Source organism: Macrosteles quadrilineatus, unplaced genomic scaffold, assembly GCF_028750875.1.
Source record: "Macrosteles quadrilineatus isolate MER2022 unplaced genomic scaffold, UCM_ALF_1.0 Scaffold_7__1_contigs__length_78375512, whole genome shotgun sequence".
Lineage (NCBI taxonomy): Eukaryota > Metazoa > Arthropoda > Insecta > Hemiptera > Cicadellidae > Macrosteles > Macrosteles quadrilineatus.
Window position 1 is genome coordinate 22,080,733 of NW_026542600.1, and position 144,179 is coordinate 22,224,911.

Consider the following 144,179-nt stretch of genomic DNA (forward strand, 5'->3'; position numbering starts at 1 on the left):
GGTAACTAATTGTATTAGCCTAGATTGAACTTTATTGTTGTTGTAGCCAAGAGTTCTTTTAAGTTGTTTGTGTCACCCTATGTGTTTCTCCAAAAATATTTATAGTGTTATGTTTTAAATACAACATGTACCAAAACCAGGGGTTCACTATTACCACGTAAACAAAAAAATCGGTTGGAGATAAGAGGTGAATCAGACAAAAGCGATCCCTTCAATATACTCCCCTCCACTATCCCTACAGGAATAGTGAATTTCACAATTTTAATTGTTTGATTAAAATAATTTTTTAAGTAATTTTCTCTTAGAATGTTCAAAGTCTCCGTCACTTTTTGTTTCACAGATTCTACATATCTCGAATCTGGTCCCCTTCAACACTTCCTTATCTTTTGGGAACATAAAAATTCACACGGAGCTTAGTCTGGTGAGTAGGGTGGGTGTTCCCCAACACAGGGTTCTCATTCTTGACCAAAAATGTCAACCACTGGTGGAGTGTGGGCTGGGGCGTTGTCCTGATGAAGAATACACGACTAGTTCTTTCACAAATCTGGTCACTTTCATCGCACTCACACACTCGCTCACGGTGGGTGGCCAAAACCCCAAGATAGTATTCTTTATTCACGGTTAGACCTTCAGGAAGCCATTTTACATACAGAATTCCATGGATGTAAAAAAAAACAATCATCATGGCCTTGAATTTTGATTTTGACATTCGATTTTTCTTCATTCGTGGTGAATTCGGACTCTTCCAATGCATTGATTGTCACTTAGTTTCTGGGTGTAAAATTTGTCTTACGTAATAACTTTTTCAAACAGTTCAGGATCTTCCCTAATGTTTTTTGAGATGACAGAACAGATTTCCATCTGTGACTCCTTTTTTTCTGGCGCAGCATGAGGATATTTGGCACAATTTAGGAACACACTTGTTTAATAAATGTTTAATGAAATATTTGCCAAACCGATTCTTTGTTGATTCCCACAGTCTCGGTAACTGCATGGATACTCAATCGACAATCTTGATGAATACTCTGCCTATTTTCTTGATGTTCTCATCCGTCTTCGAGGTTGAAAGGACCTCCTAGGCGCAGATCATTCAACATCTTCTCTCCCTTCTTTGAAACCCTTATACTACTAAACGATGTGTGTATCTGATATACATTCTTCCCTAAACTCTTTTTGTAAGAGAGAATAAGTCTCTGTTGTGGATTTGCCCAGCTTCACAAAAAATTTCACTTTAACACTGCTTAATTAAGACGCCCTCCTTTTTTCCGACGAGTAGAATATACACAGTCCAACAGGAACGAAAGCTGAGGCGACTGAGCAAGCTAAGCTCGTCCAACTGGATGTGGAAAGGGGATGTCAGGCAACTGGGCAATATGGCGCTTGACATTGAGGCTCGCAGAATCTATATCACAGAAAACAAGTCCTGTTATTTTCTACCCACGTCTCATATGTATAGCAATTTATGGAGTTAAGGGTTTCAGCAGTTACATATTTTTGTCCTCAATACTCAACCTCACTATTAGGATATATGATTTGCCTAATCTTGTCATGAGTACAAAATAAGGAAATCCTAGTATTTAGTAAAACCAAAATCTCAATGGTTATGTGTGTTGCACTATTATGAGTCAACTATAAAGCACTATAAAGCTTTAAGTCACCCATAATTCACTACGAGATTTAGCTGAGTGGATTTATTAATCAACTAGTAGTGAGAAGGTAGCCGTATCGATTCTGAAAAATCCCCGCTGTCCATCAATGACTCATTTTGCAATGAACTTATAGCCCTCACTTAATTAATCAAACGGCGTCAGCAATAAAAACAAATTAAAAAAAACATGACATTCTTTCTCTAATTAGCTTGCCAACAACCATTATCATGGATAAGCCACTTGCTCCCCCCCCCCTTCAATCCACTAATTTGGGTGATACTATAACTGAAAACATTGGAAGGATGTATAGAAAACTTAAGTTTAATAAAAATCGGTCAATCCTTTTTTAAATCCGAATTTGAACATTATGTTTTAGAGTTAAAGGCCTATAAGATACACAATTTTAAACAAAATCGCTTAAGCCGTTTTTTAAAATCAAATTTACCATTTTATGGAAAATCACAAAAATTTAAACAATAAAAATTACCTGTAGATACAATAGATACCCAACATACCCACAAACCAAATTTGATCAAAATTGGATTACAGAACGGTGTAGTCTGTAGCTCTGTACACATAAACTTACACACACACCCCCACACACACACACATAGACATCACTTTGAAAATCGCTCTTTTGTGTGGGGGGGGGGGGGGGCAAAAGGATGATACTGTATATTCACCCAAAACTGAAACTCGAAAATTTTGACAAAAACATTACTTTCTCCTAATTTGTCTATGCTATGTATTGGGGGGGAGGAGAAAGTAAAGCTATCATCTTGATCTCATTCATTCAAGAATCACCCCTTGCCTGTCTTTGCCTTAAAAAACTCACCCTGGTGCTTAAGATTCGTCATTACATAAATCTAATCTAATCTACAGACTTTTTGGCAACACATTTTCTTATGGGTTACTGTATTGGAAATCGTAGTATTGCCTCTGAAATAAAAAAAGTTAAGTTTATGCACAGATAGATCAACAAAATCACATTTATATTTTAATTCCACAAATCAATTTAAATAACTAAGGAACTATTTCACAGTTTATGATTTACCTATTTGTAGTACCAGTTCCTCGAACTGCAAACGAGGCCAAAGTCAAGTTTCCCAAAGTCAAACTGCAGAACTAGAAGGGAAGACAACTGCAAGATCTACAACTCGCAAGGCAGTAAGACCCCTACACGATGAAGGTAATAATAAATTATTGGCAAAGTGATGAGTAAATTTCATTTTTAAAGTGACAAGCAAACTTGGCCAGGGTATGCAGTATAAACAGCACTAGAGAAAGCCAGGGTTTTCATTAAGGGACAAAAATTATTAATCAGGAATGCTCCCAACCATCAGTGTGAAGAAGGGTTAAGTTGATGTGCTGGGAAACAGATAATAAATTGTTGAAGTAAATTGGAGAAAGTTGTGTCATAATTCGTGGTATATTCGACCCTTCATTGAACTTACCAGAACCAGGATAGTCAAAGCTCCAAAAAAATTAGATTTGTGAAAAGGGGCATGTTTGGTTAAAAGTATTCCTTGATCTGTTTATAATCATACATCATTATTATGTAATTATTGTCATTGTTTATATTTTAATTATTTACAAGTTGTACACGAGAAACATTTTTTGGCCCAGGCGGGTCTTGAACCCGGTACCTTCGCCTTATGAGCCTCATACCTTATCTCTGAGCTATCTGTGCTTGATGATTGTGGGGGTTTTCAAGTGGTGAAAGAGTAGCCGACAGCAATGGTTGCAATACTTAAAATGTTTTTGATACTACAGTATATAAGATGATTCTGTTAATCTGTTTAGGCCTCTAGTAGTTGAATTGTTTTTCTGGTAGTTGGATAGGATACTGGTATTTAAATATAGATGATTTAATTACCATTAGATTAGTATACTGTTATAATTGATTGTTATATTATTAATTAATATTTCCCCTTAAACTATTAAACATTTGCTCAAATAAGTTAAAGAATATTATTTTAAAAATATTTGCATTGTTATAATTATTATATGTTAAGCAGGTGTTCACCACTGTATCTAGTATCACAACTATCACAACATCATCTGACTACATATATTTATCATAGATCCAATTTTCTCCAATATTGTCTTGTATTCTGCTGCCATAAAATTTATGTTCTTTAAATAAACCAATTTGTTAAAATATGTTTTAGAATATTTATACTTGAACTCAACGAAGGCCCAATGATTCTTTCCTTTGTAGGTCCAACGAATACAAGTTTCCGTTGGCCAACGTTGGAAAATCGTAAAAATTTTCGCCAACCATTTACTAACCGTGCTGACCATTCCCGAACATTGGGCCAGCGATGTGTGCTACTTGGGAATGGTCATGAATAGTCATAGAAAGTCATGGAAATTAATGACAAATTTTCCATGAACACCCTGAAGAAGTAAGAACCTGTTTTCCGTTGCCCTCAAGTGTTTATGTTTGGTGCCATAGTCCACAAACAGTACCTCATGAGGTAATGTTGAGGTGATGTTTGTGGATAATGGCACCATACAGAAGATGTCTTCCTCTTCACCTATGACACGAGCATGGTGGCTGTGGCAGCTTGGTGGCAGGTTCCTTGGCCAGTGCAATCTCACCAGTTACTGGGGGAAGTTCCAGTTTTTATACATTACATTCTGAGGACTATTTTGAGGGTGACCCAGAGACTTTAACTTGTGTATTGTTATGGCTTCTGGATCATCTTTAGAATTATCTTCAAGCGCTCTTCCAGCTGGCAAAGAAGGTAGTGATGGTTTCCACTTGGACGATTTTGAACTTCATGATTTCTCCAGCATTTGGAAGATTTATCTGGGTACTCTAGGCATTATACATTTCAATTTTTTCTGTAACTATAGATAAAGTAGAAATGTACAATGCTAAGAGTAACTACACCATCTGGAAAATACACCATTTAAGTTAAGTCTTTTCTAAGTTAAGCTACATTTTGTAAACATTGTAAACTCAATAAAAAATTAAAAATAAAAAGAATCACGATGTTTTTAACGAATTCCACAAATGTACCACTATTCAATTTATTACAGTTTTATTAGTTTATGAGTTTTGAGTTTGTATTAGTTCAATACAATCTGTCCCTACTTTATCTTATAATTTAATTTCATGTATTTGTAGAATATTGTTGCAACAGTAGTGTATATTAAAATGTTATAATTTGTATTATTACAACTCAAATTGCAATACAATAATTGTTATAATGTGTTGAGTTGTCTTAAGTTAAGTGTTTTCTAAGATAAGCTAAATTTTGAAAGCATGGTTAACTTATTAAGAAAATAAATAATAAAAATTATATAGGAATGAAAAATAAGTAGAGAGAAAGCTTAGCCAGCTATGGGCACAAAGGAGGCTGGGTTTGCTTTTTTCCTTACTTTATTTTAAAAACCATATTTTTGCAAAATTTATTACTCCATTGTTAAATGTTAATAGGCACATATTTCAGTATTTCTCTGTAAAATAACTTGTCTAAGCAGTATTTTTTAAGTGTGTATGTTATATTACAGTTTTCAAGTAAAGTTTGTGAGTTATGGAAATCAATGGTAATTGTTGGCCGAACGTTTCTGTTGATTGTTTCTGTCGATCGTTGGCCATCGGTATGTTTTGGCACTAAGTTTTTTGGTTGGCCAACCAACCATTTTTCGCGGAAGGGCCAACCATCCTAGTGGGCCTAAACATAGAAAACACAAAATAATAAATATTTAGTTTGAAAAGCATAATTATCAGTTGAGTAAATTGATTAAATAGTTAATAAAAACAAATTTTGAAAAAAACTAGAAACATTTTTTGGCCCAGGCGGGTCTTGAACCCGGTACCTTCGCCTTATGAGCCTCATACCTTATCTCTGAGCTATCTGTGCTTGATGATTGTGGGGGTTTTCAAGTGGTGAAAGAGTAGCTGACAGCAATGGTTGCAATACTTAAAATGTTTTTGATACTACAGTATATAAGATGATTCTGTTAATCTGTTTAGGCCTCTAGTAGTTGAATTGTTTTTCTGGTAGTTGGATAGGATACTGGTATTTAAATATAGATTATTTAATTACCATCAGATTAGTATACTGTTATAATTGATTGTTATATGATTAATTAATCTTTCCCCTTAAACTATTAAACATTTGCTCAAATAAGTTAAAGAATATTATTTTAACAATATTTGCATTGTTATAATTATTATATGTTAAGCAGGTGTTCCCCACTGTATCTAGTATCACAACATCATCTGACTACATATATTTATCATAGATCCAATTTTCTCCAATATTGTCTTGTATTCTGCTGCCAAAAAATTTATGAACTTTAAATAAACCAATTTGTTAAAATATGTTTTAGAATATTTATACTTGAACTCAACGAAGGCCCAACGATTCTTTCCTTTGTAGGTCCAACGAATAGAAGTTTCCGTTGGCCAACGTTAGCAAATCGTTAAAATTTCCGCCAACCATTTACTAACCGTGCTGACCATTCCCGAACATTGGGCCAGCGATGTGTGCTACTTGGGAATGGTCATGAATAGTCATAGAAAGTCATGGAAATTAATGACAAATTTTCCATGAACACCCTGAAGAAGTAAGAACCTGTTTTCCGTTGCCCTCAAGTGTTTATGTTTGGTGCCATAGTCCACAAACAGTACCTCATGAGGTAATGTTGAGGTGATGTTTGTGGATAATGGCACCATACAGAAGATGTCTTCCTCTTCACCTATGACACGAGCATGGTGGCTGTGGCAGCTTGGTGGCAGGTTCCTTGGCCAGTGCAATCTCACCAGTTACTGGGGGAAGTTCCAGTTTTTATACATTACATTCTGAGGACTATTTTGAGGGTGATCCAGAGACTTTAACTTGTTTATTTGTTATGGCTTCTGGATCATCTTTAGAATTATCTTCAAGCGCACTTCCAGCTGGCAAAGAAGATAGTGATGGTTTCCACTTGGACAATTTTTAACTTCATGATTTCTCCAGCTTTTGGCAGATTTATCTGGGTACTCTAGGCATTATACATTTCTATTTTGTCTGTAACTATAGATAAAGTAGAAATGTACAATGCTAAGAGTAACTACACCATCTGGAAAATACACCATTTGAAATTGCAATACAAATATGTTATAATGTGTTGAGTTGTCTTAAGTTAAGTCTTTTCTAAGTTAAGCTACATTTTGTAAACAATGTAAACTCAATAAAAAATTAATAATAAAAAGTATCACGATGTTTTTAATGAATTCCACAAATGTACCACTATTCAATTTATTACAGTTTTATTAGTTTATGAGTTTTGAGTTTGTATTAGTTCAATACAATCTGTCCTTACTTTATCTTATAATTTAATTTCATGTGTTTGTGGAATATTGTTGCAACAGCAGTGTATATTAAAATGTTATAACTTGTATTATTACAACTCCAATTGCAATAAAATAATTGTTATAATGTGTTGAGTTGTCTTAAGTTAAGTGTTTTCTAAGATAAGCTAAATTTTGAAAGCATGGTTAACTTATTAAGAAAATAAATAATAAAAATTATATAGGAATGAAAAAAAAGTAGAGAGAAAGTTTAGACAGCTATGGGCACGAAGGAGGCTGGGTTTGCTTTTTTCCTTACTTTATTTTAAAAACCATGTTTTTGCAAAATTTATTACTCCATTGTTAAATGTTAATAGGAAACATATTTCAGTATTTCTCTGTAAAATAACTTGTCTAAGCAGTATTATTTAAGTGTGTATGTTATATTAAAGTTTTCAAGTAAAGTTCGTGAGTTATGGAAATCAATGGTAATTGTTGGCCGAACGTTTCTGTTGATCGTTTCTGTCGATTATTGGCCATCGGTATGTTTTGGCACTAAGTCTTTCGGTTGGCCAACCAACCATTTTTTGTGGAAGGGCCAACCATCCCAGTGGGCCTAAACATAGAAAACACAAAATAATAAATATTTAGTTTGAAAAGCATAATTATCAGTTGAGTAAATTGATTAAATAGTTAATAAAAACAAATTTCGAAAAAAACAAGAAAAAGTTTTTGGCCCAGGCGGGTCTTGAACCCGGTACCTTCGCCTTATGAGCCTCATACCTTATCTCTGAGCTATCTGTGCTTGATGATTGTGGGGGTTTTCAAGTGGTGAAAGAGTAGCCGACAGCAATGGTTTGCAATACTTAAAATATTTTTGATACTACAGTATATAAGATGATTCTGTTAATCTGTTTAGGCCTCTGGTAGTTGAATTGTTTTTCTGGTAGTTGGATAGGATACTGGTATTTAAATATAGATTATTTAATTACCATCAGATTAGTATACTGTTATAATTGATTGTTATATGATTAATTAATCGTTCCCCTTAAACTAGTGATACTGTTCCTGTAAAACTGCTTGGCTTTACTCTTGACTCTGTCCTAGGCTGGAGTGACCACATAGACTCACTTTGTTCAAAGTTAAGTAGAGTCATTTTCTTGTTGCGTAGACTTAAAAGTGATATGCCTTTTGTTATCCTTAAATATGCTTTCTTTGCTTTTTTCCAATCTCACATTGGGTATGGTGCTAGGCTGTGGGGTCATTCCAGCAGGATCCACAGCGTTCTTCTGTTGCAGAAAATAGCAGTAAGAATTGTATGTAATGCCCAACACCGAGCCCATTGCAAACCATTGTTCAAACTGTGTGGTGCAATGACTATTGTTAATATTTACATTTTTCAGTGCCTAGTAGCAATCAAAGATAATGAAGGTGTATTTCTGACTAACAGCGACATCCATATGTATGATACAAGGAATAGAAATAACTTTCACATGAACAGATCTAGGTTAAGTTTGGTCTTGAATTGTTATCCTGTTTCAGGTATGAAATTTTTCAATCGCCTCCCAACATCTGTAAAAAACCTGTCTAAAACTAAGTTTGTAAAAACCATCAAATCATGGCTTTTGTTAAACCCACTAGATAGCTTGGATGAGTTTTATGAAGTAGATCTCTCTAGCATGATTAAAGAAACAAGTAATGTATAGCTTGGTAAGATGCATGGTTTGCTGCTTTGCAGATGCTGTTTGCTTTGAACTCTTGATTTTATTTTGTTTGCTTGCATGTTGCTTTTTTATTATTTGATGTTTGATTTGTGCATGTTGAATTGTAATGCTTGATATGACTTAGCCTATTGTACAGTTTGTATTTAATGGCCAAATAAAATGATTTATGATTTATGATTTTATGATTTTAGAAATGATGAGAAAAAGGAACAACAACCAACCATTAGAAAACCAGTGTCAACAAGTAAGTGTCTTTACTTGACCTTCTTTAGGAATGTAGATAAATAGTACCTTAATATATATTTGCATTCAAAACAAATGTAGAAATAGTGTTTTGGTAACTTGTTCATAGCGATTTCTGAACTTAAAAAAGGTAACTGAGACTATCAGGGGTGCCCATTCCCCACAAGAGGCTCACTTGGCAGAATCCCCAAAATTCGTTGTCTAACCCATGCCGGGAGATCTGGGGGCTAACCTATAATTATAATGTGGTGGGGGTGCCGCAACACTTTTTTAAATTATGCTGCAAGTTTATGGGAATATAAGCTTTTGAATAAAAACTTTAACCTAATTTAAATGTACAATTTTGCTTTAAAACTCTAGCACCAAACTGTTTGTTAATTAGTTTAATTCTACTTTAAGGGGGCATCATGCGCAAAAAATGATTTTTAATAATTTTTTTTGTTTCAAATGTTATTTCCTGAACAAAATGACACCTTAATGGTTATAAAAAATTCCTAACCTTGGATTTTCATAAAATAGCTGGACAGTTTGCTTCCAGTAACCCAATTTATATTTTAATGGCACCATAGGTAATCATCCTAAACATCTCATATTGTTTACATTTGATGCTGCACCAATAATTATATTAATAGAAATGTAAAAGACAAGTCAACAGGAGCAGTTGAATGAAGTAAATAACTTAAACTTATGATCAACCAAAAGTCCTTTATTAACATTGTATTTTGTTCAATGTATGAATAATTTATTGGTAGAATGATCTTTTTGCATTTTCAGTAGAATAACTTGCGTTAGTTATTAAACTAGAAACAAGTAAAATAAAGTAAAAGGGTAGGCCTAAAGTAGTCAAGTAAGTTAAGGGGTACAGATCTTACCCACAAAGAGAAAAATGAACAGTATCAGCAATCTTACTCATACTTTCCCCCCGTTAGCTTTTCAACAACCCTTAGTTTGGCACATGGATTGGATAAGCACGGAGAAAAAACTTTGATAATAACTTGAGAAGAAAAATGCAAACTTTTAAACTAATTAACTAATTAAGAGTCTTCAATAGCAAAGTGGCAACTCAAACGCGACCCTGCGACCCAATTCTGGTGGCGCTCTGTAGAACTACCTGAAAGTTTTTGCCGGTATTACGCGTGCCGCATCACACAAGTAGTTCTCCCGCGCCCCTATTCAAACGCTTGTAGGCGAAGAAAAAGAAAGCGAGTTGACGACCGAGGCTAGGTCGACCCGATCGACTTGGACAGCTGTTTTACTGTCTCTCTTTCTTTGCATGCGTAGGGGTGGCGAGGGTTGTAAAATTGCTGAAAGTGAAAGGGACGTCGCTGGCGCTACATTCCTAGTGTTTGGCCCCTTGTTGCTAACACTGGGTCGGCTACTCGAGATCATACAACAGTGTGTGTTTCGTACAAAATTGGGCCCACAGTCACATTAAACTATTATTTTGAGAGAACAGCTGGGCGTAAAAACTTGATAGAGGTGTCCAAAGAAAGGTCTTGGTCAGTAGATGAGTTATCAAAAGAAAAACTAAGTAAAATTGCTACGGGCTCTGCCCCAGAAGCCTTTTAAGTAGGCCAATGCTCAACACAGATTTGTTTACGTTTTGGCCATGTGGATAATACTTTTTAATGAAACGGTTGTTAATTTTAAAATTGTATTTTAAACAACACACATTTATTGGGAGTTACTAAATTGCCCAAAAGAAGTATTTGCAATTTTATTTTCTGATTTTAAAATTAATTTTCTTTTGTATCATGTCATGTTTTGCAATATAACGTGTTCCATTACGAAATCAGTGGAAAATCCTTTTATCACAGTAACTACAATTATTTCTCATTGAACTATCTTATATCTATTTTACGGGTTTGTTTCTACCTTTTTCACCACTTTTGCCTATATTTTATCATATTATTCTAGACAGATCATCATAGGTTCATGAGATTATTGTCATACATGTTTTCAATCATTGGAAAAATCTTTGATTGTGTAATACAATACAAAATAATACAAGTGCAGAAGGGCACGGTGCACATTTGAGCCGTCTCCATATTTTATTAAATTAATAGTAGTTTACAGCAACTGGATAAACATTTTACAATATTTATGTAGAGATATGTGCATGACTTAGAAAGTCATTAAGCTGTAAAACTGCAATATACTGCAGACTTTTCAGAGAGGTTGTATTCATTCAGCTTAGTGAAAACATAATATAGATATGTGTACAAATAAGAACTTGAACTCTTTGAGAGCCATTGAGTGTTATTAGACAAGGGTTGTGCATGTTTACTATTAGCGCTACTCAGCAACAAAAACCATTTAATTTATCTCAAAAATGTATATTCTTAAAGTACACTGAGCAGCAGCCTAAAAAAATCCATGTAACTTACCCATATAGTTCCACAATGCTCAAACTCGCATTGTGACATTATGATTCGGCTTATATTTCTCCAACAGATAATTCACCTGCAGATAAGAATTTGATTGTACTCTTACCGTGTCTAATAACATCCAAACACTGAAACCTTGCCTAAAAATAGCACCTATCTTGACAAATTATTTGCAGTGGCCTATATTACGGACCGTGGCTCACTGGGTTGGTAACATTATTGAAAATAACACAACATTTTGGCTGTAAAAATGGCCCAATTAGTAAATACTATTTAAGCAGCTACTGTCATGACAGAAAGGTCATATTCCTTTTAAACTAAATCACACCATCCTTTATAAGATACGTTGATTAACAATGCATGTAAACGTCAATAAATTACGTAACAGCCAATTTATTTTTTTGCTTTTTGGAAATGCCAAATTGCTATGTCATTTCCATTATTTCTTGCCAATGAAGCCGCACACCCATATAAATGAGGAGGCCCCTAACAGTTCAAGAATAAAAGCCAACTTCACTTCAAGTATATTCCACTACACCTAACATTCCGTAGAGAGATTATATTGACAACTTTATGTAATTGATAAGGCTGAGACAATTAACTGACATCCCTTATGTCAAGGAATTCCAGCTTTAACAGTAACCCCACAACCAATTTCTCAAAACTGTGCTAGAGGGTTATCCATTGGCACAGATGGATATGCGACGAGACGAAGGAAAAATCAAACTTAGCCTACGCTGTAACTGATATACCTTTGAAGTTAAAACATGTCATCCCAACAAACAGATAATTTTTTCAAATAAAATCATAGATTAATCTGCATTAGGCTACACTGATGAAATACGGAAGTGTTTAACTACAAAACATCCACAATACGATTTTAACACTATTTAAAGTTCTTTCCAGATAACATACTAATAAAAACTCCGATGACGTACAATATGGGAAATATTTTATTCATTGAATGATCTTATGATGATTGATATTTGGTAACTAACGCAATTAATATCATTATTGTTTTTACACTTATTACTCTTTAAACAATGCTAAATGCTCAAAATATGTATAATTTCACTAAATTTATCGCAGTTAGATGAATTAGCCTTGAAAGTAACCGTCAATTTCGACGGGTTTCACCTATAGTGCGTTCAGACAGCCGTGGCACCTGAGGGATTAGGAAGCCCCAAGGGTTTCCATGGGGTGTCCTAATCCGTCAGGTGCCACGGCTGTCTGAACGGAGTATAGTTGCAACAAATACAGAGTAAACACGACATAACAATGGAACAGTGTTCGAACATTTATGAACTGGATTACAAATATGATATAATTTTATGCTGTGTATACAATTTAAGTTTGTATTGGTTTCTCTATGAAAATAATTTGAACAACACATAAAACAGTATAATAAGGCCTTACAAAAGAACAGAAAGCATTAAAGGATTATAATAAGCAAAATCAGAATGATTAAATTCTTAGTAACGACAAAAATCCCTACAAAAAGTTAACATAAAACAATACAGTATAACGAATAGAGACTAAACACACTATAACAATGGAACAGTTCCAACATTTGTGTAAAACTGGTTTACAAATTGTTATCTTCTATATAAATAAAATTAGAGTTTTGTCTGTACATTGGTCAGAATCATAAATTTTAATAAAATTATTTTTACGTTTTATACATTAAAGAAGCCGAAACAAGTCTCATCTCAATTTCTGTCTGTCTGTCTGTTACGGCCAAAGAGCCATTTTACGCGGTCTTCTCTTGAACAACTAGAATACCTATCAAGATAAACCGTGTTTCCTTACATAACGGATTTAATTATTCGTAAGTGCAATAATTTTTAGGGTAAACGTACATGAAAATAGAGAGTCTTTGTGTATAAAATTGTTCTTGAGTTATGATAACCGGGAAAAATACCTTGAATCAGTGTTGCGTATATGGCCTGGAAACTTACATTTTTTTAAATTAGCGTTACCAATATCAGTTTACAAAAAAAGTTTTCAACTCATTGACGGCACTTCAATTGCGGCTGTGTAAAGTGTAAATGCAAAGTGACAACTGCAGTGGATGATTGTAACAGAGGTTTACGAATTATGCTCAACTCGCTTTTCCAATGTGTCTTCTCACCACTATGTGCTGCAATCGCTGGACCATACAGCCAATAGACCAATTGCCCATCTCTTGGGTTCGTAGGACTAAACAATTATTCATAACCAAATTTCGACGACAATCCTTGATACCAGTACTTTTACCTAGAATACATGGCCTATCTACTTAGGAAATAAACTTAAAACGTTCAAAAACCCAACATTGTGTTATTTTTTCACATTTCCTTCTAATGTTTACTAAGATTTTTTTACTTGAAACTGTCAGCTACTGTATTAGTTTATATATGATAGTTTCGCCAGCATATCTGAAAATATGAAAAACCAAGGCAACACACAACACTACCATAGATAAAACATACTCCCTTAGTATATTTCTCATCCTTATGGAACAGCTGAAGACAATTTTATTGTTTTTATAGCACTCACAGACTCTGCTGATTTGGGTATAATAACTATACTGGTCAGCGATCCAGTGTTGTATATATATGCATATGGTATTGCCGCGATCACGGCGTCCAGTTGTCAGTATAAGAAATCTGATTCTATCTTGCCTTGCAAAGCAATGCAAGGTGCGATTAAAGCTAAAAATGTTATTTTAGTACGTTATCTTCAATCTCATAAGTAATTACACATTATCAATGTGTACATTTAGATTTTGCGGTTTTTGATGTTTTTTTGTGGGATGTGTATTGTGTAACTTGATTTTCTGTCTTGAAATTAGTTAAGACTCCTTGTTTAAAAAAAAATATTGGGATTTGTTCAAATCTGCAGTAGGCTACGTAAAACTAACAACTACAATCTTCGCGAATGTAAAACATTCTAAATTATTTATCACACACGATATAGTACTTCTAACTACTATATTCAGTAAGATATATTCAGCTACACAGAATTCATTAGGGGATAAGACTGGTCCAGACGACTTGGAGTTTCCTGTTTGTTATTCGTTTCTATGTAGAAGAAGCGCTTTTTAGTTCACAGCCCCCTGTGCCGTTATGTCGTTGGCTTACATTGTTTGTGTGCCCCTTTCCGGATTACTAAATCATAGTCTTCACAAAGGCAAAACAATACATTACATCATTAAATTTACTCATACACTACATACGTAGAAGAATTCTCGCATAAGTACTTCCTGTGGCTTTCAAAATCAATCCGCCTAATCGAAAGAAAAATTAATATTCATTACAGTATTTTGAAGCACAATCATCTGATTGCTTTGTAAGTAGTACCAAGAGTTCCAGATACATAAAAAAGTGGTAATACAGCAAACGATTGCCCAATAATTTGTAGTTTTTAAATTATATGGGCTCGCGCCACTCTCTCCGAAACTTCAGTGTATCACTCCGCCTTCACGAGTTTCCCCGCTTGGCCACTCTGCTGCGCTCCGATCAGTATACTCAACGTAATTACTTGTCACAAAATTACACAGTTATTTATGGAAATAAAAATTCCAAAATTTAGTATTATGATTATAAGGCACGTTTCTAGCTAATGTATTAGTTATTTTTTGAAAATATGGTTTAGTTTGTAGTTAAAAAATATTTGATTTATAGCTCACTAATTTATTCATATTTCAAAATTTAGCCTCGTAATGAACAATTTACGCAATACATTAGCTAGAGGACTACCATACCTTTAATTTGACATAAAAATTATATCTTTACAACAATCGGAAGAGACGTAATACCGCCACCAATTTAACATTAGTCTTATGGGACTAAGATTCAAGATGGCTACCACTGATGAAGACTCTTAACTAGTTAAACTTTTTAACTTGAAAAATGCAATAACTTTTAAGCCGTAATTTTTACGGTAATGGGGCTTGTGTCATTATGTTTGAAGTTAATTAAGACTATAACATACACACAATTTGAATCAAAATTGGCCAAGTTATTTTTTTTAATCCAAATCCAATTTTATGTGAATCACAAAAGCTGCAATAACTTTTGAACCGTAATTTTTACAGAAATAAGGGTTTTACTATTTTGTTCAGAATCAAAGAGTATAACTTGTTAATTTTTAATCAAAATCGTTCAGGCCAATTCTGAGGAAATGTTATTTGTCCATTATTTTATGGGGTTTTATATCACCATTAAAAATTCAGGACCATGGATTAGTACCTAGCCTGGATACCAAATTTCATTAAAATCAGACTCGGACCACAGGTGTGGTCTGTAGCTCTGTACACATCCACATATACAGACAGACACACACAGATATAACTTTGAAAACTACTTTTTTGGGATCAGGGTGATCCACATCGGATATGTTTACCAGGGTTGCCACCCGTCCCGATTCTGTTGGGACGTCCATAAGGATTTTGGTTCCTTATGCCTGTATTTACAAAAATTGAATGAAAATAACGACTTGGCCAATTTTGATTCAAATTGTGTGCCTATGTTAATCCGAGTGGAGGGGGGTCATGTCCCGATTTTTCCCTAACCTAAGGTGGCAACCCTGATTTACACCCAAACCCCCTCAGGGATCAAACCTTAAGTTTTCCATAGGTTGTTTTGAACTATAATTCTCCAATTCAATGAGAAAGATTACTTTCTTTGCTTTGGGCTTCAGCAGTAGACACTGTTGAATTACACATATTGAATGGCTTTCATAGTCTGTTGCTATAGGAATTATAAAGAACTACAGTATTCAAAATACCCCCGCCGCAGAAAACCTGCAGTCTAAGCGAATTTCCATTTGCCTGATAGAAATTTCACTAAAATTTTTCCTTAAAAATATCACAGTTTTTCCCTATTTATATAGCATTAGTTTAACAAGTACTTAGGTTTGCTGCAAAAGGGAGGGTAAACAGGTGTTTTTTGTAAAATGTTAGTAGTTTAGTATAAAATTAATGCATTTTCCAAATTTGATCAAAATATGCTCATAAAACAAGCAAACTACAGCAGTTTAAAATTTTCTCCATAAGAATAACATAGTAATTTTAAATTTACAACTTTTTTTTAATTTTCTCTGTAGCCATTAGGTGCATAATAATGCTTAAATATACTAAATTATTTATTATTTAAGCGCTACAAAATGGTTTGGAAAGAAGTTGCTAAATTTTATGTTTTTGGGTAAAAAAATGGGAAAAACCAATTTTTACCCTAAAACCCCCTATAAACCCCTGTTCCCATAGTCCAATCATGCTGGTTGGCAAACTTGTTCGAATAAATGTAGGTTTACACGTTTGTACCAAATTTTATCAGTACCATTATCGGTAAACACACGACATTGTTTTTTACCAGCCATCTACATGATTCACAACTTATTACAGTTTCTCCAAGTTTTAGACTTGGCTAACATAGGCCTACTCTCCCGACAGCCCTGACACCATACCGGATAATAATACACAATACACAACATTTTATGAAATAACATCAATGTATTTCAGAATGACATGGCTCATTTAATATTTGTTACAAGTCTACTAAGTGAACTAACCTAAAAACCGTCTGGTGTATGCTTAATTAGTGCTTACCGTTCATGCCTGCAGTGTTAACACTACCACTCTACAAATTTACTCCTGTTGCCTGGGTGCATTCATTAAATAAACCTTTTAAAATTTGTTTACTACACAAATAAACTAATAATTAATTAACAAATTAGATTTATACAACCAAATCAAAACTAAATAATTAGTTTCAGTTATAAAATTCACACAATTGTATTTTAAAAAAGTAGAATTGCTGTTAAACAAATATTTATTTTCATTTTAGAGTTCTGGCAGGATCTCCCTAATTCCCCATAGTAATACCACTGGTTTGGAACAGTTGGTATTAGACTGTAACAAAGAAGAAGAGGCGAGGGAGCTCATTGAATTGTTGTCAACTCCAATATCAGATGATGCAATTCCGTTGCCTCGCATGATTAACAACACACAAGAGTGGAGGATTGAATGGGACGAAGCATTTGAGAACAAGTGTCAATAATTCATGGAATGGCACGGATACCAAGACTTGGCCTCGACTTACGTTGAACCAAGTAAGATTCTTCCAAAGACGGTATGCAGTAGGAATAAACCTTTGTCCTTTGCTTGACTCTTTTGATAAGGCATGCAATTATGTGAAGATGCATGATTCACAATTAATTTTCAGTTAAAGGAAATTGACGCTAGTCATGTTTTATATTTGATATAAAAAAAATGTTCATATAGGCTACATTGAATTTTCAAAACACAAAATAATACTAAATTACTGTTAACTGTACCACAAAACTGCTTTGTTTACTGTGTATATAACTTTCAGCTTTCAATCCTTATTCAATTACAACGATAAACAACTTATGAATCGCTGGCTCAGTGCGGTCTAGCTTTTTTTCTTTCAATGTGTAATGACGATGTATCTTACAAAATAGGTCACAAAATACCCCCGCCGCAGCAAACCTGCCGACTAAGCGAATTTCCATTTGTCTGAATTGATTTTCAATTAAATATATTTTAATTACATTAGGTTTAACAAGTACCTAGGTTTGCTGCAACAAGGAAACTAATAAAGTGTGTTTTTTAGTAGATAGCTAGTACAAAATAAATAAATTAGCCAAGTTTGATCAAAATATATCCATAAACAAGCAAACTACAACATTTGACAATATTCTCCATAAGAATAACATGGGAATTTTAAATTTACAATTTTTTAAATTTTCTCCGTTACTAATAACGGAACAAAAATACTTTTATATACAAAATTATTTGTTTTTTTAAGCTCTTTAAAAAGGTCTAAAGAGAAATTGGCAAATTTTGTGTTTTGAGGGTCAAAAGTGAGAAAAACCTATTTTTACCCCATAAAAACCCCCGCAAATCCCCGTTCCCATGGTCCGATCATGCTGGCTCGCGAACTCATTCAAGTTTCCCGCTTTACACCTTTAAACCAAATTTTATCAAAATCGGAAAAAAATTACTTAAGTTATCGCGTTCCCGGACGTATATATATATATACGATAGATTTATATATATATGATTTATATATATAGATTTATATATATGTAATATATAGGTATATATATATATATAGGTGGTAAAATGTAGCTTAGTGAAATGTAGCTTAGTTGTATATATATACATATATAAAAATTTGAACGAATGGTGTTTTTGGCCTCTGGGAACATCAAAATGAAAAAGTAAATCGGTCCCGGGTCTAGGTCTTACCGTGCCACCTACGGTAATAGCTACTTCCCTGAAAAGAAAAACATTGCTGGATTACTAATGAGATTAGAGAAAAAAGACAAGAGCTTATTAATCTCTATTAATATTAATAACTATATCTTACTAATATCTCAGTATAACAAAAGATCCTCATCTATCAAAATTAATAAAAGAACAAATGTATTGGTATAAAAATGAGTTGAAAAAATCAAAAATTTCTTATTATAATTGAAAAATATCAAAATCCATTAATACACAAAAACTGTATGGGAAATAATAAATTCTGAAATAGGTAATAAAAAGCCCAATATTAGAGAAATCATCTCATTGGATATTGAAGGTCGGAAATGTACTAACCCAAAAGAGGTCTGTAATATTTTAAATGATTATTTTATTAACGTTGCTCAAGAAGTTAGTATTAATGGTCATGATGATTTGCATTTAAGGAATAATGTAAAAATATAACCCCCAATATTTGATGTAAACCCATGCTTTAGATTTAGACACAATTGTCAAGAAGAGGTGGAAAAGGTAATTAGTTCTTTTTCAAACAAATTATCAAGTGGGTATGACGAGATTCCAATTACAATTATAAAAGCAGCAAAATTCGAAATTAGCAAAGTATTAGCACATCTGATAAACTCTTCTTTTGTTTCTGAAATTTTTCCTAATCAGCTAAAAATCTCCAAAGTCATGGACTTTGGACACTGACAGCCAGCATATGCGAGTTTGCAGCTAATGTGAACACCCCACCTCACACTAACTCGCATCACTTAATGCATGTGCAAGCAATGTGATCCAGTGGCGGCAATAAGAGCCCGCAGGTCCCCCCGCAAGTTTGTTAGGCGAGCCCACCTCTCCCAATAATCTTTAAAAACATTATCACATGTATTACCGCCTAAACTTGCATTAAGCTTGGCACTGCACCTCACAAGGCCCCGAGGCGTCATCATCGTCTTCCAAGATCGCGGTCAAATCGTGAATCCTTCCCATAGTCATGGACGAAACATCATCATAGTCTACCGTGATTGCAACCAAACCTATGACATCATCTGATAACAACATTATCGTCTCCCGCGTTTACGGCCCAATCCCTAATATCTCCCGCGACCTGTGGTGACAGGGAGAAATCATTTTTTCCGCAATCGTAGCAAAATCTAGATTTCTCTTGCAGAAAAAGAAACGTCATTTCCGTCCTCGGAAATTTCCACAAAATATTGAACATCTATGGCCACAAAACCGTCATTGTCACCCGCAGGGAAATTTTCTCGTTGATATCCGCGATCGTGCCAAAAGTGTAGGCCTAATCTTTCACTCTCGTGAGCGTGATCCTCGCGGAAATAAAAGCTATTACTTTTAATTGGGCATTAGTGTATTGAGTACAGTACTGAGAAAATCGGCTCTAGTTTGAATTTTTGACTTTGTGCTTGATCTATCAAGCTTGTAGGCCAGGCGCTGCTCGGCTCAAAAATCGACATTATATAAAAACCAAAGCAAACCAATTTTGAACCAATCTGATTTGGCCCGAGGCCAATACGCAGGCATACTTTGGAATAACGAATAGAAATTCTAACTAATAGCAACATTCGTTAGTTTTTTGCTAACTTCTGTTTTATTCGTTAGTTTTTCAACTAACTCACTAATAACTTCTATCAGTTACTTTTTACGGGACTAAGTAATAACTTCTAACTAGTTAGAATTTTTAACTAACTTTCCAAATTATGCGGAAGCGTCTCAAATACGGGTTATTTAATTTACGTGAGGGTTGCGTGCGGCTAAGAGAGGTCAGCGCCCTTGTAGACAAACAACACAGGGGGTGGGGAAAGAGAAACTCAAAGTCCAGTTGCTTTGGAATGCAGTGCTGGGCCTGTGGAAGGGCAGTGACGGCCATTATCAACACCCCAAGTACTGAGGGGTTGTAAGGGGGAATGTTTGTTTGTTGATTGATATATGGTCTCAAGTGTCAAAACATTGTCTTCGGTTGATGTTCATTATCTGACAAGTTTTAAGTAAATTGTTTCTGTTGTAGTAATGTAAAATGTGACAATGTTTGATTAAAACACAAGTACCAGGGGACTGATCTTGCTCGAGGGGTTTGATTTGTTCAAGAGTTAAAAAATAGAGCTTATAGGCCTACAAATATTTTCAGTCTTACTACGATTAATTAAGCTGTAAAGTCAATTCGTTTTTGTTAGACATCCACTCGTCCTTAATTTACCTTACAAACTTTTCATGTGGACGAGCAATCTATAAAATGTCTACAATAAGCTTCAATCAATATTAAACTCATGATACATAACATCTGTTATCTGTTGACCGTTATTGCATTAAGTCACTGGGATTGCGAAACGTCACAACTATAATTACGGGATGGTGTAATAACCCATCAATTAAAAACGCATCGTCGAAAACTAAAACACGTCCTTGGCCTTTCCTTTGGATTTTAGTTTAATATAGTGTATAATGTTTTGCGGTAAAACACTTAATGTTTTTGAATAACTTACATCATACAATGTAAATTATATTATATAAGCAATTCTCAATAGCATTGCAATAATTGGAGGAAATTGTAGGAGCCGTTTTTTTTTAAATCATTGTGCACAAACTTTACTCATAATACTATAGTATAGATTAGTAACCAAGATGTGTCATTACGAAATCATTTCAAACAACTGCCCAACAAACAGCTAATGAAAACTAACTTTATTTTCTATCAGTTAGTTTTTCAACTAACTAATAACTTCCATCAGTTACTTTTTAAACTAACTAACTTATAACTTCTATCAGTTACTTTTTACGGGACTACCTAACTAATAACTTCTAACTAGTTAGAACTTTTGACTAACTTTCTCAACTATGTACGCAGGGCCGATTTACCGAATTGGCACGTTAGGCACCACCCGAGGCAAAATTCTTATCTTTTCCAATCACCTCCCGAGGCAATATTCTTGTCTTTTCCCACGTAGCGTCTCCCAAGCGCCGAGCGCCGTGGGCAAATGAGTATCCCCAGCGCCGAGGCCGTAAATTACCAAAGGGTCTGCTCAGTGAAGTAGAAGTGACAAGGGTTAATACCTTCTCTTTTAAAATGGTATCATTGAGTTTAATCTGCGAAGCAGTAGAGGCTGGGTTAGATTAGTTTACATTAGGTTAGTCATTCAAGATTACGTGCGAGCATATCAAAAGTACGAGAGTCGGTAAGCTGGATTACGAAATATTGATTAAATGTAAATTTAGAATTCAAAACGTATCATGTCTGCAATGAAATGTATGTGAAATTAACATCATTCCAGGTGCTGATCGTCTACAATGCTCAACTGGGCACATGCCTTTACCGCAGTTCGTTGCTTTTTTGAGTTTTTTGAATTCCTATTCAGCTGTCAAGATTACTTGTAGATTATAACTGTAAGATTATGCCAGATAGCCTGCTCGGCGCTGGGGAAACGTGGTGCATGAAAGACTCGGCGTTGGGGAAACGTGGTGCTTGAAAGACTCGGCGCTCGGGAGACGGAATCCTTTTCCCGCAACCATGTGGACATTATCATCGTCGTGCGCGATCGCGGCATAATTCTGATCAACCCTCGCAGACGTGTAAAAATCATCATTGTATCTCCCAAGGTCCTACCGCAGGCCCTGCGAGCCCGCTATTGCTGCTACTCATGTGATCGTAGCCTTAACTGTAGTTAACTCAACCCTGTATTTCAATGGAATGACTAAAGGCACTTTGGCCTCCTTCAGGTTTAAGTTTGGGTTTTACAAAAAGATGGTTAACCCAAGTTGAAAACAAACTGACTCAAGTTGCTTCTACTTGTTAGTTTGACATGTCACATCCTTAACACTAACACCGAAACCCCACCTAGGCTGACCAAAACCAAAACCCTCGGTCTATGAGACCCCATTTGAAAAATAATGGACCCCGCTTAGAAACACACAAACCGAAACGCTCGGTCTGTGAGACCCCGCTTTAAAATACACTAACGCTGGGCTTCTGAGACGGACATGTTATGAACAGACGACCTGTCAAGGTCACGGCACCCATGCAAAATGAACAAACGATATATCAATAGGTAGGGGAGGAAAAGGGGGGAAGGTATTGGGGGAATGGAATCTACCAAGTAAACAGTGTTGCCAACATGCGTTTTTGAAAATTCCCGTGGGCCTGTCAGACCGGGGTTTCGGTAATAGTGTTAATTATGAAAGGTGTTCTTTGATATTGATACTAGTGATATTATTTTGCAAGTTTTTCAAAGGGATGGTGTTTCCAGGTGTCTGTAGAACCCAGCCTGACTCATCACAAGCTACAAACAGGGGTAATCAATAAATGAACACGCCTAGACCTGCAGCAACAGGTCCAATCTCAACCATCAGCTTCAATCTGAATTCGTTGTTAATTTCTTTATTTATTAATTTCAAGAGAGACTAAAGTCTGAACTTATGTGGTATTGTAAGGTTTAAGTGACAAAGAGTCTTAAGACTGAACTTCTACCATTAGCATTGCTTATATATTTATTTTACATATATTAGTTTAGGGATGGACGAGATGGGATTTTTAGTTCGAGACAAGACGGGACGGAACGGGATTTTTGATTTCTCATAAAATTTCGAAACGAGATTGAGACAGGATTTTCCTTCTTATACATAACGGGAAATGCACGTTCCACATTTCAACCTGATTTTTTTAAACATTTTTAAATACCTACTGATTTATGACAGACTTGTTAAATAAAAATATAATAATAATAGACAAAAATATTTGAAAACTTTTATTAAAAAACTTTAATAAAAACATCAGTATAAAAAAAAAATTAATAAGGTATAACTTAATAAAAATAACTCTTTGGCATAGGAAACTTGGGGATATCAGTTAGTATATAGTTCAACTTTGAAAAATATCAAATTTATAATAAGTCTAAAACAACTAGTCAAGTATCAAGTTTTTTAAGTCTTGTGTTATTTTTAGAATGATTTTGGAGTGACTTATTTTGGCTATGTTTACAGTAGTAAAACATGTCTCACACTGCTTACACTAACAAAACTTCTCATTATTATCTTTGACAAACATTTTTTTTTAAGAATTAATAATTTAATAAAAACGCCTTCACAGTTTTTTTAATTTAAAATTTCTAAGCTTTTCAAATTTTTTTTAAAATCTTGTCTTGAAAAAATATCGACCAAAATAGAATCTCGTCTTGTAGAATAAGATTTAAAATTTCCCGAAACTTTCCCGAAATTTCGAGACCCGTCCATCCCTACATTAGTTAGAAGTACATTTTTTATTCTTTTATGTTCCTATCAAGTGCAATGTTTTGATGAGTGATTTTTTTCTTACGCAAGTTAAGAGGATTGTGTTTAGAAAGTATTTTTTTGTTTAAGTTGGTAGTAAACATTTTTTAAAAGCTACCAACTTTTACATTTACATTTTTCATATAAATAAGTGTTATGTTTTTTGTTACCGTATTTATTTTGGTAATTATTTGAATAAAATAATAAGTTAACTACTTGTTTGTATAGCTTTATCATTTAGTAAATAAGTTTGTCATCAACCGATAATAGAAAGCATTACGTTAAAAGGTTTCAGATTTATATCCTGATTATTAGGTATGTTTGAAACCAGTTTCAGTATCTGATTTATGAATGTCAATTTCAAGAATAAATAAAATACAGTACAACCATATACTCTGGTAGCAAATGACTTATTTGATGTTTTTTTCCAAATTCATCCTTTAAAATCTTAATTTAGCATTTTGGTTATTGGAATGGTAAAATTATAAAAACTAAATTTATTGATACCGTACTATATAATAGAGAATATTTTCTTAATTTAATACTTAAAGCCTGACTGAAATATCTTATTGAAATGTAATTATGTTATCCACAAAGTTGTTGAGTGTAGTTGTTCATGATTAGTTTGTTAAGTTTTGATACTTTTATAATAAAATGCTTAAATGTTTCGTACTGTTCTTAACTTACCTTTACCTCTTATCTTTCATTTATTGGAAGGTCATCTATACTACATTTCATACCACTGCAGTGAATTTCTTATTTGAATACATTAGTATTGAAAATATTGTATCATTAATAATATGATTAAAGAGCAGCAACACCATCCCGTTATACAACATGTTTATGATGTTTGACATGGATAAGTTTATTAAATGTGTCCACATCATCCTGCACTTTGGCATAAACACCTTTAAGAGTACTCTGAAATGTTGGACTGAGAAGCTTATCAAAAGATGTGATGGACATAATTCAAAAACTTCTTAGGATATTGCCTTATACTTTGATAAAATCCCTAAAAATTTCCATCTCTATACTTTTTGCAATGAAAAGGGTTTAACCAATAACACCTATGAATAGTTCTTTGTAACAAACAATTAGCTTCAAGAGCAGAGACAAATTTCACTTTGGACAACATTTAAATGTTGTTGCTATCAACAGTCGGTTGGCTTTGGACAACAAGACAGCTACCATGGACTGTTCAAAGAACATACAACAATTACTTACTATAGTGGCACCTCACATCTGTCAAACCATCATACGTGCAATAGCCTCCCAACAAACCAGACATAGGGACCTACACCATCACAAAAAATACATGCAACTGACTTCACCCTTCCAATCCACAAGCTATCACTTCCTGAAAGAAAACCATTCAATAAAGGAGCTAAATATTTCAACCTCCTTTCAGAACAACTTAAAGCAACTAAATGATTCGACCACTTTCAAGAAAATATCACAGACTGAATGCTGGAAAGACACTTCTATGCTGAATTCATCCAAACTCCAAACATGACCAGGGCCGTATTTAGAATCGATGAGGCCCCCGGCGGCTCTCACCAGTGAGGCTACTTTATTTTCTGATTCTCCGGAAGGTTGGAACTTAAGGGTAGAAACGAGGTATTGTTTCACCTCAATAAATTGGCCTTTGTTTTTAACAATTTGATCGGCAAAAATACTCAAGAGGCTAGCTAATAAAATAATAAGTCTATTATTTAAATAATATTATTATGGGTCTTAGTAGGGACCAGAAATTTTTCATTTCTTTCATGTTGAGTAAACAATCTTGATTTTTGGGTATAGGATCAAAATCGGGTAGTTTCAGAAATAATGAATTTAAAATATATTAATTGATATAATACTATAATCGGTTTATACAAAATATGGAATCGCGGCCAAATTTTTAGGGTCTTCTGCGGTCACAGTAAGATCGTGGACATCTGCTGAGGTCGCGGACGGAAATGCACGTGTCTACGTTCACATCAAAATAGTGAACCTCATGGAGACATCATCTTCGCATTCTGCAATCCTGGCAAAATCATGAGGTTTTTGAATTATTGAGGTTCGAATCAGCGAGGTTCTACTGTATATTCCTGGATCACTGTAAAATTGCCGAAATTATACTAACATATAAAAAAGGTTGCTGTAATTTAATAGATAATTACTGCTTAGTAGCCCTTTTGTAAATATTTACCAACATTTTTAAAATTTATTACAGAATATTTTAAAGTTTTTTTTTAAGAAAAATTTCATCAACAAAAGTTAGCACGGTTGAGGAGGTATATCAACAATAACGGAAATTTCTGATTTCCTTGAGATTGTTATTGAGGCATTGGAAAAAAACAATTACACTTTTGGAGTATTTTTGTATCTCCAGAAAGCTTTCAAGTTTAACTGTTTGGACCAACCATCCTCTTTGATTGATAAGCTGGAAAATTATGGAATTAGAGGCTCCGCACTGGAGTTAATAAGGTCCTACAAGCTAAAAAGAAAACAGTTTGTTTCAATCAAGTATAACGATAAAAATTGCTGTTCCAACCAGGTAGAGATGAGACTGGGGGTTCCCCAGGGTTCAGTCCTAGGGCCTTTATTATTTTCAATTTACGTTAATAACATAAATAGAGACGACAAAGACAAAATTATAACATACACAGATGACACTTCTTTATTTGTAAATCATTCAAACTTAAATACTTTAGAAATCTCTGCAAATATATTACAACTAGCAAATTCAGTGGCGGATCTAGAACAGTCACAAGGGGGGGGGGGTCTGGGGGGTTCGGGGGTTTTGTGTAAACTAAATTTGTGAAAGTCTCCAAAATGTATATTTATACCATTTCTTTGTCCAAAGTTAGTGTGACAAATTATTTTACGCAATGTGTATGCAGTGTAAGCTGTGAGATGTAGGCCTATGGCGGGACTGAGCTTTGGGGAGTCTTGTAGGGAAACGTAAAAGTCTTGAGATTCTTACCGTTCCTTGAACTATCATAATTTCCCTCTTAATTTATTACAAAGAAATTAAAGATAGTTTCAATTAAGCTCTGTCTTTACACAATAGACAAATTTTGGCTAGTGACTAAAGACAAATATAATTTACTAATTATATTTGCCATTGTGAGTGTCTTTAAAACTTCTAGGAGTGCCTTGGAGGCTAATTACGCGAGTTGCGTACACTACTTTACCTACGACCGTTTATAATTACAGTACCAACAATCTCTACTCAAACGTCTAAGAGAGGTTATGTTTTCGTTTATAACCTCTCATTGCCACTGATAGTGATCTAATGGCTCATTATCCCAACCACTCACTCATTGTATAATTAATTAAGTTGGTCCCTAATAGCTTATAAGTTGACGTTCGAAGCATTACAATTTTTGCATTTTACTTCTTTTTTCTCAATCCTTGAACCTCATTGCTCCTAACTTGTACTGTTAAGTAACATAACAAAACAAAACAATGCTGTTTATAGTAGTTTATGGAACGATTGCGTAAAGATAGTGTTAACGATACGAGTAGAAAATTTAAGGTACGAGCCTGGGCGAGTGCCTTAGAAACTTCTACGAGAGTCATCAACACTATTTACGTGAGTTGCGTACACTACTACGGACAGCGTTTTAATTACTACATATCACTATTCATATAACTTCTAAGAGAGGTTATGTTTTCTTTTATAACCTCTCATTGCCACTGAGAGCGAGTTAACAAAACATTGTACCAAACACTAATTGCACCATTCGACAATTAAATTGGCCTCAACAGCTTATTAGTTGATGTTTGAATCATTACAATTTTACTTCTTCTCTCTCAACCCTTGAACCTCATTGGTCCGTTACCCGTGTTGTTAATTAAAACTATGCTGTTAAGTATGTAAACAATGCTGTTATATGAAACTTTTCAATTCTAAGAACTAAACTGAAACAGCTAGTTTAAACAACGGTCTTAGGTAAAGCAAGTAAACAACACTGATAACTGAATCTTTTTCAATTTTAAGAACTGAATTTAAGGTAAGGTAAACATACAATTTTAGAGATCCACTGTAATTATGAGGCCACAGCCAAAAACAAAGTTTAAGGTAATAAGACTAATAAGTCAGACTTTTTTTACATTTATCTATTTATTTTATTTACAACAAATTGTACAATGGTTAGTAATAATGAAACCTACTTATAAATAATAAAGTATCTTTCAAAGCGATAACTGATGAATGGAAATAGAAATACCACATATGATTTGGACGATCTGACCTGACAGATGAAACACCCAGTACACAAATACTACAAAATCATCGACTGCTTGAAGTAGAAAGTCTGAAGATTTTAAATTACATTGACTACCACCTGTTTCAGGAATTTAATTGAACTAGAGGAAAAATTCTCAAATGCAACATAGATTACGGGTTACATAATTGATTTACAACGCTTAACACATATTTACCTTCACATTCTCCGTTTATATTGACAAATCGCACCAATCATCTCAATCCTAGATCTGTTTAGGTCTTTACTGTTGGACATGTGTTACCAAATTTTAAGACTTTTGTGTATTTACTTTGGTACAGTGTACTTAGAATACAGTGTAAGTACCTATATATATGTTTCAGTATGGATGGTTTATTTGATTATATGAAAAAACTATAACATATTGCAGTTTGCTTATCACTTTTTTAGTAAAATATATTGGAAAATTTGGTGTATTTCAATAGCATAAGCAAGAGCAACACTCTAATAATCTTAAGACTTTTATTATAGCTACTTGTTTTTCCAACATAAGATAAATCGTAGTTCTCAACTTTAAAAACTATTTTTGAAAAGAAGTATTCATTGGAGTTTAAATAAAGACGATTATTAAATTAAAGAGTTTTGAAGTAAACCAAAATGATTAACAAAAGGTATTTACCATCTTCTACAGCTCAGTTCTAACTTGAGTTACGGCCGTTTTGGCATTATAATGTCATCGTCAGACGTGGAACATTCAGCTGAAGAAGCGCAGTCATAGTCAAAATCAAAAAACAAACAACATTTTACAATTAACGAAAATACAACGAATAACAGGCCTGTCGCACAAACGGTACCGGTTGACACTGCTGCGATCTGAACTGGATGCCGACTCTGTCAGCAGATCGTGACAGAGCGCGGCAATGTTAACCGGTACCGTGTGTGCTACAGGCCTGTTATTCGTTGTATTTTCGTTAATTGTAAAATGTTGTTGGTGTTATGTGTTTTGACTATGACGAAGCTTCTTCAGTTAAATGTGCCATGTCTGACGATGGCATTATAATGCCGAAACGAACGTAACTCAAGTTACAACAGTTTGAGCTGTAGACGAAGGTAAATACCTATTTTTAATTACTATCACAGCTCAGGGGCTAAAAATGGATTTTAAAACAACTGAAATGAATGACTTAAACATATTAATCACCAAACATCAACTCAAAACGTATTCAAAAACAAAAAATTATTTATGTTGGTGTTTGGCTCTACTGATCTTTAATTAAAATCAATAGTCAAAATTTTTCAACTTAAGAGGAAATTAGAATGTTAGAAATTAAACAAACTGGATGATAAGCATTATAATTTAACTCTAAATAAAAATGTTTCTGAACAAACATTTTTTGAATGGTTTAAACTATGTTACTACAACCGACATTCATAGCCAACTTAGAATTTGGATTACCATTGTGAATTCAATTGTTTGAAATTGGTTATGTTTTCTTAAAATATATTTTCAATCTACAATCTTTTATTAGTGCAAGGCTGAACAAAATTAGAAATAAATAACTCTATGTTTATTGTTGAAAATGGAGATAGCTTTCTTTAAAACAATACTTTGTAGTAATTGTAAACTTATTAGTCCATGTCAAACAAATTTGGGCAGGTCCATTATGGTTGACTGTATACTTATTAAAAGTTATTAAAACGTGTACTACCATTTTATTGCTATTGCTATTCATTTTGTAACTCATTATAATGTTTGTTTAATATTGAGGTAATTAAATAATTTTAAAATTTACAATTAAGGCACCTTTGGTTTATAAAATGTCTGTACGCTATTTGTCATTTAAATTTCCACTAATCTTTGACTTGAAGTCTATGTTCCTAACAATTGTTTACCAACCAACAAGTGATATAATAAGAGGCATTTTACAGTAATACATTTGGGGAGGGGTCTTGTTTATTGTTGTGCGTTTTTTTTATGGGCTTCAGAATTGAGTTGCACAGCATTTTGGAGGGATGATGAAAGTGTCCAAGATAGGTCACAAGTAGTTTCAACCTTTCGTTGCCAGTACAGAGTAAATGGACAATTCCTCAGTGTAGGTAAAAAATATCAATTTGTATTTAAATAGTATTTTTAAACATTATGGCACTTTTAAGGTACAGTGTGATTGAATGACTGAGATTATCTACAAGTATAGATCATGTCAACTAGGATGGCGTGTACGGAGGGGTTAGGGTGGGAGCCTTCTCTGAGGAGACACTAGACGCTACTGGTATTAAATTGATCCTATGGCAATTAATTATCGAGACGATTTTACAAAATACCAAAAGCAACGTTGGTGGGGGGAGGGTTCTTATGTGCATCCTATTTGCCATCCTAAATGACAAAATCTATAACTGAGTCGCTTGCTATAGAAACGTGTGTTGTATTCTCCTTTCCCATTAGGGATGAGATAAACTCTTCTCTAACAATTCTCTAACAAAAGAATCATTAAAATTCATACAGTTAAGAACAAAATACCATGATCTAGGATATCTCTTTGAATAAATTACAAATTTTTAGTATTAACTCTTAAGTGAATCACCAAGTAAGATGAAGTTAATCTTTAAAAGTACACCAACAAATCGTGATTTTCTATAGCTAACTTATGAATAATGCGTCCTATCATCCTTGAGCCTTCTTTATATACAACTGTGTAGTTTCAAAACTATATTTTAAAACAGTTTTAATAAAGTTATAAAAATAATATTTTTATGATATGACACTTCATACTGTTAATTTTACTTATTAACAAGCTCAGCAGTGGCATGAGTTATACACACTGCCTTTGATAGATATAACACTTATAAGTATAAGGCAAAGTACAGCAACACTAAGTGGCCTATGAGCAAATATTTTTGACAATTTAAGACAAATGCTTTTATAACAGTTTAAAAAGTAAATAAAAAAAAAAAACTTTAGAAATCAGATTTTCAAATTTCCACCCTAAGACTTTGCAACAGTAAGCGATGTCACACATTATCATAGTTTAATTTAGATGTGCAGTGTTTCACTCAAAAGTAAGACAGAAGAAGTTCTGTCTTTCGATGATAATAACCACAATTAATTAAAAATGTATTTTTAGTACAGCACCAACTGTAAAAGGGGATAGAGAAGAAAACACGAATAACATGTAGGACAATGAAAATCTACACATCGGACAGCTTATAACACTTAACATCACTTCAAAACATTAATAATAGCATTGATTATACACGTACTAGAGTTGACACTCAATGGAGGCTACCGTTATCTGAACAGCGCTGTTGCAGAGTAGTGTCAGTGAACCGAACTACACCACCTCGGGCATGTCGGTAATGCAGTTTAGTTGTTTATTAATATTGCGTTTGTTGTAGGTTGTAAAATATTGTTTTTCTTGATGAAATTGTTTGTTTGGTTTAAGTTCCATTGTTTTATAATCCATTTTTAATATTCAATGAGAAGGTGCTCAGAGGCGCACTGCACTACCAACCCGAGCATCTGAGGCCAAAACTATGTCACCAAAATCGGTAACAGAGATTAGCATTACCTGTCCTCTCTTATACGTGTATACTCAATGATAATAGTAAACATTTCAGGAATTTAAACATACTATGGACATTTTTGCAATTCTAGCTTGGGTTTCTGATTGAAACCAAAGAATACAAACACTTTAAGAAGCGAAATGCTGATGGAGAATAGTCAAGAGGAAATTTTTCAGTAGAAATGAGATTCACACGGCCGCGCTACTCTATCCCTCCAAGCCGATTCGTTGTCTCACTCTCTCTCACTCAGTCAGCTGACTTCGCCGCGCGCTCACTCAGGATAGACTACTTAGCAGCCGCCACGGGATTTATTTGAAATTAAAATATTCCCAGACTAAATTTTTAATAAAGGCATTGCGCTTCTTATAGGTTTTGTAATCATTGTTGAAACTAAGTTATTTTCAATAACCAGACATGAGTATTTTAATACTGTTCATACAAATTTGTTAAAATTATCTAATTCTTTAATTACTTAAAGTAACTTGATTAACTCAGTTATAAAATAATCATGGACAGCTTATAATGTGCTGTTACTTTCCATAAAAAATATCACAAATCAAACGTTTTAATCACATTATCAACACTGTGTCTTTAACATTCTATGATAAAGGTACACCAGTAAAATCTCTACAGTAGTTTGTCTTCTAAAAATATAAACCTTGAAGATATTCCTTTTAAGAAAAATAATTTTAGTTATTTTATAATCTATGCAACTATTTAGAAACTCATATGTCTTTGCATTGTAAAATTAAGCTCTATAATTATATCTGGTTTACATGCATACTAACCTAGCAGATATGTTTGCTTATTACTGAAGATAAAAAAATCATATTTACACTAATTTTAAAATACACTGCCATCAAGGAGTTTCAATAAAACTTTTCTTCTTAGATCAATGATTGGCTTAAAAACTACTGAACCCTGCAGTTATAAAGTAAACATTTATTTAGTAACAATAAATTAAAAAATATATTTTGATTTCGCTTTTACAAATACAAATTTAAGTACAAAAAAAGTTGGACGTCACTACCAATTTAAGAAAACTTAGTTAACTGATTAAATGCAATAATCATAAAAAAGGGTATTTGTAGTTGAAATATTATTGATGTTTTGTGCTTTTCTATTGGAAAGACTAGATTACTTTAAGCACCGGTGTCAAATTAAATTATTGCTGTTTGTTGAAATATAGTAAGTAAAATCAGATAACTTTTAAGAGGCTTAATTAGCTGTAGTCAAACAATTGAAAGTATCAAAACTACTAACTCTCTTCCTGAACATTTTTGGAAAACTTTATAGTTATATTTTAAGCATAATTATTTTATGCCTCAGATTCTAGTTTAAAATTACTATCCACCTGATAATTTGTAAAAAAGTCATTAAAATTAAAGAGAGTATTTAAAGATAGGTCTACTAAATATTACAGTTAGAAGTTAAATTTACCTTTTCCTGTGTCATTTGTTGTATAAAGGATTAAGTCCAGATTTTGAATACATTTATTTTCTGTCTTAAATTGGATAATTGTTGAAACTGAATTTTAAAGGTCCAAGATAAAAAGGTTCAACGTTTCATTTCCATTTTTTAATACTTTATTTGATTGTCGATTTGAACTGGAAACTGCAGCACAATGAATAGACAATATGCAACAGACAATATATAATTGCCGATGCTCATTTTTCTTCTACAACAAAGTAATGTGCAATGTTTTCATGACTGAAATCACATACTAAAATATACCTAACAATAAAAAATGTCATGAAAATACAAATCACATTAAACGCTACTTAAATTAAACTAAGTTTATTTACAATATTGATCTTAATAATTTGAATAACCTATAGACAACTAACTATAAATGACATGATAAACTTAGGAATATTAACAAATGGATGGAAGCCTTGAATATGCTGATTAAAAAAATGATAAAATGTGGGTTAAAATGTAACAATTAAAATAAGCTATAACAATATATATATAATCTGATGATCCCTGATCTTTCATGGGAGTCCATGAAACACACATGCTATTAGTGCCATGGAATTATTAAATGTTTCCTTATGTACACAATCTGATAATGATTAAACTACTATGGATTGCAAACACTAACAAATATTATTTACAGATAACAGTAAATTGATTTAAAATTCCAGTTAAAATTACTGTTATCATTTAGTTAAAATACATCATTTGACAACTAAACACAAAACATATGAACATGCAAAACATTTATCTCGTGTATAAATAAAATCTCTGTAATAATCTCTTTAAAAAAATAAGGAAATCAATCTGAATTAAAATTAATCTGATCACATTTTATTTTCAGCTTGGCTATGGAAGGAAGAAATTGCGAAGGTACAAGGAATATTTTCACACAATAGATATGCTAAAGTGTCGTCAAAGAGTAAAACTACTCTATCGACAAGACATAATAGCTTTTTGAAAGCGTAAAAAAAAAAAAACAAATGAGCAGGCTATCGTGTACTGTGTTTAAGTACTAAACACACTTTAGTATCACAGCTCTGAATGACCATATTTTGGCTGTGAAAGCTGCCTACTATAATGTACACTACAGGAGTATATACAATTTACAGGCCTCCATCTAATTGTCTGTGAGGTATGTAGTCGGAGTGGCCGAGTCGACAGTACTGGGGAGTTTCCGTGGTCTCCCCCGCCATGACATACCCCTTGCTGGGGATGGGTTCTGCCTTGAGTGGAGGGTGGGGCACGTAGGTGTGGGCAGGGGTGACTGTTGGGGGCAGAGATACATAGCCAGTGGCTGTAGGGGTGGGACGCCATGCTGTACCTAGCATAGAGTATCCCGATACACCTCCCTCAACCTGTGTACAACAAACACACTACATATAGATACACAATACAAGACTTCATCATAGAGTAGAATAAAGAGAAATATCAGTCAGTGCTGCCAACTGTGACCACCACATTAAAAAATCTAGACATATATTATGTACACCTCGAAGAAATACCTTGTTTTTTGTATAGGCCTATATACAGTAAAACTACAGTAAACTATTTACAGGCAAACAGTAAAACTCAATACCTCAACAATCAACAGCTGACAGGGGCATGTCTAGCTGGCTTTGTTTTACTAGTGCATTCGACTTTTCATTGACAACTGAACATTTCAGGAAAAAATTGTTTTATGTCGTTTTCATAGAAAATAACTACTTACTACTGAGAAAGATTAAAATGCCTGTGTAATAATATTCTACAAGAAGGCTTATGGTTAACAGAAGGGATGGGTTGATTCCAAAATTCGATTCTAAATTTCACCACTCAAAGTCGATTCCGATAATGATTTCCGACTTGTCTTCGAAGATCCCGCAATCAGAAAACTGTGGCTAATGCCATTGTCGCACAAGTCAATAATAACCTTTCCGTGACCGCAGGAGATAATGATGGTAGCTTAATGGACGTGGAGGGGATGATCATAATTTTGCCGCAATCATGGGAGACAACGATAATGTACACGCGACCGCAGAAGACAATGATGATGTTTCGTTACCGTGGGGGTTATTCTGGGTTTTACCGTGACTGCGGGAGATTATATCCACACGACCTTTGGTAATGATCAGAATTTTGCCGCAATCAGGAGAGACGACAATGATGAAAACATGAACGCGGGAAAAGATAATCAGGTATAGATAGATGGTCACGGGAGATAATCATAATTTAGTTGTGATTGCCGATGACGATGATAATGTCTATATGACCATTACCGCGCGAGGTGTTCTGGATTTTGCCGTGACTATGGGAGACAATAACGATATCTACACGACTGCAGGAGACGATTAAGATGTCTACTTGACCGTGGTGGGTGATTGGAATTTTTCTGCGATCATGGAAGACGATGATAATGTCCACCGAACCATGGGGGATATTTGTGATTTTTCTGCTATCGCAGAAAACTATGATGATGTCTTCTGGACCGTGGGGGACAATAATGATCTCCACATGACCGTAGTAGATATTTAATATTTTACCATGATCGCAGAAGACGTTTTATAAAACTTTTCCCAGACTGCTGAGCGATATTTAGGATTTTGACTGAATCTTTGCTTGAAATTTGGATGCCTGAAATTTTTTGTTGAAAAATAAATTCAACATAATATGTATTTATTTTTTTACAATTGTATTAATCTTGTTTTGCTTTACCTTTGTCTCATAATAAAAAAATGAAGTTTGTGGATTTTTTTGTTATGTAAGAAATGTATTTAATAACTATTACATGCAGCTGTTGCCACTATTCAATGTATTTCTATATACAAGAGATGAATAGTTAGGAGGAAGGAAGATAAAATGATTATAAACAAACTTAAAGCAAAAAACTCGTCTGGAATTGATGAAATCTCGTCAAAAATACTTAAGCATTGCTGCAATGAACTAGCACTACCATTGGCTGATTTGATAAATAAGTCCCTAAAACAAGGCATCTTTCCTTCACTACTTAAAATAACTAAAGTATACCCAAAATTTAAAAAAGGTAGCACATTAGAAGCAAGCAACTACAGACCAATTTCCCTCGTTTCCACCTTCTCCAAAATATACGAAAAAGTTGTTTTAAAAAGACTTTTAGACCACTGCACAAATCACAACCTACTAAACAACCTTCAACATGGATTTACAAAAGGGAAATCCACAACAACAGCAATAATTCAGATGGTTGAGTCCCTGATTGACAGCCTAGATGAAGGAAATCTAACAACAGGAATCTTTCTTGATTTCAGTAAGGCATTTGACTGCCTTGACCACCAGCTAATCATTAAAAAGCTGGATTCCCTGGGGGTATCAGGGATAGTAAGAGAATGGTTTCAAAGCTACCTTACAGACAGGAGTCAGTTTGTAGAACTAAGGCACAGAGATAACAGCCTAATAAGAAAAACAAGATCAAATTTTCAACCAATAAATCGAGGAGTTCCCCAAGGTTCAGTTATGGGTCCGGTACTGTTTATTCTTTTTACCAACGATTTGCCGCAACAAATAGGAGACGCCTGCCTTACTCTTATGTATGCTGATGACACAACCTTAGTGTTTAATGAACCACTAGCTGAAAATCTAGAAGTAAAATCCTATGTGTCACTCAGTATGGCCTACCAATACTGCTATAACAATGATCTCGCAGTAAACACGTCTAAAACAACTCAAATAGCTTTTGGCCGTAAATCTCAAGAAGTGCCACGACTCCCAGATGTAGAAGTGGAAGATGAAGCTAAGTTTTTGGGCATCACACTCGACAAGAATTTAACCTGGACCCCTCATGTGGACAATATATGTAAGAAATTAAGTTCAACCATCTATGCTCTTAAACATATAAAAAATGCAACAGATGACATGACAACAAAAGTAGCATACTTTGCACTTTTCGAGTCGCATATGAGATATGGACTTGTAGCATGGGGTGGAACCTCTGCCACTAACATGCAAAGAGTTCTCAGAAAACAAAAAAAGGCAGTCAGAATAACTGCAGGACTCCACAGACTCGACAGCTGCAGGGAAGCATTCAGGTCACTCAAAGTACTTACCCTTGTAGCACTCTACATCCAGGAAGTTGTGTTATTTGCAGTAAGAAATAACCCTACAAGGCGTGGCGAAATGCACCAACACAACCTGAGAAACACCATGCAGTACAACCTTCCACAACATCGCACGGCACAGTTTGAAAAGAAACCTTCATACGCAGGAATGAAAATCTACAACAGGCTACCTCCAGATCAAGTCAGAAGATGACCTCAAACCAGCTTTGCATCAATGGCTCATTAATCGACCTTTCTATTCCTTAGAAGAATACCATCAACAGGTCTTTGACTAAACAACACCTCAACCAAACATTTAGAAAAAATTGTAAATTGACGCTACTACTATTCTTAATGAATGTGTAAATAAAGATTATTTGTCTATTGTCTATTGTCTAATAAAGTAGTTTTGAATTGAATTAAACTGCCATGACCACGGAAAGACAATAATAATGTTTCCATGATCGAGGAACATATTCAGGATTTAGAAGTCATCACAGAAGATGACGATGATGTCACCACTACCTAGAGAGATGATTGAAAATCTTAGGCCAGCACAACTCTTGTTAGAATGAAATTTTATTTTTATTTTCGTAAAAGGCTATTTTTATTTACCTTCAATATGATGTTTATTTAATGGGTTTATAAAGATTGAAATTTAAATTGCCTTGTTAGCATTTTTTATTGCTGGATTCCTTTTTCTTTACTTTAACAGACACCCCATTGCCACAAAATACTTTGAGGAAGTACATAAAGACAGGGGTGGTGTAGTACAATCAATCCAGACAATTTGTTAAAACTAAAAAAATATTGTATTGATATCGAGAATCAATAAATATTGGTATCGATACATCACTAGTAAAATGTTTTAGCATTATAGGCCTATACTATTTTTAATAAATGGAATTGGAATCGAGAATCGGTTTCAAAGAAACAGAATCAAAAATTTCTGCAATCGACTAGTTAACAGTTTGCATTAGAGACAACTCTACTGAAATTAATAAAACAGAGTTAGCCTAATACCTTTCCATTAGGCCTATTTCAGTTAGTTTGATTGTTTTCTTCACAAAAAACTAGAAAACTTTAGTATACTATGAAGAAGACACAAGACAAGGTCTTCTATTTCTGTTGACTAGATTTGTTATTCTTTATGGGAAATATGGATGAAAAAAGAATGTCAAGAGTTAAAAGGACAGAGTTAAGATAAAAATGGATGCTGAGTAGAAAAATACCAAAGGTTACTGCTTAGCAGTTATGTTCATCATAATTATATAAATTATTACAGACGGAAACAATTATCTATGCTGTCTTAAATAAAACACAAGGTTAGTGTCATGTGGTCCAGTTCATTATAACTACTTAAGTAGCTACATAGGGAAGAAAAGAATACATTTAATGTAGAAGAACGCTCATGGTTACTGTTACTAGGAATAGTCTAAATAGCTACAAAAGGAAGAAAAGAATCTATGTAGCGTAAAAGAATACCCCTGCTTACTGCCATGAGTTACAGTTCCTGTTGAGGAAAAACATGTATACTTGTTTTACAACTTAAATAATTTTGAGATAGATAATCTGAGTGTGTTAAAGTTAAAACAAAAAATTAAATTGAAGTATTTTAAATAGGATACATTTTGTTGACAAATATAAATTGATTTAAAAATATCTCAGTATGGGTTAAATATAAATATTTTGTTGTTATTTGTTTTGTAATGACTGTCATTTTTTAACAGTAATAATAACCTTCTAAATGGCTACATAGGGAAGAAAATAATCTACAGTCTCTAGAAGAAACCTCAAGGTTTTACTGCTCCGTTGATATATTTGCACAAATAATTATTTAAAACATTTATTAAACCACAGAAAAAGAAAACAATCAGTAAGCCATACCTCAGTAAGATTTGGGGAAGACTTGACCAGGCAAGAGGTGCTTCCCCCTAACATGACATACGGCTCTCCCCTCTCCCATCGACCGGAGGATGACTCACTGCTGGTAGACGATGAAGCCTTGTTGCGCTGTCGCAAGGAAGTGGGAGGGGAGCCGTCATGGAAAACTCCATCCAGTGATGTTGCTCTCTGTTAACACAAGTCAGAAGTCTCTCAGAAAACCAATAAATTGTGGTTAGTTGGCCATCGTTCACAATAAAATCAATATTTACCCTTTATGGACATATAAACAATTTTTATACCTCGGTTCTCGGTACAAAATCGGTACGGTACACGGTGTCACGTTCACACAGACTGGTTAACATTTAAACAAGCACTAGGGTTGGTCGCCCTAGGAATATAAGATTGAAAAGGAAACTTGTTTGAGTATGCAAAGAAGAGTTTTGTTGAAAGTAGGAAAATCATACAACCCAGTATCGCATGATATGATTAGGGTTTTGACCAGAGCCATACCACTCAACCTGCTCATTGAAGAAAGGACTAGGATTTTGGAAGACAAGGCCGCGGATAGAACTACGTTGGAAAATGGAAAGCAAGAGTGCAAGAAGAGAGGAGACATTAGACGAGTGGCAAATGTGCTGTGAGCAGATGAGAAAGAAAGGGAAGCGTTCAGGTATATGCCAAACATCAGAAGGAGACTGGAACAAGATTGGGAGATAGGCCATTATTGAACACAGTTTGTCACAGGACAAGGAAAATTTCAAGGAAAATTTGTGGAGATTCAACTTGGTGGAAGAGGAAGTATGCAGCTGCGCAAAAAAAAAACCACGAGTCACATATTGATGAATGTCCATTTCAGGAGGCAAATAGGGGGGAATAGGAAGAAGTCTTGGATAGGAAAGGTCTAGAGATGAGAAAATAAAACTTGATGAGAGACAAGGAAACGAGATGTTTAGGAAAGTAGCCAGGGAAATATGAAGAAGGGTAGGTACATACAGGCTTTTAAAATGAAAAAAAGAAACAAACAAAAACAAAGAAAGAAAAGGAATGAAAACTTCCCCATGAAGGGGAGAGGAAAGGTTAAAGCGAATCCAAACGACCCATATCGCTCAGGGCAGTAGGGGGTAGGGGAGTCGTGTTGTTAGGATTTTGGACACTTAGTGTGTCTGGTCAACGAGTCAAAGTGGCCAAAGCCTAAGAAGAAAGAATTTTCACGGGGAAACGGCCTGGCAAATAAATCAACTTAATAAATTAATCAACTCTTTGCAAAGGAATCTGATTATGGACTGAGACTCAAGGGCCAACATTTTTGACCTGACCCGATGTCGATAAGTTTGGCCTGCAGACCCCTCCTTTTTTTATTTAGTATTTGAGTAAACTTACATTTTAGAGATGCAATCTTGACAGTAGAGGGATTGATTTTTGTTGTCTTACCTGACTGTGCAGCTGGTCAGCCTCAGTGCCGGAGTCTGAGCTGATGTGAGTGCCATGTGTGAGTGACGAGGCGACACTCTCATGACCTGAGCTACACCCAGAACTGTCTCCGTCTCCCTCCCCTAGACTGTTCAGGTCCTCCCCTCGCCTCTCACCCAAGCCTACCACTCCACCCTTCTTCTGCAGCAACAGCTGCAAAGACAACATTTTATTGCCAAACCAAATCTTTAGGAATTAGGAAATTTTAAAATTATTATCATTATCATTACCAATTGAAATGAGGACGCAGCCTAAGAGGATAGAGGATAGCTTAGAAAAGGATCGAGTCGGATAGCTAACTTGAAAAGTTGGTTTTAGACTCGTTTACTAATACGAGTTCAAATCTGTGACACCCAAAACTGTATTGCTGCCCATTGACTAGAGTCCTAATAGATAAACACGTATACAACACACAAGTCATTTACTAGTTCCTTACACAATTCACAGATTTTTTCTCGGTGACAAAAATTGAGGAACAATTTCCAGTTTTCCTGGTTTTCAGGTCGGCTAAACACACTGCAACTGTGGCCATCACATGAACAATAAAGACTACACTGTCTTTTAATTTTAAGTTTTTGAACATTTCACACCATTTGAAAAAAACAATAAAAAATAACAAAAGCGTAGAGGTAACTATAAAACAATTTTAACTTATTAACTTACTAACTTTTAACTTATTGTAGGGATGGACGGGTCCCGAAATTTCGGGAATTTTTCGGGAAAAAAATAATCCCGATTATCGGGACGGGATTACATTTGACTCGGGAATTTTTCGGGACGGGATTTGGTCCGATCGTCGGCGATTTTTCCGCTTCGCGAGTGCCGATAACGCCGTTATTGCGAGCGATAGGTCCGCGAACGCAAGAGACGAAGTCGTTTCGACGATAACGCCGTGACCGCGGAGTCATCACGACGATCGCCCCGTGGCCGCGATTATTGGACCGACGATCGCACCGTGACCGCGAGTCATAACGACGATCGGGCTGTGACCGCGGAGTCATAACGACGATCGGGCTGTGACCGCGGAGTCATACCGACAGTCACGCCGTGACCGCGAGTCATACCGACGATCGCGCCGTGACCGTGGAGTCCTACCGACGATCGCGCCTTGACCGCGAGTCATACCGACGATCGCGCCGTGACCGCGAGTCATACCGACGATCGCGCCGTGACCGCGGAGTCCTACCGACGATCGCGCCTTGACCGCAAGTCATACCGACGATCGCGCCGTGACCGCGAGTCATACCGACGATCGCGCTGTGACCACGAGTCATACCGACGATCATGCCGTGACCGCGAGTCATACCGACGATCGCGCCGTGACCGTGGAGTCCTACCGACGATCGCGTCTTGACCGCGAGTCATACCAACGATCGCGCCGTGACCGCGAGTCATACCGACGATCGCGCCGTGACCGCGAGTCATACCGACGATCGCGCCGTGACCGCGGAGTCCTACCGACGATCGCGCCGTGACCGCGGAGTCCTACCAACGATCGCGCCGTGACCGCGAGTCATACCGACGATCACGCCGTGACCGCGAGTCATACCGACGATAACCCCGTGACCGCGGAGTCATACCGACGATCGCGCCGTGACCGCGAGTCATAACGACGATCGCGCCGTGACCGCGAGTCATGACGACGATCGCACCATGACCGCGAGTCATACCGACGATAACCCCGTGACCGCGGAGTCATACCGACGATCGCGCCGTGACCGCGAGTCATAACGACGATTGCGCCGTGACCGCGAGTCATGACGACGATCGCACCGTGACCGCGAGTCATACCGACGATAACCCCGTAACCGCGGAGTAATACCGACGATCGCGCCGTGACCGCTAGTCATACCGACGATCGCGCCGTGACCGCTAGTCATACCGACGATCGCGCCGTGACCGCGAGTCATGACGACGATCGCGCCGTGACCGCGGAGTCATGCTGACGATCGAGCCATGATCGCGAGTCATACCGACGATCATGCCGTGACCGCGAGTCATACCGACGATCTCGCCGTGACCGCGAGTCATGACGACGATCGCGCCGTGACCGTGAGTCATACAGACGATCACCCCGTGACCCGCGAGTCACAAGTTTCTATAGGTACCTGTAAATTGTTACCCATTTTTTTGGTTTTTATAGATCAGTGCCACAAATGGTAAAAATTGATTTCGTATGTATTTTTTGGTAACTGCAACACAGTAGAGTTCGTGCGTTTCCTGGTGAAGCCTGGAGGGTGGGTGGTTAGAGTGGCTCTAAACCGGTTTTGTATGGGCTTCAACCCTACCCCCAGGCTTCATCAGGAAACGCACGAACTCTACTTTCTTTTTATGAACAGAAAAAAATCCCGTCCCGTCCCGAAAATCGGGAAGGAAATAAAAATCCCATCCCGTCCCGTCCCGAACTAAAAATTCAATCCCGTCCATCCCTAACTTATTGCCATGTGAACAAACAGAAATATAGAATCAGTTCAAAATTGTGTTACCTCCTGGTCCGGGGTAGCAATACCGAGGTCTTGTTTCTCCTCTAAGGGTGGTTTCTGTCCCCAGCCATACAGGCTCAGATGAGTGTGATAGTCTGGGTCACTTGATTTCTCCTGAAAATTTTGTTCAAAGTTTACACACATGTAAAAATATATACTAATTAAAATTAATTTAAATTTTTTTCAAACCAGACAAACCCAAAACTATTGAATATCTAAAGAATGTTGCCAAAAACTAAAAATGTAATTTGAACTTTGTTGTTAAAGTTTTAGCGTAACATGTATGATTGTATTTTGATAAAATGCTGATCAAATAATGTTTTATCTGAGATTTCTCTCAAAAAGATTTGATAGAAAAAGCTGAAAAATTGATCTCAAGTATTGATTCACATGTGCCCCCCTTCTTGATTAGAACCTTAGGTTGATTCTTAGTTGGTTAGCAAATCTGTTTAAATGCAGATTTTTCACAAAATCAGCACTTTTTCTAATTTAAATTAAAAAAACAACACCTAAGTCTAGCCTGAAGTAATGTGAAAAAGAAGCTTGGGCCTAGTGTCCTAGGACAAAAAAAACATTCTGAGATGGACAAAATTAAAATGACCATTATTTTGAAATTTTAAATTGGACCAAGTTCATTTTATATCTTAACTTTCCTATCTAAACATACATATTAAGTTTCATAAACCGAACAATCCGAAGATATAAATATATTTTTTATGTAAGAAATACACAATGGTTATATCTGATTAACAAAACAATTTTGACAAAAATATTACACAGATTTTCTTTTTATTTTGACCCATAAAACCATTTTGCGATGTCTGACTTTGGGACACTGGTCAGGTCAGTTTTACTTAAATAAGTCTCCTTAAAACTTTAGGCCTTAGTCACAGTTTATCAAAATAGCTGAAGTAATAAGCTTAGTTCTGTAAAACAGGGTTGAAAAATAAATTTGTCATTGGCAGCAGCAGTCTAAGCATTACACTACACAGCACTATTCTACAGTATATAGCAAGGACTACTATATAAATGAGTGTAAATGTAAATAGCTTACAATGGCTGGTGCAAGTCCAGGAGGGAGTTTCACTTCGACCTCTTTCATTTGTTCATAGCACCTCCATAATCTGAAACATTGCCACAATGCAGTAACTTTCTATGTTTAATATGTTAAATCCACCATGAAATGGTATTTTCATAATGAATATACTTAACAGTCATGGTGTTTTAAGTTGTATAAACTGTTTTACACATATTTCAGAATACTTTTAAACATTTATACATTGTAATGATCCTTCTGTTTCCATGAAAATATACCAATAAAACTACTGTACAGTATTATCATAATCATAAAACTTAAGAATATTGGGAGCAGAACCTGTACCTCTTAACCTCTGCTCTTTGAACTGTCAAATTAAAATATTTAAAGCTGACTTCAATTATTATATTTGTTTATTTACAATCTTCCAATAGCTCCATAAGCTTAACATACAAACTTTACACCCCAGTGGGGCTAAGCCCTGAGGTTAAATTTAAAACTGATATGCCTATATGTTAATCGAGACAAAGACGAATCCAACGAATCAAAAATCATTATAAGTGGTGTAACTAACACGACTTTGTTTTATATATATAGATAATGAATATAACGAGATAATGAAAGTAATATAAACTCACCGCTTTCCAAGAAAAGCAACTGCCAAGATGACAAAAATCAAAACCAGGCAAACAACCACCCATACAATGATCCAGAAGTCCTCTTTGGCCCCTGGAACATAGCAAATACAACCACAGTGTAATGACCACTGACTACAGCAGTGTGCAAAATAACACTGTAAAAGCTGTTAAACACAGTGCAAAGTAGTGACTCTAGGTTGTTATGCCAATTGAGATAAATAGATATACATTATAAACAATCACAGTGTAAAGTCTACTGACTACAACAGTGAAATTAAACACTGTAATAGCACTAAACCAAATGTTTGTAAAGGTAAAAGGTTCCTAAATTCTTTTACAACACACCTTCTATTGAAAAGTGTGACAAACCCCCGCCCTCCCGTAAAATGTATATTTTACTTAAAGAGAGGAAAAGGAATTGGGATGAGATACTAGAAAAAAACACAACTATTCTGAGACAAAATACTGTATTATTTTAGTTAAGATGGGCGGATTGATCTTAATTTATGTTGATAAAGTAATGGTGAAACAAGTAATTCAGTGGGAAGGATGAGCTTACATTAGCTTAATTAATATTTAATTTGCTAGTTAGTTTTTTTTTTACTGAAGAGCTTCCGGAGATTGACCTAATGATCGACCCACTTTAAAGTATTTCATCCTAAATGATGGTTTTGTCATTTTTTGAAAGTAAAATTTTACAGAGGAATATTTTCCCCCCATCTCATTACAATGCCTCTTGCAGATTGTCTATGTTGATGTTGTAAGGATCAGTTAAATCTTACAAATATTTTTGTCATAAGTGTTTGGTTAGTATTTCATACATTTTCTTGAGGTTCTTCATATGATTTCATATTAGGCATATAAGATGAGATGCTTTAAAACCCTCTTTAGGCATGTTTCTTTCATGTAAGTGGGTGACTCAGTCGGTAGTGAGCCATACTACAAATCCAAGGCAGCGATGTAGTTTTTGCAATACAAAACGTGGTGCCACTTAAATATTTATCAGTAAAGTTCATTCTTGCACTGTTCACCTCTTGCTTTGTTTGATAACAATAAACCAGCAATCCAATCTATTCTCCTTGCTCCATGCGCACACACAGAGGGGATATGTGGGGAAAACACAGATTTAATAGAGGCTGTCAACCTCTTTAATAAAGAAATATTGACACTACTATGGTGAAATTTAAATTACTGCAAGGGCGAATACAGTAGAGTCCCGCAAACTCGGCGTAATGTGGACTGGAAGGGTGCCCAGTTTGTGAAATGCCGGGTTATCGGGAACTAGGGTCAAAAATAAGAACAGTACAATTTTTAAGCTTTTCAACCAACTTTTTTATTTACATTTATATTACAAGTCAGTATTAAGTTATCAGATATAGTACAAAAAATCCTTGGTACGAGTTACGAATGATTTGACTTGAGCTGGCTTGAGTTCATGTTTAACTCGGACTCAAAAAATCACTAATTTTCGATGGCCGAGTTATCCAGACTGCCGAGTTTGCGGGACTCTACTGTAGTGAGAATCCTATTCTGTGTCATGATCGACTATACTATGTTGTCACCCTGAACAGCAGACATTTGATTCTAACCAAGGTAAAAATTTCCTTAATCCTGTTGGTTTTAATTTTTAAGTTCATAAAATGTAGGCCTACATGAACATACAATGGATTCATAAACACTGGTTTACCCAAGTTACTTGTAGCAATTTTGTTCAACATCATGGTTCATAACAAAAATAGAAACTAGTAAGTAGAGGCACCCAAACTTAGAGCGAGAGTCAAATGAAGCAGTACCCGAAATTGACCAGTACATAAAACAAATAGACCAGGCATAATGACACTGCAGCAACAACGCCAGGTGCACATTTCTGAGCAAGTTATTACAAAATTATTAAAAAAATTAAGCGATTAAAGATCAACTAGATTTTTTACCATTCACAGATCGGTTTGGTTATCATAAAGAATTATTATCTGTACATTTAAAGTTTAACCGGAAATTTAACCCTTTGGAGACCAACCAGTACTTTTAACAGTTTCTGTAATGTTATAGAAAAAATGCTATAACTTTTGAAAAGCAGCCCTCTTTCACATTTCTTGCATGCTATTCTTGATTTTTAAAAAAATGTCATAATAATAGTTTTTTAAACTTCCGATACATTGGAAGTTCGTCTTTTTAGCACAAAATAAAAACTTCTGAAAAATCGGTAGTTGGTCTCCTAAGGGTTAAAAAAGGGAGGTTAAAGTATTTTAAAATATTTATCAAGTTTTTCTGGTTCGGGTCAAAAGTGATCAAAGTGATAGTGGAAGCCGTCTGCAACGTTTGCATTGAAAATTCACAATGATCACAGGAGATTACCATGATGTTAACACAAATGCAGTAAGGTGGTCAAGACTTTCCTGCAATCACAGGATTTTGGAATCGTTATTGAATCGAAAGTCGTAAAATTTTATGATTATCGAAAGATTTGTGTAATCAAGGACAGGAATTGATCCATCCACATTTTCACGGTTTAACAACAAAATCCACAACTGATCAGCTTGATAGAGATTTGCTACACACTTTTGATGGACTATGATATTTTTATCGCAGCATTTAGAAAGAATGATGGGCTGTTAATTCACTTTGCCTTTTCAAATGTCAACAACATGTCTACAAGACCAGCCATTCTGATACAAGTGTCGTGCAAGCTGTTTTTAGTTTTTGATCATGTGTTTGAGCTTTTAGAAAATAGCTTTACTCATTTATTTCATACTCATATACTTTATACATGCCATAACCAGGCAAGGACGTAACACTGATACACTGATCCAAAATCATCTATCACCTTCATTTGTACTGAATAATCTGAAGAAACTTAAGGTAACAAAATAAGGTACAGCTCTCTGGACCAATCCTTAAAAATCATCATTTATACATCAGGAGAAGATCATGCATATCTGCACTGCATCACCAGGTAAGCAAGATTAAGAATGCTCTGGATTCCAGGAGGTTGTCCTAGGCACCTTTTTGATATCCAAGCTGTTTCTGATAGCACAACACTTCAAAGGCACAACGATTTCGTGAGCAGACGTATTGAGTCACTCTACAGATTGTGGAAGCAAGACTGACTCAAGGACGCCTCCAGAATAGGGTCTTCTCTCTTCTTCTCTGAAATCTGGTAGCAGAGAATCTTATGAAAGTGAGGTCCTTGCCAAGAGTATGCTGATAGATTGGCTAACCGATGTTTGATCCTGTTTGCTGGAATCTCAGTCATGAGCTGCTCCTTCTGATGCTGCACTATATGTATTTTTCTTTAACTTTTCATTGCATTATTTCAAATTAAACTAAACTAGCCTACAACTAAAATGAAAAAGGAAAACTTCATAAATATTTAATGACATGCCTTAATGCTAAAAACCTTTATTACAAATTAAAAACACATAACTAACAATATATCTTCAAGTCAAAATTTGTTACTAAAACATAGTGATAAATCTATTAAAAATTACATGACAAACATAAAAGATCAAATTAAATATCTAAAATATATCACAAAATTTTAACAATATTTATAAATTATGTCTATCTAAAATAATAAGTAGGTAATATTTGAACAAATAACCAAAATAAAATCACTCAAGAAATAACACCACCAATTGACCAGGAATGCTATTTCATGAATAGCCAATATTTAAGAAAAAAATATCAAGCATAGACTCTGCCCCCTTGGTTTAATATTGAAATGTTTTGCAATTTGAAAGTGGTTTTTATGTAAAAATAGAACAAATAACATTACCAGAACATATAACAAAATTTTGGTTGACAAAGAGAATGCAATTATTATTTATAGATAAAACACAACAATGCAGTTTTCAACCAAATGAACTGTGAGGATATGCAAATGGTTTACATGGGAGAGGGAAACGTCCTTCAGATGGCATTTAGTTGGTGTTTTTCCTAAACTTACAAAAGCTCATATACTTTCTTATAACTATGTGATGATCTCTTATACATTTTCAACTAGGGAGGAGAACCACTATTTTATTATTGTTTGAATAGTAACACTATCAACAAGGATGATGTATTAAAATTACTTCTGGTATTTCAGTTTTTGGAAATCGTTTACCAAACTCAAAACTCCAAAATAATAGAATAAAAAGGTTCCCCAGGATGTCTACGAGATTCCACAAAAGAAAATCTGTGACCATAACAAATTTTATATAATACGATAATTTTGTATACATATTTTTTCTGTTGTAAGAGGAAAAATTACATAATTTTTGTTTCAACTGAAGAATTTATACTATTGAATGTATAACTTATACAGAGTAAAGAGGTTTGGCATTTCATTCATGCAGTAGCAAAGCTGTTTGTTGAAGAGAAGAGAGTGGCTCTAGTTTGTATGTAACAACGGGAGGTTTGTATTCGTCCGATGTTTTATTAGGTCATAATGCAGTGAACTCGAGAAGTGTTTATTTTCTAAACACATGTATGCTTTTATACCCTACTCGGGTTTTTTACGTTTGCCTCGGGTCTTCTTTGTTGACGGAACGCATTTACCCAAATTATAACTGATTGCCGCATGAAATATTGTCCATCAAGGGAACCGTGAATTGCAAACAAAAGGCAAGCTGCACAGCAATAATGAAGTCAATCAAATCAAATCAAAGTGAGGGATAAACAATACACATCAGAAAATGAGCATCCTTCAAATGCCTATGGCAACAGAAAATAATATTAATACAAACTAGTGATGGGTCGGTACTGGTACCGGTTCTTGGCCAAAATTGATTCTCGGTTCTCGGTTCCAGGGACATCGGTACCTTATTTCTTAGTTAAAAAAATAATATCATCATCTCAAAGTAATATGATAATCGTCGTATTCTGAGATCACTGCAAAATCCGAAATATCTTTCTCAATTACTGAAACATTATCACTGTTTTTCACAATCCCGGCAAGATCATGAACATCTTCCGCGGCCGTGTAGACATCATCATGAACTCCCGTGGTCACGGAATCGTCATCAGCAATCATGAAATCATGAACATCTCTTGTGGCCAAGTAGACATCATCATCGTCTCCCGTGATTGCGGTAACGTTATCGTCGTCATCCGCGGAAACATCATCATTGACTCCCGCAGTCACGGAAACGTCATCGTGTAGACGTCATCATCGTCTCCCGCGATCGCGGCAAAATCAAGAACTTTTTAACGTGAAGTTCAAAAGCGGAACCGAAATTTGACGTGAAGTACTGACCTTCACTAAGACAAACCTATAATTTTTTTTAGATAAACAACCGCCACTATTTCTTCTATTCAACCAACAGCCCACAACACCAAGAATTTATAAGAAATGTAGGTACTGTCCTCCGCCTTGCATAATACCATATATTGATTTCCTATGTTTACTTCTAATATTGGTGTATAAACAAAAAAATCGACTTTTTTTTCTTTCATACAAATCCGTCACTTTATATACCTTTAAATAGAAATCAATGACTTTTCAGGGACTTCTCTAACCACATTGTAAAATCAGTGTTCTGCGATATCACTGGCTTCCTGAATGACACATTTGAAACACAAACTCGGACCGTCAACTATACAGTGAAAAATCTATTTTCATCAAAAACCTTTGTAGCCAAAAATGATCACCAGCTGAAAAGGAAGTGTCATTAGTCTAAGCCATACCTGCACTGTAGCAACTCCCTTCTCCGGGTTCTGACCAAGGACCGTAGTACACAGTGTCGTCATCAAAGTTGACAGCCCTTACAGAGAAGGAGTAAGTGTGGTGAGGCCCCCCAGAGTTGCAGTCCTCCACTGGAACCAATGACTGATTTCCTGAAAAATAATTTTAAATTAAAACTAATTTTCACAACAAAGATCTTCAGTGACATAACTTTGTTCATTGTGTGAGAAAGTAAGCTATCATGTGAAGACTGAAAAGTAAACTGTGCAGTCCTAAAGCTTATGCTTAGCTTGGCAAGCGCTCGTACTTTGGAGCTTTTTTAACCACGACCCTTCAAAGTTTACGATTTTCAAATTGGATACATTGACGATAAGTGAAAACAATTTGAATTCTTTAATCAGAGGTTAGGATCCTTAATAACCCTGGAAAACTTATCACAGAGCTATTATTTTTACAAAAAAGAACATTTGAAATGAATAAATTACAATGAGAAATAATGGAAAGTGAACTGAAAAATAAATGTATGTGCTGTACAGTATATATACATCTTTAAAATAATTGACTCTGTCAGTAATATGGTCCATTAGGTTAGGTTATGTTATAAGAGAATCAACAGGAACTGATCATAAAATTCAAAATTCCAAACCTAATTTTCTCTACTTACTATAACGGTTAGTAATTTTTTGCAGTGCATGGTGTAAAAATGGTGTAGGGTAAAAAATTCCGAGACATGCAGGAGGATAAAAGCTATTGACAAAACATAGTCATGCGCTGGAAAAATGACTAAGTTTGAAAATCATTTAAGAGCTCACATTAGTGCTTTTAAATGTATAATAAACATAATAGAAATTATTAGGTTATTAGTCAAAGACCCTGGATTGGATAACTACTCAAAAAGTTGAATCAAAACACTGATTCCATACAATCATTATACACGTTTGGTTTAACCCATAATTAACTTAACCATAACTATCTCTTTGTCAGAATGATGGCTAAGTTTTGTTGCCTAGAAATTGCTATTAAAGCCAATCATTATCAAACATATTCATATGTTTAATTCATGCTTTTTTATTTGTGTTTATTAGGTTGAGAATATTTCCAATGCCATTTAGATCAAATCATTTTCTTAACCTTGAGAAACCAAGTATTGTTAGTAATTTGCTAAGGGAGCTTCCTTAGTTTCACCAGATTCTATTTCTATGTTGGAGGCATAACATTACTATTTACACAAGGACAACACAAAACATCTATTAGACAACACATGTTCATGCATAACATAGTCATAGTATGTTTTGCATTCATGTTTTATATGTTTCCCCCACCAACCTGAGGTTCGAAATATCCGTTCAGAGCATTCTCCTGCAAAAAGACATTATGGTTACAGTTACCACTGAAATGGATAACGTCTGTCCACAAAGTGATTCTTTTAAGTTGTCTAAAACCAAAAATATTTTACATAATGACGAGCTTTTTATTTAAGACCCACTATATTGTTTAAGATATAGCCTACTTCTTCTTTGAGAAATATAAATTACTACAGGTGGGCGAGTACTCAACTTTCGGGGTAATTACTCGACTTTTTCCAAATAGTAGACCTCGAGTCGAGTAGTTATAAAAAGTACCACTTCAACATTTTCTACACCCAACAAACAACCATCCATATCATGGTTCGGCAGAGCTAGCAAGAAGACTACTTTCCTACATTATTAGGTCTCGATAACGATACAGTAAGTTAAACAAATGTATTGAATGAATCTATCGAGTTAAAGTAGTAGATACTCAACAAGGGAGTCTCGTGATTAGTAAATCATAGGCAGATGATTCTTGAAGATATTTTTAAGAACAGTATTACATTTAGTTTGAATTGCCATCAAAATATTTTATACAAAAATATATTAATTCAACAAATAAATACGGTAATTTTTTACTTTAATGAGTAGATGTCACCAGAAAAGCGGTCGGTATTGGTGTTTAGTTTTTGAAGCCGATAAGTTACTGCAAGGAAGATCAATGCATCGGAATGACACAATCTCATTGGGTCTTGCTTGGTAGAAATTTCAGTTCCACTTCAGTGCAGTGTTGCCAGAGGGACAATATTTTTTTTACTTTTACAACTGTGGTATAGTGGCGTAAACAAAGTATAAGTATTTACTTTTCCAATTAACTAGGTACACATTTTCTAATGAGTTTATATAAACATGATTTAAATTAGTCAAACTATTAACTTTTGTTTACGAATTAAAAGTTATAGCAATTTTACAATAATTTGGCCAACATTCACCATAATGGTGTAATGATAAATATGCAACGTCAGTCCTGCAAAACAGCTGTTTAATGGGGATAAAAGCAGAAGCAGAATCAGCAGAACGGCTAGAGAGAAAGAGAGATGGCTTAACAACCAAAATGGAGTGATATGTCAACGTCAGTCTTGAAGGTTTTTACTTTAAAGTGAATTTGCAACTTCTACAACCAACAGGCAACCTGCACCAATCCAAATTAAACTAAATGCTCAAAGCAGGCCTAATGCCCTGATTATGCAAATGATGCTTTTTACTGTGCATAATGAGCTTGAAAATATTTTGAAAAGACAAAACACTAAACAGGATTGGGTTGGTTCATTCTGATTTTAGTGGCATGATGGAGGACAGTGTCGAAGTACCAACAAAAATAGTTTTATAAATGAAGCAGACAAAACTATCAAGCTAATAGATTCATTAAAAGAAGAGGGCACTGTACATGATCTTCTTAAGAAAGGAGACCAAATTGCAGAACCAGAACTAAAACAAACCATGATGAAGCAAAACATTGCTGAATTAGTAAAACTAACTGACGATTGAATCCAATGTATGCAGTTTTAAAGACTGATACTGTTGATTGCCCCAGCTTTGCAATATCCCTTGTTTTGTTCCTGATGACAACAAAGTCTATAGGTTAATGTTCCTCAGTGGTGACAACCAGTGGATCTTTTGGTTGATTGATGAAAGTATTGACATCAAAAAAGTCCTCAGGGGTTTGATGAAAAAGTTCCAGAGTGGCTTGTTGGACCCAGTTGATAATCCACATTTACAATTATCTGTGTGTTTCATTGATAGAAACAAAGCAATTTGTGGGATAATATTACAAGTTCAAAATGAAAACAGAATAAAACTGCTTCATTGCGACAGCATTATTTCCAAAATAGCAACGAGAACAAGCGATAAGTCATACAAGTTCGATAAACACAACAAGTTAGATGATGCTGCTCTATCTGTGCAACTGCACTCAGATAGTACAGAAGAGGGTTTAGCAATGTTAAGATATATAGTGATAAATCTATTAGCAACCACAGGATCTATCTAAGTTGTGCATTTTTCCTAGTCAAGTAGTACAGCCTACAAGAGGTCTCACATAAAGGTGCCCTATGATATTCCAGTTTTAGCTGGCATTAATTCCCAAGAAATCTATGTGATTGCCAACACACAATTGATATTGATACATTCGAAGAAATATCATGTGATTTTGCCGTGGATTCGTAGTCTATGGCGCTATGCTACCAACTGAAGCACAGACACACCCATGGTTTATAGGAATTTTAATAATCTAATAAGACTTACAGTATTCAGTTTATGGCTTGCTTCATAACTATTTTATCACAGGGATTGGTAATGAATGTAGTGCATGAAAAACTTCAAAAGTTTGATTTTAAACTGCCACCAACATTAAGCTTCAATTCTTCAAAGCATATGTTATAATATAGTTTACCTGTGCAGTTCAGAACTTCTGTTAGGTTGTGCTCATCACCAATCACTTTGTTGAGAACTTCGTATTTATCTAACAGTCCAGCTGCGTATATCGGAGGCTTCCACAGAACTTCTACTTGAGACGAGTTGACAAACTTCACCATAGGCCTGTCCATTTTGCCAGGTACTGAAAACGTATGATTTGTGAGAATTAAGAAATATTGTTCTAAGGTTTCTAGTCTTACAAGGTAAGATGAGACCAAAATGTCAGTTTTCCAAATAATATTGTTTCTATTTTTTACAGCAGGTAATGAGGCTTGTCCAATGATTGAGGCATAGGAATGTTGTCCTGTGTTCAGAGATTATTTGTTTTGAACCTGGCTCCATTTATAAGATGCCTATCTATAGCAGTAGCTTACTAGACATTTTGTTTTTCGCCTTACATGATTTATTACTGTACAGTGATTAGCAAAGGTGTTGTTAATCGTTAAAAGTTTGAGGAAGCTGTGATTTTAAACTGAACTGAACCAAGGTTAATGGCTTGAAAATATCATGATTGTGTAATATTGTATTTTGCTTACATATACATCCAAATTATGACATTGATTTATATTTGTAGGTATTACAGTGTTTTTATGGGCCTGTCATATATTTTGACACAATGTTGGATTAACCATGGATTCCAGTTAGCTGTAGTCTCCGTCCCTCCAACTACCCCGGATAATCGAAGTGCTACTGTAACTCTCAATCAACCAGTTCTTATAAGAAACATTTGTAAAATTAAAAATGCTGACAATTATTGGGTTGATTATTCTAGAATTATTAAATAGCATACATTCATTTAGAAATGAGCTACCAGAAACAATACATTTCTACCACCTGTATGAAACTTGCAATGAAATCAAGTTAAATCAAAAGTATTATCATCAAGAAGTAAATAAAACAAACTATGAACAGCAAGCATAAATGACAAACAATTAGAATGATGTCATTTAATATCAGAGCTGTTGATGAATTGAATTGCTACTTCAGTAGACACTTACTTCCAATTTTTGTGCGAGCTTGAAGAGGTGTTGATCGTTGGGAACAGGCTACGGTGCACGCTTGTACAGAAACGTTGTATACAACATAACTGTCCAGGTTTCTCAACCGAACCTATTAAATAAGAAAACCATTAGTTTGAGGTTGATAATACTATTTATTGATATTTACAACAAAAATAGGTTATAAATAAAACAATAATTCGATTAACACATATATACAACATAAGGGGGGATGGTGTGGGGTATAGAGACAAATCTTTCAATTTTTCAGAGGGGAGAAAGACTAAAGAAGATATTTTTGACTCGATTGTGAGGTTTAACATATTCTACAAAACAATCAAGCAGAACAACAATTATTACGAGCAGAGAATAGTAAGGAAACTTTCCAGAGAGATAGAGATTTGAGGTTTGACACCAATACAAAATGCAATTAGTGTTTTAATTTGTACTAAAGGACACTAGAGGGTGCCTCTACCTCAAGCCGCGTTCTGAGCTGCCGTGCCGTTTTTACACAGTGTCTTATGGGAGAGATGAGATGGAATGATGAGTGTGGACATTCACGCGACGTCAAATGGCGTATTCGCTATTCATTTAAAACAAAATATAAGAATTTTTATCCACTATGTACAGAGACTAGCTACTAAGTAAAACAGCTTTTTTTGTACTATATATAATCCTAATTTTACTTGGTAATTCTTGGTACAGACACAAATAGCAGGATGAAATATTTATATCCTAAATGGGTTTAAACATTCAAAGACTTTAAAAATAGAAAAGAGTATAAAATAACCACCTTTTAGAGAAAGCTTGGAAAACAAACCTTTGAATAATGTAGTGGTTTGTGAAAACCAACTTTTTAGCAATGCTTGATTGATATTTTTTTATTTAACTTGACTCAAGCCGAGCTCATCATTCATAACAAAAAAATTGCACTATGACATGATGATGAGCTTTTGGACTAATATTGTCAATCCTTATTCGATTTAAAGAACGACATCTGCATCCATTGATGGAAGATTACTGATTACATCTTCATTATGATTTATTCATATTTGATCAACATTTATTTAGTTTTTGTATTTGAAAAAAAAAAAAATACAGTAGCCTACATGATGACTTTTTTTGTCAAAACATATTTTATCTACTTCTTTCAATTTCTCCGGTAGAATTATCTTTTGTTTCTTTTCTATTAAAATAATTGTTGACCCAGTATCAAATGTAAACAGATTAGATCCTGAAAGAATAGGACTAAAGATGTTAGTGTTCCTAAATAAAATTTTTTCATCTAGACGATACTCTTTTTTCTAATATCTGTCGTATATTACAGTTTTCAACACCATTACCTAATATTATTTGCAGGGGTGTGCGAATAGTGATTTTCAACCTCGACCAAACCGAGCTTTTTAAAAATCTTCGAGCTTGAGCTTTTTTGAGCTGAACGTTTTCTAACCTTGACTTAACTGAATTATTAAGCCAAATTTTATTTTCTAAATATGTAATAGTCTGACCTACCGTACTAGGCTAATTGAAAACGTAGAACTAAAACATAGACAACACTCTAAACAAACAATCTTTAATTTCATCCGTGTTTATTTAAATCTTCAAAACTCAATATAATTTCTCTTGTACTAATTATTCTTACTAAGTTTTAAAACTGACTAGGTGTTACAGGCAATGGTCTTTCTAGACAATTTTGTTTTAATTTCAATCTTGTACACTTGAGATAGGGTCTTTATAGCTTTTAAGTCTCGCTAAATTGAAGAACTGATCCGGTCAACAGTAAGCAAGAGACGCGACTAAATTCTAAAATAAAATAAAGGGTGTCCCAGTAAGAACGCCGGATTTCAAGAGCGTCTTATCCTTATATGTATTTCGATAGGAATTCCCAAATTATCAGCTATGTTATCAGTATTAGGTCCCATTTTTTGTCATGAATCGCTACACGACGGATCAACGCTTGATCATAGTTAAAGTGCACTACAAATACGGGAAACGGTTTGCTGAAACGGTGCGGAAGATGCGCGTTATTTTCGGCCGGGACAATGCACCAAATGAGTCATCTGTCCGAAGATTAACTTCTAAGTTCGAAAAGATTTGCTCAGTTTTTGGACATTAAAAGACCATTGCGCAGTCGGGCAGTTCGCTCCCTTGAAAATATTGAGGTTGTACATGATAGTGTAGAAGACAACGCAAGAACATCGATTCGTCGGCGTAGTCAGCAGTTAGGCCTAACTCGGAGCACAGTACAAAGAATTTTGGTAAAAGACCTTCACATGTCCCCTTACAAAATTCAACTCGCACAAGAGATCAAGCCAAGAGATCCCGTAAAACGGCTTGATTTTGTAAACTGGGTGGTTGGCAATCAATAAGAAAATGACAAAAACTTTGCTGTTCAGCGATGAAGCACACATCGCTGCATAGCCATCTAAGCAAGATCGCGCGATTTAACACCGTGTGTGTGACTACTTTCTTTGGGGATATTTAAAGTCACTTGTTTTCGCCAATAATCCTCAAACAATCCAAGACCTGAAGGAGGAAATTGATCTTGTCATTCAACAGGAAGTGTGTGAAAAAGTGATGGAAAACATTGTCAAGAGATGTCGGGCTTGTCAGCAGGCAGCAGGTGGACACTTACGAGACATAATATTCTACTAATCGGAGATACTATGCTTTAAGATTCATGTTTCATATTGTAAATTTAGCGTGAAAATATATGGTTCATTAACATTTCATATCCGGCGTTCTTATTGGGACACCCTTTATAATTAACACGAAAAACAAAATACTGTAATGCTTGTAACATTCTGTGGCGGAATATCCGGGGCTGAACACAATTAATTAAATTAATCTGTGGCGACATATCCGGAACTAAACACAATTAATTAAATTAATAGTAGCAGTGGTTGAGGTTAAGTGGATAATGGCAGCAATAGTTGCTTGCACTAAACTGGAGCTACAACTGAAGGTAGCACTGAATGAGAGAAAGCAGAGACATTGGCGACCATATGTACTAGGGGAATAGTACATGGGAACTATGGGCTGAATAGGGGATTGTAATAAAGCCAAGAGCCAATGAGCTGGTTGATTCATCTAGTTAGTACCAACATAACTACATTTGACAGCGTCTCGATTTTCTAGCAGAGTTGCCATGCCAGTGCTACTTCCAGTTGTCTAATTTCTAGCTCAGTGAATGCTAGCTATGGTAACAGCGCATGTTACCATGTTACGCATGTTGTAGTCTACGGATATTTCATTTCGTAAAAAGCAAAAGCGGTTCCCTGATTCTGTTTAGTTAACAGACTTGGAGACTATAAATAACTGAGAGTGCATGATAATTTTGGACTGGTCATGAACTATGCCAGTTGTCTGATTCAGAATTTTTAAACATGGATCGAATCAATACAAACAACAAAACATTGACCTTTGCAACTTCCGGCTTAAATATGAGTTTTTACTGCCCATCGTCACTATTCATGGTTTGTTGACTAATTGTTATTCCCAACTTGTTATATGTAGATGTTGTCTAAATCAAAGCCAAACAGAACTATCAAAAATACTTGATCCCAACTGTATTGCCCAAACTTTGTTTGTCAAATAGGTGACTTACGTGACCCTTGACTAAAATCTGGGACTTCTATGACTTCTGTGACCGGTAAACACCCTGTTGTCTTAATATTCAACTTCCATCTACTTCTAGTGATCCCGCCCTATGATAATCGAGTTCTACTATTTACAAGAAAATCACGATTGCTTTCGGTTTTGTAAAGAGTTGGAGTTTATTTACGTGGATACGATAAGAAACTGGAAGTTACGGTAATTTTAAGCCGTGCGAGGTGACGCTGGCTTCCTGATCGAGTTTTGTTTCACCAAAACAAACTGTCTACTCTGAGACTGAGACATGAATTACATGTCTTAACAACATTTGCTTCTAGGAAAAACAGATGCATGAACAACGTAGAATCATGATAACTTTGTTCTAAATCACGACACAAATTAAGTGTATTTTTACTTTGTATTAAAAGCTTGGCTCGAACTTCCGAGCTTTTTTCAAATACCTTGAGCCGAGCTGAATAATGGAAAGCTTGAACAAAAAGCTCAAAGGTTCGAGTAATCGCACACCCCTAATTATTTGTGAGTATACCCTTGTATTGTATTGTAATCTCCAGTTTAAAAATAAGACATTGTGTAAATTATGTAGGCCTATATTGAGGTTAGGATACGTTGTCTAACCTAGTCAAAATATAATGGCCTCTACATTAAGCACAAGTTACAATAAGCAGAGACAATTTTATTTAAATATTTAATTTTTAGGGGTAAACTAAAAAAACAAAAAACTGACTTAAAACAGTAACCAAAACCGAACCGATAAAATCAGCAACTGATCTAACACTAATTACAATCCATGCATAGTAGTATAAATTAATTGTGTGTCTTGGGGCATTAAAATTTAATTAATTAAACTTTAATGGGTAAATATAAAAATTGCGACTTTGATCAGAGCTTAGTAAAATCTATTATTAATTACATTGTAATTTTTAAGTAAAATTAATAGTTTGAGCCACTTTACCTGTTTGATGGGGTTCTGCTGACTGCCTTCCACCTTCTGAGACAGACCGTTGTAATGTACCAGATAGTAGCGCAATACTCCGTTCATGGAGAGAGGAGGAGACCACTGGACCAGCATGGAGGTGTTGGTGACTTCTGACAGTGAAACATTCTGTGGCGGCATATCTGGAGCTAAACACAAACATTACACATTACTTGACGAACAAAAGGGTTCATCTTCAATCATAATTTCTTCAAAGGCAGAGTTCTTAATTACACGACCCCTTGAATTTTTGTTGTATTTTTAATAAAGATGAAGTTGTAAATAATGCTAAAACTATGTATCTTTCTACAAAAATTACAAAAAATCATATTCGTGAACCTATTATTACAATATAGTCAACACAATAACATAGCTAGAGAAGACACTCTCAAATTCCCCATCTCTAGAACTGTTCTTTATATGAAAGATTTTTTTATGCTGGTATGAAACTTTGCAACCACCTTACCTCTCAAATCAAATTGGCTGAAGAAATTTATATTAAATGAGTATTTGAGTTGCTATGTCTCTATTCAGTTTTTTTTCTTTTTTCTTTTTTTTTCTACGCCAGTGGCATTTCACAAGAGAAGTTACGATAGATTAAATGTTTAGTGGATGTGCCGGGGATTGAACCCGTCCCTCCCGCACCGAAGTCCGAGACGCTAACCACTACGCTAGCAACACAACCATTAGTTAGTTAGTAGTAGTAGTTAGTAGTTATTAGTTGAGGAATTGTTTTTAGTTTCCAATAATACCATGTCCAATTTGAAATGTTTTACCTTTTGGTATTTTTTTTAAAGAAACTATTTAAATCTAAGATACGAAAATGATGTCTAATAAATTTATTTATGAAATATCACAATTAATTATCTAAAATTTTCCTAACAAATGACTATTATTTCATATTAATATTATTCATATTATTCTTAACTATTATTTCATTTCAATAATCTCGAATGCAACTAAAGAATCAATATTATAGTAGACTCTCGCTCATCCGGACTAATGTGGCAGACGTCCGGTCCAAATTACGATAAATCTGCACTATCGACAGTCGAGTAAATACAGTAGCCTTCTGTATATAGCCGTTTTTTCAATTTTGTTCCAGGCCCACAGTATTGATGCAATTCCACCGGTAATAGTTTTTATAGCCGTGTTATCTGAGTTTTTGATTAACCAAGGTAGTCTCGGACCCGTTTAGCTTGGATAATAGGACTTCTACTGTACTGTGCGGTTAAAAAAAATCACGATTGCCGATCCGGACTAGCGGGAGTCCGGACAAGGCCGATCTGGTTGAGCGAGAGTCTACTGTATTTTATACGAGTGATGCTAGGCAACCATTTTGATGAATTCATTTATGACACATTTCAAGAACTTTAAGTGCAATTAGAGAACATGCTTAGTTATTGATGGGTTTTGCTAACAATGACACAACAGCAATACAACTTACCAGCTTCCAATGTTGTGTTGTACTGGCGGTCGCTCCACTGACCAATACTGTGCTTGGTGATCACAGCTACCATGACCATGTAGGTGGTATAGGGTGTTAGATCTGTCACATTCCCTCGAATTGCAAGTCCCTCTGCTATGGTGGTGTTCTTGGCTTCAACTGGAATCACGAGTCTCGGATAAGAATCAAGAGTTTTATTGCCATTGACCTTTATAGATAATTAGTAATATACAAGAGTTAAGGCCGATACTGGTACTCAACAGCAATGGAGGAAAGTTAAAATAGAAATTTGCATGAAAGAACAATGCATATTTGCTTTCCTAACACACTAAACATCGTGCATTTCCAACTTAAGAAGTAGACAATTCAATGTCAAGACAAACGGCAAGCATCTTACTGACATAAAATTATTGTACTGGTTCTAGTGTGCACGAGTTATAGTGTCCATAGACACACATACAGATACAGTGTGTTAAGTCCCGGAACAGCTTAATATTGTTTTAGCCAACATAGATACGGTGGTACAGTTTTGTATCTAGATATTTATCATAAAAACCTACCTTTTTAAGCAATTGTCAATTTTCCTCTCCTCCAGGGGGATGGCCCACAAGGAGTTAGAAGAAAATCTTTAATGTAAGCATAGGTTGATATGCACATCAAATTTAAGATTCAAAATGGCAGATTCAATGCATTTTTTAACGTCTGTTTGTTCAATGTCTGTTTGAGTTCCAATTTGCAGAATTGTATTTTACTAGTAAAGACCTTTAGTTTGATGTGCATATAAAGCTATGCTAACATTAAGATTTTCTTAAAAAATATATAAATAAAAATATTTATACGTTATTCCTTTGGGTTAATTTAGCAGGAAATAATTTTATTTCATCCTTGCAAGTTACGCCATTTTTCCTAAATCAATTTGAGACACCTTACGCAGGACACCCTGTATATATAATTTAGAAAGAACCCAGTTTTGGTCCTCTGGGCTTATAAAAACAAATAATTATTGTACAGGGTGTCTACCAATAATTTCAGTGACTTAAGGGGAGGGGGGGGGGCACAATCTTTGATAATACTTTTCAGTGATTTGAACATGAGATAGTCAGACATACAATATTTTGTGCCGTAACGATTTTGACACGATTGCCTGCTCCCAAAATATGTTCTCTCTCATTGATTCTGCACTATGACTTTAATCATTGCCTGCAGCAAGGTGCAAAACAAAAGGCAGGTTTGAGAAACTATATTTTAATTAGGCAGATTTTTTGTGTGACTTTCGGGATCTTAAAAAGAAAATAAGTTACTTTTCAGTGACTCCTGTGGCCAGTCCCTGTTGTAAAGAGTCTAGTGGGCTTAGTGTTATTGGTAAATTAAATCTTTAAATTTAAGTTTAAGTAGTTTAAAATTAGCACAATTTTGAATTTTTTAGACTACAAACATAGAGATTTGCTATTTGATATTCATTACACAAATAATGTACCAAAATATCTTATTCAAAACATGATACAAACCTTTGCACTTTGTGTTGTGGGGTGAAACAATCGGACAGTAATATATCTGGAAACCTGTGACCACTCCAATACGATCCGAGCACTCCAGTTTCCAACCAACCTCAATGAAAGTAGGGCCAACTCGGTTAATCCATATGGTTTTCATTTTGCCAAGGACTGTAACAAATATGACTATATTGAAGTATGAAAATTAAAATACCTGTTTGTAAATTTAAGAACTTGAGAACAATTCTGGAATATCAATTGAACTTTGTAAATATTACAAATTATATAAATATATTACCATGGAAATGGGGATGGAAAGAGATTAGTGTGTAAAATGGAGAGAGATGTCTTCTTTTGTACCGTTGTTACTGTCTAAGACCAGCTGTTTATCAAATATCCTAATAAAGGACAGCAGGGTTCAGTTTCTAACCACCAATTTGTAACTTTTCTCAGGATCAAATTGTTAGGGGAGCATGATAACAACTCAGCTACCCAGATATCGAATGAGAGACAAATCTGGGGGGGGGGGGGTGAGGATGTGTTCATTGCTGGAGACAACAACGGAGAAAACATAGACAAACATGACCCATATCGGTCAACATTTACATATTTTTACTTGCAACAATCAAATATGAAAACTTGACAAAAATGTGTTATGTTTATATATTTGTATGAAATTTGGTACCGTATGGAATAAATATAAATTTTCAGGTATTTCACAATGTTGCATTCTTTAGGTTGTATTATAAATATTATTATCTTGTTGATATTGGGCTTCCTAGTCAAGCAAAAATGGGTAGTAAAGGACCTTGATGTGGTACTGGTGTACTTACTCCTGTTGTGGATGACTGTACAGGATGCCCAGACCATTCCACTACTCTCAGTCTCAGTGTTGGCGGAGATGGCGAACTGATAGATCTTCTCATCAGGGACTGTGATGTTCTTGATGGTAACATCCTTGGATACCCACGTCCAATTCAGAGTACCCTACGAGTCAAGCGGATATATTAGAAACTGATCATGTAAGTATTGGAGATCTGCAGGATAGCAGATGGGAAACTACTTTGACCTATACTCCGTTCAAACAGCCGTGGCACCTGAAGGATTAGGACACCCCATGGAAACCCTTGGGGCCTCCTAATCCCTCAGGTGCCACGGCTGTTTGAACGGAGTATAGAACTTTTGGGATGGGAAAATACAGCATAATGTGATACAGTAATTGTATCCTGCATTTGTAAACAAATTGTAATAAGTGTGCTTTCAAGGTTGTTTTAGAGCAATTTACACATTAAAGTATTAAAAAGTATCTGATAAATATTAAAGATAAAAATAAAAAAATATATAAACTTAAACATGCATATTAATATTCCAATAATCTTTTTCTTCATGTTTTGGTAATCTTGGACCTCATGGTAACAGAATTTTACAAAATATTAAATTTAAACACACAACTAGTGATGGTCGGATCCGGATATCGGACAACCAGATCCGCCGGATCCAAGCTGGAACCGGCACCAGATCGGATCCAAAAAATTCTGGATCTTGGGTTGGATTCGGTTTTGATGGATCCGATTTTTTCCTGATTTTTTTGCTAACATAAAGCTGTCTGTATCCATGTACGCTCATCCGGACTAAAGTGGCGGACGTCCGGTCCGGATTACGAAAAATCCGGACTATCGAGAGTCGAGCAAATACACAGTACTGTATATAGCCGTTTTTTTTTCAATTTAGTTCCAGGTCCAGAGTAATGGATAGCCGGGCATATGCACTTCAACCGGTAATAATTTTTACCACCAAATTTAGTTCCAGGTCCACGGTAATGATAGCTGGGCATATGCACTTCCACCGGTAATAATGTTTTCCAAACCGGTAATAATAACCGGTAGTAATGTTTACACCGGTAATAATTTTTACCACCGTGTTATCCAGTTAATTTCAAGTCTCTAGCTCATCGGGAACTTCGTTTAAAATTGATATCAAAATTTGTAGGAAAGCGAGCTAATAAAAACAAGCCCATGGGGCGTAGCCCAAGGGAAATAAATTAAATGATATAATATTGCATTGTCATCCATTTGTGAGCTACGTTTCAAGTTTCAGGTCTCTAGCTAATCGGGAAGTATCCAAATTTGCAAGAAAGCGAGTTATTAAGAACAAGCCCATGGGGCATAGCTCAAGGGAAATATGAAAATTAAATGATATAATATTGCACTGTCTTCCATTTGAGAGCTATGTTACAAGTTTCAAGTCTCTACCTCATCGGACAGTTAGTATAAAATTGATTGCAAAATTTGTACCGGACAAGAAAGCGAGCTAATAAAAACGTTTTAAAATAGGAATTCTTCTGGGAACATTTCCCTGGCTTGCTGCCGCACTTGTCCTGGCGTTCTGTTTTAGTTTTAACTCATGAAATTTTAAACTTCAGGTTCCTTTTTGACATTCCACACCACTTATTTAGACTCGTAATATATTTTCTCTTACATTACAGACAAATACAAATCTTAGAATATTAACAAAATAAACTAACGTCAATAATACAGTATATAAAATAATTAGAATGAAAGGGTTAATTTAATTATAACAACAACTTACAGTGCATTGGTAAGGCCTGTCCTTTTTGTTGTCGCACCAGAAGATGGTATAGTTTGAGATCGGCTGCGTGGTGATAGGTGGCTTCCAAGACAGCTCGTAAATATGATGATCGAATGCGATTTTAGTGAACGATAACGGCTCTGCTAAACCTATTCAATCACATATCATTGAATTGAGGATGAAAAATAAGTAACATGACGATGTAAACCAAATTTTCACATCGAAAACCTTGGAATTTCCATGAAACCTATCCCCTAAATTAAGCCTAAAGTGTTTAAGTCATAATCATAGAAACTGTAATACGGCTTCAATTTTATATGTGAGGTGAACATGAAAACAAGAGGTAAGATTTAATTACCGGTATGCGGGTTTTATGGAGGGACGGCCGTAGGTAATGAATTTTAGCTTGCTTGCTCAAATATGTGTCGGATCGATAGTTTGGTTTAAATACGATTAAGATCTAAATCACTCAGATTTTTATGGTTTTGAATTAATCTTTTTTGAATTTGGATGCTTATAACGGTAACACAAATCTCTTTCTTATTTTGGACTTAACAAGATTTAATGTTATGTTTATTTTCATGATTTTTTATTGCTGATCATATACATTTTAAATGGATATAATTAGGGTACTGTCTAGTAAATGGCTAAGAATAGTCTCTGATGAAGCGAGATGTTTTCATAGCCTTGGGATGGCTGTCTAACACAAAATATGTAAAATAATACTATTTGGTTATTTTTTTCCTTGCACTGTAATGTTTGTGCAAACGATGTAAAAAAATTATATTGGATAAATATTTGGTTAAAGAAACATTTAACAGCACTTACTGGGGAATGATTAGTAAAAAGGACCAAATCAGAAAACAGGTGACAAGGAAAATGTCAAGACGTTGAGGTAAGGAAAAATGTATACGTTAACGTTTTAACGGGTATCAAATAATAAAAAAGGAAAAATGAACAAATAAAAAAACAAGTCCATAGGCCATAAACATTATCAATGGACTTAATGGTTTTTGTTCAAAATACACTGTTACAAAAACCATAAAAGAACAAAAAAAACCTTGAGTATAAACCGTCAGTACAGTAAGTAAGGGGTATTGGCATGCTGAATGTTGGAATAGGACAAGTCCAAACTAACTTTTACTGAGTTGTGATGGTGATGGTACAAAGACTTCAGAATAGTCTTCCGATTCTCCTTCGATATTAGTAGAAATGATCCTGAAGCGGTAACTGTTCATACTGAGTCCTCTGAACTTGGCATAGGCTGATGTTGTCTCGTTCGCATCCAAATTCCTAAAACACAATATTCATGTTTTCATATTTCCGTTTTAACGATATTGAAATAAAAAATGTGGAAAATCCATATTAGACACAAAAACAATACGGTACATAAATTCAAATATGATGAATTTACCTAAAGCAGGTGAACTACTAATCTTCATTTTTATAAAAATAATTAAGCTACAGAAATATAATATTATTACAAAGGGTTACTGATTTTAGAATGTATAATAAAATAATAGTACATGCTATTCTGATTGTATATTTTAAGTAATAAAGGTTTCAGGAAATTTTGCATCTTCAACTTAAAAGGTAAATACAGGAAGATCAAACTTCAACAGGTACCAAATAAATAGCCAGAATTTGACCCGAGTGACAACACTAACCGTGGTACGCCGTCTTCTTCAACAGTGACTTTATACTTGAAATGATCACCATTGTAGAGATATTCGGGGATGTTTTGCCAGTAGACATACACATCTCTGCTAGTGGGGCTGACTGTTGTTACCTCAAAACTCCCAATATCTGTTTTAGGAGCAGCTCCAGGAACTGAAAATGACCATCATATTAGAGTGGCTTAAAAACAGAACCGTAAAATAACAGTGTTCCGGTTCAGAGGACCCAAAAAGTATTGTTTATGCAATAAATCCATATCCAGAGTACATTAACACAGACAGGCATTCATTTTCGTGCCTCATTCGAGTGCGATTTTCGGTAAACTCTTAAGAGTGTTTTGTAGAAAATTTAATTCCTGACCATGAAAGTTCTTTCAAAGCTTTGCTAGCTCTTACCGTTTTCGACCTACAACCATTTGAAAAAACCGTGTTTTTCTTAAAAAAAGGGGGTGAAAAATTCAAATTTTGAACTGCCATAACTTTTGATAGGAATGACATAGAGATCTCTAGTTTGCGCCATTCTTTTTCTTTTTTCATGCCCTCAAATTTTATATGTCAAAAGGTGTACCTTGCAATTAAAAAATTGTAAGTTAAGAGTTGGGGGAGAAAGGGGGTGAATGGGAACTTCACATTAAATTCACAATAATTGTGGCCCCTACGTCAATAGAATATGATTCCCCCAAACTGCATATTTCTATCTATTGCAGTTTTTACATAAAAAAAAGCAAGTTTAAAAAAACACCGTGTATAGATCAGTCCATTCTAACCCCTGATACCCAACACTATTTCAGATATTTCACCATTCAATGATATTATCAATCAAGGTCTAGTTTCTTTCAATCCTGGAAATACTAACAATAACAATAAACAATAAAAAGTCCCAAGCGACCTATGCCTCATTACTATAAGTCTGTGTTTGTTTGTTCCCACATGTTTTAGATTATGGGAACAAAAAATAAAAAATAAAAAAATAGTATAATTGTATGATCATATAACCATATAGAAAAAAATCTTAAACTAGTGTCTAAAACAAGTTATAGAGTATTCTAAAATAAACAATCGTCTCCATTCATAAAATACAGATATCTTATCTCTGTGCAGGCATTCAAGGATGTAGCAGTAGCTAATAATATGAGTTCATGAGGTCAATGTTCTGCTGATAAGACACTACTGTATCAAAATATTGCTTCCTTTCCCTTCTAAGGCTTACTGATAAAATGCCCCTACTCTACTATTGTAGTCCCTGTTAGCAAACACAATTGAACCTTTACTTTCACAATATAGTACTGATAACTGTTGCAAGGTCTTTCTATGAGGGCAAAGTTGTATTTGATGTTTTGCATTGCTATTTATTGTAAAGCTATACAGAAGACTATTGAAATTGGTGGGCCAAGCAAATAAATTTGAATTATCAAGAGTTTGATTTATCAGGAGAAAAATAAACCATAAGAATTACAGAGAGTTCTACTGTACAACTTCTGACTTGACTCCACCACTTTCTACTGCTGCGATCACTTCTTTTTTTCCGCAATAGAAACGGATTTGTATTTATGCTTGGGTTCCATGATAAAACAACAAATAATTTAGCTTCAGCCATGGTTCCGCACAACAAAAGGCTTCAACGAACAAAAAAGTTGAAAGTTTTGATTTATTGAGTGTTTAAATTACCAAGAGTGGACTGTATATGCTAATTTGACGCCATCGCAGGTGACGATAATGTTATTCCCTTAATCTCGGGAGAGGTTTCAATCCTAGGGGACGGGTGCCGCTCGAGTTAATTTGAAAAGTAAAATTCATAACAAAACTACATGCATGAACACAGCTCTATTTTATTACTGCGTTAAGGACGGGAAAAGAAGTCTCTAGACTCCTAGGTAAAAAAATCAATCTATATTGACATTTAGGGCAGTTAATCAAACTATTTTTTCTGGAGCAAAGGCAGTTAATCTAGGGTTGCTTAGGAGAGAATCTAACTGTATCAGGGTGTCCACAAAAAATTTGTCATTAATTTCCATGACTTTCCATGACTATCCATGACCATTTACCATTGATTTCCATGACTCACGAACTTTACACGCAAATTATAATATAACATACACACACAAATAATACTGCCTGGACATGTTATTTTGCAGAAAATACTGAAATATGTAATATTTCAATGAGATAACAATGGAGAACAATAGGTACAACAATGTACTAAAAGAAACCGAAAACTCATAAAATAATACAACTGTAATAAATTGAATTGTCGAAAATTTGTGAAAAATCCTGAAAAATGCTACAACAGTCCGGGTTACGGCTGACTAGAGCATTGAATGGTCCCCTCAAATCCATCCATAATTGGAAATTTCCATGACTTTCCATGACTTCTTGCCTATTTCCCTGACTTTCAATGACCAACATTTTTTTCCATGACTTTCCATGACTATCCCTGACTTTCCAGAATGTGGACACCCTGTGTATTATTCTAGAATATAAATATACTGAGTACATACTTGTTGGCTTTGTCTTGATGGTCAGGGTGGCTGGTTGTGACCACATATCTTCCCCTAGGGCCAAGGGAGAACGCATGAACACTCTCAGGTCATATATACTGTTGGCATACTTAAGCCCTGTGATGTTGACCTGGTGAGTTGCATTCTTTATGTTATAAGTCATGTTCACCACCTGTAAAACAAAATACACTGTTTACAAACCGGCTTAATAGCTCTTGACAAAGTTGTCAAACTATAAGCGTTAACTGTAAGCATCTCAATTTCAATGTTCTTACATTTTTTTTTTTTTTTTGTTGCTAGGTACTACTCAAGATTTTATCAACATTTATTTTAAATTAAAAAAGCACAATTTTCTAAACTCAGAGACTCGACAATGTTACTTTGATTACAAATAAAAAATTATATATTGATCTTTTCAAATGGTGCGTTGAACAGAACTAATTTTTCACCGGTTAAACTCATAAATTCTTTTTGAAATAATTGTGTGAATGATTTTCCAAGTGCATACAGGTGTAAAATACAACCATCAATATTATTGACTAGCCGAATCGGGTCCTTTTCCTAATGTTCTGGTTGAGGTCTAATGTAGCATACTTTTTCCCAAATGAATGATGTTCTTTAAGGGGGGTTGGCCCGGCCCGCCTATCTATATCATGTTAATTTCGTCAACTAAAGGTACATTTTTCTAAAAAAGTTTTAGAGTTAGAGATCTAACTTTGATGTTACTAAAAAGAGTGTATGCAAATGAGTAATTACAACAGGTCCTTTTTAAAAATATTAATGGGGTGATTTTTAAATTTGTTTTTAAAACAGCTGTTTTATTGATTTTAAAAATAATTTACGAAGTTTATTAAATATTTTTAACTGTAGCCCATATATATCAGAATATTATTAATGGAAAAGTGCAGAAAGACATGCTTAAAAATGATAAAAAAATTATTATCTTTTTTAGTTTGGGATATAAAAAATTTGAAATAAATAAATATAAAATTAAAGTAACATCAAGGTTGGATCCCTAACTCTAATTATTAACATCGGATGGATAGGCGGGCCACCCTTAAACCCCCTTAAAATATTGGTTGATTTTAGTTCCTCCAGAATGTTAACATAGTTTTATGTAATTGCTTATTTAGATAGAAAATCTGTTAATTGACTAGTGTCTTAAAACCATCATTAGATTGTTAAACTTACAAAAAGGCAACAAAGAGTTTTGCAAACTACAGTTATCATTGACAATAAGTGAAAATGTTGAGGTGATAGTGATACATCTATTAATATATTGTATATACTGACCGTCCAGTGATCTCTGGGATCCCACTCTGATTGGTATTCAACCTTCTGTTCAACTCCTGGAGGAAAGTTCTGCATAGGGAAGACCACAGACCATTGTATCAACACACTGCTGGAAGTCTTCTCTAGCATAGTCAGGTTAGCTGCCTTAGCAGGGATCACTGCAATACAATCACACAGTTAGGGTAATGGATACCAATGTGAAATCAAGTAGCCTACTTAAAACAAATCTACAGATGTATCTGCTACATACTATGAACACTTTGGGGTTCTTTGCATTGATTTGAAAGCAACATATCTAATCAAACAGGATGCCTAAACAGGTCCCCGAAATAAAAAATTGACTTTTCTGTCAAATTTTGCTGAGAAGAATAATCAAGAGTAGGTAATTCCTTTGGTGATTCTCAAGGCAAAATTCTGATCATCCCTCGCGGCAATATAGACATCATAATCGTCTCCCGCGATAGCAACAAAAGGTTAATCATCTCCCGCGGTTGTGTAAACATCATTATCGTCTCCCACGTTTGTGTAGACATCGTAAATGTCTCCTGCGATTGCAGCAAAATGTTAATCATCCTTCCCGGTCGAGTAGACATCATCATTAACGGCTCCCGGGGTCATGAAAATGTCACTGTGTTGTCATGCCCGATCACAGTTTATTTTCAATCTCCTGCGGTCATGGATACGTTTTCATCACCATCTGTGATCGGGGCAAAATCCTGAATACCTCCTGTGATCATGGAAACATAATCATTGTTATCTGCGATCGGGGCAAAATCCTGAATATCTCCTGCAGTTGTGTAGACATCATCGTCATTATACGATCATGGCAAAATCCTGAATATCTCCTGCTATTTTGTAGACATCATCATCGTTTCCCGCTGTCACGGAAACATTATCACAGTCTTCCGCGATCGCGGCAAAACCCTGGACATCTCTTGCGGTCGTGTCATCACTAACGTCTACCGCGATAACAGAAATGTTATCGACGTCATTCATGTATGCACTAAAAGCGTTAATATATCAACTGCACATTCTACCCAAACTATTTAAGGAGAAATCCCATACATTTGATAGCCAGCCCAAAATTAAGTATGATTCCCCGTTTTCCCGGCTGGCAGACACCCTGCAGTGTAGTAAGATACCACCAAAATTGTCCAACGTAACAACATACTTGATTGCTCGAATGTTAATTACATACCATAGGCATAATGATGAAACCTAGTTCTCTGAGTCTTGACTCCGAACCTATTTTCTCCAGTCATTAAAAAAGAATAATATTCATAAGGCTGTCTGTATGGTGTTGAAGTTGTTTGGTCATAAAAGCAGTAGTTCTTCCCATTAACATCCGTCTCATCTGGACATGGAAACTTTAACCTGAAATAAAATGCAATTCTTTAATACATTATTTATGAGTAAATCATGGTCATAATTCCTTTATTCAAGAGATAACATGACCTAAGTGAATGGTGTCATACAGTTAAATATTAACTAATAAATTAATCTAAAATAAACTACTTTATTTCTTTTTTGACAGGTTAAGAACAAAATTTTTTATCTTTTGAAATTTAGCACTGTCCCAGAGTGAGTGTTCTACAAGTTCATCAAAACCATTTAAAAATGTGAAAACTATAAACTAAAACCATTTTGACTACTTTTTTCAACTAAAATATTTACCACAAGTTTACTTCTCCCTACAATAGATTTTGTTAAGGATAAATCACTTTTTAATCTAAATTAGTGTAAAATAGGCGGTTAGAACTGATTTATAAGGGCTTAACTCAGTTTTTATACTAATCAAACGGAACAGACTTTTGACTATATTCAGATAGTCGGTTTATCAGCAAAAGAGCAGGAAGTCTAACCGAGGAAAAGTATTTAACTCTGGATAACAGAGATATTGGTGGAAAGTTTTTGATTAAAGAAATGTTATTACATTTGTAATCTACAAACACATATAAGATTAATTTAAAAGGCTTTAAACATTGTTCGACGTGAGTTCTGAACTTTTTACAGATTATTTTATCAGAATCTTATTTGAAGAAAAACTGAAAAATACTCTAATACCAAGCTGCTTAGGGATTTAGAAATTTCTGACATTACGTACAGTCACTTATTCCCTTTACAGTCACTGATGAATGAAAGTTAGCAAGTATCAGCCGCGGAGATCCAAATAAGCGTGTATTAAGTATGAAGGTTGCTGCTGGGTATATTATATCTAAAATTATTTAGTAGACTTACCTCCCCCCTGCTCTACCTGGAAGTTGGTATACCAGTGTGTACTTGGTCTTGACAAAGTTGTTAGGCGTGACCCACGTACAATTCAAGTTATCCCAGTTATGGGATACACATGAGAAGTTCTTTACAAATTCTGGTTCAACTGTAATAAAAATTAATTGTAGTACTTGATGTGCGAGTTTTTTTTAATAGGCTCATCAAAATTAAAATTGTGATTTTTTGGCATATATAGTATTAGCAGATTTGGAATGCCGATGGAGGCCAGGTCAAGTCCCGTCGCACGCACGCACCCCCACACTCATGGGCGCAAGGTACAGGGTAAGTTGCTCGGCCGATGAGTAGCTGGGGTGGCCCAACCTTTAAATCCCCCCGCCTCACCGAATACTCCACTTACAAGCAGAAATGTAGTAAATAATCATTATTTGAGAAAATACTTGATACTGTATTGTTAAACCGCAGGGGGCTCACGCTTGCGTGGGTTCGTGGCCTGGGCGACCACGCGGACCCTAGCTCTCCCAGAGGGGAGGTAACTGCCCGGTGTCAGACCCGGCACTTCAGGTAGACCACAGTTATGGACGACTGGTAAGCGCCAGCCCCTTAGGGGGAGCCTCCAGTGACATTCCCTCCATTCAGGGTGGGGGGGGTGTTTAGCTCTCAGTGACGCCGTTAATTCCGCCTCTCCTCAACTACCTGTAACTGTGGTTGTGACTGAGTCCTACCTGTTGTGTTCGACTGACATTTTGTGAGGCATATCCTCGACTTTGGAAGTAGCCTCGTCCTGGGAGGTGAAATACCTAGCCCCCAGAGGGGAGGTAAATGCTCCGTGTTGGTATCGGCATTTCAAGTTGGCCACAGACATGGTCGACTGGGCATCGGGTCCCAGTGACATTCCTTTATCCAGGATGGAGGGGTGTTTAGCTCTAGGAGAGATGGAAGTACATCATAATCTCTAACCTACCTGTGTCTGTGGTACTTTGGGCTTCGGCCTGCTTGTGGTGTGCGACCAGCATTCAGTGGGCAAATCCTCGACTTTGGAAGTAACCTTTCCTGGAGGTGAAAACGGGCAAGTACCCGCAGCTCACGGGGACACTCAAGGGCAACGTAACTTTCCGCAGTGTGAGGGCAACGGTTTGTAGGTACTTATGCAAACCTATCCCTGTCTCTGAGCACGGACGGTATGGTTATCTTGAGTGTGGGGGGTTCTTCCCGGAACCTCAATTGAGTCAAGGGTGTCGCCACCTCTGGTGGATAGGTTCATCCGGGTGGGTCCCACTTCTATACCTGCCTCCTTTTGGGAAACCCTGATGGCCTGGCAGTGATGTTGGGTCTGACGGGCAAACGAAGTAGATCGGGTGCTGGGTCCGAGCCCGCCAGGGGTATCTGGGGATCTATCGCTCTGGATATCTCTGGTTCCCAGCAATGGGTCAGGCCTCGATCGGGCAGCGGTGTAAATGGGAGGTTGGGGTTCCCCCCGTCAGCGTGCTGATGGTCCCCTTCCTCCTGGCTATTGATGGCGGGTTCTGCCTGTCAGGGATGAGATAGGTCCCGAGTGTTGCTTGCACTAAATGCGTCGGGGCGCTCTACTATGGACCTCTAGGTTCCGACCTAGTGGAACCCAGGTGGAGTGACGCTTAAACAAGCAGCCGGAATCCCTGGTTAGGATTGAGGGGCAACCCTCTTTCCGAAGGGTCTGCTTCGGCAGCCGGCGAGCCTGATGACCTTAAGTCATCCGCCCATGATGTGCTAAAGGTTGATGCGTAAGCTTCGGCCTACATCATGGGGCCCGGGTATGTCCTGTAGGATAGGTACCGGGTAAGTAGTCAGGGGGCTTCGGCTCTCATGACAACAAATAATAATAATAATAATAATAAAATACTGTATTGTTAGTTATCATAATACAAACAATTGTGTGTTTGTCCTATGTTAATCGACCGACTTTAAGTATTGTAACAAATTATTTATTATTAATTTATTTAATTAAAATTACAAATAAACATATTTTTATTTTGATTGGTTGAGTAAATAGAACATTTAACGGACGGTAATACGGCCGGTCCTAATCTCCTGCACCTGTGTGTGCCTCCATCGGCATTCCAAATTAGCTAATACTATAGATATAAAATTATTTATGGCAAAAGTAATCGTGGCAGTTAGTCAAATTTATTGAATTTCACCTTCAACTGAGCAAAGTGCCTTTACCAGTATTATTAAAAACAATTTATGAAAATTGCTTATTTTTATTTAAAAAATGGGAACAACTAACTTTGGATTGAAGAATGACAATCAAACTTTTGTCTATTATTATCAAAACGATGTATATAAATTGCTCTATGAGTAGTACAAGTTCTTATTCAGTATTTTTTAAACTACATGAGTGAAAGCATTCCACTTTTGAAGTTTTCATCGAGAATAAAAGATTGACGATAAGCTATCAATTTAATTGAGCACTGAAACCATCACTGGTAGCAAGAGAGGCCTAAATGACATAGCTACAACAGTTGATTCTCTGATCAAACCTAATCCCATTTAACTATCGTCTAATTAAGTATTGTCGTACCAATTGGATATAAGTATGGTGTCAATTTAGTTTACAGTGATTTTAGACATTTATATCTGTGTTCCGTAGAACTATCTTTTTTACAAAAAGATGCACCAAAACCAACCTGACCAAGTTACTTGAACAATTGCTCCTTTTAGCTAAACATTTAAACTTTTGTTACTCTATTCTGTCAATCTAATCAGCTAAAAAACATTTTATACAATACTTACATCCGACCGCTACGCTATTAAGGCATACTGGCGACTCTTCTGTTCCATTGATGAGTTTACAATAGTACATGTCCTTCATCGGAACTGGTTTTTCGATGTATAAGCGAGCAGTCGACTCGTTGACAATAGAAATGAACTCTGGCATAACTTTATACGACGTGTGATAGAAGACGAGACTACTTGAGTTGAAGCCCTGAGCCACCACGCTGGGACTGAGCTCACAGAATATCTCCAGAGGTTGTCCATACTTCAGTATTATATCTCCCGCTGGTAGAGTTACTGTAACATCAACACGTTTATGTTTCAACATACCAAGGGTATAGATCCTTACAGTTAGGGTAATGTGTAGGAGGAATGGGGGAAAGGCTCCCAACAGCTCTGAGTCACACTATTATGTGCTGGGTGGTATTAAACTAATAAAACAGTGGTGGGGAAAGGGTTCTTGTCCGTATTCCGCTTCCCACTCTAATTGATACAATGCATACAATTTACTCAAATATATATGCAATTTTGTATTTAGTACAAACAATTTTTATTAGTATGGCCTCTTTTAAACAATTTTGTTCAAAAAATATTTTCTTTAAATTTTAAACAACAATAAACAAAAAAATTTCCAATCACCAACATAAAGTTGTACAATAGAATTGTCCAGACTGATAAATTGCCTTCAAGTAGACTAAGTAATTAAAGCCATCCAAATACAAATTCATAATAGGTTATATACCTTTTTCATAATCGGTCTTAGCATATAGTATTCCATAAGGTAGCTAGTTTCGGGTCAAATGACCCATTATCAAATCCAACATCTAATTGAAGAAGGTTTAATACAGGTTAAATCCAGTTTTAAATCATCCAAACCTTCTTCAATTTGATAAATGGTCATTTGACCCAAAACTAGAAATTCTCGGAATATTACATAGATCTGAAGACAGTACGTAGCCTCCTATTACATATATTTAATCCAATAGCCTTGGTGTTAAAAATGTTTAACTAAGCATAGATGTTTCACCAACATTAAGTTGTAAAATGCAAACATTTCAATAGATGAATAACTTCTAAGTAGCATACAAATCGACCTTGAGTTGGGAGTAATAGCCAGTAATATCAAAGCTGCACTCACTTGTCCAATAAAAAATTTTATGACAGCCACCTAATGACTCATTGGCAATAATCAAAAGATAAGATCTTGTTTTCCACTGTACGTGTTGTTGCACGATTCCATTAATTTTGTTAACTAAGATTAAGTGCTTTGTTTACATGAGTATTATTATTATTTTACTTTATCAAATCAGTAAATAGAATTCTGGGTGATTTTACACTTACAATAAATCCTCAAAGGTGAAAACCTAGTGTTAAATGTACCTAAATGTGAGAATTCTAAAAAATAAATGAGGAAAATGACCAAACTATAACAGGGGTAAAATATTATAAGTAGAAATTATACAAATAAATGTAGGCAGATTATTGATTAGGATCAAAAAACAATTCTAGCAATCAAAACTTCAAGTGTCAGCAGTATCAGCATAAACAGATTTTCATGACTCAACTTTACATTAGTTTAGGCCTAAACTAGGCAAAAATAGTAAGTGATAGGAACATTACAAGTGACAAATCTACTAAAACAATTTGGCTTTACCTAAATAGAAAAAGTCTACATGGACATGGGTTGGAAAGTTTCAATTACAGAAAATAACATAGAACTTTAGGATAGTTGAAAACTATAACCGGGCGCCTACTCGTGATTTAAAAAAACCATCCTTCAAGAAAATTATCTAAACTGTACAAATACTTAGGTTCATGTCCACATTAAAAGAGACTAGATCAATACTCATAGAAGTTCACTTCTTTATCGATGGTTATTATTTAAATGTCAGAGGGGTTGGGGTCAATCTTTTAGAAAGTTGCCAAAACATGATCCATGTAGACCTTACTTGTAGGCTACTGTAGCAGAGGTGTCCATGAACTTACCCCCAGGCGTGGTGATACCAGGACTACAACGGTACCTGTCATCCGTCTCGGCCTCGGCCACAACAACTACAAACAACACCACAACCCACGTCCTGCTGCATAGCAACCTTTCCATCTCTGGGTTAACTTCTAATCAACATCCTGAAACAGAAACATTTTACTTATTATACCCAGCAAAATTTATAATCCGACTCTCATAAACCAAAGGGTGTTGTTTTTTGAACCTTTAATCACACCCAGAAACTGTTGCACCTAATGCGATCATTAATAACAAACAAAAACATTCGAGTGAGTTTAGCCTATGTATTCAATTTATAAACTCAATATTAAACCCAACACATAAAAAATTGTTTGCGAGTCAGGTAGTAAATTAAGAACAGAAAATACATAAGAGGGAGGAGTTTATACATTCAATTTATAAACTCAATATTAACCCTCCAATTGGCAGCACGACTACAATAGTTTCTGTAGTGGCAGCGACTATAATAATAGTTGCGTTTTGCAAGGTTTATTGGTTAAAAACAATTGTAGAATGGAATAATTTTTATACTGTTAGAAAGATAATGTTCTAAACTTGCACTTTGTTACAAAAAACAAATTAATTTCATAAAGGGATGACTCTAATTTGAGCATTAAAGTGAACAAAGTCAGTTGCACCATGTACGCCTACACATCAAAAAACTGCCAAACACGTGTGTTTCAAAAAATCATAACAAGGGGTATTTTTTGTCTACAAAGAAACAGGTTGTATCACTGCAATAAGGAATAAATTTCCAATATTATGGAGCAAATATCATTTCGATATAATTACATATGATCTCACAACAAAAAACAAATCAATCATTTTTTACAAGTTCATGAAGTGGCAGAGCAACTATAATAGTCTCGCTGTCGTAAAACACATTTTATTCACTGAAATATATAATTATCCATATGATAATGTATCTCATTATAAATTTCATAAAATTCTTTGCATTGTGGTATTTAATTGTTTTAGATTGCACCACTGGTGCTGAAGTTATCAGCTGTTACTTTTCATTAATATTTGTCTGAATAAATAACCTCAATCTTTGTTGACCAACAACTAACAAGTCGAGTTTTGATGTGATTTTACTTTAGGTAGGTATTAGTGTACATTGTGATTATAAGTTGTAAGTTTGTAAATGTTTAGTTTGGATATTATTTATTGTACCTTGACTGAAATGTGACATTACTTATAGAAACTTGTGACAATATTTTTAGCCGGTTTTTGAGCACTTTGTTGACTGTTTACCAACAATGAATATCGCGGGTGTGACTGTGACTTTATCACTTTGAATCACATTTAGTTGTAAATTTGTAAATATTTAGTTTGTAAACAGTTTCTTGAGCATAGACTTAATAAATTTGAGGTTTGGGATATTACATTTAGCCCTCTTTTGAAACATTTCGTCATAGTGAAGAAACAACTTGATCGCCACATGAAAAAGGCACAGCAGCATTTTATACAAAATACTATAAAATGTGTATTTATTTATGTTTGCCTTTATAACTTTAAGATTTATAAAAGTATAAAGATTTATAGAAATGATCATTATCCATGAACAATTCTTAGTACTAGTGATCGTCAAAACCAGAAATTTCGAATCTCAAAACCGAAACCGAAACCTTAAAAAATCAAATCCCGAATCTCGATCTCAAAACCTAAACGCGAAACTTTTTTACTTAGCTGGTTACAAAAGTCAAGGGTTACAAAAAATACACATAATCATAACATGTTAAGTATGCAATCAAAACTGAAAGAGATTGACTCCTGACCATGAGAATGACTGATAATCTTAAAACCCAATACAACATAATTTTTCATAAACAACCAACAAAAAAATAAATTAAACTTCTAACACCAACATAAACATGAATATTAGATTAATTAGAACATTTAGTGGTAAATATTTCTTTGTGTTTAGTAAATATTGATGTGAAACTGAATTGTACCAGTTATAGTATTTAAGATACCTTTTGAAGTTCAGAATAAAATTTACTTGTTTCATTACTGTTAATGGTGATGTTTGCTCTATTGCTACCAGCTTGTTTGGAAACAGTGTTAAAAACAATAACGATGGCACAAAAAAATGTCAGCAGTTTCAAAAATAAAACTGCCAATATCTTCAATTTTGAAACTTTTGAATCTCGAAACTTGGTGATCGAATCTCGAAACAGAAACTTTTCCTAAGTTTTGATGGTTTTGAGATTTGAGATTCCGTTTTGACACATCACTACATAGTACAGTAGAATTTGCCATTTTTTTGTTTTGAGGCCATAACTTAATAAAACAAAATGGAAGGTTAATTGAAATATTTTAACATTTCCATGTAGGGAAATAAATTACAAAAATTTTGTATAGTCCTATATTGAATTTCATTTAAAAAATCTTCACTTCATGCAGCAAAGTTTTACTTTCAAAATTCAAAAACCATTCATTATATCTTTTCTGCCTAATGCCAATACATACTGTTCTAAATATTTATTTTGTTGCCATTTTCAAAATTTTTCGATTTTCATTATGAACAATTCAAGTAGGCTACCTATACGGTTTAATAGCTTTGCTCTGTTGGTTTAGTGTATATGAATTTACCAAAATATGACTGCAAAATCGTCAAAAATGCCTTGCCATTACAGAGTTCGCCCATTGCCAGTTAAAGGGTTAAACCCAACGAAAAAAAAAGTTTGCGACTCAGGTACGGGAGGAAGGTATTTTAGAAACTCAAATTTGCAGTAAAATTAATTATATTCTAGCTAATGGAATCAGTAAATTAGTCCTCAGTTTTCACAGATGTTTTAGGCCCTCTTATATGAATGAGGAATAGCGGCACCTGTGTATTCTCAGAATAACACAAATACTATTTCAATTAGGTAGATATTCATTTTGGCCTATGCTCACAGTACAGACCACATTTTCAATAACACATATAGCATAAGAAATAAACATAGATACTCAACATACCCCATTATTACGTGAGCCTAGCAAAGTTAAATATCTAATCTAGTGATGAGGTTGGCTTGGCTTTCAGTTAATTTATTAAGAGTTTTAAGATCCTTTCTTTATATGCCTTTCAAAAGTATGAGGTCAAAGTCAAACTCAAGAGGTACAAGCCTAATAAAAGTATGAATCAATATTAAAGACCCAAAAAAATTTGTATTACCGGTATCTAGAAAATACGACCAAAACTGTCCAATATATAATCATACAGTTCCCAAATAACATTTAAATCCTGAAACTGTTTATGGAGGTTTATATTATTCCTAGAATGGGTTCCATCCGATTGACTTCTATACCGAAACAGAGTGAGTGTTATAAAACTGACAGTCTTTGATAAGTTGTTGATCTCTGATAGTGACTTAAACTGTGAATGACGAGTATCGGTCAGACGAGGCCCTGTTTCCTTGTATTGTTGTTTATTATGATAGCCCATATCCTGCTTCTCATGAGCTTAGCCATCATTGATTGTATTATCAATCAGACCCCGTCTAAGGGTAAAAATAAAAAGAATCAAGTTAACAACTCATCTACACCTATTAAGTTGAGATTTAAAATTGATGGTTTATTTTCTTTTACTTGTTTATGTTGTGTCCTAACTGAGACATATTTTATCCGCTCACTATGCTTATTTTTCCACTCTGTTTTAAGTTATAGCCTTACTCAGGGGAAATAGTTGCCATGTATAAATTTCAATGAGATTTCCTTCTACAAAATAGCCTAACACCTGTTCTGATAGGAAAGCCTTAAGGATTGTCACAAAATCTCCTGTTAATGAGCAATGTAGGTCACTTTATTTTTATTAAAACTTAAAACAAAACCATGATTTTAACTGTAATAAATGCACGATAACTCAAGCAAAATGATCAGATTTTAATGAAATTTGGTAAATACATGTAAACCTAAATTTATTCTAACGAGTTCACGGACCAGCATGGTCGGACTATGAGTCCGTAAATTTAAAATTCCAATGTTATTCTTATGGATGGTAAATAAACTGTTGTAGTTTAGGCTACTTGTTTATGGATATGTTTTAATCAAATTTGAGAAATTTTGTTTATTTCATATTAGGCTATACACTTCAATAAAAAACACCTTAAAGCCTTCCCTGTAGTAGCCAAACCTAAGTACCAGTACGGTACTAATTAAAATTAATGTTATTTAAAAAGGCAATAAATCTGAACATTTTAAGGGAATATTTTAGTAGAAATCCAGCCAGGTAAATGGAAATTTGCTTAGTCTGCAGGTTAGCTGACGGCAGGGGTATTTTAATATTTTGATTTTTAACCCTCCAAGTGTCCATAGTTTAGGCCTTAATGTCCACCTATTTTTGGCGCATTTGCAAGGTTTTATTAAAACGGATCTGAGAAGCTTAAAACAATGTTAATTCTAATGTTCTATATACCATTTTGTTTGGAAAATCATGGGCTTCAATATCATACATAAAACATAAGGAATATTTGTTTCAAAAAATTTTTTTAGGTAAAAAAAAAATAAGTTTGCGCTCAATGAAATTGTATAAATTATAGGCCTATAAATATTTGAAAATAGCCACTTTGTTCTAAATTTTATGAGGATTATAAATATATAATAATATAAGGAAGTAGATTTGCAAATAAATAAGTTATGGGCAAAAAACAGATTTCAGTACATAGCGTTTAGCTAAGAATGCATAGCCTAACCATAGCTAGGAATCAGGCTGATAATTTACATCAATATCACCACCTACTTCTTCAGGATCATCAACCAGCCCTTCAAAACCACTTAAATCTTCTTATAATGCACCATGTATATCACTACTTTTGATTTTTAACACTAAAACAAAGATAAACGTAATAAAACACATCAGTCATCGGTCCGAGGGTAACCTAGCTGTTTACAAATACACGCACGTCAGCTGTCTGCTACAATTACGATCGGCTCAGAGAACATACAGCGCTGAGACAGACCTCTGGAGAAAGCTTAGAATATTACGGAAAGAACGATACCTAACTCGATCCAGTTCAATCCGATTCAGTCAGTCATAGAGCCTTCGCCGTAAACGATGTCTGCGTGTCGAAAAATCAACAAGTAACACTACACAAAGTGTGCTGCTTGTCGAATTTTCGTCAAGTAACACTGGGAGGGTTAATTGTGATTTTCCTATGAAATAACGGAAAATTCTGATTTTCGCAATATAGCATAAAACGCTTTTGATTAAAATTTAGCAAGTTGATGGTCCTTTTAGCTTAAACAAAATTGTAGAACTCTCATTGCAGTAAAAATGATTATTTTAACGTTTTTGCATCTTTTGTGATTTTTCCTATAAAATGTCATAGTTACTCTATAGCCGTCACTGACAGCTATGGTTACTCCCATCGCTTACCCACTGTAAAGGTTGTTGACAAGTTAATTAGTGAAAGGATGTGTCAGATAGCTGATGGGCCTACTGTTTATGTATGTTGCATGGAAAGAAAGTCAAAAACTTACCACTACACTAAAAATGGATTCATTCTTACAAAAAAGGAAACTGTGTTACAATGTGATATAGTTGGTTTAAAAGTGCAAGCACCAAACGTCAACTACATTTTGAGCTTCATATTTATTAACTTATTGCCTTACAAAGAATAGGAATTAAATACCTATGACTCACCCCAGATTAAAAATTCTTGAATGATTTTAACCTGTGCTACAGTATTGGGCATTAAAACCTTTTAGTGTTTGATTTAATGTTAGAGTATAGCTTCTTATATTATTAAACCCTATTAGTCCAGTCAAATGGTAGTTGAACGTTACAAAAAATAACTGTTACGAGTTTTTTTCTTAACTTTATGTTTTTTGGGGCGCTGAATCCGAATCTGAAGAGATCCAACAAAAATTCCTTGTGCGTTTTGAGCTAGACGCAAAAAATATGAAAATTTTCGCACTTTTTTCAGTTTCTTGCTTATAACTCGGAAACTATACATTCTACTAAATTTTACCAAATGTGAAAATGAAAGATCATGAAATTTCCTACAAAATACATATGTATCATTCTTTATCAAACGCAAAATTAGCCCGCTAGAGTGCACTCAAAAAATAGAAAAATATCACATTTTTGTAAAAAATACGTTTATTGCCAGATTTTCACATTTATTATTGAAAGTACGCGTTTATTGAAGGTGGAATATGTAAGTAAATTAAGTTTAAATACTTTACATGTAAGCCCCAATTAGTGTACAATTAAAAAATATCGAAATTTATTTCAGAACAAATAGAAGCAAAGACAATAATTGGGACCCGCTCCATAAAGACAAAAATTTTACATTGTTGTAAACAACTTTTTTGCCATATTTTCACATGAATTATTAAAAGTACAGCGTTTCCACTCATCTTCCCTTCTATAACTTATTTCACTATCTATTTAACTTAATTCTAGCTTAAAAAAATCACTCTCAAATAATTACTTTCACCAAAAACACCTAAAATTTATCATGAACGAAAGGACAAATATTCTGTTAAAGATAACTTGCCATAGTTAGACATTTATTTTTACAACTATACAGTAGCCTACGGTTGATTAACCTCTACGTTGAATAAGAAAGCATTATCGTACACAGTTTTATCATAAACAGCTAATTATAACATATTCTCTTTTTATTTTTTTACAAACATTGACGTGATATAAAACGCCAATTTCACTTGTGAGACGCCTTCACAGTCCGTCATCCCGATAAACTATGGTATGGCACCTTTACATACAAAACAATAGAGCAATTCCTCATGAGAAGTACTAAAATTGAGGGTAGATTTAGAATGTATAATATTTCTGATAGCATATCCTTTAGATGATTACAAATGCACACATCCATAATTCACATTACCAAAGAGATGGAAAGGTTTTGTGGTGTTCACTTCGAAATCTCTGAGCAGCATGTAGACAGTGTAGACAGCAGAGAATACCGAGTTCAGAGGAACGACACAGAATTCATCAAAATCTTGAAATCGGAATTCTCATGTTGAATTATATTTATAATACTTAAATGTTCATTAATATGTGTCTCACATCACGTAACATTCCTTTTACATTATGAAACAATTACCCCAAAATGCGTATAACATATATACTAGCTGTTACCCACGAGCTTTACCCCGTTTTACATCATAAGTATTAATAAAACTATTGATTGGTTACTTTAGGCTAAAATAAACAAAAGAGAATACAGTAATACAAACAAACAATCACACCTAATTTTAATAACGTAAACAATTGAAGAATAACAAACAAATAAGTAATTAAGGGATCGAAGACAAGGAAGCTCTCGTCATATTATTAAAGTAACTTCCTAATATCCCTTCCCTTGCCCGTCAGGGCTTGGGGATGCTTAAAGTGTAACAATCAGTGTTTAAAACAAAACTCAAGCAGCAGTTTTGCTTGACAACAACAAAACAACAAAACTCCGACAGTTTTTTTTATATTGAAATCGTTCATTTATACAGTGAGCTATTTTCTTATTTGTTATTTTTTCTCGATTCAATTCAATAATTTTGTATTCCAAACTGCATCATTTCTGTCTTTGTACTGTTTTGTTTTAAATACTAAATTCAGCATAACCAGTGAACAACTAAATCAGTGTCTTTAATTTCAATTGTCCACCGATAATTTTAAACTCAATAAAATAATTTCATTAATAAATACCCAGCTATCAGCGCACCAACCACAAGATATAGCAAGATATTACTGAACCGTATTGTAGAGAAGAACACCAAGCAACGGTCTTCCACTGCAGTGGAAAAGGTCACTGAAAAAAAATATTGTCTTTGCTCTTATTTGTTCTGAAATAAATTAGATATTTTTTTAATTGTACACTAATTGGGGCTTACATGTAAAGTATTTAAACTTAATTTACTTACATAGTCCACCTTCAATAAACGCGTACTTCCAATAATGTGAAAATCTGGCAATAAACGTGTTTTTTTACAAAAATGTGATATTTTTCTCTTTTTTGAGCGCACTCTAATGGCCTAATTTTGCGTTTGATAAAGAATAATACATATGTATTTTGTAGGAAATTTCATGATCTTTCATTTTCACATTTGGTAAAATTTAGTAGAATGTATAGTTTCCAAGTTATAAGCAAAAAACTGAAAAAAAGTGCGAAAATTTTCATATTTTTTGCGTCTAGCTCAAAACGCACAAGGAATTTTTGTTGGATCTGTTCAGATTCGGATTCAGCGCCCCAAAAAACATAAAGTTAAGGAAAAAACTCGTAACAGTTATTTTTTGTAACGTAAGGTAGATTTCCACGACGAATTGACTGGACTATATTGTTTGGGAGTAAAAATACTGTTTCCAGACATTAGCTCAGCTTTTTTTAGCGAATTTCCCTATAGGGAAGTAGCTATTACCGTAGGTGGCACGGTAAGACCTAGCCCCGGGACCGATTTACTTTTTCATTTTGATGTCCCCAGAGGCCAAAAACACCATTCGTTCAAATTTTTATATATGTATATATATATATATAGACATATATATATATATATATATATATATATATATACGTCCGTGAACACGATAACTTGAGTAATTTTTGTCCGATTTTGATGAAATTTGGTTTAAAGGTGTAAAGCAGGATAAACTTGAATGAGTTCGCGAACCAGCACGATCGGACAATGGGAACGGGGCTTTACGGGGGGTTTTATGGGGTAAAAATTGGTTTTTCTCACTTTTGACCCTCAAAATACAAAATTTCCCGATTTCTCTTTAGACCTTTTTAAAGAGCTTAAAAAACAAATAATTTAGTATATAAAAGTATTTTTGTTCGATTATTAGTAGGTAACGGAGAAAATTTAAAAAACTGTAAATTAAAAATTCCCATGTTATTCTTATGGAGAATATTGCCAAATGTTGTAATTTGCTTGTTTATGGATATATTTTGATCAAACTTGGCAAATTTATTTATTTTGTACTAAGCTATCAATATTTTACTCAAAAACACACTTTATTAGTTTCCTTGTAGCAGCAAACCTAGGTACTCGTTAAACCTAATGCTATTAAAATATATTTAACTGAAAATCAATTCAGACAAATGGAAATTCGCTTAGTCGGCAGGTTTGCTGCGGCGGGGGTATTTTTAATTGTTGACAATGTTAAATTATTTAGGCTAAGTAGAGTGTTCAGCTTCTTTAATGGGGTTCACTACAGGTTTTTAAAGAATAATTTTGAACTTTAACTTATGTTAGCCTAAGTCAATTGAAACTCAGATTAGCCTAGGCCCTGCCTAGAAATGATTTTGTGGATCCCACTAACCACCAGACTATAGAATGATGTACGGTATTGGATTAAATTGTATTAAGTATCTATAACATGCATGCTAAAAAGGCAGTTTAAGTATTTCTACTGACTTGGATTATTGTTATGTGACTAGGCCTATTTAAATGTCGGACGTGCCCAGGGACGATTGATCTAGGTTAAACTTTTCATTTTTGCAGGGAGACAAAAACACCTAGGGTCAAGAGCTAGACATGATTGTGACAGGGGGCATAAAGTTGTTAATTTTAGTTCAGGATTCAGCTGCTAAGTTAGGTCTGTCGTAAACATCCACGGTAGCTATCATCTGGATGATTTAAGTTATATCGTCAGTAAATTGTATGCGTAAGTTTAACCCTTCGATGGTGTAGTTGATTTTAAAACACGCTTGGTGACACACGGAGTCTTTGGGCGTTGAAAAAGTAAGTTAGACAATGCTTTACATATTAATTTAGGCTAAAAAATATTTAAAACATGTAAAATCAATCAAATTGTAACCTACGTGGAATCAATTAAAACGCTTGGAACTTTACATTTATAAAATATTGCAAACAAAAACCACACGATCAGTGACACACAGAGTTTTTTCCTGGTGTTGAAACGCTGGACAAAAAAATTATCATAGGCTACACAACTACCTATATTAACCAGCAACCTAACTAACTCATATTATAGACTACATAGTACAGGGTGATTACTGGGAAACACATGTTTTTGACTTGCGTAGGCCTAGTATACAAGGAATATCGTTCTGCGACGGCCGGAAGTTGTTGCACTGTTGAGGGGGAAGTGTGCAGTTTCAATTGTTGCCGAGATATGAAACCTTGAGCATCGTACGTTTGTCATGCGACAATATTACGCAAATGGAGAGTCAGTCACTCAGACTCAGAGAGACTTTTGTACACATTTCAACATTGCATGGCATGATGCTATCCCTTATCGTAACACGATAATATGTTAGATACATAATGTTCACAACTATCTTTGCTTAAGAAGAAACCTCCTGGACCGGCAAGGACAGTTAGTAACCCTGAGACAGTTGAAAGAGTGCGCCTTGCAACAGTTCAGACTCCTAGCCTCTCAATTTGGAAGCGGGCATCTGCTCTCGGAGTTCGCCCATCCACTGTGAGAAAAAATTTGGTCAAAGATCTTAAATTTCATCCTTTCAAGCTGGCAGTACGTCGTCAATTGAGTCAAGCAGATAAGAGGCAACGTGTAAATTTTTGTGACACATGAGTGAAATTTTATACGAAAAGGACAAAGCAGTTCCTTAGAGTGAAGAAGCGCATTTCCACTTGGATGGAGCAGTCAACAAATAGAATTTACGATTTTGGTGTGCAGAAAGTCCTCAAAACGTAGCTCAGAGACCTCTTCAAAGCTTGTGTGACTGTGTGATAATAGCGTATACCTATATTGGATTAGGAAATGAATCTATTCTAAACTACAGTAACCTAACATAGGCCTAACTACCGTAACCAAACTTCCTGTAGGCTTAGTTACCGTTTTAAAATTCCCTTTGATAACAGAAAAAGCATATGGGTAATAGGCTATCAAACCGAATTTTGAAATATTACAGTTCATACTTGGTTAGGTTAGTTTAGAACAGTTTCATTTCAATAGGTAGGCCTACCCTATTTTTTTTTTTTTTTTTTATACTGAACAATATTTAGCCTAAGTTATTATCCTCATCATAAGTTAGTTGTCAGCTGTATGTTTCATGTTGTTATCAATATATCGGGTAGAAAAATAAAATATCGATATTCAAAAAGAAATCATCAATAATAATGAATGTTCCCTTTAACAGGAAAGTAGGCTACCGAAATTTCATAGCCTATGTGCTAGTTTTCATCGTTCATTCATATTTTCTCTACATACTAATGAAAACCTTGCTTTGTTTAGCATCGTAATTAAGTTAGGTACCGGCTTTGACTATTAATACAACAACTAGACATTCCATCCCCATGTTAAAGTTGTTGCCGGGTTTTTAATAAAATTTGTCTTAGTTGATGTGGTCCGTACTGATTTCTGCCGGTTACACGATTTTTTTTACCAAGTGAAACTAATGGAATGACTTTATTAGGCCCAGCGCACACAGTGTGACTTTTTTACAACTACAGTTGCGTCTATTGTGTAATCAGTGGAGTGTCAATTTAGTGCAATTTACGTTATTTTAAGGCCTTAAATGCGCTTACTATGTCAGACTTAGACTAAGAAGACGTTATTAGCTATAATCAATACCGAAGACAGCAAAGGATACTGAGAGAGCATTGGGTTCACCCTTATTTGAGCAAGAATGTTAGTACTAGGCTGTGTGTAGCAGCTACAGCTAGTCAGATAGGAAATTATAAACACTAAAAACACTATACGGCCGTTAAAATACCACAAAAACACCCCGTAGTCTCGTGCAACTGAAGTTTACATCGCAACTGCAACGTCGGTCCCACGGTTGTATGTGACTGGTTTCAAACTTTTTTTGAAATCGCATACAACCAGTTGTGTCGTGTGCGCCTCCCCACTGCAATACACTGCCGAGGTCACAAAACAGTTGCACACGCAACTGGTTTGCAACGACAGTTGTAAAAAAGTCACACCGTGTGCGCTGGGCCTTATGAGCTATAGCAACTGTTGTGACCCAGCAGTCAGTAACAAAAAATAAGGTACAAAATAGAGTTTTAGACACTAGTGCAATCTGTGACTGGCTCACATTCTTTTTCAGTAAAAAATTTGCGACAGCTGATCCATATAGATGGGATGTCTTCTTCTGTATCCAATAGTCAATTATTTATACCGGTAATCAAATGCTTTTAAACAATCATAGGCCTACAGGAGGCTCAAGCCCCGAGTTACCTAAACTTAGTAACTTTAAGATTTTTCAATTCGTAAAAGCTAGCATTATAAATTATTAGTAAATTTACTACGTTAGGCGTGACTTGAATGTTTGACCTTAACAGTACCTACTTAAAAAATATCTACGAGACCCAAAAACAACACAGGGAAATGAACATGAATGAGTATCCCTAAACTGAACACTGAGCTAAGAAGGCTTGAATTTAAGAACACCATGATTTTGTGAACATGCGACGAAATAAGGACCGGTAAGCGAAGTAAAACTTAGTGTAGGCTAACTTATTAAGTACCTTCTTCTTCACCAAGACCAGCTATGCCGGATAGGTTGTTTCATTAGAATTAATGAAATTTAATAAAATAGGCTACTGACTGATACGCTTGTATCTTACTATTTACATATAGGCTATACACGTTACTTATGGCGGTGGATGTAGCCTCAATTTAGTTTCAGTTAATTTTTTTTTTTTTTTTTACTCATCCAGGCTATAACTTATAGAGTGGCCTTCCTACTAGCCATGCATTTAACAATTTATCAAACTTCCTTGTTTCAAGGTTTTAATTTCTTGGGGCAAATTGTTGTAAACCTTGAGCGCTATGGTCGGGAAAGCATTTTTAGGCCCAGCGCACACGGTGTGACTGTTTTACAACAACTGTTGCAAACCACTTGCGTCTGGAACCAGTTTGCAACTAAAAGAAAACTTCTGTCCGCACACGGTGTGACTGTTTTACAACTACAGTTGCGTCTATTGTGCATTCAGTGGAGTGCAAATTTAGTGCAGTTACGTTGTTTTAAGGCCTTAAGTGCGCTTAGTACGTCAGACTCAGACGAAGAAGGCGTTATTAGCTATTATCAGTACCGAAGACAGCGAAGGGTACTGAGAGAGCATTGGGTTCACCCTTATCTGAGCAAGAATGTTAGTACTAGCATAGATTAAACATACTCCCCAAGGGGAGTAGGTATGTTTAATCTATGGTAGGCCTACTAGGCTGTTTGTAGCAGCTAGAGCTATTCGGATAGGAAATTATAAATACTAAAAACACTATATGGCCGTCAAAATTCCACCAAATACCACCAAACACCACAAAAACACCCCGTGGTCTCGTGCAACTGAAGTCTGCAACGCAACTGCAACGTCGGGCCCACGGTTGCATGTGACTGGTTTCAAACTTTTTTTGAAATCGCATACAACCAGTAGCGTCGTGTGCGCCTCCCCATTGCAATACATTGCCGAGGTCTCCAAACAGTTGCACGCACAACTGGTTTGCAACGAAAGTTGTAAAACAGTCACACCATGTGCGCTGGGCCTTAGTTATGTTAAACTTATGCTGGCTATTAAGTTAATAGTTGAAAGAAGCTTATAAGGCTATCTGACTTAACTTAAGCTGAATTAACATAAAGTAAGAAATAATAATTAGGATAATATACTTAAGGGACTTTAATGACATTGTTAGCCCTCCTTGAAATATTAGTTAATTGAGGGTTTATTTTTAGCTTTAGATTTGTTGAGAACGCATAATGGAAAAAAATCAAATGCTGAGGAAGGGGGTTAAGAATATATTGAGCCTAAATGGGATTCTGATCCTAATCCACCTAGGCCAAATACAATGAGGAAATCAACTCCTCTGACAAGTTAGACAAAATAAGTTAGGCTAGGTTAATAGAACAAGCTTAACCTAATAAGCTCATAAACATTTTATTCGCTCACAAAACTAAATGACAAGTCACGGAGTTCTCATTCAATTATTTGTCGTGTTGCATCTACATTCAACATAGGCCTAATGAAATTCATCCCTTTCAGAAATCCTGCGTTCACGATCTTTGTTTTCACGGTGTAATATGTTTTACGGAGATTGCGCTCAGAACTACAGAAGAGATAGTTTTTATTCTAACATGTTGATAAAATACCCCCGGTCCCAAACAAATATAGGCTATATATTTACATTCGGTCTCTTGAATACCTAAATCTATTTCAGATAAATAACATGGCGTTCATACATACGTGCTTCTCCAAAGTTGCTGCAGAAAAAGCACTGAGTCCACAAGTATCACAAAAAGTTATATGTTATGGTTTTATTTCACTCACAGCACACTGCACTTATCCATAAGTAGTTAGGTTAACACAAGTCATTAATTTGTGTTTAAATATCGAATCAATCGCGCACTTAGTGCCAAACATTGTGCTACCAACCAACCTCCATTTTGTTCACTTGTCTTGTCACTTCACTAACTTAGTTACTTCTCTTCTGCTTCTCCTTCTCACTTCAATTCCAAGTTTTGACTTCTGATTCTGAGAGAGGCCTGGAGGGATGACGGTCACGGACTGTGTTAATCATGTGCTGCAGGCTGCCAACATGGCCAACGAAAAAATCTCACAGGGATGCTTAATATATGTATATTTTATTTAACTCAGATATATTCTAGTATAACTAACTTTTCTTTACACGATTTTGTTTTGCTCATAGTGGTTGGTGGCTACAGATATTACTAAATGATGAAAAGGAAGAGCACTTCGAAACATGTCTGAAACTTATTTTTCCCATGTTGATCGATATCAACAATGTGAACACATTTCATATTAATTAGTATTGTTATTTAATTGTTTTCTTATGTTGGGTTAGCTTAGGTAAGGTTATATTACTATTTGCCATTTTTAAAACTCTAGGTATGAAAGCATTACTGTATATCATCATAGGAGTAGTGAAAACAAAGTAATAACATAAAACTCCTAGATTGATAGGCCTAATACCGATTCGATATTTTTCGTAAATGGATTCGGATAACAAAGTTTCGTCATCGAAACCCTCAAGAAGCGCATCGGTCTTTTCGACCAAATTGACCAAATTAACATTTTCTTTGAGAAAAAAGTATAATTTATGAAAACTAATGAATACAAGTACATGATATGATAGTTATACTTATAGAAAAACAGCATCATTTTACATTAATTATGAAAATACTAAATATGTATTTTACAAGTTACACAGGGATCGTGAATGGATCTCACTTGATCATTTTCACTCTGTTCTCCAGCATTTTCAGCACAGGCCACACAAATGGCCAATGGGCTGTACTAATATGATATTATCTACAAAAGCACTTCTTGCAGCGAGCACACGAGGTCTGGGTTTTCCAAAATGTTAATTTGGAAAGTTTTCACAAAATTCCACAACGTCCTTCAACATTTTGGTGTTGTTAATGTTTTGGTCCTTCAACATTAAGGGACAGACATGTAGCATAGATGAAGTAATATAATGTACGTACATGTCTCTCATCTACCAGCTACTCGAGTACTCCTTTATATTCTGGTTGCCTTACCAGTCTGTGCAGAGACGATTTGTCAGGTTCTGGGATTTCGTGACTTATTTGAATTTCATGCAATCTCAGGTGAACATTCACTGTCACTTACCAGAACTTGAGACTTAATCAGAATAGAGATAAAAACCAAAATGTGTATTTTTATGTGTGACATGAATTTAAGCCTTTGAGCAAAGACCTACTAATTGTCCTTTACTTGAACAGTTTAATTGGCTCCGGCATTGACTATATAATACTACAGTAGTGTTATATAGTCAATGGCTCCGGCCTTGTACAGTGTGTGGATAGGCCGACTAGAGTTACACAGGACACTGCCACATACATTGATCACATATTTGTACATTATACATGACACTGCATACACTCACGAACACGCATTCAACATTCACACTGAAACCGGACTTCCTCAAACTTACCTTGACCACTCCCAACTCAACAAAAATCTCTCTCAGACCGACTGGGGACCTGTCCTAAACTGTCTATATGTAAATATTTGCTCTGAACTTTGTTACGAAAATCTTTAATTTGCCTTATAAAATTCAAAATTCACGGGACCCTGGTGGTTTTTGACTCCGACTACAGACTGGACTCTACTTTCACGCTGAGCGGTGGCTCGGCTCCGCTTCTGGACGAAGTCTCGGCTGATTTACTCAAACAAAACGCACTTATAATTTACATTCCGCTGCTATACCTAAATAATCAACCTCTACTGACTGATATATTTCGCTCCGGCTCAATTCAATACAGCACTTTATTTAAAACAGGTGATCCAAACAAAAGACAGAAACAACTTTCTTAAGCGTATTTTCCAAGGTTTTAGAGCGTATTGTCAAGGAACAGTTACGGTAGTGGAGTGCGTTTATAATAAAAATATATTATCTAACTCACAATTTGGGCTTAGAAAAGATACAAACATCTCAGATGCACTTTTTAAAGTATGCCAATAATCTATAAATAACTCAATGACAAATGACAATCGTTCTATCTTAATCTTTTTAGTAAAAAAAAAAAAAACATTTAACTCAATTGACAGTTCTCTCTTAATGTGACCAAGACTAAATTTCTTCCTATATCACTCAGTATCAGCACTGATCTGCCAAGACAATTTGAAGATTCATTGTTGCGGTGACCGTAACAGTCAATCTTGGAATTGTGAATACATTGAAAAGGTAGATTATTATAAATATTTAGGTGTTTATTTTGACTGCCTAATGAAGTGGACAGAGCATGTCGATTTTTTAATGAAAAAGATATGTAAATACATTTATGCTTTTAATCAACCATATTTAAGAATCGACACATCTAACGATACATTTATGCCTTTAATGTGTGTCATTTTAGACGAGGATGACGTGAAGCGAGCTCATTTCGCTTATGTGCAATCCTTGATTTCATTTGGAATTATTTGCTGAGAAGCATGCTATCACATCACCTGGGACCCTTGGATGTGTTTCAAAGATCAATTAATTTTGAAGAAAGCTTTTAGAAGAAAAAAAAATAGGCCTATTCCACTGACGCGCGATTCCATGAGAGTATTACCAGTCGGACATAATTAATCACACGTCACCACTACACAAGAAACTCACAATAAAATATCTGGAATATCTGTTCCTCAGCTACAAGTTCTAACCTCAAACTGTCTTAATATGTTGCTCAGATTCTGTATCGAAATTTCATTCAAAAATACCATATAATATTCAACACGCTTTTAGTTTACCCTCAATACAGAAATTCAACAGACATATCCTTGTTTTACTGCACACAATTACCAAAGAAGAGGCCGGTACATTGACCAGACCTAACCATACTTGACTTGACTCTGACTAAACCGTCCTTGACCCTTCGACCCCTCGCCCTCAGAATGTCTTCTGTCTTAGATTGCACTGGCTTTGCAATGCTGCTTGACGACGCTTTGGTTGTCGTCGCTAACATCCACTCATCCGCAGTAAAGAATGGTTACAATTATTAAGGATTTAAAAATCTTCCGAAATTCAGTTTGTGACCTTTAATCGGGAAACGGAGAACCGGCATCCTCTGGCCCTAATACGCATATAGAAGTTTGGTTAGGTTATCTTAAGTTAGTTTATATAAATATGGCCCCTGAATTTACGACAAGTGGCCGGGGTCCCTATACTCCTTTTAATCTTAGACTGATAACAACCAGGCCTACGCACAGGCACGCGCCAATGTAGGCCTATCCCATAAGTACGGCAAATTTCAACTTACAAACTTACTTCTCTGTCTTTTGGGATAAATAAACGTTTTCATTTAGTTTTTCATTTCATTCTAATGCACATGGTCTTCGGAGCCTCGAAAGCATAAGCATAAGACAAATGGCTGATAAAACCTTCCTCTAAAAACTACTCACCAAATCAACTTTTCCATCTTGCTTGAAAGGAAGTTTCCACGAGACATCAACGCATGTTTGAGCTAGACCACGCAGGGACAAAACTACCTGCGGTCCAGCCCCATTCCTCGATGCATGAGCTCCAGGAACGAGATCTTCACGGACACCGTGGGGGTGGTTTGAGCCTTGCACACTGGAGTTCCGAGTTCTCGAATGAGATTAAATTTCAATCCTAAGAATTTCAACGATTCCAATAACGTTCGTCTTTCATGTTTTACACTTAACATACTTTTAGACCATACCTACACAAGATTCATCTCGTGATAAACATATTTTATCAATAAACTTAAACTTAAATTAAATTAAACTTAAAGTTAAACTTGATTACATACGACACTTAAGGTAAGTTGATTTTCATTAGCAACCTTTGGAATTTTATATTTACAATCAATTTATCAAAGGTTTAATCACGAAATGTAAAAGGTATATGTTTCTAACTGAATGAATTTCTTTGTTGTCACACGTTCCTGGAATAACACGTGCCTGATAAAAAATGGAAACAGTCAGGCACATGTGCCTGAATAAAAGAGCAGCGAAGTTATGAGATATGTCTCAGACGGCCAGACTCATATCCGGGAACAATTTGCTGGGTCTTGTATAACGGCAATGGACCTATAACATAGACCCAACAACAAACAAACTCATTTTAAATTTTGATTTCTACATCCAGAATCTGTAGAAATGTTTATGGTAGAAAACGAATCTAATTATTTATGTTTTTAAAATCACGAAATACACAGTGTCCCAAAAAATACGAATCAAATTGACAGCTTGATATACTTCTTACCAAAGGTCGTAGAAAAGTCAAATATGGCTAATTTTAAAGCTGGAATCTATTCCTTTTGTTTAGTGGTGCCGTTTAATAGTAATCAATAATCAGCTGTTCTATTGTTGTTAGCACGTTTGACTTTTTGAATCATACAGTTGATATGGAGGTGTAGTTGAAAGCACGGTGTATTGAATGGTTTAGAGAGAGCACATCTTTTTAGTGTGATTTTTACTTTCTCTCCCTATACCATAGTATGGAGAAAGTAATGTTTTCTTCAAAATTTTCGAGTTTGAGTTTTGAGTAGTTGATATATCCGTTTTGGGCCCACCTGAGCCCGAAAATAAGGTTTTCGAAGTGACGTCTGTGTGTGTGGATATTTACAGAGCTACAGACCACACATGTAGTCCGATTTTGACGAAATTTGGTATGTAGTTACTAATACATGGTATCTCCCGGGAGGCGTTTTTTTTTCATTTTTCGGAATGTTCATTTTAATGGTGATTTTTCCTATAAAAACATGAAATAACGGGAAAATTGGATATTCTCGAAAATGGACCGAACGATTTAGATAACGGAAACATGTAAAGGTTAAAGGATGAAACCATCGGATGAAAAACTTGGGCAATAAAAGAAAAAAATCATATAAAGATAATTTTTTATCATTATTAGGAAAGTGTTTATGCCAGTTTACTTTTGGTCCATTCTTTTTGGGACATACTTTAGAATAATTTAATGTAATAATGCATTTCTTAATAGAATGTTAAATGTATATACATTATATGTAAATTAAACGTCATTAAATCTTCAATTGGTGGTTTAACATTCTATCAGAAATGCCATACTTGCATTTTACACAGAATGATGAGAAAAGACTGTATCTATATTTTTATGTGATTTTTCATTTTGCTGTACATATAAAAAAACATAAATACCCATGAAAAACATATACATGATAAAACTTGCATACAGGTACATACAGAGTGAGTTTTAAATGAGTTCCCCCCCTACTTTTTTCTACATTTCTTAAGATATCAACTCCGGACCACGTCAGATCATTGTAGAGTAGTAAGTACTTCATTTTGACTGGGTATAAATTTTTGGCCGCCATCTTGGATCCGCCATATTGGATCCGCCATATTGGATACAAAGTTTTTTTTCAAATGTAAAGGTAGGGTTGTGACCCATCATTTTAAACTAGATTTTTATGCTGAATACGATGCTGCAATTCGTTTTTTAAAATATTGATCCATTCTAAAGTTATGAGAACTTTTTATAACATTATTTTTAGCCCATTTTAACATTGTGCATTTAGAAACTAAGAACATAATCGCAAAATTGTGCTAGATAAAGATAAGTATACACCACATAATATACATAAATCTTTATCTACAATTTTACTCTTTACTCTACAATGATCTGACGTGGTCCGGAGTTGATATCTTAAGAAATGTAGAAAAAAGTAGGGGGGGAACTCATTTAAAACTCACCCTGTATAAATGAACTCAGTTGGGAATTAGTCAACTAAAGCAATTCTAGTCAAGTGTCAGATTAGGATTAGGATGGCCGGTGTCACTGATAGGAATCGATCGTCACTGACACATATTTTGTATAGTGTCATTTAGTAAAATAGCATATAACACTGTAGACATACACGGCCAGTGCTAGAACTGATTACCGTCCGCAAACGGACAGTACCTTTTGAGCCAATACAATTTAACTTGATGTACAAGAACGGATCTTTGACATGAAGGCAGGGACACAATATTGCATATCCTGGTAATGAATTAAGGATAGATAGATAGCTGAGTGGTTATAGTGGTCGCCTTTTTAAACAGCTGTTTCTTAAAACAGCTGTTTATAGTCTGCAACAAGATGCAATAGCTTATTCCCCATATGGGAAATTCGCTAAAAGGTATCTCACCTTATTATAAACGCATTCTCCGCTCATAATTGGGTAAAATTATGCTCAGTACCACAAAGAAATATAGAATGGGGTGAGTGAAGCTACACAAAACGCTTTGTTTCTAACTAGGATAAGCTTAGGAACATTAATTTAAAGCCCATTGATCAAGCTGGGTCTAATAAAAAAAAAAATAAAAAAAAAATAAAATAAAAAAAAAAAAAAAACTGTAGGTACTGGTTTTACTAAGAATTTGAGGCGGTGCCCTATTGATAACTAGTGAACACTATTATGAGATGGACGGCTACGGGTTATACTACAACCAAGAGCATTGTAGTATATCCAGTAGATATGAGAGCCAATGAAACCATTCAGCCTCTAAAAAATCGTATTCCTCATTATGGTTACTGGGTAAAATATACATGACATTTCTAATTTCAAATTTTTATTTTAGATATTGGCAGGGCCAGTTTTTTTTCCTTTCAACGTACCTTTTGAGATATTGAAACTGATCAATGTAAGTCATATGTAAGAAAACAACCAAACTTGGTATAAGTATAGTAATAGTATAAAATGTGCATTAACAGTGAGTCATATCAACATTAACTATCTCATTTTAGCAAAGGTATTGCAAAGTTCCATGTTTTTTGCTTGTAAAAGTGCAAAAGATCATCTAGGGTTTATTATAAAAAGAGAACAAGTATATTTGTAAAAAAAAAAATTATTAAATTTGACTTCTTTAATCTATTGAAAAGACATTTAACCATAAACAGGGGGTTTATCTTCGTCATTAATCTCCGTTTGCAAAAGTTAACTCATAAGAACAGTTACAAAAAATAGAAAAAATTCTGATTACATAATAACAATGTCCTATATAAAATATAAACCGACATTAGTAGCTTTTAAAATTACAGTATATTTAAATAATGGATCTAGCATTAACCAAAATTAACGACAAAACAAGCTCATTTTTTGGCATCCCTATTTTCTTTATTTAATTGCAAATCACCTGATATGCATTGTTCCATAGTTAATTGAGCTCTAGTTATTGGAAATATATTCTGATTAAGCCTCAACATGGTGTTTTAGCAAGCTTAGAGAGTATGGATTGTATGTTAAAGTAAATCATTGACTTTATGGCAAGACAGGTTTGAAATTGAGCTTCTAGGTGTGATTCCAATACCTAAATAATCAAATATTCAAAGATTGTCTAAAATTTAAGGAAACCGCCTCTGTAGAAAATCAATCAAACCTACATACTACGGTATATTTGAGTTTGGGAAAACACCACGTTGAGTCTTATTTACCATAAATTTTTAATAAAACTAAAGCTCATAGATATCTATGCAACATTGTATATTAGCTGATCGGGAATGGATAAAAACAGAACATATGAGCTGGTTTTGGGTCCAAAAGTGTCTCACGGTAGTTGTAATTATTTGGGTTGTGTTACACAAAAACACCCTGTATCACAGAGCATAGAATAAAAACTTTAATAAAAATATGAGTATAATTCCAACTAACTCCTTACTGAAAGTTACTTATATACATTACAATCGTATCAAAATGCGATATTTACTGCATCATCTAATTTCGAAGGACATAAAAACATACAGGCTACAAAAGAATCATACGTAGCTGTACTACCGCAAGCTGTAGCAATTGTTATAGAGAACATAATAAGCGTGTGCTAATTGAACTGTCAACAATCTTAAAGTAAGAAACCCCTGGCATACTGGTGATAACAAGAAGATAGCATCGTTGTACTGACGTTTAAAGCGTCTGCTTATCACATTTATTCCTAGTTTACATCCAATACAACCAGTAGCTCATGATTGGTAAACATTTACATTTCTAGAAGACGTATACAATATTTGAATAACTTCTATATAGCCAATAGACGTGATTCATAATAGGTAGTTGAGGATAATAAAACATAAATAAGCGCACCCTCAGCGCCCTCAAAGAAGTCCCCAATCTTCAAAGTTACGTAGTCTAACTTAACGTAAAATATTTACTTTCAATGAATGAGAATATCAACATAAAAGGTTATGTGTAATAATTTAACCTAAAAGAAATATAAAAAAATGTTTTACTAACCTTTATATACAGACTTGATACATTGTAGTCGAGGACGATATAAAATTTGAAATAAGTTCACCCTCAGCGCTTTTGAAAATACCTCAATCGATGAATATATTTACCAAAAAATATCTACTATCAATGTATGAGACTGCCAAAAGAAAAGGTCAAAGGACTTGTTAATTTTTATAAACGTAAAGTAAAACGTGTAGTTGACAGTGCACGGTATCGTAGCTTTCTGCTAACATGTCCGAATCTAGGGGAGGTTGTCAGTGGGTGGTCTGTGGATAGTGGGTAGTGGGTAGTGGGGTAGTGGGTAGTGGGGTAGTGGGTAGTGGGTAGTGGGTAGTGGGTAGTGGGTAGAACACAATCACTCCCTTACTGACAATGCGCTGGAGCCAACACCCTCTCGTATATAATACTGTAGTATGTTTTAGGAAATCTATTTAATCCATTTCTGTTTGAATAATAAAATACGGACGTATTTGTTTAATGGATAATGTAACCGGTAAAAGTGCTCTGTAGGCTAGTTCAAAATCGATTCATCATTTTTTATATAAATAATGTATTTATCCAAATTGAGAGAAAGGGGTTGAACATTTTAATGATTTTTTAAAGATTTTAGTTTGGTGATTTCTCACAGTGCTTAAATAGGGTTCCTACGAAACCAATGAACACATAAAAAAGTTAACACATACACGTTAGAAATCCTCCGTATACAACATTCGTATTTTTGGGTGAAAATAACCCACCTATTCAAATTGAGGTAAAAGGATTAGTTGTATAACCTATTACTTTGTTGATATCTCACAAGGTATTAACAGGCGTTTTCTGAAAAAATATATTATACGTATGATGATTTTTTCCAACCAACACTGTGTAGTGGATTTAATTAGATAAATTATCTCAAGAATAAATTGTAGGATTCTATACATTGAACCTTACTCTCAAAGATTTTCAAAGTAATGCGATAGCTAAACACATAACAAATCACTTTTTGATAAGTATTTAACGTGTTTGTATTATTATACGAATATAATAATGATGGCCCAGTATCCAAATGGACCTGATGGATACCGATGTGAGCAGTCAAAATCGGTCCTCATTGTAACACATTTTACAAATGTATAACTTACCACTGGAATGTAAATGTTCACGTTTTAGATGTGTCTTAAGTAATAAAAGACGTTATTTTTCTTGTATTCGAACGTAAGAAAGCGAAGCTAATTTGAAAACGGATCCTACATAACCTTGACGTACCGAATACAAGCTGTTGGGTGAGATATGCTGGAATCTATCGTGAAGAACTATACTCTACTGGCAACTCTTATAAATGACTCAGAAGAACACATTCAAAGAGCTCATTCAGCTCTAAATCATTTCTTTTAAAATACATATTTAGTACAGGACAGCTATGCAAAAACAGACCCAAACCTAGAACAAATTAGTTCAAAGGCAATCTCTTCTGGAATTTGTTTGGGAATCACCCATAAACACTTCCTGAAACTTCCTGGAAAATCCCACCTCAGCAAAATCCGCCATCTTGGAAAATGGCGGCGAGATAAATATAACTCGCAAGGTTTTACGGAAAAGGCTATCACTTTTAATTTTTTAGACTTATAATAGTCGCATGAAGCCTAAGCCGCGTTTACACCGGAGTTAATAACATGTGTTTTTTTTTACAAAAAGTTATTAACATAACAGAATCGCCCAAAAATTTCTCTTAACAAAAGTTAATAACTCGTGTTTTTAACAGAAAATTCCTTGTTGTTAACAAGATTTATGTTATCCATCAAGAGTCGGTAAAGATCAAAGAAAACGTGTTATGTTTTTAACAAATGTTAATAACAAAAGTTAAAGGTCTCTTTTAGCGCGTTAACTTTTGTTAATAACAAGTCCCTCTCTTTTCCCCGCAACCCCCGCGCCAGCATCGTGCTACAGAGAGCGCGCTAGTCGGCCCTCAGTACCAACTGCAGCAGACGAAACATGTGGAATCAAATCAAATCAAATAAAATCATTTATAAGCCAGAATTAACAAAATATTGTACAATTTGTATTGGCTAAGTCATCATTAAATAAAAGATAGCTTATTTTATATACTTAAGAACTATTTACAGAGTAGGTCTTATACACTACTTAAAGTTATACAGTTTTTTATACATCTAGGCTAGATCACTTTTCATCCCGGGCTGATTTTATTTATAAATTCTTGGACGCTGTAACAGGTAAACTTTATCAACAAAGATTTTAATTGTTTTTTGAATTTTAACAGGTTTGGTTCAAGTTTAAGAGGAAGTGGAAGTGAATTAAAAAGTGTTATGCCATTGCACAGTAAGTGCTTCTTGAAAAATGTTGTTGAATGTTTAGGAATTGGTAATGTATGTGAATTGCGCAATGTGTATTGCTTTTTTACAGAAAAGTCAAATTTAGAAATTTTTTTTCTCTCAAATGTTAAAGATTCAATAATGTAAATAGATGGGAATGTCAAAATTTTTAAATTGAAAAAATATTTACGGCATGATTTACGCCTTTTTAGAGAAAAAAACAGGTCTCACAGCCATTTTTTGGAGTTTAAACAACATTTTAGTCTGCTGGCACCATCGATGTATGGCTGGCACTCGCAACTCCAAATAGGAACGGCGTATGCTAAGTGAGGATAAATTAGCCCATAGTATGCCGTCAACAATATCTCCAGATTCTCATTGTTCCTGTGGTTACGCAGAACGAAAATACTAGAACTGAGTTTTTTTTATGTATTTGATATGGTCATGAAATCTAAGATTCTCGTCTAAGATCAATCCAAGGAACTTGACATTTGGTGTAGTATAGGGTGGACCTCAGTTTCGCCCAGAAGGAGACTAAACCCACTGTTTGATCGGTTTGAATTATTGTATAAACAAAAGTTAATGAGCTGTGTTTTGTCTGTGTTGATTTTCAATAAACTGGGGGAGTGACTTAATGTTTTTAACATAAATGTTTTTAACAAAAACTGAAGTACAAAATAATTTGTTAATAACTTTGTGTTATTAAATTTTGTTAATAACTGCCGGTTAATAACAAAAGTTAATTAACTTTTTGTTATTAACTCCAGTGTAAACAAACTACTCTAAAGAAAGTTAACTAGGCTAATAAAGTGTGTTTTAAGTAGAATATTAATGGCTTAGTATAAAATAAATAAATTTACCATGTTTGATCAAAATATATCCATAAACAGGCAAAGTACAACAGTTTACAATATTCTTCATAATAATAACATTGAAATTTTAAATTTACATTTTTTTGAATTTTCTCTGTAACCATTAAGCGTACAGATAACATACTAAATTATTTGTGTTTTTAAGCTCTTCAAAGTGGTCTTGAGAGAAATTAAGATTTTTTTTTTGTTTTGAGGGCAAAAAATGAGAAAAACAATTTTTACCCCATAAACCCTCCCCATAAATCCCCGTTCCCATGGCCCGATCATTCTGGTTCGTGAAATCATTCAAGTTTGAATGAATGAATGAATAAAGTGCTTAATTTTAAAATAAACATTCCTCTCATAAACATGATCAAACACTTAATAAGCAATGGTCTACGACCGTCTGTTTGGTTGGCACACCTGGAAAACACATTTATGAAAATGAAGTTGAAACAAAATACACTTAATAACATACACAAATTGACATACAATTTTACCTCCATTTTCAACAAAACTAAAAAAAACCTTTTTCATAATATTGTTTACATGACTTTTATTATTTTATTTTTAAAATTATTAGAATTTAAAAGGTTTACACATTATGAAATCTATAAAAATTACGTATGCTGCGTTAATTTGTAGATTAAAGAAATATAACTTTTCGAAATTTGTTTCTAAGTAAACAATATAATTGGGAGTGTTATGTGGCAATCTAAACATCCTTTTAATAAACGTTTTCTGAGCATTTTCTAACTGAGAAATTTCTGAAAACCCCCAAACTTGTGCGCCGTAACACAAAATAGCTCTGAGAATAGATTCGAAGCACAATATCTTAATCTGCAGCGGGACTTTGTTGTTGTCTACTAGCCTTTGCCATAATGAATTAACTGCATAATTAGTTAGCCTCTTCTTCTCTATGAAATGTTTTTCCCATGACAATGTCGTTGTAAATAACATTCCTAAATATTTATAACTATCTACCACTTCAACCTGTTTGCCCTTATACCACCATCTATCATGTCCCGATAATCTACCACCTTTCTTGAAAACCATTATTTTGGATTTAGATAGATTTACTGCAAGGTTCCAAATTGCACTGTAACACTCCAAGTTTTTAATCATCATTTGTAACGCTGTTGCTGTGGGGGCCAACAATACGATGTCGTCTGCATACATCAAAACATTTACTCTCTTTCCAACGAAATTACAGCCACCTTCCAGCACCTCTGACGGATCATTTATGAATAAGCTGAACAGGAGAGGACTTCCTATACATCCTTGTCTTAAACCTGTCTTTGTCTCAAACTCATCTGAAATGCCGCCCTTACACCAAACCGCTGCAGATGTGTTACAATAATAACTGCTCAAAACATCTAAAACGGGCGTTGATACGCCGATTGATGAAAGTTTTAATATAAGTGATCTTCTATCAATAGTGTCGAACGCACTTGAAAAATCCACAAAAAATGCATACAACTTGCCACCTTTCTCCGCTAAACGTAGTTTGATCATCGATGCCAAATTAAAAATATTATCTATAGTGGAATAGTTTTGTCTGAAAACCCGCCTGGAACTCCGATAAAATGTGGTTTTCATTGACCCAATTTTGAAGTCTATTATTTAGCATTCCTATAAATATTTTTTAGACTTATAATAGTCGTATGAAGCTTAAACTACTTTAAAGAAAGTTAACTAGGCTAATCAAGTGTGTTTTAAGTAGAATATCAATGGCTTAGTATAAAATAAATAAATTTACCATGTTTGATCAAAATGTATTCATAAACAGGCAAAGTACAACAGTTTACAATATTCTTCATAATAATAACATTGAAATTTTAAATTTACATTTTTTTGAACTTTCTCCGTAACCATTAAGCGTACAGATAACATACTAAATTATTTGTGTTTTTAAGCTCTTCAAATGGGTATAGAGAGAAATTGGGAAATTTTGTGTTTTGATGGTCAAAAATGAGAAAACACAATTTTTACCCCATAAACCCTCCCCATAAATCCCCGTTCCCATGGCCCGATCATTCTGGTTCTTGAAATCATTCAAGTTTATCCCGTCCTACACCATCAAGTCAAATTTAATCAAAATCGGGCAAAAATTACTCGAGGTTTCGTGTTGTGAAACCCTCGGTAATAATTAACTTCCTATAGGGAAATTCGCTAAAATACTTCCCTATAGGAAAATTTGCCATAATACATCCCTTTAAGGAAATAAGCTAAAAAAGAATTTTTTCTTCATCAAAAGTGTTTAGTTAAAATGTTGTTGATTTTGGCCAATTTATATTTCATTTGGCCAGTTACACAATAAGTTAAACGAGACGTGTAATATTATTACCTTAAACTCGTTTTGACCGGCAACACTAATCAAGACTAATCAGTGAACCACTTGTCGAATTACTCAGAAGTGCTACGTTAATTTGTAACGAAAATATCGCAACACGCATTTAAGGTCATTTATCCTATCCACATTTGTTACATATACAGGGTGCCCCGGAACTCCCTACCAATATTTTAGGGCATTGATTCTGGGTAAGAAACGTACCTAAACATCATATTTTAATTGTCCGGAAGTCCTTGGTTACTCACACAGCCGCCATTTTGTTTTTTCAGTTATTAATTTTTTTCTAAAGAATGGTATCTTTAACCATTCTTAAAAAAAAAAATAATAACTGAAAAAACAAAATGGTGGCTGTGTGAGTAACTAAGGACTTCCGGACAGTTTAAATATAATATTTAGTTATGTTTCTTACCCAGGAGCAATGCCCTAAAATATTGGTAGAGAGTTCCGGGACACCCTGTATATAACACCATACTACCATAGGTTATGGTAGTATATTTTTACTTAGATTTAATTATTTTTCAAACTTAAAATTGTGTTCGTATTTAAAATATTAATGAATAGATATCAACTTATATTCCAAAATATATAAAAAATATAATGTCATCGGACACTATATCTTGAAATAAATGAAAAAGTGGAATCCAAACTTTCATTGCTAAATTAACATGGATTCCACTGGATATGAAATTTTCTAGTTTTAAGTCTTGTCTTGTCAAGCCTATTATATAAAAAAATGTCTTTATAAGTTATCTCAGCGTGTCAAACACATTATTTGTGTATCGAAACATTCAACGAAGCTATTCAAGCAGACCTAATATATTTCCCGGACTCGTATTAATATAGATCAACAATATGTAGCTTAAGGCCCATTGTTACTGTTAAAACTGTTCACAGGAATTTTAATTTAATTTTGTAATTCTATATACTGTAACTCGATCTCGTAAAGTACGAGTATTTTATGACACCGTATTTTATAAAACAGGTAAAGAAGTTGATGGTTTCATGACAAATGATGATGAGAGTAAAAGTCAAAACTGTTGTCAAGAAATGTATTAATATTTTAAGTTTTGATTCGGAGGTGCCAAAAGTATGATTCATTCCAAACTGTGTTTTATTTTGTGTAATTGGACATTACTTAGAGAGGACTGGAATTTGGAAATGTTAGATGAATAACCGGTATTACACGCATCATGACAATGCACAAAACGTTTTAAATATAATTAAAAATTTTAGATTCCTATTCTTCCGAGATCGTTGTCAGATACACAGTTTGAACGGCGTCAACCACGGATCAGATTCCTAGGAAATTAAACCGCCACGACGTGCCGTGTTGATGGTGAAATATCGGTCGATATGTTTACATTGTACTTCAAATATACTTTACACAAGTTTATTCAATGTATTCAACTTACTTCTTACATTTTTAAAGATGTATTTTTTGTTGTCAGAATCAATCACTGGGAAACTATAAATTTGTAAAAATAATATGATAATAATATATAGTAGCATAATAATATAATATAGTAATATAATAATAATATCATTAAATAAATAAATAAATACACATATATATACAGACTGTCCCAAAAGTCCCGGACCGGTTTAATATTTTCCAAACGACAACAGATAAATCAATAAGATTTGGTACATCAACATCACACCTAAAAATCTACTTTTTAAAGGAAATATCAATTTTCTGTCACATCATGGGGACGTCCCGCGAGGAGTCAGATGGAAATCTTAAATAGAAGCATAGGTTGACATGTACATCAAATTAAAGGTCTTTACTAGCAGAATATAATGCCGCAAATTTGAACTCAAACGGACAACCGAGTCAAGAATGACAGTGGTTCAAAGATTCATTTAATTTGCATGGCTATTATACGCTTACTCCTCGGGGGGGGCACAGCCCTAGGAATCGGAAAAAAATTGTTAACGTAAGCATAGGTCGATATGCACATCAAATTAAAGGTCTTCACTAGTAGATTACAATGCCGTAAATTCAAGCTCAAAAGAACGCCTGAGTAAAAAATGGCAGTCGTTCAAAGATTCAAAATGGCGGATTCAAGAAATCTTTGAACGGCTGTCATTTTTTATTCAGTTATCCGTTTGAGTTCAAATTTGCGGCATTATATTCTGCTAGTAAAGGTCTTTAATTTGATGTGCATATCAACCTATGCTTCTATTTAAGATTTCCTTCTGACTCCTTGCGGGACGTCCCCATGGTATGACAGAAAATTTATAGTTCCTTAAAAAAGTAGATTTTTAGGTGTGGTGTTGATGTACAAAATCTTATTGATTTATCTTTTGTAGTTTAGAAAATATTAAACCGGTCCGGGACTTTTGGGACAGTCTGTATATCAGAATCAATCACTGGGAAACTAGAAATTTGTAAAAATAATATCATAACAATATATAATACAGTAGCATAATATAGTAATACTGTATAATAATAATATCATAATATCAAAATAATATCATAAAATAAATATCAATATTTCAAATAAATAAATAAATAAATACACGTATATATATTTGGAATTTAATATTTATTTAATGCTCTATCGTATATGATTGTAGATGCACAAATTGAAGAGAGTGTCTATTATTGTCTGTTATAACAATTGCAAAGCTAATAATTTGCATACATTCGCCAATAAGGAAAATTCACTAAAATCCTGAATATATTAAATTCTCATTGAAGTGTTAAATATGATGGAGGGAATACCCGTGTGGCATTCTGTAATCAATATAAACTAGACGAATACTCAGAATTTAGTAACAAATCTTACAGCCCATTTTAGCCACTCTTGTATTATTATCCGTTTATAAAATATCTGACATATAAAAAAGTTTTTACAAAGAAATCTAACAAATTTATTTCTAAATTGTTATTTTGCCTTTTTTAGTTACTGTATATGCCTATGTCTATCTATGGCAGGAATAGAAACCAAAGACTAGCCATTCCTTAAACGGAGAAGGGTAATTATTTGACCAAATGTAATATTAAAAATATAATATATTCATTTGAAAATGTTGGGAATAAAGAGAAGTACGATTAAAAAAATTTATACATAACGCAATTTTTCTAGGGATTGATTGCAAACAATGAAATCACATAGTATGAGCAACAGGGCTCGTTGGAAACATTCAGCATTGTTTTGTAGGCCTACACAGATTTACAGGTTCCTGTTACCGTAGCTAGTATTTGTAAATAAACAGTACAAATACAAAACAGTCACAGATTCATCTACATTTAAAGAGTGGGTAGGCGAGAATAGAAAAAAAATTAAGTGGCATTCATTAGATGTATGATTGAACAAGCTGACCAATTTCAATATTTAGGAAGCATTGTGTCAAAGACAGGGGACGAGGATGTTGCAACCAGAATAAGGAAGGCCAAAGGAGCGTTTGCTCAGCTTGCACCTGTTTGGTGGTCAAGCCAAATAAGAAGAAAAACTAAATTAAAAATATTTCAAACAAATGTAAAGTCTGTACTCTTATATGGCTGCCAAACATGGAAAGCAACAAAGACTATAACCAGCAAGTTGCAAGTTTTTATCAATAAATGCCTTCAAAGGATATTGGACATTCATTGGCCTCAAAGAATTGCCAACGAAGAATTACTGAGAGTGACAAACCAAAGCCCTGTAAATGAGAGTACAGTATCAAGGAAAGAAAGTGTGGCTGGATTGGCCATACGCTAAGAAGGTCAAACTACACCTAAGTCACCAAGCCCAGAGTGGAATCCTCAGGCAGGGGAATAGGAAAAGAGGAAGGGCGAAGACAACCTGGAAGAGATCGGTCGACAAAGAAATCAAGGAAGAGGGCTAGAGCTGAGGTGAAATCAAGCTGATGGTACAGAACCATGTACGGTGGAAGGCGTTTGCGGCAAACCTACGTCCCCCATGGGAAAACAGGAATTAATTCAAGTCATTAGATGTCAAATATTGATTGAAGGTTACTGGTTTATGATGTCATTTTGAACGATTTTGATTCTTCAAATACAGTACTGTGTACAAATACGTGTGTTTTTATGAAATTAGAAGTTTTACGGATTGATAAACTTCCTCTTTACTAGGCATCTAGTTCACAGGTTTTAGCGAGTCTGTATTTCACAGTCTTTAACCCAAATTATAAGTATAATATTAGATTTACAACTGTGTAGTTTAATATTTTGTGTTTAAACAAATCTTTATCCAACACTCTTTACGTTAACATGTACTCTTAGAAATTTATCAGACCCTGTAGATTTAGAATATACGAAAAAGCGCAAATCGAAGAAAGCGCACAAGAGCCACGATTACAGTTTAGAAAAAAATTGACAAAGCTACATTCATACTGATTTAAAACCAGCCTAAGTATACTTTAAAACTGGAAATATATTTTAAAAGTTGCCGTTGACACAGCTTCACTTTTGCTGAATTTGAATAAAGCCTAAATACTAACAAGACTCTAAATATATATCAGAATCAGAATCAGAATTAGAATGTATTATTGCCATAATAATACATAAATGTACAGGGCAAAAGTCACTAAAACTAAACAAGTAAAATCAGACCCATTATTAAAATAAAGATACAAACTTCAAAAGGTACAAACTATTTACAATTTAAAAACGAAGAAACTCTGTAAAATTCCTTATCAACTAAATATTCCCTCAGACCACGCTTAAATTTTTTAAAATCATGTTCGCCCTTGATTCTATTAGGAAGAGAATTAAAAAGACGGATACACATGGAGAATGATTGGTTTTTATGGAAAGTGGTACGAGATAGTGGAATATGTAGGTTAAAGTTCCTCCTGAGATTGTAGCTGTGGTGAGATGACCCTTTAATATGAAACACTGTAGGTTTTTTTTTTAAGAATGTCAAAGATTCAAAAATGAAAATTGATGGAAAGGTCAACATATTATTTGTACGAAAGACAGACCTACAAGACTCTCTATATTTTAGGTTGAAGATTAATCTGATGGCTCTTTTTGCAGTTTGGATATTTTCTTAGTTTGAAGTTTGTCATTGCCCCAAACGGGCACACAATATGTAAGAAAGGGGTACACAAGACCGTAATAAGCTGTCAGAAGGATGCGTCTATCTTGATAACAGGAGAGCCTACGAAGAAGGAAAGCACTAGTACTAAGTCTATTGTGAATTTTGTCGATGTGACTGGAAAATTTCAGATTGAAATCGTGAAAAGTTAACATTGATGAAGGTATACTCATGCTGATTTCAACACACCTAAATGATTTAACACTTTTTAGTAATAATCATTTAGCAAGTGCTATATAATAAAGTGTGATGGGAATCAGGAACAAATTAATTCAACTTTTATTTTCTGTGTGCATAACATTCCTACTTTCTAAGAAGATATGCTGGCTGGATTCCTTTTGTAACTCCAAATGGGTTAACCGTGCGCTTTTATTTGCGACACCGCAAATTTACAATTTTAACCCAAACCAAGGACTATTGCATTTGTCAAAGTCAAACCTCAGCATTAAATATTTAAATTTCTTTCAAGTTACAAGGTGCAATTTGAATTTATATCGCTAAAGCCTTTACCGTATTGCCTGTAAAGAAAATGTTTTTACCTACGACCGTTTTTTAAAGTAGCCATTTCAGTCCAGTTCTTAGAATTGAAAAGTTTCACTTTACAGCTGTTTACTTTCATATCCGCATAGTTTCATTTCATATCCACATAGTTTTCTCATATCCACACAGGTAACGGACCAATGAGGTTCAAGTATTGAGAGAAAAGAATTAAAATTGTAATGCTTCGAACGTCAACTAATCAGCTGATCAGCTGATCAGTTGACCAATTTAATTGTTGATCCGACTTGTTCATGTCGATACTCGCGTATTCTTAATTAAGTTGGTGGAAGTCCAAAAATAAATGAAATATTTGCCGAATTGTACCTGATACAATATTATTTATGGTAAGAATGCTGCTAGCAATGTAATATTTAACGAAGTTTAACAAACACGTAATTACAGGAAATCAGCTGATTATACAACAAGTCGTTGCATCACTTTCAGTGGCAATGACAATACACGAAAACATAACCTCTCTAAAAAGTTATCAGTGGTTATTGTTAGTAATTAAATCCAGATTGATAGTAATTAAAAAACGGTCGTAGGTAAAATAGTGTACGCAACTCGCGTTAATAGTCTTTACGACACTCGTAGAAGTTTTTAAGGCACTCGCCAAGGCTCGTGCCTTAAATTTTCTACTCGTGTCGTAAAGACTCACTTAACGCAATCGTTGCGTAAACTACTATTAAAATCTGATCAACCTTTATATACTACCTGTTGTTTATACTTCTATTAGAGATTATTATTTTTTGTGTTTAATTAAGTTCTTTTTAGAACTAAGAAAAGTTGGTATTACTTGATTTTACACACCCGTCCATTGCAACTCAATCATAACCTGAATTGTCCACAAACTCCAATGTACTACAGAAATATTGTTTAAACTTGGTGACTTCCAGGAAACGTGAAAATTTAAGAATGAAAGGAATTGAGCTGTTTCACAAACTCCAATTTATTACAGAAATGTTTTAAATTGAAACTTCAGAGTTCTAGGAAATGCTGAAATTCAAGAATGGAAGAGATTGTTTCGATGCGTAGCCCGTACATCGACCCCAGCCCTAGATAAGCTCCCTCGGCTGACAATGGCGTTTGGAATACCATCACCCGTTCAAATATGTTTAGGATAGCCAATGAATATCTTAAGATTAAATGTTTGCTATTAGGGTGTCAAATCTTCCATGTAAGATAGTTTGCTCAAGAAGATTTGCACTATAGTTTTCCTGGTTTAAAAACAGGGAAATACTGAAATAATATCCCAAAAACTGCACTGTTCATTAGGTGTTTCCAATTCCCATTACAATATTTCAAGAGTTATTAAAAAACCGTAACGGAATTGTCAAAGTCAATTGAATTAAAATAACTGTTTTGATCAAAAATGGCTTTTTAAATTTTATTATACCATGATATCATGATACCAGGTGTAAAGAGGCTAACTTCTGAAGTGGATATGGTTTTTTTTTCAAATTTTCATCGCAAAAAATGTGTAATGCTGCATCTAAATATCATCCTGAGAAATTGCATAATGTTATTTAAACGTTGAAAAACTTACACTTATTGCACAGAGCGCAATCTTATGTTAAGTTGAACCGTACAATTTACTCAATACAACATATTGTGGGTATATTTTTATCATTTTTGTTGTTGCAAAATATCCTATTGTTATTGTGGAACACAGCATATTGTATACTGTATTTTACAGCTAAAGTACTTAATCCAGTTATTATACATGATAATCAGTGGTTATGAAATTAAATTATAGTTTTATGTATATAAAATGCACACATATTACTTCCAATGTATTGGCGTAGTTACGATTTTGATTGGTTCTTGAAAATAACTAAACACTCACGTGTCTTGTGTTTATCATACAAAATCTCTCCCAAAAATAGTTACACGTTTTTATTAACCAATTAGGATAACTTTTTAAAGCTAACATGTATATTTCTCCATGAATTAAAACTATTACACGTTTAACTAAATTAAAAATAACTTCATCATAAATCGTCACTTAGGTGGTGAAAGTATTTTTTCTAGACATTATTTCATGCTAACCGGGTTTACTTACTATACAAATTGAGTAAATGTAATTTTTAGTTATAAACGAATGTCCAGTATTTATGTCACATTATTTAACGATATTAATAATACTAATTAGCCTCATTATTCAATGTATGGCTGTTGAACTTTCTATTGCTTAAGCCGGAAATCTCAACTAATTTTCTCCCGAGAATCAGTTTTCAGAACGCTTCATTGCTCCTGAATAGTTCGTCCAGACGTCCGGCATGCACCCGAAATGGATCATCATATATCATAATTACATCCTACGTCAACAGTATTCGATTTAGTTTCCTTAAAAGCGTAAGTAGTAAAATATACAAAACGTCCATGGTGAGCCTTGACCAAACATAGTCTAGGTGTTTTTTCTTCAACTAAACTTTATTCGATAACGGAATCAAACTGTTATATATGTCTTTTGTAAAATATTAATTAAAAGTGTGAAAGAAACGAATAAAGATAAGATTTGACGGCAAACTATAATGTCTCACTATATATTGCCTTAAATTCTCATATTAGGGTGATTATAAAGTGGATGAAGGTAGTTTATACACAAAGAACTGGTATAGAGGAGGGTGATACAAAGACTAAGATTTCATTAATGTAAATTTCTAACGTTGGTATCTCATAACTTGTCTTTTTCGCTTCACTAGGCCATGATTTTGACATATTTTATTAATTTATCTTTTCTATGATGTATTTAATTACGTTTTAAAATGTAGTAATTCTGAAAAACCCCATTTCGTTGTAAATTGTTTAAAGGATAATAAAGATCCTTATTGCTAAATGTTCTTAAGAGCCCTTCTATTATAAATGAAATTTTTTAATCAACAACAGGAAACTTGTTCACCAAATGATACAATTATACGTAGTTATTATGGATGAAAACAAATGGGTAAAACCGTTTACCATCACAATCTTAGTCCACTTTGATGGTAAACTTGGTTGTGTAGGTTTACGAATATTAATCTTAGTTAGGCAAAAAATATCAAATCTAATCAATTATGGTGTGTTCATTTTGATAATAAACTTGGCTGTGTAAGTTCACGATTCTTAATCCCCTAGTTGGAAATCAAATATAAAATGTAATAAGTCACATTTTTTAGTTACCTCAGTTTTCAACTTGTATTCTTGAACTTTGAAAATAAAGATATTGTATTTGTATCTTGTGCAACTTTCTAAAATGATAAATGATATTGAACCTTTTTTATTCTGCTGCCAGTGAGCGATTTTTGTACTTAAGATATTGTATTTGTATCTTGTGCAACTTTCTAAAATGATAAATGACATTGAACCTTTTTTATTCTGCTGCCAGTGAGCGATTTTTGTACTTCATTTGGAAAAGTGAGAAATACATCTATATTTTTATTTTTACAAAAGTATAAAAGGAGACAAAGAACTTGTAGAATTGACTTTTGGAAACTAAAGTAGATATGTTATCTTTTTACGGACCAGCTCTGGCAAGTCAACATGAAAACACTTAAATGATAATACAGTCTAAAATATTAGCTATTTTCTCCGCTAGTTTATGTTACAGTGTTTGTGTCATTGATGAGACAAAAAGGTTTCTGTAGTTATAAGGATGTCCTGTCAGTTTAGCCTGGTTAAAAGGTCGAATTCGACAGAAGTCAGTAATTTACACCAGAGCCTCTGTCAGCGGTCAGTGGCTCAACTTATCTCAATACTTTCAGTTTTATCCGAACACTAGCGACTGGCTACAACTTCGAAATGAAAATGGAATGTCTAGTTCCTTTCACGATCAAACCTTAGAGCCACTATCGTCAATGAATGTGTATAAAATGATTATAGAGATAGACTATCAAAATTTAAGGATACTGGTCATTGCCCATTCTCAAATTCTCGTGAATGCCATCCATAGTCGAGGTATAAGGGTCGTCCCATCTTCTGGGTCATTATTCTTCAATAGGCATACCTAACGGAACATACTGTCCTGCCTTTCAACTCTGCTCCACCGCGGTCTTCGCTCTCACTCTTTCAACCCCTCCTTCTGAATCAACAGTTTGGCGGAGCTCTGAAAGTAACCTTAGTTCTCCGATCTATTAGGTCTATCAGGTCTATAGCCAGGGAACGTTTCACTTTTATTCTCATCGATGATAGTTAATGGTTATAATGATCGTATAGAAATCAAGTAGGCCTACACTGGTTCGAATAGGAAATAAGTCAAAAGATGGTTCGAAATGTAATCCAGCTATCCTTGGATTGGGCTCAGTGGATGAATAATCCTAGCAATCGTCGATTGTAAATAGAAAAAGCTGATATTCAACAGTAATGAAGTTACGCACGTCGTATCACTGGAACAAACACCCATCCTTCGCCATTCTATAATAAAATACACACCTTGGTAGCTAACGATTTGTTATTCAGCTTTCGCTCTTAGCCATATATTCTTTAATTTCAGTGCAATAAGTCGGATTAGAGTTGCGTATTCAATACATCTTAAAAAAAATCATACAGACACTCATAAGGGGCAGATTTATGATATTCACTAAAAGATTATATCTCAGTACTGCATTAGATTCCCATTTAAAATTTACTTCGATTTGTTTAAAATCAGTTTGCCATTCATCCGGTATTCTGATCGCAAAGGGCAGTGTGAATTTCAAATCAACAATGACGAACAGTCTATTTATACTGACAGTGAGCCACTGAACCCTTGTAAATATTTATAAGACCGGGGTCGTTGTACGAGGATGGCAAGGGGACATGGAGGTAAGTAGTATTGAGTAAGGCAGGATAATGCCTTCCGACCTGGTAGGCCGGGTTCAAATCCTTCCAATCGCCAATGGCTCTTACTTGTGTGTTAATGCCGTGACCCTGAGATTTAAACACCTTTAAGTTAAAAATTCACCTTCTGTAACACTGGATATGTTTCTGAGGGAAGGAGAACTATCTTTGTATCTGAGACTTCGTCCCATGAAAGCCATACGTTAATGTAGGCTTCTTTAGTTGTTCTTACCGAAATTACAAATGATAGACCTAACGATTAAAATAATTTGACTGCCAAAATATATTTGCGGTCTTTTTTATTTGGATAGCGTTTAATTTAACCTGTGAACATCATATTAACATCAATCTTTGAATCTCAGGACCCCCTCATACAACTTTAATATGGGTATGCACGAGTGGTTTGATTAAATCTATAGGCATCCAAAAATGTGGACGGACCGGAATTATACCCCCACATTTAGAACTAACGCTTATGGGGTGGAATCTTACCCCCTTGAAATTGTACCCCCTTGTGTGCACGGAATCGTACCACCCTATGATTCAGACTTCATGCACTGAAATATGACGTGCTAGCAAGTCCTATATCTGAATTTGAATTGCTGAATTTGAATTTAATACAAACTTAATTCAAATTGAAATAAATGAAATCCAATGTAGCACGACAGGCTTACTTACTTTGTAGTCACGGTTTGTCCGTAGTGCGTTACAAAACCGCCTAATCCGATCGCAATTAAACTCTGAGATTACTCTGTACACCAACGAGAAGGTTTCTTTTCTACTAATTTTCATGAACTCCTTGAGGAATATTGAACTATTTTAATAAATTTCATTAAAATTCAAATTTTAATTCGTTGAAACCATCGAAAGGTAGGCCTATTTAACTTTCTGAAATACAAAAATATTATAGGTTATGTTATTTAATAAATAAAATTGTACATGTTTTATTGAGCATGATTAAAGTATCGTATTAACCCTCCTGGCAAGCTTGACCTACTTGCATGATACTCCCGAACAAACTTGAGAGGTAAAACACAACTCGGGTTAGTAACGTTATATACTATAGTTATCTGTTTATCTGACGTATTATATAGGATTGTAATAGGCGTACTTACGTTTCGTAATTGGCTTAGGGCTTTGTCATAAGAATTTTTACAGTAATTATGAGGTAGATTTCTTGAATAAGTGTTACTGACAAACACTAATTTAAAAGTTAACTATAAATTAATACAATCAATCGGGCGATTAGCGGTTAAAAAAAATAAGTATAGTAGGTATCTATATCGTCCGAGGCGAATTATAGTGGTGAAGCCAAATCTTTGGGTAAACTTTTCACGATTATATTTTCTCAGAACAATAACTATTTTCTGTTCGGGATTAACAATCGTGCCAACCTATTGCATTTCACAGGGCACTTGTTACTTTTTTATTTCAATGATACATCAGGTTTTTCAACAGAAGCTTGAGAAGATGTAACTCACAGGAGGAGGGTACAATTCTAGCCCGTACACAAGCCGTTCTACATGTCAAAGAGTGGAATACAATTCCATTTATCTGATAAGGGGTACAACTGGGACGGGTGGCGTCGTCCTGTAATCCAGCTACTTGGAGGTCACGAGTTGTGGATATTTATAACCATGCACTGTGGATGCGATACTCCCTGGTGTGGATTAACGTCCGCACGAGTGAGTAGCCTACTACGACTATCCGCAGAGCTATCCTGATAATTAGACCAATTCGTATATACCAAGGAAACATGTGGTTCGGATTCCACTATAAACTGTAGGTCCCTTAGTTGCCATTAGCTGTATGGGCTATTAATTAACAGCTGTGTCTAAGGAATATGTCGGCCTTAATCACTAACAAGACTATAAGATCGCGCCACTCATTCTACACTCATCTCCATTCATACTTGGCTTAAAATACCTACTTTGTATGGTCGCCATTTGATTGAAAAGTATTAAGTATTAACTTCGGCCCAGTAGCATTACAGTCCAACTCAAATTACTTAGAAAAACAGTTACAATTAGTCCCACTCGCTTTTTCGGATTAAATAAATGGAGTAACATTTCGGCCCGACGAAAAATTGTCTGTAAATGCGTAGATAGATTGATGTTAGCAGGGTTTTAAAATCTCGTGGAGGACAATTCCGGGTGGTACATCTCCGGTTCTTTTTCATTTCTAATCACCCGGTTCACTGATAACTTGCTTGCATTAAATAATCATACCCCGTCTATATGTGACGTCAAAATGAGCAGAGGGTACAATACCGGTGACCCGAAATATTTACACTTCATCCTCCCGATGACGATCGAATATCAGGAAATAATGTTTGCACTGAAAAGAGTCCCAAATGACACCACAATCAAAAGGCAAATTCTATTGCATGAGTGTGAACCAACCTGTACTCAAATAAACTAAAATGGTAGGTTTATGCGTGCTTACAACGCGCACCGAGAGCAACCCGCGCCGCGGCCAAAGTAGTGCATCCAGCGCCGCGGAGTTTGATGAGTCTATGAATGATGCAGAAGTGAAGAGGGACATATCAATTGAGGCAGGTCATAGCAAAACTGGCTAAGTGAAAATACATAAATTTTTCAGGAAGCACAAAAAACATATATCTTTTGTTCTGTTAAAGTTATTAAGTTGTAATTTTTTTTGCAAGTACATTAAGTACTTAAATATCTTGGGAAACACATATTTTTCAGCTGTTACTATTAACTAGCCAGTAAAAATACATTAAACATACCACTTAGCCAGTTTTGCTGTGACAGACTAAAAATAACCAGTTTTGCAACAACCATTGTTATAAAAAAACCAGTTTTGCTTCGGCAAACATTTTAAAATGGCATATAAGGATTATAAAATAAAAGCATAGGTTTGACATATAAAAACTTTTAATAACGTTCTTAACTCCCTAGATTAGCATGACGTGAAACAATTATTTTAAAAATCAAGACTTACTCTTCAAAAGTTGATGTGTACACAAACTGAAAGTCACGTGATCATAAGCTGCGCTACCATTGGTCGGTAAGCAAATGACCAGTTCTGCTACAAAAGTCGGGATGGAAATGGCGAGTTTTGCTGCAACCGCTAAACTTAAAAACGATTTTTAAATAGGAAATAGCCAGTTTTGACATAAATCGAGCACACGGTCTGGTGTATTGACTCCCATAGAATAATAAAACGTCAAAATCTCAATTTCGAAAAAATGTCACTTAGCCAGTTTTGCTATCACCCGCCTCAATTACTCTTGACTGCGTTGCATATAAAAAGTATCTTTTACTATACTGTCACTACTATTATTAGTTCACATAGTACACACATTGAAAAATAGGTGGAAAAGTACCATACAACCGCATGAAAAACTTGAATTAGTATAACCAGTAGACATTTTCTACTTATTACTGCGGGGGGTTTACTGCTCCAATTCCAAAGGGAAGATTTTTTCCTGTGTAACTTTTAGAATATAGCAAAATAATTTGATATAAGGCTTCGATTTCCATCCAGCACGAAACGTGAAAATCCCAAACACCGTATATCACTAACCAAATTTACTACAGGAAAAAAATCTTTGCTGGTCAATTCCCCTTTTGAGTTATTGATGAAAACTGGTTTTAGGCAGCAACTATACTTAAAAGTTGTTATCGGAGTGCTGTTTCTATGTTGCTGTGGAGCTGTGTACGAAATTTGCAAATCACGTTTTGCTGGTATTATTTTGCAGTACGCAGATTCAAAACGTCGGTACAAAAAATTTAAATTAATTGGTATAAAATTTAATTATGGGTAACCATTAGCATGGGTTACTTCTGTCAGTTCAGTCGTAAATGTGGTGAATTTGCAGGCTTCATCTTTGCGCGGAAAGTGAAATGCGTTTGGAATATTAGTATACTCAATAATCCTAAGTGCAGTTGATTGGTTCCGTCACTGTTTACCTGGCCAAACTGCTTACCCTCATCAAATCATCTTGAGTGCCCTCGGCGCAGGCTGCACTTGGCACTCCGAGTTTATTTTATTTTTATGAATCCGATCAGTTTGGACTGAGAGCCATATTTGAGTGAGAGGTTGGGGAAGCAAAGAGAGGATGAAAGATGAGAGGAAGAGATCGCTTCACTTAAAACTACTGGGAACAACCATAACACACTCCCACAACAGACCAGCTCAAGTCAACTGCAACTGTTGCTAGGTCAAGGTTATGAGGAAGAAATTAAGTCTCGCGTTGAGTGCGAGGTTAAGTGGTTTACAGAATTGTGTTGACCAACTGCATCGCATTGCATTCCACGTGTCAAGTGGATTCTTGCAGAATGAGTTAATTTTCTACCAGAGTCACTGAAGTAACTTGTGTTGCAGATAAAATAATGCATGTTAATTGTGTATGTATTATAGTGGAGATGTATCAAAGACAAATATATATTTGTCATCTAAGAAAGCTGTTTTATTGAAGCGCAGACCGAGAAGTGGACCATACCTACTATCCCAGAAGTAATGTGAAAAACAATTCCGGACTCGTGCCTAGGGTCCTAGGACAAAAAAAAACTGATTAAGGATCACCCATGCAATGATAATTCCAACCCCGAGAAATGCAGTGCTAAATTTTGATTTAACGCCGACATAGTCTTAATTGGTGGCCACATTGAGATTGATTGAATATCACCAAAAACTTTTTCGAGTTTTTCTATCTGTACATATGTATACATGTTACCATGTAGTTAGAAATCTGTAAATACAAATGTATGATAAAATGTGTCAATTCTTTTTTGATCACCCTGTATATAAGCTAAGGTCCTTACTCATTCATCAAAAATTGCCCAAATCCCCAACTAGCTGAAAAGTAATAATTCAGTATACTGATTAAGGTTTGAAACAGGAATGGTCTTTGCACGGCAACGGAAGTGATTACTACAATAGTTGTAATTTCTTAATTTACACTTTATAAATGATTTTTATTTAGACTGTTATACGGCTGATTAAAAAGAACTGTTAACTTGTGGCTTAACTATTTTGATTTGAGTCATTTTGCGTTCATTATTGTCTGTGTTATGTATTTGGAATAAAATAACATTAATTAATTTATAGTTTGACTCGGAACATAATGTTTAGTATAATAGTAGTATGTACATTATATAATGCTAAATATATAATTATGGATCAAAGAATGTGGACTTACATTAAAGACTAATCTACATCCCATTATTATTTTTACTTTCAACTAATATCACTACTTATTAGTGTATAATTATAATGTAGGCCTACGTATTAATGATTTTACTGAACTAAGTGTTCAGTAGTGGTGTCTAGGCTTATAACAGACATTACTGCACTATCGTAATACTGTGGTTACAACTGGATCGTCTGTTACTGTATAAGATGCATGGATAGTGGTTTACTGTACTTAAACTGCATACTATTAACCATGCATATCATCCATACATCTTTATCATACCACATCGGCATTTAAGAAGAAAAGAAAAATAAATAAATACATAGTTAAAATAACTGTAGGTAACGTAAGCCATCTCTTTAACTTAAAAAAATAGTTCTGCTGAGTTACATTTTGAATATTTTTACAAACAATCCTTAATAAGATGCTAACTTTTTATATCAAAAGAAGCCTGGAATTCTGGACCCCAAATGAAGCATTATTGCTACAAACATTATGTGGATCGCCTCATTATAAATATCCATAGACACCTTTTTCTTCTTGTTGCCAAGTTGTTAGTCTCTTGAAGTATCATTGTTGATTGCGTTCCCAACCATGCAGGAATCACCAAGGCGGCCATATTATACTTTGGCCACCTGAATCATTCCTACACGGTCAGAAAACGGAAAAACGTCTACTTCACCATGGTAAAATGAAGTTCAGCTGTTCTCATTTAGAGGCTAAAGAGGCTCCTATTCTTGTTACAGTCGTTTTATGGCGTTCCTAACCATGCAGGAATTACCAAGACGGCCATGTTGTACTTTGACCATCTAGGTATTTCCTACCCGGTCAGAATCGTTCAGGATGAAGTTCAAAAAACGTCTACTTCACCATGGTAAAATGAAGGTCAGCTCTTCTTATTTAGAGGCTAAAGAGGCTCCTATTCTTGTTACCGTCGTTTTATGGCGTTCCTAACCATGAAGGAATTACCAAGAGGCCATGTTTACTTTGACCATCTAGGTATTTCCTACCTGGTCAGAACCGTTCAGGATGAAGATCAAAAAATGTCTACTTCACCATGGTAAAATGATGGTCAGCTGTTCTCATTTAGAGGCTAAAGAGGCTCCTATTCTTGTTACCGTCGTTTTATGGCGTTCCTAACCATGCAGGAATTACCAAGACGGCCATGTTGTACTTTGACTATGTTTTTGACTATGTATGACTTGGTATTTCTTACACGGTCAGAATCGGTACAGATGAGGTCTATAGACGTCTACACCACGATCAAATGTAGACCATCTCGTATAATTCAAGTAAAACTATTTCCAGATAGAAGGGCTCTAAAAGTGTTGATACATGTTCATCTTGTAAATCTGTTATAAAATAAAACAAACATAAAGTTACAATTGTGTATATAAGCATGTAATGGAAATATCAATAAATAAATAAATGTACCTCATCATAAAAGGACGTTGTTCTCTCGTGGAGGATAACAGGAAAAAGTCGTTGATCATAAATAAAGATAAATAAAATTTCGCAAGAGGCGGTAGTTCAGTGGTAGCGTCTTATGCAGATAGACAAACATTCTTCATTCAAGACCGGTTATTTTTACTATTTTATCCGTGCGGTCACCACTGACTAATTTATACCACAACTGGAATTCACTGACTTCATATAACCACACAGACCACGGTGATAGGTAATTGAGAGTTTGAAGAAAAAAATCAAATTTAGGAAATAGATGACACCCACAGTATGTTTTACAATAACTGTGGGTAAAATTAACCTCACATCTTGAAGCCTCAAATTAAATATACCAATATGTATGATGAGAAACATTTTTAAAATCTGTCAAGATAAACCACAGTGTTTAAAATAAAATAATTAACCTGAAGTGGCCCAGGCACTGAAAGGAAACATTTTTACATTACCTTGATATTCTCTCGACTAACCGTATAAACAGACATTTTACAAGCATATCGTGGGATAGGACAGTCAGTTTTTACATGTTGAAAATATACTATTGTTTTAGAAGTTTCCCACAAACACATCCAGAAACTTATGATTTTTTTCTTCTTGCTGCCAAGATGTTGATATTTTTAAAGTATCATTGTTGATTACGTTCCTACATAACGTTCAACGTTCCTACGTTCCTACGTAACCATGCAGGACCTACGAGGACGGCCATATTGTACTTTGTCCATCTACACATTTCCAACAAGGTCGTACAAGTTCCAAAGACATCTACTTCATCATCATGAAATGTAGAACAGCTGTTTTACCCCTTAGTGTATACTTAGTGTAATACGATTGTCAGATGGAAAATACCCAAAAAATGTTAAGAAATGTGCATCTTATAAGTCAAATATAATATTAAACAAATATAGAGCTAAAATCGCTTATAGAAGTATCTAATTAGTCCAGTCAATGAATGATCCAAAAGTAGGTGTAGAGTGCGTGAGCAGGTAACTAAGCGATTCCTTCAGAAACTTGTTCAGGGGGCTTAGGGTGTTAACATACCAAAAGTCCTGACTCCTAGGTGGTGAGCCAGGGGGTGGAGAGGGGAAAAAGGTGGGGGAGAAAGGTACACATTTTGGGTTTTTTGATTATATCTCGAAAACTATCAACTTTTTGTATACTATAGTAAATTATAAAATTGAAGAAGATTAAATTTTCTACAAGAAAAGTATATAATGTGTTTATTTTGGTTCAACAGATTACGAGTTATAACTTATTTAATTGATATCTTATTAAAATACTCCTTCCATAAGAAATACATGTAAATTAGTATGCGAAATGGGGCGAATCCTATCCGCCCAAAGGAAATATAACTGATATTCTGGAAATATTGACAAAATTTCCAGTAATTTGACACTTTAATCATGAAATTTTGTCAAAAATTAAAGCGAGGGTGAGCGTTTAAAAATGGGATGATTAAAGGTTTTTTTTAATTTCCAATAAAAAAACACCAAAACTCAAAATTTTGTTACCTCGCCCTCGCCTCAATTTTGGATCAATTTTAATGATTAAAGTGTCAAATTACTGGAAATTTTGTAAAGATTTCCAGAATATCATTTATATTTCCTTTGGGCGGATAGGATTCGCCCCATTTCGCATACTAATTTACATGTATTTCTTATGGAAGGAGTATTTTAATAAGATATCAATTAAATAAGTTATAACTCGTAATCTGTTGAACCAAAATAAACACATTATATACTTTTCTTGTAGAAAATTTAATCTTCTTCAATTTTATAATTTACTATAGTATACAAAAAGTTGATAGTTTTCGAGATATAATCAAAAAACCCAAAATGTGTACCTTTCTCCCCCACCTTTTTCCCCTCTCCACCCCCTGGCTCACCACCTAGGAGTCAGGACTTTTGGTATGTTAACACCCTAAGCCCCCTGAACAAGTTTCTGAAGGAATCGCTTAGTTACCTGCTCACGCACTCTACACCTCATTCTTTGACTGGACTAAATAGAAAGGTCAATAAACAAATGCCACATGCACCTCATCATGAAAGGAGGTTGTTCTCTTGTGGCTTCTTTACGACAAATTGGGTAGAGAATTATGGTAGGGTTCCCACTACTGTACCGTAATTTGGAAATATGCTTTAATAAAACAGCTGAATTAGGCAGAAAGCTATGTTTAAAAATTATTGTATATAATTGTATATGTTCTAGACTAACTTCAGCTTCTCACATGTTAATATTTTTTCCGTAATATTCGTGCTGGTATATTCATTCACAAATCCGTTTCTGCTTTTTAGTTTCATTTTAAATATTTTTACAAGATAAACCATATAAGTTTTACATTAAAAAAACAAAACCTGAAGTTCCTAGACAACCGAAATGAGCCATAATTCTTAAGTTCTTACCTCCAATTATTTTGGTTGCCTCCCTGGACTTGGAAATATAAAATTATTGTTTGAATCTAACTTCTTGTTACCAAACTGGTAATATCTTGCAGCACTTGATCCATTGTTGATTGCTTTCCTGACCATACAGGAAATACTAAGACGGCCATATTATTTTGGTCGTCTAAGCCATTCCAACATGGTCAGAAACGTACCAGAAGAAGTTCTAAAGACGTCTACTTCATAAATATTAAATAAAGAACAGCTCGTCTAATTCTATTATACAATTCTCAGAGACAAAATTCTCAAGACATTTTGCAAATGTTTACTTTATCTTGTATTTAGACCATCGCACCGACCTATAGGCCACGAAGACGGATAGTTAAGGTTTTAGAGAAAATATAAAAATGGAATTTTAAGAAATAAATTATTACACTTAATGCAGGCAACCACTCTCTACATCTCAAAGCTTCTACCTAAATACGCCAAACGCTATCTAGAGTTTGGTATATTTGTACAAGTTAAACTATACTATTTTACATATGAACAACATGGCGTGAAGTAATTAACCCTCCGAAACAATTAGTTTTTGCTACAGCCATTACTAGGATCACGTTGATAGACATATCCAAAACACTTGACACTTTCTTCTTGTTGCCAAGCTGGGTATTATCTTGAAGAACTTGAGCCCGCTGATTGTGTTCCTTACCATGAAGGAACTGCCAAGACGGCCGTAATTAATTTACTTAGGCCTTCTAAGGAGTTCCTGCTCGGTTAGAAACGTTCCAGAAGATATTCCAAAACGTGAGGTTGTCCATCATGAAATGCAATGTAATGGAAATCAGAGTTGCTCTAATTCAAGTAATACGATTCTCATATATAAAAGTCAGAGCTAAATGTTTCAAAATGTTTACCCTGTAAATCAGGTGTCAAACAAACATAGAGTAAAATCATTTTAATAGAATTATTCATAGAATGACTATAATACAATCTGTAACTTACTATGACAGGAATCTGTTCTATCGGGGAGGCTGGCAGGACAATGATAATATTTTAAATAATAATAGTTTTTTTACTAGAAAAAGTAAGAGGGTTCCCCTACCATTAGGAAATCGATCCTTGAATGAAAAAAAAACTGATTTAGGGTGTGGGTGTGAGCTATTCTTAATATTTGCAATATATTCCAAACATTTTCTATCTATTGTTATATGTTCTAGACTTTTACCATTGACACCTCTACTACACACACACTACTAGACACCTCTACGATATACCTATATACCTGTTGTAGAGGTGTATAGTCAATGCTTTTACTTAAGCCCGGTTGCGTCGTGCATGCCAATATTTTGTTACATAATCGTTGTGTTTTGCGTAGTAGTACGTTTGTCTAATGTATATTTTTTTGACTGTTGATATTTGATCGAATTTCTTTGACAACTTTTACATGGAAAGCCTCTGTTTAACTCCTTGTAGGCCTGATGGCTCAATCTTAGAACCTAAATGTGTTTCCACCACAGCAACTAACGATTACATTATGCTGATATTTGAGTCAAAAATGATAAGTTAGCAAAATCATGGGTTAAATACTGCCAACATGGTTTAGCTTAACAAATGAAATGTTAAAAATCACGAAATAATTTAAATACGGTACACAACGAAATAGTTTCCATTGTAATACCTTAGACTGTAGAGTGATTCTGCCACCATCAGAATAAAAAGTACGTGGTTTATAAAAAAAACTAAGCGAGAGAAATGAGTTTTGGTTTTAGTACAATCTTTTTAACCACGTTGTATTAAAATACCCCCGCCGCAGCAAACCTGCCGACTAAGCGAATTTCCATTTGTCTTAATTGATTTTTAATTAAATATATTTTAATAACATTAGGTTTAACGAGTACCTAGGTTTGCTGCTACAAGGAAACTAATAAAGTGTGTTTTTTTGTAAAATATTGATAGCTTAGTACAAAATAAATAAATTTGATCAAAATACAAAATATACCCTATCCATAAACAAGCAAACTACAACATTTTACAATATTCCCCATAAGAATAACATGGGAATTTTAAATTTACAATTTTTTAATTTTCTCCGTTACTATTAACCGAACAAAAATACTTTTATATACTAAATTAATTGTTTTTTTTTTAAGATCTTTAAAAAGGTCTAAAGAGAAATTGGGAAATTTTGTGTTTTGAGGGTCAAAAGTGAGAAAAACCAATTTTTACCCCATAAAACCCCCCGTAAAGCCCCGTTCCCATGGTCCGATCATGCTGGTTCGCGAACTCATTCAAGTTTATCCCGCTTTACACCTTTAAACCAAATTTCATCAAATCGGACAAAAATTACTCAAGTTATCGCGTTCACGGACGTATATATATATATACATATATAAAAATTTGAACGAATGGTGTTTTTGGCCTCTGGGGACATCAATATGAAAAAGTAAATCGGTCCCGGGTCTAGGTCTTACCGTGCCACCTACGGTAATAGCTACTTCCCTATAGGGAAATTCGCTAAAAATAGCTTTAACTAGTCATTATTGATAGGCTATCTACCGTTGTATCCAAAAGTGAGTGGTAATAATTAGTAAGTTCATTGATTCTCTGGTAATACAATTGCTTTAATAAATTACGTTTCCTTTGTACAATATTGCTGTTGATATCAGGGTGTTTTTTCCTAGTATATCTGTATTAATATGATATAGTATGGTTTTGTTTGTAAAAAAAGATAAAACAATGATTGTGCATTTCAAAACAGCAGAAGTACCTGGGCCACTGAAACGATGCATTTTGCCATACCAGGACCACTTGGATAGTCCCAATAGACTTATCCAAATCACTTGAATCTTGAAGTTTGTAAGTTGTTAATATCTTGAAGTATCATTGTTGATTGCGTTCCCAACCATGCAGGAATCACCAAGGCGGCCATATTATACTTTGGCCACCTGAACCATTCCTACACGGTCAGAAACGTTTGAAGAAGTTCCAAAACGTCTTCTTCACCGCCATTAAATGAAGAACAGCTGGTCTTACTTAAGTAATAAGGTTGTCAGATATCAAAGAATATGTTGCAAAATGTTTACCAGTAGATGACCACACCGATCAGTAGGCCACATCTAGGGGCAGTTGAGGTTTTCGATAAACACTTCATTTACTCTTGTTCTTGTTATTAGGTTAGTTGAATCTTGAAGCAGATCCATCATGAAATGAAAAATAGTTGGTCTAATTTACGTAATACGATTCAAAGGCATACAAGACCCAAGCAATGTTGAAAAATACTTGCCTTATAATTCAGTTAAAGTATCTAACACACACTGTAAGTGTTTATAGAAGTATTTGAGAGAAAAGTGAAAAGTGAATTTTACTTTGTTACATAATACGATGTAGCATTTTACTAAGTTACATTTTACTTCGTTACATTAAACTATGTTAATAATACATTACACTATGTTACATTATTCTACAGGTTTAGGCAAAACTTTCTGGAACCCCCCAGTTAGCTATTTAACGCGTTGCAGTAGGAAATCCAAACTCGGCACATATTTACAACATAAGAAATTGCACTTTTTCATCAAAGTTACAACTTTGCCCCAGCCCCCAAATGGGGTCTTTTGGGGGCAGCCCCAAATTTTCAAATGTAAACACCTATCATGTGACCCCTCTTGTAAAAGCGTTTCTCAAAACAAATTAAATGGCGCAAACTAGAGGTCAATATCGCACCCCTAATCAAAATGGCAGTAATTTTGAAATACCCCTTATTAACTTTTTAAAAGGTTATAGCAGGAAAACTAAACTCAGAATTCCTTTTAAAAAAAAGAAAATTCACCCTTTGGTCAGTATTAAAATATGAAATTTTTAAAGTTAACTGGGGGTGTCCAGACTTTATCTTGCTTGCTCATCTTAAATAATTAAATTAGCTACCATTTTGATTGAGGGTGCGATATTGACCGTTGTTTTGCGCCATTCAATTTCTCTTGATAAACCCTTTAAAATGAGGGGTTACATGATAGGTGTTTACATTTAAAAATTTGGGGCTGCCTCCAAAATACCCCATTTTGGGGGCTGGGGCAAAGTTGTAACTTTGATGAAAAAGTGCAATTTCTTATGTGTAAATATGTGCCGTGTTTGGTTTTCCTACGGCAACGCGTTAAAAAGTTAACTGGGGGGTTCCAGACTTTTGCCTAACCCTGTATGTTACATTTTACTATGTTACATTTTACTTTGTTACAATATACTATGTTACAATATTCCATGTAACATTTTACTATGTTGCATTATACATTATACTATGTTACAGTATACATTATACTATGTTACATTTTACTTCGTCAAATTATACTTTGTTAAATTATTGCATGTTACATTTATCCGCGTATTATAATAATATTAGAGAAAAGTCATTGATCCACGCATTACTATTATACAGCTTAACTACTTGGGTTGACCTGCAAACAACTTTTGAAATTTAAATGCATATTACAATGTCAACTTTTACTCTGTCTCTGGAATTGTACATAATTTGGTTTTTATGGATTTGCTTAATTTATCCATGCAATCTTAAATCTGTCAACTCTAAAGTAAGACTCAAGTTTCTTAAATACTTGGATTTTAATATTTATCAGTTGGAAAGTGCCAACTTATGTTCGTGGAACAGTCCTGGAAGCCAGTACATGTTTGAACATAGAATAAAGAGTAGGTTAATTATTATGTTTACCCTTTTTAACACTATAGTGTTATATATTCGATTGTTTTGTAGCTGAGCACCAGAAATTTCTCCGCCCAAGTTTATGCTGCAAGTGGTCCTCGTTTACCCTACGTAACTGAAGCCCAAACGAGTTCCTTTTTGGCGTGTTATTAATTTTGTAGGTGTTGTCAATTAAAAAAAGGTGTTTACTATGTATTCCATAGTTGTAATATTATTTGATATTTAAAGTGTTCGCGAATTTCCCTAAAGGGAAGTAACTATAACAGTAGGTGGCACGGTAAGACCCAGGACCGATTTACTTTTTCATTTTAATGTCCCCAGAGGCCAAAAACACTATTCGTTCAAATTTGTTTATATGTCCGTGAATGCAACAAATGGAGACATTTTGGTCCGATTTTGATTAAATATGGCTTGAGAGTGTAGGGTGAGATAGTAGTGGATGGATGAATTTACGTACCACCAAGATCGGGTAATGGGAACGGAGTATTATGGGGTTTTGAAATTTTTTTAAAATAGTTTTTTTCCAAATGTGTGCAATTAAAACGAGGAATTTGCTGATTTCCATTAGAGCTATAGCGTTGATTTTAAGGAAACAAATAATTTAAATTATTAAAGCGTTGTAAAATTAAACGTTATGGAGAAAATAAAAAAATAACTGTACATTTTAGATTCCCACGTTATTCATATGGAAAAAAGATAACTGTTGTAGTTTGCTTGTTTATGGATGTATGCTGATCAAATTAAAATTGTTTACACTTCATCCATACTACTAACATATGGTCAAAAACAGTTTACCTTCCCCGTAGCAGCAAACCTAAGTACTCGTTAAATGTAATGTTATTTAAAGGAGGATATAAATATGTATTGTCTATGGAAATGGCTTGGTAAAAATACAGCAGGTTTTCTTCGGTGGGGTTATTATTTGAAGTTTTACCATCATAGCTTTATAGAGTGGAAACCATTTGACGCTTACAATGGAAGTGGACATGTATGTCACACACATTTTTTAATTACTGTATAAGTTTCCGTATTACGTGTTTATTCATGGGCTTTAGTTTTACTGGGGAGAAGTGTTTTGTAGACAAATAAATAAAAATGTAAATAAGTGTAAGTTTAGACAAGGATAGTATCAATACATAAATTGGAAGGTTTACAACTTTGCCTAGTTGTACGAAGTTTTAAAAAACTCGTGATATCCTAATCACTATAACAGATTTAATAGTAGTTCAATGTTTAAAACACCCTACACCCAATGTAATATTAGGTTGAAATATTTGGTTCTTCATGGAAAGACATGAAATTATTTTTTAGTTAAATTCTTTCCTCTTTCTATAACTGAATTGTGACAAATTTAACAATGAACGTAAAATATGTTTTGAAACGAGCTATATTTCGATAAAAACCAAACTAAACTGAATCTCTGTTATTTTAAATCTTAATCAAGATATAAAAAGAAATTAGAACAGATAATGTACAGCTTCCCCTTTATGTATTATCCTACATTTTGATCAGCCAGGTTTCCTATATTGATCTGGAATGTGTTGCTGAGCTAGGTAAAATAAAATCATCTAAACAATTTCCACGAGAGCTATTGAGTTTACAGACCCACAGAATAATAAATATACAGCACGTAATTATAGCTCATAATATAAATAACACTGACATAGTCCTGCCACAAAAGCGCGAAACTTATCGCATATTGGGAGTTTGTCACTTCAAAGAATTGATATTTGGTAAAACAAGGAGCATGTGCAGCTTTATTGTTTGTAATGATAATGCACTTTGATTTGATTTTGCAAGCGTGCAGTGCTTAGTTGGAATTTTTACATGGAAAGCACGGTGTTGTAAAATGTGATAAATTGTAACCATATGATACTGGGTACGTCACTCATTCAAATTAAACTGTAATGAAACTTTGAATCAAAGACTGAGTAACTACGTGTTAGTTATATTTTAAAAGGTGTCAATAGATGTTTTCAAATTTTTAGATGTTTCAAAATTGGAATAAGGTTTAGAGACGATTTCTATGTGTTCATTGAGGATTATCTTAATCGAATAATAATATTCATTGATTTGAACTCCAATGACTCGGACATTGCTTAATCCGGACACCAGTTCGAAAAAATGTCAATTTGTTGATTCAGAATGCACTATTGAAATTCTATCAGTAAAAGGTATTTCATTTGCCACTGTTTTTCTTTATATTAAGCTAATTTCTCCTGGACATTTATTAATCCATAATGGGTGTTTTGCTAGTCTAGTGGTTAGAGTTTTGGAGTTCGGTGTGCTCCCAACAGGTGCGTCCGGGACAGGTTCAATTCCCGGCACATCCACAAAACTTTAATGAGTTTCGACCTTTTTCCTTTAAAAATCGTTTAAACTAAACTATCTTAGACTTCAATTCAAAATGCCACTGCCGAAGGGAAAAAATTCAGGGGACTTATATCCACAGATAATAAATATACACGATGGTTTACATTTAGAATAATTTTAAGTGTTGAGTTAGTAGCTAAGTTAGGTTACCAAGGGATAAGTTTTGTCTTTCAGTTATGTACGCCAACTGGAAAGACTCAGTGAAAAAATCGTAATTAACTGCTTCATGTGATTTCTCGAATTAATGACAGTCAAGAATAATGGATAACGCCCATTAAAATGACCTAGTGCAATGTAACCAAATTTAAAGATCATTCAACTTCGCTTTAAGTCTACCAATAACTATAAATTGGCATAAATAACCTAACCTAACCTAACCCCCTACCACTCGACGTTTATAAGTCTTAGATATCGATAGTTGTTTATTGTGGCTACGATTGCTGACCTCGGTCAATTATTGGTTACTATACAGGGTGGCTGAAAAGTAACTTGCACCCCCCCTTAACTTTTCAACCATTTGAGATATTTGAAATCTGTTTAGGGCAACCTTCTTAGATATGAGGGGCTACAATAATTATGGTCAATTTTGAAAATTTTGCCCTTAGGGGTAGTGGGGGTAGGGGATAGCTCAAAATTTTAAAATGACAAGTATAGTCGAGTTTGGTATCATTTTACAGGTCTTGACAAAACATAAAAATTAACATAAAGAAAATAGAAATCGGAGCATTAATAACAAAATGACAGCTAAAATTGATTAAGACAATGGTCATTAAAAGTAATTTTGAACTGCAATTTTGTTATTAATGCTCCGATTTCTATTTTATTTATGTTAATTTTTATGTTTCGTCAAGACCTGTAAAATTATACCAAACTTGACTATACTTGCTATTTGAAAATTTTAAGCTACCCCCTACCCCCACTACCCCTAAGGGCAAAATTTTCAAAACTGACCATAATTATTGTAGCCCTTCATATGCAAACAAGTTGCCACAAACCTATTTCAAATATCTCAAATAGTTCAAAAGTTAAAGGGGGTGCAAGTTAATTTTCAGCCACCCTCATGGTTATTTGGATTTGAAACGTTTTAGGGCGCCATTTTGTTATTAGTGGGCCGATTTTGGGTTTATTTATGTCAATTTTTATGTTTTCTGAAGACCTGTAAAATGATACCAAAATCGACTATACTTGTAATTTTAAAATTTTGAGCTACCCTTTACCCCCACTACCCCTAGGGGCAAAATTTTCAAAATTGAACATAATTATTGTAGCCTCTCATATCTAAGAAGGTTGCCGCAAACAGATTTCAAATTTCTCAAATGGTTGAAAAGTTAAGGGGGGGGGGTGCAAGTTACTTTTCAGCCACCCTGTATATAACTTCATCGGTTAAGAGTTGAAGCTGAAGATTATGTATGCAACAATAGAACACTTTTCACTTGAATACATTGTCAATGATTAGAATCTAGTTTGTACCTTGTAAACAGTGTCTAATATATATCATCCATTCAAAGTGTAAAACTAAGTTTTAAATGGTTCGCCATTGCAATCGTATAAGTAACGACAAGTGATTCTATTCTGTCCGACATGATTCCCATTCGTGGAATTGACATCAGTATTGTATTAGTGGGAGAGTAGGCTATATTTTGATACCTTTGCACAATTAACTGTTATGAGTGTTCAATTATGAGTGCTCAACTGACAATCCACTTTACATTGGACTGTTTCCTTTGTCACCACAGGCTTAGTTGTTGATTTGAAACATATGTTTTGAAACTTTATACGTCCAAGAAACATATATTTTTCAAACTATTGCATAAAAGATTAGAAAATGTGGCATAAAATATTATTTAACATGATACCTGAAACATATAGAAAAGAACTTTTGCATTAATATTGGTATTGGGGAACGAGCTGGTCTAGTGGCGGAGCACGGGACTTCAGTCCCTGAGGTCCCGGGTTCAAATCCCACCGAATCACCAATGGATTCTATATAAGTGATAATGCCACAACCCCTAGGTTAGCCTGAGGTAATGTGAAAAACAATCTCGGGCTCGTGCCTAGCATCCTAGGAAAAAAAACTACTGATATAATGTTTGTAAGCAAAGTGTAGGCTACTTTATCATATAAACCTATAATGTATGCTGAAAGTAAATAAAATAAAACCTATTCCAAAGTTTAAATTAATTTAAGTATGTAGAAGGGTGAAATGTATCAAGAATTTTTTATATTTACGTGTATGTAAAATACAATATTTAGGGTATAAGTATAAACATACAAAGCGTCTATAGTCCAAAGAAACTAGTCAATATATCACTAATCAATCCTGTTTGAAATAAAAAATTGACTCATTTTTAAATTCAAGATAACAGTTTATATTAGCAGTTTCTCCCAAATGTGACTGCGGAACTTGGTAATCATAGTTTACCAAATTGATAATGAGTATAAATTCTTAGTAAGAAATCAAGAAAATGATAAGACATCGATATGAAAGTGGAGAATATTACAAACTAAACAAAAATAAAGAACTTACCACTTTTTAGGCAACAGCAATCAAAACAGCTACGCACTAAAGTCTTATCACACTTGACGACAATCGCACGCTAACTAACTGATTCCACAAGATGTCAAGCCATATGAAGGGAAGGAAACGATTCAGGAATTTAAAAATTCTCTGAATCCTCATTCTAATCCAACTTCAACTTTGCCGGAAAACTACAATCGGGGTTAATAGTGGAACTAGTGTTTCCAGTGGGAGAGATAGGACAACGCGTGACAGTCCAGTTAAAGCTAATAGTTCTGCGAACAGTAACTTGGTGTTCATTAAATCTTCTAGTGGTTGTAAGGATGAATTGAGTTATAGTTCGCGGCATCGGAGATAATCTGCTTATTTCTTAACATTAAATCTTCGTAAATCATTTTTAGTCTCTCGATCACTTAAATTAGTTTGAATAATCTCAAGCGGTTAAGGCCAACATAGAATGACATGGCGTAAGGAATAGAACCAGAGGGCCCCGGGCAGGAAATATAACAATATCGAGTTGGAGGGGAAACGGAGCGAGTGTCGTTCTATTCTTTGCCGTGTGGGTCATAAACTGACAAAACCGTCAGGTAGGCCCGAGTGCCGTTTGACTCTCCGGTAAGAGTGATTCTGGGGAGGGGTATTAGTGGAAAGGGGTGTATTGGGCAGGTTGTACCGGAGACCGGGTACAGTTTCTTAACTGGGCTACCCTAATATCGATTGAAAATATCGATTCGATTAGTAAAACTTTATTCAATTTTTTCATAATCAGCAAGTTTGGTTAAGTTAGGTTAGGTTATAATAGTTTCATTTCATCCCTCAAACAAGTTTTGCTCATACTGCCACGCCCCTGAATACCGGACAGTTGCGGACACGGACAATTGGGGACACGTCTTAAAAGCGGACAATTGCGGACACTAAGGGATTAATGCTTCCTGACAAGGGTTTGGCAGGTCTCTACAAATATTTCACTGCCGGACAACTGCGGACACATGTTCTGGAAAGAGTCTGATTTCCACATAAAGAACAGATACATACATGATATCTGATTTTAAGACTGATTTCCATTCACACTTTACACACTAACCTAACCCAATCTAACCTAAGGTAGGGTTTAATCCCTAGTGTCCGCATAGGTCCACTTTTAAGACGTGTCCCCAATTGTCCGTGTCCGAAACTGTCTGGACATCCACCTAAGGTTAGGTTAGGTTAGGTTAGTGTGTAAAGTGTGATGGAAATCAGTCTTAAGATCATATATCATGTATGTATCTGTTCTTTAGGTGGAAATCAGACTCTTTCCAGAACATGTGTCCGCAGTTGTCCGGCAGTGAAATATTTGTAGAGACCTGTCAATCCCTTGTCATGTAGCATTAATCCCTAGTGTCCGCAATTGTCCGCAACTGTCCTGACACCCACCCGCCGCACAACCGGTCACTGATAACTGACTGGCACGGCACTCGCACCGCAAAGCATAGGCTGTAAAATAACCCTTGACAAAGTGTTTAGGCAATTGGCACTCGGCCCTGCACTCGAGTCGGAGTGATGGTAAGATTTCAATCTGCCAGACCAAATTATTTTGTGCTGAAAACTACGCTTTTGTCGTTATGGATCATAACACTGATTGTGCTGAATGTGTCAAATGTTTTAAGGGCTTTGGCATTACAGACTCAGAAAGATTGATCGGGGTGAATGTTATCGCATTACGCTCAAGTGTTTGGGAAATCCCTCAATTTAAATTAGTTGTTGATCCTAATAATTGGGCCTTTCCAACGACTCAACGCACTGGTCCAATTGATTCAACCAATTGATTCAAGATTCGGACATGGGGGGATCATATAGACATGAATTTGTTTGGGCGTTGAAGGGTAATAACATGAGGTGACTTCTGTGAATAACATAATTTTTTAAAGCTTTTTTTTATTTTCATCATTACGCAAATAAGCAATTCTGTAGCATTTATGATTGCAAAACCTCATGCTATTTACACGGAACAAATATCAAAAATGTAACAAAATAGCGTTGATTTTGTTGTGGGCCTGTACACTTGACACTGTCACTTATCACTTAGTTGATATACTAACACCCACATTTTAAATGCCATAGATAACTTGTATTTAAACATACCTTGTTCAAAAGACATCATGGCCGTTAGTTAGTCAACCTCACTATGAACATGCTACATTACATCTCTGAAACGGAACTCCTATTTTTTGTTATTGGTGCAACTAACACAGTGTTGGTAAAACATAATCATAATGAAACCTACATAAAAGAAACCTACATGACATTTTCCACATAAGATTTTTTAAACTTACATCTTTTACTGTTTTCTCCTTAGATATTTTAGGAAGTCTTACAACCTTCCACCTTCTACTCCTAGTACAAAAACCTTTAGGGGTTTGAAAACTAGACCTTTCTACCTCTGGGTTAACAGTCTGATTCAGAAATTCTCTAGGGCTTTGTTGAATTTTAATGCTCAAAGGTACATCTGTATTTTTTAGAACTTACAGACCTATCTAGACTCTCAGCTATATTTCCGGACATAGAGGACTCTCAGACCTATTTTGAGTTACAGGACTCTTAGACATTATTTTAACTATTGGACACACATACGCGTTTATGCATGAAAGGACTTGGTGACACCCCAGGACTTAAGGACATATTAGTAAGTTTAGGGGTTGTACTGTGCTTTCTATTGTTAGGAACTTTCCGTAAATTAGGATGGAAGCTATTTCTACACAACAATTTTCCATTATTCATTCTTACCGTGCATGAATGAACCGTGCAACACTTACCTTACAAATTGGAACATAGCGTAGGTTCCTCATCATCTCATTTCTCGTCCATTATCCATCTTCAACTTGATGAAAAGACTGCACCATGTTGTAGGCCATTACACTTGACACTTTCACTTATCACGTAGGTGATGTACTAACACAAACACATATTAAATGCAATGATTTACTTTGATCGATCATAGTTTATACAAAAGACTTCGAGGCTGTTAGTTAATTAACCTCCATATGAACATGCTACTTGACATCTCTGAAACGGACCTCCTATTTTTCTTATTGTTGCAAAAGCTCAATGTTGTCATCTAGGCAAAACATAAATTATAATGAAACATAGTCAAATTATATACAGGGTGTTCCACAAAGAAGTTAAACGCTTTATTTTTTATTACTTGCCCATTCCATTTATGTACCGAACATTTTAAAACTTTACACAATTTATAAAGTTAATTTTCAAAAATTTTCTGGGAAAATTTCAGCTCCTTAACTCTTTTAGAAAAAAAATGGTTGCATTTTGAAAATGATGCTTTAAAAACATTAAAATGGTGTTTTTGGTTTTGTAAAATATTTTTACCCTCACATTCTAGGGAAAGGAATCAGAAAACTAGAGCATAACCTAATGAAAACCCTAATGTCCAAAATTATTCAATGTTGATTCATATACAGCGAGCGACACACTGATAACAGCGCTTAACAAATGAATCGTTATCTACAAAGAAATGATATGCGCATACCAGTTATTCTATTTCCTTATTAGATATTCCTCAAGAGTACTTTTTCAACACAGCTAGTTTCTAAAAAAAGATGTTTCCACTTTGTTATTTTAATAGGTGGTTCATCTCCTGGGTAGGCAACCTTAATACTAGGTAAAAAAATAGGTAAATGGTATGCTAAATGGGTAGGTCATATTGTCTAACTGCTTCATCATTTCTCGACTTCAGTAAAACTATACCGGAGAAAGTTAGGTTATGTTTTTATGGCTCAAGCGATATTCTCCAGTCAAACAGCTGTTCTTCAACAATGAGCGTCAGAACTGCAACGTAGCAAACAAATCAGATAATAACTCGAACAAGTGATTTTTTATAGAAAACAAATTGGTAACATGTTCAATATACAGTGGAACCTTGATAAGAAGATCCTCGATAACAAGTTGCCCTTGATAACAAGTGCCATTTTCAAATCCCCTTAAAATTATTTTACCCCTAGTCACATGTTATTACAAACCTCAATAAGAAGTCAACCTTGATAACAAGTGTTATTTTACAATCCCCATGAGAGTCTTGTTATCAAGGTTCTACTGTAACACCCTTTTGTTTCTACAAGGTTTAGGGAGCCGAAATTTTCCTAATATATTTTTAAAGCCTAACTTATAAATTTGGTTTAGTTTCAAAATTATGGCTCTATAAATGTAAAGTAAATATAAAATAAAACGTTTAAACCTCCTAAAGATAAAGATAAAGTAATAAACATTTTTAGTGCTGTTGGGCTGCATGTAACAGTTATTTGAAGGATATCGTGTTTGATTTTTAATGTCAATCTCTAACAGATGTATTTAATTCTACAGTGAAAACAATTTGATTTTAACAAACCCTAGGGTGCACCTCAGACACAACGTAACATAAAACGTTACAACGATCTCTCCACCGAGACATGCAGACACAGTGTCTATGAAGAGGGTCTTCTACCCAATAAGGATAACAAGCCCTATGGTGCACCTCAAACATAGCGAAACCTAGAATGTTACCTGTGTCTCTCCACGGAAACATGTAGACACAGTATCTACGACAAGGGTCTTCTACCTGATAAGGATAACAAACCCCATGGTGCACCTCAGACACAGCATAACATAGAATGTTACCTCAGTCTCCCTCCACTGAGACATGTAGACACAGTGTGTATGAAGAGGGTCTTCTACCCAAAAAGGATAACAAACCCCATGGTGCACCTCAGAAACAGCATAACATAGAATGTTACCTCAGTCTCCCTCCACTGAGACATGTAGACACAGTGTGTATGAAGAGGGTCTTCTACCCAAAAAGGATAACAAACCCCATGGTGCACCTCAGAAACAGCATAACATAGAATGTTACCTCAGTCTCCCTCCACTGAGACATGTAGACACAGTGTGTATGAAGAGGGTCTTCTACCTGATAAGGATAACAAACCCCATGGTGCACCTCAGAAACAGCATAACATAGAATGTTACCTCAGTCTCCCTCCACTGAGACATGTAGACACAGTGTGTATGAAGAGGGTCTTCTACCCAAAAAGGATAACAAACCCCATGGTGCACCTCAGAAACAGTGTAACATAGAATGTTACCTCAGTCTCCCTCCACTACTGAGACATGTAGACACAATGTCTATGAAGAGGGTCTTCTACCCAAAAAGGATAACAAACCCCATGGTGCACCTCAGAAACAGTGTAACATAGAATGATACCTCAGTCTCCCTCCACTACTGAGACATGTAGACACAGTGACTATAAAGAGGGTCTTCTACCCAACAAGGATAACAAACCCCATGGTGCACCTCAGACACAGCATAACATAGAATGATACCTCAGTCTCCCTCCACTACTGAGACATGTAGACACAGTGACTATAAAGAGGGTCTTCTACCCAATAAGGATAACAAACCCTATGGTGCACCTCAGACACAGCATAACATAGAATGATACCTCAGTCTCCCTCCACTACTGAGACATGTAGACACAGTGACTATAAAGAGGGTCTTCTACCCAACAAGGATAACAAACCCCATGGTGCACCTCAGACACAGCATAACATAGAATGATACCTCAGTCTCCCTCCACTACTGAGACATGTAGACACAGTGACTATAAAGAGGGTCTTCTACCCAATAAGGATAACAAACCCTATGGTGCACCTCAGACACAGCGAAACATAGAATGTTACAACTGTCTCTCTCCACAGAGACATGTAGACACAGTGTCTACGAAGAGGGTCTTCTACCCAATAAGGATAACAAGCCCTATGGTGCACCTCAGACACAGCGTAACATAGAATGTTACAACTGTCTCTCTCCACCGAGACATGTAGACACAGTGTCTACGAAGAGGGTCTTCTACCCAATAAGGATAACAAGCCCTATGGTGCACCTCAGCCACAGCGTAACATAGAAATTTACAACTGTCTCTCTCCACCGAGACATGTAGACACAGTGTCTTTGAAGAGGGTCTCCTACCCAATAAGGATAACAAGCCCTATGGTGCACCCAACGATCACATAAGACCAAGGTGCACCTCAGACACAGCGTAACATAGAATGTTACAACTGGCTCTCTCCACCGAGTCATGTAGACACAGTGTCTACGAAGAGGGTCTTCTACCCAATAAGGATAACAAGCCCTATGGTGCACCTCAGACACAGCGTAACATAGAATGTTACAACTGGCTCTCTCCACCGAGTCATGTAGACACAGCGTCTACGAAGAGGGTCTTCTACCCAATAAGGCTAACAAGCCCTATGGTGCATCTCAGACACAGCGTAACATAGAAGGTTACAACTGGCTCACTCCACTGAGACATGTAGACACAGTGTCTACGAAGAGGGTCTTCTACCCAATAAGGATAACAAGCCCTATGGTGCACCTCAGACACAGCGTAACATAGAAGGTTACCTCTGTCTCTCTCCACCGAGACATGTAGACACAGTGTCTATGAAGAGGGTCTTCTACCCAATAAGGATAACAAACCATATATTGCACCTCAAAGACAGCGTAACATACAGTAGAAGGTTACCTCTGTCTCTCTCCGCCGAGACATGTAGACACAGTGTCTTTGAAGAGGGTCTCCTACCCAATAAGGATAACAAGCCCTATGGTGCACCTCAGACACAGCGAAACATAGAATGTTACAACTGTCTCTCTCCACAGAGACATGTAGACACAGTGTCTACGAAGAGGGTCTTCTACCCAATAAGGATAACAAGCCCTATGGTGCACCTCAGACACAGCGTAACATAGAATGTTACAACTGTCTCTCTCCACCGAGACATGTAGACACAGTGTCTACGAAGAGGGTCTTCTACCCAATAAGGATAACAAGCCCTATGGTGCACCTCAGCCACAGCGTAACATAGAATGTTACAACTGTCTCTCTCCACCGAGACATGTAGACACAGTGTCTACGAAGAGGGTCTTCTACCCAAAAAAAAAATAACAAGCCCTATGGTGCACCTTAGACACAGCGTAACATAGAATGTTACAACTGTCTCTCTCCACCGAGACATGTAGACACAGTGTCTATGAAGAGGGTCTTCTACCCAATAAGGATAACAAGCCCTAGGGTGCACCTCAGACACAGCGTAACATAGAATGTTACCTCTGTCTCTCCACCGAGACATGTAGGACACAGTGTCTATGAAGAGGGTCTTCTACCTGATAAGGATAACAAGCCCTAGGGTGCACCTCAGACACAGCGTAACATAGAATGTTACAACTGTCTCTCTCCACCGAGACATGTAGACACAGTGTCTACGAAGAGGGTCTTCTACCCAAAAAAAAAATAACAAGCCCTATGGTGCACCTTAGACACAGCGTAACATAGAATGTTACAACTGTCTCTCCACCGAGACATGTAGGACACAGTGTCTATGAAGAGGGTCTTCTACCCAATAAGGATAACAAGCCCTAGGGTGCACCTCAGACACAGCGTAACATAGAATGTTACCTCTGTCTCTCCACCGAGACATGTAGGACACAGTGTCTATGAAGAGGGTCTTCTACCCAATAAGGATAACAAGCCCTAGGGTGCACCTCAGACACAGCGTAACATAGAATGTTACAACTGTCTCTCCGCCGAGACACGCAGACACAGTATCTATGAAGAGGGTCTTCTACCTGATAAGGATAACAAGCCCTATGGTGCACCTCAGACACAGCGTAACATAGAATGTTACCTCTGTCTCTCTCCACCGAGACATGCAGACACAGTGTCTACGAAGAGGGTTTTCTACCCAATAAGAAAAAAAGCCATACAGGGTGGCTGAAAAGTAACTTGCACCCCCCCCTTAACTTTTCAACCATTTGAGATATTTGAAATCGGTTTGCGGCAACCTTCTTAGATATTAGGGGCTACAATAATTATGGTAAATTTTGAATATTTTGTCTTTAGGGGTAGCGGGGGTAGGGGGTAGCTCAAAATTTTCAAACAACAAGTATAGTCGAGTTTGGTATCATTTTACAGGTCTTGACGAAACATAAACATTGACATAAAGAACACCAAAATCGGCTCACTAATAACAAAATGGCGCCCTAAAACGTTTTAAATCCAAATAACCATGAGGGTGGCAAAAAAATTAACTTGCACCCACTTAAATTTTTCAACCATTTGAGTTATTTGAAATCGGTTTGCGGCAACCTTCTTAGATATAAGGGGCTACAATAATTATGGTCAATTTTTAAAATTTTGTCCTTAGGGGTAGTGGGGGTAGGGGGTAGCTCAAAAATTTCAAACAGCAAGTATAGTCGAGTTTGGTATCATTTTACAGGTCTTGACGAAACATAACAAATAACATAAAGAAAATAGAAATCGGACCATTAATAACAAAATGGCAGCTAAAAATGATTGAGACAATGGTTATTTAAAGTAATTTTGAACTGCCATTTTGTTATTAATGGTTCGATTTCTATTTCCTTTACGTTAATTGTTATGTTTTGTCAAGATCTAGAAAATGATACCAAACTCGACTATACTTGCTATTTGAAAATTTTGAGCTACCCCCTACCCCCGCTACCCTTAAGGGCAAAATTTTTAAAACTGACCATAACTATTGTAGCCCTTTATATCCAAACAAGTTGCCGCAAACCGATTTCAAATATCTCAAATAGGTAAAAAGTTACAGGGGGTGCAAGTTAATTGTTTTGCCACCCTCATGGTTATTTTGATTTGAAACGTTTTAGGGCGCCATTTTGTTGTTAGTGAGCCGATTTTGGTTTTCTTTATGTCAATGTTTATGTTTTGTTAAGACCTGTAAAATAATACCAAACTCGACTATACTTGCTATTTGAAAATTTTGAGATACCCCCTACCCCCGCTACCCATAAGGGCAAAATTTTCAAAATTGACCATAATTATTGTAGCCCCTCATATCTAAGAAGGTTGCCGCAAACTGATTTCAAATATCTGAAATGGTTGAAAAGTTAGGTGGGGGTGCAAGTTACTTTTCAGCCACCCTGTATATTGCACCTCAAAGACGGCGTAACATAGTATATTACCACTGTCTCTCTACGGAGAATTGTAGACACAGTGTCTACGAAGAGGGTCTTCTACCCAATAAGGATAACAAGCTCCATGGTGCACCTCAAACACAGCGTAACATAGAATGTTACCTCTGTCTCTCCACCGAGACATGTAGACACAGTGTCTATGAAGAGGTTTCTTCGTTATGGAATGTTACCTCTGTCTCTCCACCGAGACATGTAGACACAGTGTCTATGAAGAGGTTTCTTCGTTATGGAATGTTACCTCTGTCTCTCCACCGAGACATGTAGACACAGTGTCTATGAAGAGGTTTCTTCGTTACTGTAATGTTACTGTACTTCTGTCCATACATCAAGAAGTGTACTGACTGTAGACACCATGTCTATGAATGGTAGTGCAGTACAGAGGGCCTGCCTCTCTATCAAC

General features: G+C 35.0%; 1 protein-coding gene across 2 annotated transcripts; it reads right to left on the reverse strand.

Moving 5' to 3' along the window:
• Positions 1-33,163: 33,163 nt before the first annotated feature.
• Positions 33,164-92,007, reverse strand: LOC128997778 (cytokine receptor-like). Of its 2 annotated transcripts, XM_054423462.1 has the most exons (24): positions 91,757-92,007; positions 77,626-77,766; positions 75,658-75,936; positions 72,892-73,030; positions 71,852-72,027; positions 70,654-70,811; positions 69,361-69,532; positions 66,854-67,016; positions 66,325-66,479; positions 65,187-65,335; positions 63,431-63,584; positions 62,613-62,768; positions 61,105-61,263; positions 59,637-59,806; positions 55,070-55,181; positions 54,049-54,213; positions 51,634-51,666; positions 50,310-50,459; positions 44,643-44,733; positions 44,023-44,092; positions 42,972-43,082; positions 40,447-40,638; positions 39,016-39,201; positions 33,164-34,434 (listed from the first exon to the last, which is right to left on the reverse strand). In XM_054423462.1, exons 2-24 carry the CDS (start codon positions 77,738-77,740, stop codon positions 34,183-34,185), a joined length of 3,507 nt encoding a protein of 1,168 aa, XP_054279437.1. In that variant the 5' UTR covers positions 77,741-77,766; positions 91,757-92,007; the 3' UTR covers positions 33,164-34,182. The 2 variants fall into 2 exon arrangements, with proteins under 2 accessions (XP_054279437.1, XP_054279438.1); XM_054423463.1 differs by lacking the exon at positions 51,634-51,666.
• Positions 92,008-144,179: the final 52,172 nt, after the last annotated feature.

Excerpts from the sequence above, each read along its gene's own strand:
- LOC128997778 (XM_054423462.1), bottom strand. The coding sequence starts at position 77,740 with ATGGAAAGGTTGCTATGCAGCAGGACGTGGGTTGTGGTGTTGTTTGTA. Across the intron at positions 72,028-72,891 it reads CCAGGTAGAGCAGGGGGGAG|GTTAAAGTTTCCATGTCCAG; the intron begins GTAAGTCTACTA and ends ATTTTATTTCAG. Across the intron at positions 40,639-42,971 it reads TTGCTACCCCGGACCAGGAG|CTGTTGCTGCAGAAGAAGGG; the intron begins GTAACACAATTT and ends TTGTCTTTGCAG.